Genomic DNA, 144,179 nt, shown 5'->3' with positions numbered 1-144,179 from the left:
TTCAAATCCTTCCATGGTCTTGTTCCTCCCTATCTCTATCATTTCTTAAAGCCCTGCCATGCACTGACATGTCTACTCAAACTCTGGCCTTTTGAGAACCCCAGATTTGAATCACTCCACCATTGGTGTGGATGCACCTTTAGCTGCCGAGGCCCTGAGTCTCCGAAATTCCTTTGCCAAATCTCAGTGCCTCTCTTTCCTTCTTCAAGACACTAGTTAAACCCTACTGCTCCAACCAAGCTGTGATCATCTGCTCGAATATCTGCTTATGTGGCTTGGTGTCAGATTCTGTTTGGTAACACTCCTGTGAAGCAATGTTTTACACACTAAAAGGCTCGACATAAATACAAATTGTGTTGGTGTCATTTTGAAATTGAATCAGGTGACTTTGAAGGCGAGACCTGGAGAACCACACAATGAGGGGGATTTAACTGACTAACTCCGGTTCAATCATTTAGATCTTAACATTGAATTAATAGCTCTTCAGGAGTTTTAATGGCAGGACAAATAGCATATTCTCACAGGAAGGAATGGATTTTATGAATTGAATGGTCTTTCATGAACTAAATAGTCTTTTATGGTTCCAGGTGATTATTTATTTTACTTATGATTTTTAAAAAAGCTTACATTTTCAGTTGATGAAATAATCCTCATTTTCAGTCAAACAGACTCAGCTTTCTTTGTATTAAGAACCCCAATGATGTTAAATGTGAGGGTTTACCAAAACCCAGAAAGGTAACTTGGAACACTGGATCTTCGTGATGTATATTTGCAATTTGGTATAAAGTGATACAAGATTTACGAAACAATTATTGCCTGATCAATTAATAATGAAAATTTATCAACTAAAAAAGAATAAAATAACACAGGACAAGAAGGACCAAAATACATCATTACACTTAACTATACAGATGGCTGTACACACACAGTATTAAATGAAGATACCCTTTGGTATCTACCTACCTTCTTTTCCTGAACTCTGATCGGCCCCTTTGTTCCCAAATAACATCCAATATTATATAATTCCATGAGCTAAATCCAGCAATTACTTACCATGCCCAGATTATTTGGTCACATTTGGGAAAACCGACTACAGTTTCAGAGAAGGTGAAATCTTCCCGGTTCAAGTTTTGGACCTTAACTGGCTGCCCGTTAAGCATTAATTTGTTTTCAAGAGACTGTTTCTGCAGCTGGGTGTGGCTGTGATGGTAGCTGCTGCTACTACATCCGTTTCTCCAGTTATTGTGCTACTGGATATATCATTATTTCCCTTTGATGTTACCCACCCTGTGGCTCCAACTTTTAGCATATATGTGTCAATTTCCTAATCTCTCCAGTTTGAAGTTATCTCACCTATACCCATTATTTCCCCTAGTCACTTTCTTCCCTCACTGATATGCTAATTCACACATCAAAGTCTCTTCAGACAGCGGTCCTCAGCAACTCTCCCTGTTATTTTATTTTAATCCCAATTTTATTTTTTAACCTTAATTTTCTCAGACTCCTAACACTTGCCACTTATGGATAATCTGCTCAAAGACCACTTATGATGCCACCTGCAGCTTCCTGTTAGGAGGTACCCCAGACCATCTGCGTCTGACTGTCTCAACCAACCTTCCGTTCACTCTGCAAAAATATTCTGTAATCACCCTATACAATGCAGTTCAATCTGGAACTTTGGGAAGCAAGAAGAAAGCCTGTACTTTATTCAATGGATTTTAATTTGAGTTCTGTAACTGGGAGTACCATTGCTCTCACCCTGTCAATACTCTAAATGCCTCAGTACCTACCTTACCTCAGCTGGAAAGTGGGCGTGTGTGCATGGCTGACCGTTTCAGCTGTGAAGTCCAACCTGCTCAAACGGAAAATAATTCCTTTGCAAAATACTTAGACAGTATTCGCGGAGGGAGAAAATCAGCTTAACATTTCAGAGTGGTCTCCACAGATGCTACCAGACTGGCTGAGTATTTCCAACGACATTGCTGACTGATACAATGTGATACTTCAATGAACTCACTGTAGTTTAATATCATGCGTTGAGAATTCAATCATAATGTGCTGAATTTATTGTGCTGAATCTAATTTTCTACTTCACACAAAATCCAGCAGAATAGGCTGTGATCAACACCCATGTTATTTAAATTATAAAACGTGATTAGTTGAATTATGTGTACTCCCGGCTATGCGGGTATGGTGAAAGGAATGGAATGTTTTTTGAGAAAACTAGAACTGTGGGACAACTTTTGTTATAATGAGATCCATGCTAAATACAAGTTTTACATAAAGTAAAAAAAAACTTGAGAGGACAAAAGGGATCTCAGTTAGAAAAAAAAATCTAATTCCTCACTTGTGTTGCAGAGCTGCATTTCCGGATACTCATCCCTGTTGGCGAAATGTAGGAGAGAAATGTTTTTCCCAAAAATGATGGTTTCCAGACTAGTTTGCAGTTCTAAAGAACTCTCAAGATAAAATACAAAAGGCTGTCAAACTGTAAATGTTATGATTAAGTAGCAGGGATGTTTCCTGCGATCTTCTTCTTACGGAACCATATGAATTAGGAGCAGGTGTAGGCCATTCAGCCCCTTCCGCCATTCAAGAAAATCATGGCTGATCTGATTGGAACCTTGTGTCTACCCCAGAAAACCTACCCCCCTTCTTCATCAAGAGTCTATCTAGATCTGCCTTAAAATATTCAAAGACTCTGCTTCCACTGCCTTTTGAGGAAGAGAATTCCAAAGATCCACTAACCTCCAAGAAGGTCCCGGTCTTACGTGGGCCTTCATTTTTGAACCGTGACCCCCCCCCCCCCAGTTCTAGATTCTCACACAAGAAGAAACATCCTCTCCACACCCACCTTGTCAAGACCTCTTCGGAGCTAACATGAGTTACTGTGTATGCATTAATGAAGAACGAGTTTCTACAAAATTACCACGTAATTCTAAACTTAATACAGTGAGATTGCTGTCCCAAAACATCACGCTCCTGCATCTTAATTAACTTTTCCTGCATGTCGTATTTTACCATGTGTTTCTTCCACTTTCTTCCTGTGTGCAAATCCTCATAGAAAAAGGCTGCAGCTACAATGAAATTGTGTCAACTGCCTTGTTTTGCATTTTTGTTCGTATTGAAATGTATTTTTAAAGCTAAGTTTACAGTAACATTTATATACTGATTACCTTGCCTTTTCATTTGCCTCTGTTTGCTGTTTCTATTTCCTGAGCCCGTTCAGTTGTAATTGACGTTTTGCTTTCTTTATGCTGTTTGTGTTTCTTTGCCATTATCTCTCTGCCTTTCATTTTGCTACATTTCTGCAACAGGGAGATATTTCCAGCTCCTTCTCTTGATTAGCCTTCCGTCTCTCCCTCTGGTGGCAAGACTAAAGGACACGAACAAGTGTATGTACGATTTAATTTCAAAGAGGTTGCCATTCATCGAGTCAGGCAGTGCCATTCAATTGACAAGAATTTGATTTTTTTTTACAGCAAAAAACAAGTTGTAAATAGCTGTTGAATGCATATCTCAGAATAATTTGGCACCCTTCAAAATAAATCTGTTGTTGTCACTCGGAAGCAGCTTTACAATCAAAAGGCTGGTCATGTTTGTATAATGATCAATTGATGCAAATTCGTCCTTGCAGAATTTCTCCCTCTTGTGTTTAAGATGTGTATCTTTCAAAATAATTACGTTTGAAACTTGCAGCAGCCATGTTGCACAATATGTCTAAGAAGCTGTTGGAAAGTATCATGAAGTGTGTTCGGTTTATTATCTCCGGGGGCGGGGGTTGGTGTGCTCTGGATGGCTACCCAATAGAAGTGAGAGAAATCAATTGCAAGGGGATATATAGTCTGGTTGCTGCTGGGAGTTTTTTTAAAGGTTGCATGTTATTTTAGAAAATACTGTTTAAGTTGGAGGTCATATTGCGATATGGGTTTCAGCAAAGGACCATATTACTTCATGTCAGAAAGCACCATGACACTGTGAGGAAATATTGTTATAAGCCTCTTTTTTAACATTTGCCATTGAACTTGCTAGTTGACCCTTTCAAGCATAAAAATACTGATCACATAAAATCAAAAGACAGTATGGAATTAACAGTTCTGCACTCATTTGTGCCCTGCAATGTTAAATTTTAGGTAAGTGTGACCATATTAATATTCGCACCAATTCAAATACTTGAAATCTTTGTATCCTCATTAGCTACAGGAGAAATCCCAGAGGACTGGAGAATAGCTAATGAGGTACTGCTGTTTAAGAAAGGTTGCAGGGATAATCCTGGAAACTATATGCCAGTGAGCCTCATATCGGTAGTAGGTAAATTATTGGATAGAATTCTCAGGGACAGGATTTATACCCATTTGGAAACAAATGGATTCATTAGTGATATACAGCATGGTTTTGTGAAGGGGAGGTCCTGCCTCACTAACTTGATTGACTTTTTTGAGGATGTGACAACAATGATTGATGAAAAGTCTTTGACAAGGTACCTCATGGCAGACTGGTACAAAAGATGAAGTTACATGGGATCAGAGGTGAGGTAGTAAGATGGATGCAGAACTGGCTCGGTCACATAAGGCAAAGGGTAGCAGTAGAAGGGTGTTTTTCTGAATGGAAGGTTGTGACTAGCAGTGTTCCACAGGGATCTGTGCTGGGGCCTCTGTTGTTTGTGGTATACATAAACGATTTGGAGGAAAATGTAGCTGATAAATAAATTTGCAGATAACACCAAGGTTGGAGTGGCAGATAGTGTTGAGGATTGTCAGAGGATACAGCAGGACACAGATAGGTTGGAGACTTCGGTAGAGAAATGGCAAATGGAGTTTAATCTGAACAAATGTGAGGTAACGCATTTTGGTAGGTCTAACATAGAGGGAAGGTATACCGTAAATGGCAAAACTCTGAGGAAAGTCAGAGAGATCTGAGCGTGCAGGTGCACAGATCATTGAAGGTGGCAGCACAAGTGGACAAGGTAGTCAAGAAGGCATACAGAATACTTGCCTTCATTGGAGAGGCATTGAGTATAAAAACTGGCAAGTCATGCTACAGTTGTACAGAACCTTGATAAGGCCGCACTTGGAATATTGCGCACAATTCTGGTTGGCGCACTACATGAAGGATGTGGAGGCTTTGGAGAGGGTACAGAGGAGGTTTACCAGGATGTTGCCTGGTCTGGAGGGTGTTAGCTATGTGGAGAGGCTGAATAGACTCGGACTGTTTTCATTCGAAAGACGGAGGTCGAGGGCTGATCTGATAGAGATCTACAAGATTATGAGGGGCATGGATAGACTGTTTGGGCAAGCACTATTTCCCAGGGTGAGGTGGGGGGGGGGGGGGGGGGGGGGGGGTCAGTCACCAGGGGGCATAGGTTTAAGGTCCATGGAACAAAGTTTAGAGGAGATGTGCGAGATAGGTGTTTTTACACAGAGGGTGGTGAGTGCCTGGAACACATTGCCAGGGGAAGTTAATGGCATTCAAAAAGCATCTTGACAAACACATGGATAGGATGGGTATAGAGAGATACGGCACAAGGAAATGCTGAGGGATTTGGCAAAGGTTGGTATCATTACCGGTACAGGCTTGGAGGGCCGGAGGGCTGAAGGGTCTGTTCCTGTGCTGTATTGTTCTTTGTTCCCTTTGTCCTCCATTGTAGCTATGAATTAACCATTGCGATAGGAAGATCCCATTTAGTCATGTAAATTCACAATTTGTTATTTGTTTGTCTACTCATCCATTTTGTCCAATGCTATAATGCTCAAATTCCACAGGCCCTTCAAATTTGGTGTGACATATGAGTTAAGTGACAACTGATGTGTTTGCTCGTGTGGGCTTGAACATAGAACATAGAACAGTACAGCACAGAACAGGCACTTCGGCCCTCGATGTTGTGCCGAGCCATGATCACCCTACTCAAACCCACGTATCCACCCTATACCCGTAACCCAACAACCCCCCCCTCCCCCTCCCCTGCCTCCCCCCTCCCTCCCCCTCCCCCCTCCCCCCCTTTCTCCCCCCCCTTTCTCCCCCCTCCCCCCTCCTCCCCCCTCCCCCCTCCTCCCCACCCCTCCAATCGCACCCAAAATGACACTTAGCAATGGTTCCGTTAAATCGCGCCTGTGGGTGCCACAGTGTAGGAAAAATTGTTCAGGCAATAAGTTGTCTTCTTAGATTGGGGAAAGATGGGGTTACCCTCAAGTTGGCATTCAGACCACTACATTTCTTGATCAATATCAATAGCCTAAACGTGGACGTGCAGGGCACAATTTCAAAATTTGAAGATGGAACAAAACAACTTGGTAGTATTATGAACAGTGAGGAGGTGGATAGTGTTAAACCTCAAGAGGACAAAGAAGTGTAGAATAATATATTTTAGTAGGAAGAACCAGGAGACACAATATAAAAGAAAGGATGCAATTTTATTGGGGGTGCAGGAGCAGAGGGGCCTGGCAGTAAATATGCCCAAATTATCAAAAGTGACGGGGCATGTTGAGAAAATGTTTGACAGATTTTATAAATAGAGTTGTAGGGGACAAAGACAAGGAAGTTGTGAACCTTTATAAAACAGCTGGTGAAAGGAGCAGAAAAGATTTCGAAGAGCAGTTCCAGGGATGACTGATTTTAGTTAAATGCATAGGTTAGAGATGCTGAGGCTGTTATCTTCAGAAAAGTTTGAGAGGGGGTGTGAACGAGGTGTCCAAAATTCTGAGGGGGTCTGAACATAGTAGATAAGGAGAAACTGTTCCCATTGGATCTATGCTCTGCAGTCCTGCCGCATCCAGCCGTGGATGGTGGTGGACAATGAAACAACTCACTGGACGAGGAAGCGCCACAAATATCCCCATCCTCAAGGATGAAGGAGCCCAGCACATATGTGCAAAAGACAAGGCTGAGGCATTCACAACAATCTTCAGCTAGAAGTTTCTAGTGGATGAACATCTTGGTCTCCTCCAGAGGTCCCCAGCATTACAGATGCCAGTCTTCAGTATATTATGGGCCAGGGTTTAGAAAACTCCAAAGTATATCATGGGGTTCACCTGACCCACAACTTTGAACATATTTTGATTATGGGGAGCACAAGGGCCCACTTTACAGGTGTGATGCAACAGAGATCTAAAAGTATTTTAAAACAAAAACAATGTTTATTCTATGAATCCAGTTAAACTGTTTACTGTGTGTTTATAAAACATTATCAACTACCAACCCTGACCATCCCCCAAAAGATACAGTACTCTAAGATAACCCTTAACTTCCCAAACAACGTCCATAAGTTAAACCCTTTTAAAATAAAGACAGCAGGTTTGAATTTTCTACAGAACAGGTATTACTTTGAAATCAATGAGCTGAAGATATTCTTACGCTTGTAGAGATAGACAGCTTCTTGTTTGAATGCAGCTTTCCAACTTTAAACAAAACTAAACACACTGAAGCTGCCAGCTCAAAACGAAAGTGAAAGACTGACAGCCCAGAACCACCCACACACTGGCATCACTGCAGCTATTTGATAAACACCCATTTCTTCAAGGTACATCCACCTGACATCAGCCAATACGATTCACTCCATGTGATATCAAGAAATGGCCAAAGGCACTGGATACTGCAAAGGCTATGGGCCCTGACATCATCTCAGCAATAGTACTGACTTGCCACACCCCGAGCCAAGCTGTTCCAATACAGCTACAACATGGGCATCTTACCCAGTAATGTGGAACTTTGCCTAGGTGTGTCCCGTACACAAGGAACAGGACAAATCCAACCCAGCCAATTACCGCCCTATCAGTCTACTCTCCATCATCAGCAAAGTGATGGAAGGAGTCATCAACAGTGACATCAAATGGCACTTATTCAGCAATAACTGCTCACGGATGCTCAATTTGGGTTCTGCCAGGGTTTCACAGCTCCTGAGCTCATTACAACCTTGGTTCAAACATGAACAAAAGAGCTGAATGCCAGAGGTGAGGGGAGAGTGACTGCCCTTGACATCAAGGCAGCATTTGGCCGAGTATGGCATCAAGGAGCCCGAGCTAAACTGGAGTCGATGGGAATTGGGGGGGGGGGGGGGGGGGGGGGGGAACTCTCCCTGGTTGGAGTCTTACCTGTCAAAAAGGAAAATGGTTGTGGTGGTTGGATCATCTCAGTTCCAGGACATCACTGCAGGAGTTCCTCAGGGTAGTGTCCTCAGCCCAAATATGTTCAGCTGCTTCATCAATGGCCTCCCTTCTATCATAGTCAGAAGTGGGGATGTTTGCGGATGACTGCACAATGTTCAACACCATTCGTGACTCTATAGATAATGAAGCTGTCCATTTCCAAATGCAGCAAGACCTGGACAATATCCAGGCTTGGGCTGACAAGTGGCAAGTTACATTCATGCCACACAATGCCAGGCAGTGGCCATCTCGTACAAGAGAGTATCTAACCACCACCCCTCGACATTCAATGGCATTACCATCACTGAATCCCCCACAATCAATAACCTATCATTGATCAGAAACTGAATTGGACTAGGCACATTAATTCTGTGGCTACCAGGGCAGTTCAAAGACTAGGAATCCTACAGCAAGTAACTCAACGCCCCCCCCCCCCCCCCCTCTCCCCACACACACACACACACACACAAAGCCTGTCCACCATCTACAAGGCACAAGTCAGGAGTGTAATGGAATACTCTCTACTTGCCTGGATGAGTGCAGCTCCCACACACTCAAGAAGCTCGACACTACCCAAGACAAAGCAGCCCGCTTGATTGTTCCCCCTTCCGCAAGCATTCAAACCCCCCACCACCGACAAACAGTGGCAGCCGTGTGTACCATCCACAAGATGCCCTGCAGTAACTCACCAAGGTTCCTTAGGCAGCACCTTCCAAATCCACGACCACTACCATCTAGAAGGACAAGAGCAGCAGATACCTGGGAACCCCACCACCTGGAGGTTCCCACCTAAGTCAATCACCACCCTGACTCGGAAATATATCGGCATTCCACTGTCGCTGAGGGAACATCCTGGAACTCCCTCCCTAACAGCACAGTGGGCTAACACCTCAAGGACTGCAGTGATTCAAGAAGGCAACTCACCACCACCTTCTGAAGGGCAACTAGGGATGGACAATAAATGCTGGCCGAACCAGCGACTATTTTTTAAATTTATTTTAAAAAAGGCATTGAGAATCAGAGATGAGTGGCAAAAGTGCCAGGAACAACTTAAGAAAAAGCTTTTGTTTTAAAATGCAGCAAGTCGTTAGGATCTGGAATGCATTGCCTAAAAGTGTGATGGGGACAAGTTCAAACGTGGCTTTAGAAAAGGAATTTGGATAATCACCTGAAGAGAAGAGGCTTGCAAGTGTAACCGGGGGAAAGCAGGGCCGTGTGACTGGCTGAGAACTTCAATCTGGGAGCTGGCACACATACAATGGGCTGAATGGCCTCCTCATGTTGCACCCATTCTCTGATTTTCAAGGGTACAGTGCAAGTTCAGCTGGATTCGGTCTAGCATGAGGAAATGCAAAGAAATATTTGAAACATTCTGTGGTTGTTTTTGTTAGAACACACAATATTGACTTGATACGGTGTTTGAAATTTAAGGAAGGAAGAGATGTTGCAATCTGTTTCCAGAGGTTTAGAGGTCGAGGACAAGGAGATAAAGATAAGATGAAACATTGGAGATTCAGAACAGGAGGCGGAAAGTTGTTTTTTTTAACCATAGTAATGAGGCTGTGGAAAGGGGACTGAAGGAATATGACATGCTGGATAAATACCGATTGTGCCCCATTTCCGTGCTGCAATGTAATACCCCAAACTCCACACTGAGTGGAGCTGTATGACTGGATTGGTGGGCGGTTATTTGGAGATTAACTCATACACACGGTCATGGGCTATAGCAGTGTTTTTCAAATAGTTTTTTTCGGGGACCCATTTTTACCAACCAGCCAACCTCTGCGGCCCATGGCAGCCGACCTTCGCGGCCCACCATTTTCCTCTTGCCTTGTTTGCTGCTGACAAAATGGAGGAATCGTGCCTAAAAGCAGGTGATGCCGAAGTTCAGGGGGCGTGACCTGCTCTCTGCCTCCCTTCAGGCAGGAAGGTTACATAGAAAATTTTGTAAATCTTCTGTGTCTCCAATTGCACAAATTCACGGGCAACAGCCGCAGCAGCTGGCTTTTAACAATGCCGGCTGCGAGCGACCATATAAAAAAAATGAGGCCGCACTGCGTCTGCGTGCTCGCTCATTGGTGGGTATGCACAAATCGCTGCAAATCTCAGAACAAAGGAAATCCCTTGGTCACTTTTGCTCCCTAACCCCCTCCGCCCAACTAACCAACTGCCTGCCACCTCATCTATTCCCCTCCCGCTCCCAAACAAAGACTCACCGGGTCTCGCCAAACTGGCCCACGTTGCAGCCCCTAACCCCACTCCTCACGTTCACTAGCCTGCCCCTCAGTGCTAGCATGATGTTCCCACTCCCCAAGGCCCCTCCCAAAAACCAACCACAAATAACCACCAACAACATCCCCGTAGCTCTCCCCCCCCCCCCCCCCCCCACCTTCTCCCTTGTCCAACTCTCAGCATCTTTACCATGTTCAGTTGTTCAAACTTCAGCTGTTCAGCGGTAGCAGCGAGAGCAGTCAGCAGGGATCTGTCGGGAAGGTAAGTTTCCCGCTTTAAAAACTTACCTTTCAGGAGAAGCCGGCCTTTGTTTTTTAACTACCTTTTCTTTCGGAGTTGTGTTTTTTGTTTCAGAGCAGCAGGAAACCGGAAGTCGGCCGTGGGAAGGTGTCTATTTCTGGGAAGGTGTGTAGTACCTGTATACAAGTTGGGCGGTTGCTAAACCCGAGACACTACACTTGTAGTGTCCCCCACCCTTCCACCTCCTCTAACCTAAGGGGTTGAGTGAATATCAGGTAAGCTCTTCCTTTCTTTTTCTTGTTTTATCTAGAGGGGATGGCAGGGAAGGCAGTGCAATGTTCCTCCTGCAGAATGTTTGAGGTGAGGGACGCCGTCAGTGTCCCTGCTGATTTCACCTGTGGGAAGTGCACCCATCTCCAGCTCCTCAGAAACAGTGTTAGGGAACTGGAGCTGGAGTTGGATGAACTTTGCATCATTCGGAAGGCAGAGGTGGTCATAGATAGAAGCTTCAGGGATGTAGTTACTCCGAAGAATAAAGACAGATGGGTGATGATGAGAGGGGCTGGGAGGAAGCAATCAGTACAGGGATCCCCTGTGGTTGTTCCCCTTAGTAACAAGTATACCGCTTTGGATACTGGTGGGGGGGGGGGGGGGGGACTTACCAAGGGTAAGCCATGAGGTATAGGTCTCTGGCACAGTGTCTGTCCCTGTTGCTCAGAAGGGAAGAAAGGAGAGGAGTAGAGCATTAGTCATTGGAGACTCCACAGTTAGGGGGGATAGGTAGGAGATTCTGTGGGAACGAGAGAGACTCGCGGTTGGTGTGTTGCCTCCCAGGTGCCAGGGTCCGTGATGTCTCAGATCATGTTTTTGGGATCTTTAAGGGGGGGGGAGCAGCCCCAAGTCGTGGTCCACATAGGCGCCAACGACATAGGTAGGAAAAGGGATAGGGATGTAAGGCAGCAATACAGGGAGCTAGGGTGGAAACTTAGAGCTAGAAAAAACAGAGTTATTATCTCTGGGTTGTTACCCGTGCCACGTGCTGGCGAGTTGAGGATTAGGGAGAGAGAGCAGTTGAACACGTAGCTACAGGGTTGGTGCAGGAGGGAGGGTTTCAGATACCTGGATAATTGGGGCACATTCTGGGGTAGGTGCGACCTCCACAAACGGGGATGGTCTACACCTGGACCAGAGGGGTACCAATATCCTGGGGGGAAATTTGCTAATGCTCTTCGGGAGGGTTTAAACTAATTCAGCAGGGGGTTGGGAACCTGAATTGTAGCTCCAGTATACAGGAGGTTGAGAGTAGTGAGGTCATGAGTAAGGTTTCAAGGTTGCAGGAGTGTACCGGCAGGCAGGAAGGTGGTTTAAAGTGTGTCTACTTCAACGCCAGGAGCATCCGGAATAAGGTGGGTGAACTTGCTGCATGATTGGTACCTGCGACTTCGATGTTGTGGCCATTTCGGAGACATGGCTAGAGCAGGGACAGGAATGGTTGTTGCAGGTTACGGGGTATAGATCTTTCAGTAAGCTCAGGGAAGGTGGTAAAAGAGGGGGATGGGTGGCATTGTTAGTCAAGGACAGTATTACGGTGGCAGAAAGGACGTTTCATGAGGACTCGTCTACTGAGGTAGTATGGGCTGAGGTTAGAAACAGGAAAGGAGAGGTCATCCTGTTGGGAGTTTTCTATAGGCCTCCGAAAAGTTCCAGAGATGTAGAGGAAAGGATTGCAAAGATGATTCTGGATAGGAGCGAAAGTAACAGGGTAGTTGTTATGGGGGACTTTAACTTTCCAAATATTGGCTGGAAACGCTATAGATTGAGTACTTTAGATGGGTCCGTTTTTGTCCAATGTGTGCAGGAGGGTTTCCTGACACAGTATGTAGATAGGCCAACGAGAGGCGAGGCCTCATTGGATTTGGTACTGGGTAATGAACCAGGCCAGGTATAGATTTGGAGATAGGTGAGCACTTTGGTGATAGTGACCACAATTCAGTTACGTTTACTTTAGCGATGGAAAGGGATAGGTATATACCGCAGGGCAAGGGTTATAGCTGGGGGAAAGGCAATTATGATGCGATGAGGCAAGACTTAGGATGCATAGGATGGGGAAGGAAACTGCAGGGGATGGGCACAATTGAAATGTGGAGCTCGTTCAAGGAACAGCTACTGTGTGTCCTTGATAAGTATGTACCAGTCAGGCAGGGAGGAAGTGGTCGAGCGAGGGAACCGTGGTTTACTAAAGTAGTTGAATCACTTGTCAAGAGGAAGAAGGAGGCTTATGTAAAGATGAGACGTGAAGATTCAGTTAGGGTGCTCGAAAGTTACAAGTTAGCTAGGAAGGACCTAAAGAAAGAGCTAAAAAGAGCCAGGAGGGGACATGAGAAGTCTTTGGCAGGTAGGATCAAGGATAACCCTAACACTTTCTATAGGTATGTCAGGAATAAAAGAATGACTAGGGTAAGATTAGGGCCAGTCAAGGACAGTAGTGGGAAGTTGTGCGTGGAGTCCGAGGAGGTAGGAAAGGTGCTAAATGAATATTTTTCGTCAGTATTCACACAGGAAAAAGACAATGTTGTCGAGGAGAATACTGAGATACAGGCTACTAGACTAGAAGGGCTTGAGGTTCATAAGGAGGTGTTAACAATTTTGGAAAGTGTTAAAATAGATAAGTCCCCTGGGCCGGATGGGATTTATCCTAGGATTCTCTGGGAAGCTAGGGAGGAGGTTGCTGAGCCTTTGGCTTTGATCTTTATGTCGTCTTTGTCTACAGGAATAGTGCCAGAAGACTGGAGGATAGCAAATGTTGTCACTTGTTCAAGGAGGGGCAGCATGGTAGCACAGTGGTTAGCACAATTGCTTCACAGCTCCAGGGTCCCAGGTTCGATTCCCAGCTTGGGTCACTGTCTGTGCGGAGGCTGCACATTCTCCCCATGTGCGTGGGTTTCCTAGGGTGCTCCGGTTTCCTCCCACCATCCAAAGATGTGCAGGTTAGGTGGATTGGCTATGCTAAATTGCCCTTAGTTTCCATAATTGCCCTTACTGTTGTGTGGGGTTACTGGGTTATGGCGATAGGGTGGAGGTAGGGTTTGGGCAGGGTGCTTTTTCAAAGAGCCGGTGCAGACTCGATGGGCCAAATGGCCTCCTTCTGTACTGTAAATTCTATAAGGAGAGTAGAGCCAACCCCAGTAACTATAGACCAGTGAGCCTTACTTCTGTTGTGGGCAAAGTCTTGGAAAGGTTTATAAGAGATAGGATTTATAATCAGCTAGAAAGGAATAATTTGATAGGGATAGTCAACACGGTTTTGTGAAGGATAGGTCATGCCTCACAAACCTTATTGAGTTCTTTGAGAAGGTGACCAAACAGGTGGACGAGGGAAAGCAGTTGATGTGGTGTATATGGATTTCAGCAAAGCGTTTGAGAAGGTTCCCCATGGTAGGCTATTGCAGAAAATACGGAGGCATGGGATTCAGAGTGATTTAGCAGTTTGGATCAGAAATTGGCTCGCTGTAAGAAGACAGAGGGTGGTGGTTGATGGGAAATGTTCAGCCTGGAGTTCAGTTACTGGTGGTGTACCACAAGGATCTGTTTTGGGGCCACTGCTGTTTGTCATTTTTATAAATGACCTGGAGGAGGACGTAGAAGGATGGGTGAGTAAATTTGCAGATGACACTTGAGTCGGTGGAGTTGTACACAGTGCAGAAGGATGTTGCAGGTTACAGAGGGCTATAGATAAGCTTCAGAGCTGGGCTGAGAGGTGGCAAATGGAGTTTAATGCAGAAGAGTGTGAGGTGATTTATTTTGGAAGGAATAACAGGAAGACAGAGTACTGGGCTAATGGTAAGATTCTTGTTAGTGTGGATGAGCAGAGAGATCTCGGTGTCCATGTACATAGATCCCTGAAAGTTGCCACCCAGGTTGATAGGGTTGTCAAGAAGGCATACAGTGAGTAGAGTAGAGTAGGAGGGACAAAATGGCGGGTAGTACCGGTGGGAGAGGAGCGGGCTTGTGCAGTATGTTATGACTGAAGTATTGAAAGTACATGGATGTTAGCACATTTTTGCCTTTTTTGCTTTCTATCTGTTGATGTCTGTAACTGTTTACAAAGCCAAAAACTACCTCAATAAAATTGTTTGTTAAGAAAAAGGCGTACAGTGTGTTAGCTTTTATTGGCAGAGGGATTGAGTTTTGGAGCCATGAGGTCATGTTGCAGCTGTACAAAACTCTGCAGCGGCCGCATTTCAAGTATTGAGTGCAGTTCTGGTCGCCACATTATAGGAACGATGTGGAAGCATTGGAAAGGTTGCAGAGGAGATTTACCAGGATGTTGCCTGGTATGGAGGGAAGATCTTATGAGGAAAGGCTGAGGGACTTAAGGCTGTTTTCGTTAGAGAGAAGGTTAAGAGGTGACTTAATTGAGGCATACAAGATGATCAGAGGATTAGATAGGGTGGACAGTGAGAGCCTTTTTCCACGGATGATGATGGCTAGCACGAGGGGGCATAGCTTTAAATTGAGGGGAGATAGATATTGGACAGATGTCAGAGGTAGGTTCTTTACTCAGAGTAGTAAGGGCGTGCAATAACCTGCCTGCAACAGTAGTGGACTCGCCAACATTAAGGGCATTTAAATGGTCATTGGATAAACATATGGATGATAAGGAAATAGTGTAGATGGGCTTTAGAGTGGTTTCACAGGTCGGTACAACATCGAGGGCCGAAGGGCCTGTACTGCGCTGTTATGTTCTATGATCCTCCTTCCCTCCAATGACCCTATCAATTCACCCGTTCTACTACCCCCATTGACCCTGGCCTCAGAAACTAGAAAAACAAAACATCCCCCACCCACCTGCAAGACAAAGACATAACCCAATACATTGCAAAATTTACAGCCAATCCAACCCTATTCTCACATACACATTCCCACCAACCCTTCTCAATTCAGTCCTGTATCCTTGCTCCAGCATGTTGAAGTAATAATCTTTAACAGTGCATTATGACTCTCCTGTCTTGCTGGGTACACCATCCTGATCCCTTGTTGTACAATACCGTTTTTGCCTTATTAAGGCCACCCTCTGCTTTGCCTTGCCAACTCGGTGCCAATGTCCTGATAAATGAGCACCGTGTGCCCGTCCCAGTCAACATGCTAATTCTGCTTGACCCACTTCTTCCTTTGAAAGCGACCGATCACTGCCCAGAGCTCCTCGATTAATTTTAAAGGTTTTGTACCATGAAAACTCTACGGTCTGGGACATAATTGGGAGGCGATGGTGTTGTGTCAGGTCACTGGGACAGCAATCCAGATGTTTAGGCTAATGCTCTGACAACATGAGTGCAAATCCCACCAAGGCAGCTGGGGGAATTTAAGTTCAGTTAATAACTCTGGAATTGAAAGCTTGTCTCAGTAATGGTGACCCTAAAAACTCATCTGGTTCACTAATGTCCTTTGGGACAGAAATCTGCCATCCTTATCCAGTCTGTCCTACATGTGTATCCAGACCCACAGTAATGTGATTGAATCTTAACTGCCCCTCAATGGCCTGGCAAGTCACTCAGTTCAAGGACAATTAGGGATGAGCAATAAATTCTGGACTTGTCAGTGATGCCCATATTCCACGAAGGAGTAAAAGAATGGTAGATGCAGCTTCAGTATCACTCTGGGATCTTCAGATACAGTCCCACACAAATTGGTAACGTAAAGACTTGGCTTGGGTATATAACCAGACAAAAACCATAAAGGGTGCACAGAAAAGTTTTTTTTTTTAAATCCAGTCTCCACAAACCACAACTTCATGTGTTACTTCTTTATTAGCATCTCTAAAAAACACATACATGCACCCTGCCAGGGCATCTCAGTAACTGATGCAATGTGGTGTTCCCAGAGGCCAATAACAGGGTTGCTGTTACAGGTTTAGCATAGCAATGTAACAGTGTTTGCACTACTGTTTGACCAAACAGTCACTATTTGCAATGCTAACAGCAGCTGGTATCTGTACTCGCGTGTTCATTTGAAAGAACTTTGATTTGGAATGACTCCAAATAAAATCATAATTCGGCTTTTATCTTCCCAAGGCGAATGTTGCGACAAAAAGGAGATGCGCATTTCTCCAGATGGTTCCCCCCGACAAACAGATGATTTAGTCACAGCTTCAAAGCAAATCAAAATGCCCAGCATTGGTGCGATGTTGCTGAGTTATGTGGATTTGCACCCAAACGTGGCAAAGAGCTCGTCTCCGAATAATCAAGCAGCACAGTTCTTGGAGCGGAGCCCCTGGTTTCTGATCTCACCTCGCGCTATAAACCAGTGATGGGCAACCTGCGTCCCGGGGGTCACATGCGGCCCATCTGGATTCTGAATGCGGCCGTGAGTCATTTTGTAGACTGTTAGCCACGTGCAGCATTGTCACATTCCACTGGTATAAACAGACTTACTTTGAAGTACTGACAGCGGCATCTTATTGCAGAATAACGTCCAGCCCTTTAATATAACTGAAGTACTGTAAAATGCCACTCATGGGGGTGGATAATTGATAAAATATCAGGTAATGTACTGTAAAATTGAGAGCCTCACCAACACAAAGGTGTTTTGGGACTCAGTGAAATAGATAGCAAGGTGCATTAACACAGCTTATTGAAGCATTATATCAGTATGTTGGATGTCTGAAAAGCTGAATGCCCTCAGTATCAAATACATACATCTTAATAATCAGTTATAAACAACAAATCTTTATTCCTGGCCAACTTTCACAGACAATAATAAAGAATAAAGATTCCGGCATTCAGCCTTCTCTGAGCAACAGGGCAGTGTAGAAGAGGGGACATCTAAACAGTCAGACTCGGGAGGTACTAGGTTCAATCCTCATTCTATATCGAATTCCTTGATCTCATATGGGTGATAGTATGGGTGTTATAATGACATTTGCCAATATCTCCTGATAAGGCTGCCTAATGTGCCGGTAAATAAATCGCGTTCACCTTACTGTTCAGCTTCCTGGGTCGTGAGAGAGAGAAAGAGCAAGTGTTAGTATAAAGATATGATTGAGCTTGGCCCTGATACATGCAGCAAAAGGTATGTCCAGTTGTGGTAGAGACCAAAACAAACGCCCTAAATATAGTAAAGCTATTAATAAATCCAATAGGGAATTTGAGAAACTTCTTTTATAGATAGAATCCCTACATTGCAGAAGAAGGCCATTCGGCCCATTGAATCTGCACCAACCCTCTGAAAGAGCATCCTAACTTCAGCCCAATCCCCCATTCTGCAACGCCTTATAGGGGCAATTTAGCATATTCAATCCACGCAACCTGCACATCTTTGGACTGTGGAAGGAAACTAGAGCACCTGAAAGAAACCCACGCACACACTGGGAGAACGTGCAAACTCCACACGGACAGTCGCCCAAGATCGGAATCGAACCCGGGTCCATGGCACTGAGGCAACAGTGCTAATCACTGTGCCACCTGCTCAAAGTGGTGAGAATGTGGAACTCACTACTACAAGGAGATGAGGTAGGCAAATAATAATCTTTATTAGTGTCACAAGTAGGCTTACATTAACACTGTAATGAAGTTACTATGAAAAAGCTCCAAGTCGCCACATTCTGGTGCCTGTTCGGGTACACCGAGGGAGAATTCAGAATGTGCAAATTACCTAACAAGCACGTCTTTTGAGAAGTGTGGGGGGGAAAGCGGAGCCCCTGGGAGGAAGCCCACACAGACATGGGGAGACCATGCAGACTCTGCACAGTCAGTGACCCAAGCTGTGAACCGAACCCATGTCACTGGTGCTGTGAAGCAATAGTGCTAACCACTGTGCTACCATACCACCCGCATAGCTTAAATAGTCTATAGTTGCACTTAAGAGGACACTGGTTCGATCCCGGCCACTGGTCAATGTCTGTGTGGAGTTTGCACATTCTCCCCGTGTCTGCATGGATCTCACCCTCTCAACCCAAAGATGTGCAGGGTAGGTGTATTGGTCACACTAAATTGCCCCTTAATTGGGAAAAATAATTGCGTACTCCAAATTTATTTTAAAAAAGAAATAGAGAGAAACAAATGATGTGGGAATATATAAAAGGCTACGTCAAAGGGGTTAGAGGAAATAGAATGGAAGGCGGCTGTGTTATGATCGCCTGGGCGAGTGCATGGTCAATTCCAGCCCCACTTGACCTAGAGTAGTGACACAGTTCAAAATTAATAAAGAGTTCTTAGAAAAACACCCAAAGTCTTTGGCCCTTGGCCACCCAATACCTACAGTCACCGGGTTTGTAATGTTATTTTTGAAAATTCAATTAAGGACCTGCAGCAGGGGACTTCCAGTGGCGTTTGCCAGCGGGTCGGCCGCATCGAGAGGAGCTCCCGTCGGTCGCCACTATTTGCGGTGCTTTCGTGGGTTCCCCCGATTCTTCGCTTTCCCCCCTATTATTGTCGGCCTTTGGGGCCGCCCTGGGCGTCAAGCAGGGCCGGTTTGAAAAGCGGCGAGGAACCTCGTGCGGGTGTCGGGCGGCTGGTGCTGAGGCGTTTGGCCCAGCGAGCGCAGAGGTCAGAGCAGTGGGGGCGGAGCTAAATAGAGGTCGAGGCAGCAGGCCCGAAGCCAGGGCGCGATGTCGGCGAGATGTCCCACATCGGGTGGCTCCCGCCTAGAATGTTGTAAGAAGACTGAAGTCCGGTCCCAGGGAAATTCTGGAGGAATAAAAAAAAAGAAAAGATGTTTTAATAAACTTGGTGAAAGTTTTTTTTCTTTTTCTTTTGAAGGAAGAATTTTTTGTTTTTCTATTAAAAAAAAGATTGAAGAAGGGAAGAAGGGTGGGAAAAAAAAAGGAAAAATAAGCCGTTAAAGGATGCGAAAAGCAGCGTCGAAGGAGGGAGGAAACGCGGACTTGCCGTTTAGGACCAGCAAAAGCTCTGACAAGATGGCGGAAGCCGAACCGCACTACTTACGGTGGAGAAGATGACCGAGGTGATGGTGGTGGAACTGGAAAAGCAGTTTGCAAGGCACATGGAGGCTTTGAGGAAGGAGATGGCAGTTGCATTGAAGTCATTGGTGGAGGAGGCAATCGCCCCGGTGAGGGGAGCTGTGGCAAAGACATCGGCAGAGGTGAGAGAGCAGGGCGAGAAGATGAAGGAAGTGAGGAGGCCGTGACGCAGCACAGCGACCAGGTCACCTCGATGGGGGACGAGCTGCGGAGGGTGGTGGAGGTCAACAGAGGACTCCGAGCAAAGCTCGAAGACTTGGAGAACCGCTCGAGGCGGCACAATCGGAGAATTGTGGGCTTGCCCGAAGCGACAGAGGGCCCCAAGGCCAACAGAGTACTTCGCTAAGAAGTTGGCAGAGTTGATGGGGGAGGGTGAGAACCCCTCCTGGTATGAGCTGGACCGAGTTCATCGTTCATTAAGGCCGAAGCCCAAAGTGAATGAGCCGCCAAGAGCAGTAATTATCTGCTTCCATCAGTACTGCATGAAGGAGAAGGCAGCTGAGGCGTTCGTGAGGGCAGAAGGCTTGGGACGGACGTGAGGAGCGGAGCTGGAAGAGAGACTGTGGACTGTGATTGGGGAGCTGGAAAATGTATAAAATGCTATAACTTTATTTTTACTGACGTGTATTGTAATTTACTTCACTTCACATTGTTACAGAGTTCTTGCTTGGGTTGATTGGCATTCTGTGTTGCGACGGTTATATCTTATTTTCGCGAATGGTATGGGTTGGATTGTTGTTTTTGTTTTTTCTTTCCCTGGAACTGGGTGGGAGGGGACGGTATAGCGTGGCGGGGGGAGCCACCCACGCTAGCTAACTCAAGTCGGCTGCAGTGAAAGGAGGTGAGGCGAGAGGAGGGCTGCGGACATTGGAGCCTGGTTAGCAGGTTTTGATGGGCCTACGAGGTGAGCGAGGGGATCGATACTGGGAGATGTTTTGTCGAGAGGAAATGTAGGGGGGGGCGTTCTGGGAGGGGGGGCGGAAGAGGTTCGATGTTAATAATGGATAAGGGCGAGTCAGACTCATAGGGCAGGGCCCAATGGTATGATGATGGTGGATAAGAAGGGTAGGGGGTGAGACCCTCAGTTAGGATAGTCACGTGGAACGTGAGGGGGTTAGGAGGTCCAGTCAAGAGGTCAAAGGTGCTTGCGCATCTTAAGTTTGAAAGCCAATGTAGCAATGTTGCAGGAGACTCACTTGAGGGTGAAGGACCAGGTGAGACTTAAAAAGGGTTGGGTTAGTCAGGTGTTTCATTCTGGGTTTGAAGGAAGAGCTCGAGGGGTAGCGGTGTTGGTCAGCAAAAGGGTACGGTACCAGATGGAGAAGGTGGTGGCAGATCAGGGGGGTAGATATGTGATTGTGACAGGGCGCTGGAGAGGAGGTTAGTGGTGCTGTTAAGTGTATACCCAATTGGAACGATGTGGGATTCGCAAATAAGGTGTTTGGGTCCATCCCCGACTTGGACACACACGAACTGATGGGGGGGGGGGGCTGGAACTTGGTGCAGGAGCCAAGGTTGGACAGGTCACGGCCGCGCTCGCTGGTCCCATCAGGGGGGGGGCGCGAAGGCGTTGGCTGGGCTAATGGTGGAAATGGGAGGGGTGGACCCTTGGAGGTTTCTGCACCCGAGGGAATGGGAGTATTCGTTTTTCTCAGCAGTCCATAAGGTATACTCGCAGATCGACTTTTTCATGGTGGGGAAGGCTTTGCTGGCTGGGATTAAGGGGTCGGAATACTAGGCAATTACAGTGCCAGATCATGCTCCGCATTGGGTGGTTATGGTACTGGAGAAGGGGGTAGCGCAGAGGCCGGGGTGAAAATTAGATGTGGGACTTTTGGGGGACCAAGTATTCTGTGACAAAATTGAAAAGATAATTGAGGAATATGTAGGTTTCAACTGTACGGGTGAGGTGTCGAAGGCAGTTGCCTGGGAGGCTCTAAATGCCGTGGTGAGGGGTGAGGTGATTTTGTTTCAGGCCAGGATGGACAAAGAGGAGAGGTTGGAGCAGCAGAGGATAATAGATGAGATGTTGGAGATGGATAGGAGTTATGCAGAAGATGGGGGCCCAGTGAAGTTGGAAAAGAGGAAGGAACTACATGTAAGCTTTGACCGACTATCTACCAGGAAGGTGGTGCGCCAACTGAGACGAGCAAGGGGTGCAGTTTACGAACATGGAGATAAGGCATGATAAGGTATTTAAGCAGGTCAGATCTGGAGGGAGGGAGGTAAGGGAAATTGTTCAGGTGAGGGATAGGGCAGGGAAGTTGGCAGTGGCTCCGGATCTGATTAACAAGGTCTTTGAGGAATTTTATGTACAGGTCAGAGACACCTGGGGGAGACCGGGAGATGCAGGAATTTCTCGATGGGTTGGAGTACCCGAGGTTAGGGGAGGGGCAGGGCTACATTAGAAGGAGCGATAGTGGAGCAGGAGATAAAAGATGCAATTGGGAGGATGCAGTCGGGGAAAATGGCAGGGCCGGATGGGTTTCCGGTGGAATATTATAAAAATTCAAGGATAAGCTGGCACCCCTGATGGTAGGGATGTTTGAAGAGGCGATAGGGAAGGGGGTGTTTGGTGGGGAGGCTGAAAGCTGATCTGGCAAGGTGGGATAGTCTCCTCTGTCACTGGCGGGTCGGGTACAGGCGGTTAAAATGAACATGTTGCCGCAATTTCTATTTACTTTTCAATGCCTGCTGATTTTCTTGCCAAAGGCTTTTTTCAGAGAGTTTGAGGGAAGGATTACTTCATTCATATGGGGAGGGAAGGGGGCCAGAGTTAGAAAGGTGCTGCTACAGACGGGAAGGCAGGCAGGGGGGGTTTGGGTCTTCCAAACCTGATGTATTACTATTGGGCGGCGAATGTGGAGAAGGTGCGGAGCTGGGTCAGAGGGGTTAATTCCCCTCTGGGTCAGAATGGCGGAGAGTTTGTGCAGGGGGTCAGGATTGAAAGCACTAGCAACAGCGCCGCTTCCGATAGCCCCGCGGAAGTACTCAGGGAGTCCGGTAATAATAGCTTCATTGAGAATTTGGAGGCAGTTTCGCCAACATTTCAGGTTGGGGGCAGGGTCAAGGGAAATGCCGATTCGGGGGAACCACAGATTTGAGCCAGGGAAGTGGAATGCAAATTTTTGCAAATGGAGAAGGGGATTAAGCCCCTAAAAGATTTGTTTCTTAGGGGTCGGTTTGCATGATTGAAGGAGCTGGAGCGAAGTATGGGCTGGAGCAGGGGGACATGTTTAGATCCATGCAGGTTCACGATTTTTCCAGAAAGGCGATACAGAGCTTCCCGGTGGAGCCGGCCTCCACATTTCTGGAGGAGGTGCTGACGACAGGGGGACTGGAGAAGAGGTTGTGCTGGCAGTTTACAGAGTTATTTTGGAAGAGAAGGCACCACTGGAAGGGATCAAAGCAAAGTGGGAGGAAAAGTTGGGAGAAGATATTGAGGAGGGGTTCTGGTGTGAGGTGCTCCGGAGAGTGAATGACTCCACCTCGTGTGCGAGGTTTGGGCTGATACAGCTGAAGGTAGTACAGAGAGCACACCTCACGAGGGCGAGGATGAGCCGATTCTTTGAAGGAGTAGAAGAAGTGTGTGAACGTTGCGGGGGGAGCCCCGCTAATCACGTTCATATGCTTTGGTCCTGTCCAAAGCTAGAGGATTACCGGAAGGAGGTTTTTAGGGTAACTTCTAAAGTGGTGCACGTGAAACTGGACCCGGACCCCCAGGAGGCCATATTTGGGGTGTCGAACCAGCCAGGGTTGGAAACGGGTGCGGAGGCAGATGTTGTAGCCTTCGCCTCGTTGATCACCCGAAGGTGGATCCTGATAGGTTGGAGAGCAGCCTCTCCACTCTGTGCCCTGGCGTGGTGGGGGGACCTGTTGGAATTCTCTTAAGAAGGTTAAGTTTGAACTGATGGAGGGATGGAGGGGTTCTACAATTCATGGGCATTATTCATTATGCACTTTCAGGAACTAGATAACATCGAATATTAGTTGGGGTGGGTGGGTGGGAGGGGGGCTGTGTGTGTAAATGGCGATCATGGGTGATCTCTAATTCCTTTTTTGTCATTTGTTTGTGTGAACATGTGGGCTAATGTTTGGGGTTTGGTGGGAGGATGGGATCGTTGTTATTGATTTGGGGATTGACATATTTGTTACTGATTATTGTTTATTGTTGGTGGATGTAAATGTGGGAGAAAATGTGAAAAAGAAGGAGAATAAAATATATATATTTTTTAAAAAGGACCTGCAGCAGGTAGTGAGGGAACCAAGGGGAGAAAAATACCTAACTCTGTCCTCACCATTCTAACTGTTACAGGTGCCTCTGTCCGTGAGTGTTGGCAGGAACCTCCTCTGCAAAAGACAAAACTGAAGTATTTCCAACCATATTGAGCCAGCAGATACCAAGAAACAGCCGAAGGCATTGGATACTGCAAAGGCCCGGAAAACATTCAGTTACTGAAAACATGCTCTAGAATCAGCCTCACCCTGAGCTAAGCTGTTCCAGAACAGCTACAATACTGGCATCCACCTGAAATTAACTCTGGTATAGCCTGTCCAAAAAAGAATAGGATAAATCCAATCTGGCCAATTATTGTTGCATCTGTCTACCCTTTATCATCAGCGATCTGATGGAAGGTAAACAGTGCTATCAAGCAGCAGTTTAGGTTCTGTCAGGACCACTTGACTCCTGACCTCATTACAGCTCTGATGTAAACATGGACAAAAGAGCTGAACACAAAGGGTGAGGAGAGAGTGACTTTCCTTGACATCAAGGCAACATTTGACCGAGTGTGGCATCAAAGAGCCCTTGCAAAACTGAAGTCAGGGGGAAACATTCGACTGGATTAAGCGCAAAGGAAGATAGTTGTGGCTGTTGAGAGTTCAAAGACCTCGGGTGCAGGGATTTATCAGGATAATCTTCAACGGCTTCATTGATGACCTTCCCTCCATCATAAGGTCAGGAGTGGGATGTTCACTGTGGAATACTCCTCAAATACTGAAGCAGTCCATGTCCACATGAAGCAAGGCCTGGGAAACATTTAGGCTTGAACTGATAAGTGGTAAATAATTTACATTTGCACAACACAAGGGCCAGGAAGAACCATCTCCAACAAGAGAGAATCTAATCATCGCCCTTTGATATTCAAAGGCATTAGCATCATCAAGTCCCAGACTCTCAACATCCCAACCACTGACCAGAAACTTAACTGGACTAGCCATATAAACACAAGAACATATCAGAGGCTGGGAATTCTGTGTAGAGTAACCCATCTCCTGACTCGAAATCTGTCCACCCTCTACAAGGCACAGATCACTACTCTGATGGAATACTGTCCACTTGCCTGGGTGAATGCAGCTCCAACACTCAGGAAACTGGACACCATCCAGGACAAAGCAGCCCGCTTGCTTGGCATCCTATCCATGAACTTAAATATTCACTCCCATCACCACCGATGCACAGTTGGCAGCCATGTGTGCCAACACCATCTACACGTGTGCCATCTACAAGGTGCATTGCAGCAACTGGTCAAGCCTCCTTCAACAGCATCTTTCAAAACTGCAACCTCTACCACCTATAAGGATAGGGGTAGCAGATGCATGGGAACACCAGCACTTGCAAGCTCCTCTCGGAGCCAAACCATTCTGACTTGGGATATTTTGGTTGTTTCTTCAGTGTTGCTAGGTCAAAATCCTGAAACTCCCTCCCTTACAGAACTGTGGGTGCACCTGCATCACGTGGCCTTCAGTAGTTCACAAAGGCAGCTCACCACCACCTTCACAAGGGCAATTGAGGATGTACAATAAATGCTGAACTTGCCCGTGGCAGCCCAAATAAATGTAAATGTTAGTCATGAAATTGGTTATTAGTCAGGGAAATCCAAGAAATTGGAATATTTTCTGCTGCTAATATATTTTAAACTGTGGGAACATGCGAATAGGATAATTAAAGCACTGACAGAGTGACTGTGCGAATGGGATTAATGTATTTGAATTGTTAAATGAATCTAACACCATTGCAAACAAATGTTTACCCAAGGAAAATTAGTAATAATGGGTACAGAACATTTGAATAAGTTGTTCTGGACTTAAAAGGAAGAGATGAAAGGTGTCAAAAGGAAGGTGGATGAAGGGAGTTTACTTTTCATAGAATCATAGAATTTACAGTGCAGAAGGAAGCCATTCGGCCCATCAAGTCTGCACCGACCCTTGGAAAGAACACCCTACCCAAGCCCACACCTCCACCCAATCCCCAGTAACCCAGTACTCCCACCCAACATTTTTGGAAACTAAGGGCAATTTAGCATGGCCAATTCACCCAACTTGCACATCTTTGGACTGTGGGAGGAAACCGGAGCACCCGGAGGAAACCCATGCAGACACGGGGAAAATGTGCAAACTCCGCACAGGCAGTGACCCAAGCCGGGAATCTGACCGGGGACCCTGGAGCTGTGAAGCAACTATGCTAACCACTGTGCTACTGTGCCGCCCTCCCCCAAACTCAAAGCTAAAGTAGTGAGATGAAGTAATCAAGTCTGGGAGGTTGCAATTCTAAAGAAATTAGGTCAGATGAGGAAGAAATCAAAGGGAAAAATGTATTTGAGGAGGTACTGAAACCTATGCAAGGAAACTGTTTTTAGATCTCAGCCATCAGCAGGAGTAACTGTGTAGCTCCCAGGAAGCAATGTGTGGGAGGAAGTCTGGTTTAAAAAGCAAACTGCTGGTTTACCTCAGAAGCAGCCCCATGAGACACAAGTGCACTGTGTGGTAACAGTTACTGGATTGTTATGGATCGTTCTTTCCTGGGATTTGAACAACTCAGCATTTACCATCAGCTATGCCCTGAACATGCTTGTGTGGAAGGAACTTCACCCTGCAAAGATAACTTAATTATGCTGCGACTGGGTATAAAATGTTAAAAATGTTCAATTCTTAAGTACAAGATGAGCAGTTTGAAACCATCCTTCCAGCAATGATCATTTCATTGTGTATCCAAGATTGTTCAAACTGTGACAATGTCAGGAGTAATCTGAACTCTCATATTATACTAAAATAAATGCCCAGTCGATTTGAACAGTAGATTAATTTGGACAGCCTGAACTATTAACATTGTGTAAATATCATCAGGGATCACAAACAAGCAATGCGCTGACATTTGGCATATATATATATTAACAGCTATTTTCACTTCCCAACACATATCCACTACTTTCACAGCAAGACTCAGCTTCTTTAGAATTATCAGGAGGCACTGGATGACTATCTTAATAATAATAATAATAAATTAGTGTCACAAGTAGGTTTACATTAACACTGCAACAAAGTTACTGTGAAAAGCCACGCAGATACAGGGGGAACGTGTCGACTCCGCACAGTCACCCAAGCCAGGAATCTAACCTGGGACCCAGGCACTGTGAAGCAACAGTGCTCACCACTGTGCTTTACCTCTAAAAGCCGAGTTACAGAGTGAAAAATTACTTTCTGGGATGGTTCTCAACATTTGACGTTTCAATTGCAGTAATTCAATCCCTCATCCACAGAATAAAATTTATATAATTTGCCACTAATTGGCAATAACATTAAAAGCGGCAACAGAAAATGGCTAGAATTAAGAGTTCGGATATCCCAGAATAGTCGTAAATAACAGTGGTCTGTAGCGGCATGGTAGCAGCACATTGGGTAACACTGTTGGTTCACAGCTCCAGGTTCCCAGGTTCGATTCCCGGCTTGTCTGCACATTCTCCCAGTGTCTGCGTGGGTTTCCTCCGGGTGCTCCGGTTTCCTCACGCAAGTCCCTAAAGACGTGTTGTTAGGTAATTTGGACATTCCAAATTCTCCCTCTGTGTACATGAACATGCGCCGGAATGTGGCGACTAGGGGCTTTTCACAGTAACTTCATTGCAGTGTTAGTATAAGCCTACTTGTGACAATAAAGATTATTAAAAAACTGAAAGAATACAGTTTCTGACAAATTCTGTTCTGCCTTCATTCTCAATGTAAAACACAAGCCTTTTCATTGAATTTGCAAACATCTGATTTGCATCACCCTCATTCCAAAGAAATAGATTCATTTGGTTTGTCAGCATGCAAAGGTATCTACTGGATGTAATCCAATATTAGCCGACTTGAGTCATATAAAAGAATCTTATTTGACAAAGAGTCATCCAGACTCAAATGTTATCTCCATTCTCTCTCCACAGATGCGGTCATAGAATTTTGAATGCAGAAGGAAGCCATTCAGCCCATCGAGTCCGCACTGGCCCTTGGAAAGAGCACCCTACTTAAACTTAAGCCCATGTCTCCACCCGCACATCTTTGGACCGTGGGAGGAAACGGGAGCACCCGGAGGAAACCGAGACAGGCACGGGGGGAACGTGCAGACTCCGCAGAGACAGTGACCCAAGCCAGGAATCGAACCCAGGATCCTGGAGCTGTGAGGCAGTAGTGCTAACCACTGTGCCACCGTGCCCGTCAAACCTGCTGAGATTGTCCAGTATATTTTTCTTATTAAAGAAAGGCTTGGCTGAGTTTGCTGACACTGCAGCTGCAGGGGGAGCACCTCTCGCATAGTATTGCCCTGCCTGTGATGCCTGGAGCCCTCGTCATGAATATGGAGCAGATCCATAACGCAAGCTGAAGTAGGTTTATGAACCCTACCTTGGCCCAATTCCACACCCTATTCCTGTAACCCCACCTAACCTTTGGACATTAACGGGCAATTTAGCATGGCCAATCCTGCATAGTTTTGGACTGTGGGAAGAAACTGGAGCATCCAGAGACAAGCCATGCAGACATGGGAAGAATGTGCAAACTCGAGGTCGGAATCAAACCGTGTCCCTGGCACTGTGAGGTAACAGTGCTAATCACTGTGCCACCATGCCGCCAATGGATGATGCTCTTTCTACAATTAGAACTGATGAAAAGATGGGCTGTACCTGAAACAGAAACCTTTACCCATCCAGAAACAAAGAAAAACGACAAGATTATTGATTAATCAGCTTCATTTCTAATTAATACATGTTTGCATTTGGCCCAAATATTGCTGGAGTGGGCATTTAATGGTGCGTATCATTTTTTTCCTGTATCCTCCAGCTTAAAAATGTTTTGACCTGCAAGTTGCTGAAAGTGCGAGCTGATAATGGCATGGTGAGGACAACAGGGCATCTAGGACCTTGGCAAACAACAATTTGTCCCTTTGATCAATGAGATTTAAGGATTAAGAAATAAACAGAAACGTAATTTAACAATATACATTAATGAATTGAAGAAGGAACTGAAGGCACTGTTGCTAAGTTTGCAGATGATACAAAGATCTGTAGAGGGGCAGGTAGTATTGAGGAAGCAGGCGGGCTGCACAACGACTTGGACAGGAGAATGGGCAAAGTAGTGGCAGATGGAATACAATGTGAAAAAGTGTGAGGTTATGAAATGAAATGAAACGAAAATCGCTTATATGCACTTTGGAAGGAGAAATGGAGGCAGAAGGAGAAATGGAGGCATAGACTATTTTCTAAATGGGAAGATGCTTTGGAAATCAAAAGCACAAAGGGACTTGGGAGTCCTTGTTCATGATCCTCTTAAGGTTAACGCGCAGGTTCCGTCAGCAGTTAGTAAGGCAAATGCAATGCTGGCATTCATGTCGAGAGGGCTAGAATACAAGACCAAGGATGTACTTCTGAGGCTATATAAGGCTCTGGTCAGACCCCATTTGGAGTATTGAGAGTAGTTTTAGGCCCCGTACCTAAGGAAGGATGTGCTGGCCTTGGAAAGGGTCCAGAGGAGGTTCACAAGAATGATTCCTGGAATGAACAGCTTGTCGCATGAGGAACGGTTGAGGATTCTGAGTCTGTACTTGTTGGAGATTAGAAGGATGAGGGAAATCTTATTGAAACTTACAGGATACTGCATGGCCTGGACAGAGTGGATGTGGAGAAAATGTTTCCACTTGTAGGAAAAACTAGAACCAGAGGACACAATCTCAGACTAAAGGGATGATCCTTTAAAACAGAGATGAGGTGGAATTTCTTCAGCCAGAGGGTGTTGAATCTGTGGAACTCTTTGCCACAGAAGGCTGTGGAGGCTAAATCACTGAGTGTCTTTAACACAGAGATAGATAGGTTCTTGATTAATAAGGGGATCAGGGGTTATGGGGCGAAGGCAGGAGAATGGGGGGGGGGGAATAAAGAAAATATTGTGGTGATTGTATATCTGTGTAGATGCAATGCAACTGAGCAAGCACTAGAGGGAGCTATATCTGTGTAGATGCAATGCAACTGAGCAAGCACTAGAGGGAGCTATATCTGTGTAGATGCAATGCAACTGAGCAAGCACTAGAGGGAGCACGGGAGAGGTATAAATACAGATGAACAGGAAGTCAGCACACACTTCACAGAACGGGAACTGGGAGCAGGACATAGACAAGCAGCATCAATGTAACTTTAAGTTAAGCACTGAAGAGAGAACAAACTTACAATAAAGCATCTACTTCAACTTTAAGACTACGAGCTTTATTAAGACACAAGGAACAACACAAATATCAGCCATGATTGAATTATGGAGCAGACCCGATGGGCCGAGCGGCCTAATTCTAGTCCCATGCCTTATGGTGATGGGGGAGGAGAGTGAGCCAAATCAGCCAGAAAAATGACAAATAAGGAGAGGAAAGAAAGACTGGAGTAAAAGGGACAGGGAAAAAGAATCAAAAAGAAAAGGTCAGAAAAAAAATTAGAGCTCCAAAACTGTGGCCCCCATCTTTTGGAATAGAAGGGAGCAGACCTGGTGGGGAACAAGGCCACTTGCACCTCACTGAGCACAATGAAGGAGGTGGCTTTATGCACCATGAGCTGGAATGCAACCAAGCCCATTGCATTGGATGGAAATCAGAACGTTGGGGGTGTCAGTATGTTCCTGCCTCCTGCCCCTTCTCAGCCCCCAGCTCACCCTCATGCCAATAATCGGCATGATGAGCATACTGCTGATGGTGCGACCATGACCATCTTGCATTCACCCCAGTTATCTCTCACCTTTCCAGTTTTCTTTCATGTACCCAAGAATGGTCACCTGCCTAGCTACAGCACACCTCTATCAGGGAGAGCGAGCAACACCACTGCACCGTAAGTGCTCTAAGCTACAAGGCGATGGACCGGGTGCAGGAATGGTGGATTAGAAAGGGCACATGGCTGTTCTCAGGCTGGCGTGGACAGGTTGGGCCGAATGGCCTCCTTCTGTGCTGTAAATTATCTGCGATTCTATGACCATAGGCTACTTTCCCCTTTGATGGGGAGAGCTGACCAGAGGATCACTACTCCTCAGGCGAGGGCCAAGGTTGAAAAGGCAGAGCCTTAATGAATAACCTCAGCCGATACAAGAATTGAACCAGTGCTGCTGACCTCATTCTGCATCATGTACAAGCTGTCTAGCCAACTGAGCTAAACTTGCATGTTTGAAGGTGGGAGGTGGGGGGCGGTGCAGGTTAATAAGGTGGTGAAAAAGGCATAAGAGATACTTGCGTTTATAAATTGAGACACAAGGGTGGCATGATGGTGCAGTGGTTAGCACTGTTGCCTCACGGCACTGAGGACCCGGGTTCGATTGCGGACCCGGGTCACTGTATGTGTGGAGTTTGCACAATCTCCCCGTGTCTGCATGGGTCTCGCCCCTACAAACCAAAAATGTACAGGGTAGGTGGATTGGCCGCGCCAAATTGCCCCTTAATTGGAAAATTTAAAAGATTTCCTGCTAAATCCAGGAAGTCCACCACAACACCTCACAAAAGCTCTCCTAGTAGTTTTAGCGATGTTGCAATAGCAGAAGTTATTATGAATCATTTTACCTCCCAAGTTTAACTTACACCAATGATAGGTCCCTCTTGCAGGTGTACACAAATTCAATCGTCCATGTTGAGTGAAAGTGTTGAATGGATCTACGTGGCACAAATAATCACCCTTCGTTTAGTGAATCTCTGGCTGCAGATCTCAACTCTGACTTTCGGAATCAGTTCCTTGACCTAATTTAGAATTTCACCCAGACAAACACAAATCAAACAAACCATGAACAAAACATCGAGAGGACTAACCTTTTTTTCCAAGCAGTCAATGTATTAAAAGTCAATTCCCTCTTCTTGAAGTGAAGGTCTCTTTTTAGGGACCATTATTTCTCCTCTCTGCTGGTTTACTCACCAATGGCTCTTTTTCAGGCACATTTGTTAGAATCTGCTAGAAAGCACTTTGTCTTTGCATGGTGTCTGGCTGCAGCAAGTAAAAACAACTGTAAATAAGTTGCTTGTACATCACTGCTTTTGTATTTATCACCACATACAAGAATGTCCAAGTAACCTTTATTGATACAGACAATGCCACCAAGCAGGACAATCAGCTATTTGCAAAATTGTGTTAACAGGAATTACAGGGCAACAAATGGTCCCTGCCTACCACTCAAACAATTTGAAACAGAAGCAGAAGTTGATTCAATAGGTTGAACATGCTCGCTCCATTCAGTTAGAACATGGCTGATTTACATCTTACCTCCGCCTTGGTTTCATTATCCTAATGCTGTTACCCAAGAAAAATCAATCTAATTTTTGAATGATTAATTCGCCATTCATTACCATGGCTGATCATCCAACTCAATAGCCTAATCCCGCTTTCCCCCCCCCCAATATCCTTTGATCCCCTTCATTCCAAATGCTATAGAAACATTAGAACAAATAGTTTCACTAATACCTGCACAGGTGCTTTCTCTGGGTGACACACTGACCTTGTACAATGCAGTACAGGGTGACTATTGAATGATTTTTTACTTTCTCGCACTATTGGAATCTAATTTTCCACCAACTTCTCTGCTGGGTTACAGTTCCATGAGCACTGGTAAATCATCCAGGTGACCATTTTGTGTGCAAGTCCAGTGAGCAAGAAATGACAGACACATTTTTTTTCCCAAAAATATTTTACCTTGTTTTTAAAAAATCATTTTAACCTTTTACACATAAAACCAAAACAATGCAAAACAACAAGAACAGAAACCGCATCCCCACCTCCCCAGCAGCTGACGGCAACCAACACTTTAAAATGAAGAATGTGGACCCCATCAATTGTCCCCCCCACTTTAAGGTAAACTTAACCCATCTTCTCCAAATACTGGATCCGACGCCCCCGAGCCATATACTGGGCGAAAAGGCCGACGTCCAACCCAACAGGACCCAGCAGCGAAGAATCAGCGAGGCTCCGACACCCCAAATATGGCCCCCAAGGGGACTGGGCTCCACATCCACGTGCAAGATCGCTGACATGGTGCTGAAAAACGACCCCTAATATTTCCCCAACTTCGGGAACATATGTACATGGTTGGCCAGACCCACTCATACACTGTTCGCAAGTGCCCTCCTATCCCCTCAAACAACCAGCTCATCCTCAACCTCATCAGGTGAACCCTGTATTAACCCCAGCCTCGCACAGGTTGAGGCATTCCCCCTCTGCAACACATTACACCACAACACCCCCCCCCCCTCCAATGCCACCCCCAGCTCCTCCTCCATTGTGGTTTTAACCCCCGCGAGTGATGCCTTATCCTCCTCCAAATTATTCCCATAAATCGCTGAGATGAGCCCCCCCCCCCCCCCCCCAAATGCATCACCGCCTCCAACGAGTGAGGTGTCACCGGAAACATCAGGAAGATCTTCCTTGCAAACCCCCGCACCTGCAACGACCGAAAGACCTCCACACCCCCCCCCACCCCCCAACGGAATCCCAAACTTCTCCATCAACCCCTGCAAACCACCCATCCAAAAATTAGTTTCCATCACCCCACCGCTCCTCCAATCCCGGAGACCTTGCATCCAGTCTCACCAGCTCAAACCAGCATCAGCTTCGACCCTGCCCCTAACTTGAAATGCTGCCAAAATTGCCATGTCTGCAGCGTGGCTACCACCACTGGACTACCAGAGTATTTCCCTGGGGCAAAAGGGAACGGCGTCATTGCCACCGCATGCCTCCAGAGCTTGCCTCCATCCCCACCCACATCAGCTCCCAACCGCTGCCCCACACCTTCTTGGTGTTTGCCAACCAATAGTAACACATCAGATTCAGAAGAGCCAACCCCCCCCCCAGACTGTCTCCCTCTCTGAAGCACCGACTTCTGAATCCTCGCCACCTTACCCGCCCATACAAATGTCAAAATCAACCGTCCCACCCCAATAAAAAACACCTTTAGCAAAAAGACCGTAAGCTCGGCAATAAAATAAAAACCGCGGCAAGATATTCATCTTTACCACCTGCACCCGGCTCACCAATGATAGGAGGCGGCTGTCCCACCTCAACCTTGAACCTACCCACCAGGCTCCTAAAATTCAATTTACAGAGCCAGGCCCAGATCCAAGCCACCTGCGCCCCAGGTACCTGAAGTGAGTAGTCGCCACCCAAAATGGAAATCCCCCCAAGCTAGCTGCCACCGCTGGAAAGGAAACCAAAAAGCACTCGCTCTTCTCCAAATTCAATTTACACCCGGAAAAAGTCCCAAATTGCCTGAGCAGCCTCATTGTATCCCCCACCATGGGACCCAGATTAGAAATATACAACAAAAGGTTGTCAGCGTACAGGGACACCTTATGCTCCACCTCATACCACCAGGGGCTGGTTTAGCTCACTGGGATAAATCGCTGGCTTTTAAAGCAGACCAAGCAGGCCAGCAGCACGGTTCGATTCCCATACCAGCCTCCCCGGACAGGCGCCGGAATGTGGCGACTAGGGGCTTTTCACAGTAACTTCATTGAAGCCTACTCGTGACAATAAAGCAATTTTCATTTTTTTTTCAATATACCTCTCCACTTATTCAAGTACCTCGTCGCAATGGCTAAGGGCTCTATCGTCAGCGCAAACAAAAGGGGGGAGACATGGGACACCCCTGTCTTGTTCCCTATGCAGCTGAAAATATTCAGAGTTCACCTAATTTGTACGAACACTCGCCTTCGGTTCCTTGTATAACAATTTGATCCAAGCCCAAACTGCTCCAACACTGCAAACACATAACTCCACTACTCGATAAAACACCTTTTCTGCATCCAGCGCCAACAACATCTTATGTTCCCACCCTTTCTGCAGGGGAGAGAACCATGTTTAACAAGTGCCACACATTCAAGTGCACCTTTCCAAACCCTATCTGATCGTCACAAATCACCTGTGGAAAACACACCTCCAACCTAAGCGCCAACACTTCGGCAAGAATCTTGACATCCACATTTAACAGGGATATTGGCCGATATGACCCACACTCCACGGAGTTCTTATCCTTTTTTGAAAAACAACAGCAAATTAGATGCCTGTGCCAGCCTCCAGGAGCACCCACTTAGCCACCGCATCCTCAAACATCTCCACCAACAATGGCCCCAGCCTATCCAAAAAACCTCTGGCTTTACCCATTTGCATCTTCCCTAGCACAGTCCAAGCCTCAATCTCAACTGGCTCCTCCAACCGTGCGCACTCCTCTCCTACTTTTGGACACTCCAGTCCCTCCAAAAGCTCCCTCATATCCAACTCATCCCCCAGAGGTTCAAACTATACAACCTCTTCTAAAACTCCTCAAATGCCCTGTTCACCTGCTCTGGCACCACCACCAGCCCCATCGCTCCACCCTGGACTTGAACAATCTCTCACGAGGCCGCCTGCCAGCAAGGTACTGGCATTCTCCGCGTACTCGTACACCACAACCTTCGACTATCTCAACTAGTCTATTACTCTCTCTCTAGAACATTCAAACTGCGTCTGCATTTTCTTTCTACTGACCAAAGGCTCAGGATGGTGATCTTCCACATAGAACATAGAACAGTACAGCACAGAACAGGCCCTTCGGCCCTCAATGTTGTGCCGAGCCATGATCACCCTACTCAAACCCACGTATCCACCCTATACCCGTAACCCAACAACTCCCCCTTAACCTTACTTTTTTTTATTAGGACACCACGGGCAATTTAGCATGGCCAATGCACCTAACCCGCACATCTTTGGACTGTGGGAGGAAACCGGAGCACCCGGGAGGAAACCCACGCACACAGGGGGAGGACGTGCAGACTCCACACAGACAGTGACCCAGCCGGGAATCGAACCTGGGACCCTGGAGCTGTGAAGCATTTATGCTAACCACCATGCTACCCTGCTGCCCATCTACCTCCAAGATTTAATCTACCAGCCGCTGCCGCTCCTCTCTTGCCTCCCTACCCGCCTGCGCCTTATACGGGATGATCTCGCCCCACACCACCACCTTCAGTGCCTCCCAAACCACCGATGGCAAGACCTCCCCATTCTTACTGAACCCCAGATAATCGTCAATCACCTTTGCTATCCTCACACAAAAACCCGGATCCGTAGCAGCCCCATATCCAACCTCCATACCGACCTCTTTTCCAGGACCACGTCCACCAAACCCGGGGCATGATCTGAAATGACAATCACTGAGCATCCCGCTTTCCTCACCCCAGCAAGCAACGACCTTCCCAAAAGTAAATAGTCAATCCTCGAATATACATTATGCACAGACAAAAAAAAAGGAACACTCTTTGGATGCAAGAATCACCATGGGTCCGCTCCCCCAGACCTCCTTCATAAATGCTGCCGCACCCTCGTTTCCCCCCCCCCCCTTCCCCACCACCCCAAAGGGGTCAACAAGCATGCTTTATATCGATCCATTTTTGGATGTAACACGGTATTTAAATCCCCAGCACAGATGTGTCCAGACTTGGTCTGGCTGCCAACATCCTCTTCATAAATTCTACATCATCCCAATTCAGGATATATATGCTAACCAACGCCACCAACCTCCCCTTCAAAGCGCCCGTTACTATAACGTATCTGTCCCCCGATCTGCCACCACCATCTCCATCTGAGACCCAACTCTCTTACCCACTAGTACTGCTACCCTCCGGGCCCTGCCATCAAAGCTAGAGTTGAAAACCTGATTCAAAACCAACCCTTCTGAAGCCTAACCTAGTCCTTCACCCTCGAATGGGTCTCCTGCATCAGCACCACATCGGCTCTCAAACTCTTCAAATGCGAGAAGAATCTTGCCCACTATATCAGTTCTTCCAGCCCCCTTCCACGCCACCCATTAGAGGGTGAAGGACGCTTGTTCCACGTTACCATTCGGACTGGGGAGGGTCGCTCCCATCAGCTATGACCACAGTCCCTGGCCCGACCCTACGAGTGGGACCAAGCCCAACCCTAGTAAGTTAACCAGCTACCCCTCCTCACTACCCAGAACCCCCCTCTCGGAACCGCTCCTCCCTGGAACCCCCCACCACCACCTTTCACACCTCCAGGGCACATCGAAACCTGTTTGCAGGCTTGGCCAGCCGCAGCCCCCCCCACATACCTAGTACAAAAACCAACCAAACATGATAAACCCCAAAGGGGAAAAACCCCAAAACATTATCTCACCGTCCTCAAATCTTCCTCTCCCAAAAGAAAACAAAGTCCAAACTCAGTTCAGTCCCAACCTGCAGCCCTCACTAATGCCTCTGCCTCCTCTTCAAAGTAAACGTCCTTGGAGCTATGCGTAACTCTCAATTTTGCTGGGTAGACCACCCTGAACTGCACATAAAGCGCTGCCTTTGCTCTGTTAAAGGCCACTCCATGCTGTGCCAGCTCCAGCATGATGTCCTGGTATATACGAATAGCACTGCCTTCCCACCTCTCCTCCCGATTCAGCTTGGCCCTTCTCAAGACCCTCTGCTTCATCCGCTAGCTGTGAAAACTATCAGTTATTGGTGGCTTATTCACATTTGGCTTCAGCCAGAGTGACCAATGAATCTGAACCATGCTCAAAAAGGGAGGTGTTCTTATCCTTCCCCAACAATTTGGTGAACATCTCTGAAAAGTACTCGGTTGGCCTCTGGCCCTCCAGCCCCTCAGGCAGTCCCACTATTCTGCCGCCTTGACCTGTTCTCCAGGTCCTCCGCCTTGGCTCTCAACCCTTTATTACTTTCCTCTGCATTCCTCAGCTCCTTTCCTATCGACGTGAGCTGGTCACTGTGCTGCAACGATGCGTCCTCCACCCCCTTCAACACCTCACCTTGCTCGCACACCGTTGTTGATGTCTTTCCGAGAACCTCCTTTTACCAGGGCTGACGTATCGTCAACCAAACTGTTAGAGCGTCCTCATGATCTCCTTCCCATGCCGTTCAAAATGCTTGGGAAAATGCCGCTCAAACTCCACTGCTATCACCTCGTCTGACGCGTCGAACGTAATGGGCGCAGCCCCACCCAGTGAGCTTGCTCCCTCCACGTTTCCTCCCACATGAGAGCTCTCAGACAGACTAGTGCTTGTTCCTTTCCATGGCGTATTCTTCTGTTGGGTTATCGGAATACTCTAATTACCATGACTTTACTGGAGACCGTTAATGTAAAATTTCCCCCCAAAACTGGGTGACAAAGGTCAAAAAATAAAAGCTCGAGCGAGGGCCCCCCACCTACATGTCACCACCAGAAGTCCACGTTATACATCTACCTCCCACAATGCTATTTTCCACCAGGCACCATGGGATAGAAATGTGAAAATCACTGGATAGGCAGAGTACAGGAAACCTGCTTAATTTCACCCCCGAATCCACTGGTACAAAGTCTGGATGCTGTAGTTGGTCTATGTGCCAGCTGAGGTCAGCTAAATCAGCATAGGACAACATTGGAAGTTGTTTTTTTAATGATTCAATTCTGGGATGTGGGTGTTACAGGCTGGACCAGCATTTATTGCCCATCCCCAATTTCCCTCGAATTGAGTTGACCATTTCAGAGGGCAGTTGAGAGTCAAACACTGTGGATCTGGAGCCACGTGTAGGGCCAGGCCAGGTAAGGATGACAGATTTCCTTCCCTAAAAGGACATCGATGAACCAGGTGGGTTTTCCCCAACAATCAAAAATGGTTTCATGGTCATCATTAGATTTTTAATTCCATAATTCTTTTGAATTCAAATTCGAACATCTGCCATGGTGGGATTCGAACCCAGGTCCCCAGAGCATTACCCTGGCTTTCTGGATTACTAGTCCAGTGATAATACCACATTGCCACTGCCTTCCCTTTCTCCATCTTTTGATTATCTATGGCCCAATGCAACATTCACCAGTGGAAGAGGGAGATGTGGCTATTCAACTCAGTGATCCAGTTCCCATTTCATAACCAAACCTGCTTCCCATCCCTCTTTATGTTACCTTTCTTGCCCGTCATGTGAGAGTACCTTTAAGAAATGGGTGTTTATTACTGCAGTGATGTCAGAGTGTGGGTGGAGTAGCAGGCTGTCAGCTTTTAGTTTCACTTTGAGCAAAGCTTGGGTGTGTCTGTGTTTTTTGGTTTTGTTTCAGTGTTGGAGCTGCAGCCAGCCAGCCAAAGGTGTAATGTTGTTCTCTCTGCCATGTAAAGACCATCTCTTGATCATTTGGTGAATTCAGAATGATAGTTGTTCTCAGTAGTGAATTTAAACTTATGTGCTTCTGTTAAAAGGTTTATTTTGTCATATGGATGTTAAAAGGAAGGTTTAAGGATTACTTAGTGCTGTATTCTTTGAGGGTTGTATTTGAATTGATGGTTGCTAAGATGTTCACTATATGTTTTAAAAAGTTTAACTGAGTTCATAGAATAAACATTGTTTTGCTTTAAAAAAAATACCGTTAACGTCTGCTGCACCACACCTGTAGTGGGCCGTATGCTCCCCATACCACAATCTAGTAAAAGTCGTGGGTCAGGTGAACTCCATGATACACACTGGGGTTCTCTAAACCCTGGCCCATAATATGCCTTCAACATACTTACTGTTACGACCCCCTGGGCTAGTGTGGAGTCAATTCCAGCCTCACTTGACTGGAGTCTCAACACAATTTAAATTAAAAGTTAAGTCTTAGAAAAAAACCCAAAATCTCTGGTCTTTGGTTGCCCAATAACTACATTCACCAGGTTCGTAAATTTAAGCAATTCATTTTTAATAAAGTATGATTAAATATGCTTAACTCTTATCTAATTCCTAACCCCCTCTTTAATTCGCCCACACCCTCTACATAAACACACGACAGAAAAACAGAGGGGAAAGTGTGTGGGGGGGGGGGGGGAGGGGGGAAAGAAAGTAATACAGAAGTAAAAACATAAAAGTCTCTTTTCAGATGAACGTCTTCCATAACAACTTTTTTTTTTTAAAGTCAAGCCCTTCAACTGCACGTTTTTGCTTTCAGTCTGTAATGGGTTTCATTGTACGTTCTTCCTGGTCTCAAAATCTCTCTGCAGATTCAGAAAACAGCAAATAGGCTCTTTCCTGGCGGGAGGAAGGGAGAGGGAAAAGAGGGTGGGGAACAGAAGGAGGACTTGGGTAGGACCCAATCACCACCCGTCACCGAGCAAAATACGGCCTTTGGCCAATTCATTGGCCACCAGCCAATCAATTAAACTGAATCTCTCCAATTTCTAAATTGAAGTTCTGATGTTCAAAAGCTAAATCTCCAATAGCAGTGTATTATTTTGCAACTGTTGAGTTTTTCACTTCATTTGCTCGACTTAAAGGTATATGTCCATTAAATCTCCATGATCACAATAACCACAAAACTAAAAGAAATGGGATACAAGGGAATCAACAGGAAGGGCTCTTACATTAATAACTATTTTGGAATTGATAAAATTTGTCAACAGGAGACCCAAGTTTCCCATTAACCCGGACTAAGCTGCACATTATTTAGATGATAATTTAGTTTTCTATGACTTTACCTACTGATTATGAGATTCAGGTTAATGTGAACTACATCCTGCAAATTGCTTTGTACCCTACAAAAAAAAGACTGGGTACTTCATACAAATCTAGTAGCGAGATAGAGATAAATATTCAGTAGAAAGGTACAAAACTCCTTGATTGCTTCACTGGGCTTCTTTCCTGCCTATCTGCAGAAAATTTGGTCACTTAAACAATCCAACAACAGTCTTCTCATCCAGGCTAATCACACCAAGATTCACTGATCTGACATTCACATTAGTATACCCAAGTTGAAACTCCAGATTCACCCTTGGATTTCCTTCCACTAAACGTGAACCAGTTTTTTTCCCTTTTATGCCGTGACCTTATTGAATTATTGACCTCCTATTCTTATGATCGGCAACCTCACATTCTCATGGCAGTACATTGCGTTTTGGATAACACTGCCTACTAACATCACAAAGCAAACTGCTATAAAGCTTGTTCAGTAAGATCCTCTGAACTCCAATACATTACTGTCCTGTAAAGGTAAAGTCGCCATTGTTCCAGATGACCATAGGCTGCTTTCCCCTTTTGAGTGTCAGAGCTGACTGGTGTGATTTCATAGAATTTACAGTGCAGAAGGAGGCCATTCGACCCATCGAGTCTACACTGGCTCTTGGAAAGAGCACCCTACCCAAGGTCAACACCTCCCCCTATCCCAATAACCCAGTAACCCCACCCAACACTAAGGGCAATTTTGGACACTAAGAGCAATTTATCATGGCCAATCCACCTAACCGGCACATCTTTGGACTGTGGGAGGAAACCGGAGCACCCGGAGGAAACCCACGCACACACAGGGAGGATGTGCAGACTCCGCAGTGACCCAAGCCGGAATCGAACCTGGGACCCTGGAGCTGTAAAGCCATTGTGCTATCCACAATGCTACCCTAACCTGAGGATCACCACACCTCAGGTGAGGGGCAAGGTTGAGAAGGTGGGCCTTCATGAATAACCTCAGCCGGTACGGGAATTGAATCCACGCTGCTGGCCTTGTTGTCCTGTAACATTTCTAAGTATACATCCATATATATTCAAAGTCTTGGGTATGGCACTTTACTCACTAATTTTCTAATGTTCCTTTCATGGCATTTCACACACTAGTAATGGAAATTCACTATAATAAAAACTTAATGAGAATTCTTACATAAACATTTAAAATGGGAAAGCTTTTTATAGGCATGTGAAAGTGTCACTGTCACATTTGGTTGATAAATCATACAAAATAATTTGGAAAAAATGCCTACCCTTCATCCATTAATATTTCTAATGTCCAAAATAAGGTTCAATACAAATTTTTAAAAAATCACATACTGCACAACTGATTATATTTATTGAACCACTTGGTCATCTTTTAATGCCTTTGAAGTGTTTTTACTTGAAGGCCTCAGCCTCTCCTAAAGTGTTAATGCTGACAAAGGTGGATTGTGAATAAACAAGGCACCAATTCTGTACCTGTAATCTCTTTCGGCTTCAAATTATTCATTTTCAGAAAGTGTATCAAGAGGAAATTTAAGCTCAAAAAAGCTAATTTTGAAAGATTTTAATTATCGCCTTGTCAGAAAATGTACACACTTTTAATTGCTAACAGTTGTGTTATGCGTGAGAGAGAATAAAATGACGAGACACCCAATTTAATGTTTTACTACATCAGCAAGATTCAAACCTGTGCAGAGAATGATTGGGCTGTCGGATGTGGAAACCCCAATCCAGAGTTGCCGGGGCCATGCCCTTCCCTCACACCAAGAGTCCACCACTGAGCCAAATCGTACATTTTAAGCCCATCCGTGATACTAAATCTCAGCAAAACCTTGCAATATGCTCTAGGATAACCACACTAGGTTCATTTCACAGTAATATTAGAAGCCCAAGACCATCCCTAGCCAAATTATACTCCAGCAACAGCTGAATACCACATATCTAATTTGAATGGCAGAACTTTATGCATTTTCAGTTAAAAGGGCGGAGGATAAACATCACATACATTAAAAGGAGTATTTATAAACATGACTTGCAACTATACCATATTTAATACAGGTGAAAGTCCCAAGATGTTTCAACAGATCAACAGTCTGGCAAAAATGTATTGCAAGGTATACTAGAAAACTGAGGTATAACTAGACCATTCAGAATGTCCAATTCACCTAACAAGCACGTCTTTTGGGACTGGTTGGAAGAAACCGGTGCACCCAGAGGAAACCCATGCAAACACGGGGAAACATGTAGACTCCGCACAGAGTGAATAAAGCCAGGAATCAAACCCGGATCCCTGGCGCTGTGAAGAACAGTGCTAACCACTGTCCTGGTAACCTAGAGTCATGCCCTGGGGGATCCAAGTTCAAATCCTGCCTTGGAATTCAACAAAAATCTGGAATTAAAAGTCTTAACAATGACCTTGAAACCATTGTCGATTGTCGCAAAAACCCATCTTGTTCACTAATGTCCTTTAAGGAAGGAAATCTGTCGTCCTTACCTGGTCTGGTCTGGTCTACATGTGACTCGACTCCAGATCCACAGCAATGTGGTTGACTCTTAAATGCCCGCAGGGATGGGCAATAAATGTTGACCCAGGCAGCGACACCCACATCCCATGAACAAATAAAAAGCCTCCCAAAGGTTTGGTCACTGGGTCTGAATGGAGATCTTGGAGATGTTTCAGGAGGGAATTCCAGAGCTTGATACCAAGACAGTTGAAGAACAGCTGCCAACGGTGCAGTGGAGAGTGGGAGCTAAACAGGCTAGAATTAGAGGTGCATAAAGTTCTCAAATGGTTGTGGGGCAGAAGGAGGTCGAAGTTAAGGAGGAGCAAGACAGAGGTGATTCAAACACAGAACTTGAAGGATTTTAAAAACATGTGGGAGGTATGGATCATCATGTAAAGGGGTTATAGGTGGGCAAGACAAAACACAGACAGCAGAGGATTGTACAAACTGAAGCAAAATGGGAGACTGGTCAAGAGAGAGTTCTAGAATTGTTGTAGATGTGGGTCTCACCAGATTAGCTGAAGTGGGTGATGTTACAGATGTACAAGTAGGCAATCTTCATGATGGAATGACTTTGGAAGCAGATACTCTGCTGTAGGCCAAACTATTTGAAAACATAACTCATTTAAGGTTTAAATAAAAAGCAGAATTTGACTTACTTCTGTAAATCAGCGGTTCTGATATCCTTTACATGCCATAATGTTGCATATCTTCAAATTCAGCGATCAACCCCTCTGAAAAATATTTAAGCCCTCAATTGCAAGTTTATTTGTGCAATCATACTCAGCAAGGTACCTGTAAATAACTTGCTAATACATACCATTAAGTGCCAACGGTTACCGAAGCAAATGGAATTTAACTCAAGTCACTAATCACCTTTCCAAAATAATCTAACTTAGGTGTGGACAAATGGGACAGTGTAGGGTAGAGCACCATCAAACAATGCTTTTGACACAATGGAACCAGGAAATAGCTCCCACACGGCCATTTTCACAATAATATGGGATAACAGCATGTGAAAGGTACTCCATCACTACTGACTGCATACTTTAATAGTAAAAGGAAGAAAACTTCAGAATATGATTAAGTAGCCGCTGGAGGCAAAGAAGACTTGCATAGGCTTTCCAATTGGGACTGAAATCACAGTAGTACTGGGTCTCTACTTGAGGACCACTCTCCACTTTTACAGTACGACAGACATACAGGAGATAAAAATTCTGCAATGGAAACATTTCTCTATAATTAATAGCTTTTAAAAATTGCATTCCCACAAATTACACATTTGAAAGCTGGGGTCAGAAGGAAAGCTCAGTCTTTTCTCATTTAAGATACAGCAACATTATCTTACTTAAATAATAATAATCATTGCTTGTCACACGTAGGCTTCAATGACGTTACTGTGAAAAGCCCCTAGTCACCACATTCCGACACCTGTTCGGGAGGCAGGTACGGGAATTGAACCCGTGCTGCTGCCTTGTCCTGCATTACACGCCAGCTATTTAGCCCAGTGTGGTAAACCAGCCCCTAAAATGGTGACTGAATGCATTTTCTACGGTCAAATAATTTAATTCTTAACGGAGAAAAACAAGTATAGATTTACACCAGTGAAACAGAATGGTAGGAACACAGGAAATAGAAAGTCATTTGTTCTCTCCTGCCTGTTTAATTAAGATCATGGCTGATCTTCGGACTCTGTACCATTTTACTGTACAATCCCCATATCCCGTGTTATCTGAAAATCCATCGAGTTCGGTCTTGAACATTCTCGATGCCGACGTCCACAGCCTTCCGGGGTGGAGAATTCAAAAGATTTACCACCCTAGTCATATCAGCCACAAATGGCCTATCCCTTATTCCGAAACTGTGTTCCCAGAATCGCGATTCCCCGCCAAAGCTCTGTAAGAACAGAGTGTTTCAGTGCGATGGCCCATTTTTCTGAACTCAGAATTCAGGGCAGGAATCCTCAATCTCTCTTCATAAGACAATCTCGCCATCCCTGGAATCAATCTGATGAACCTTTATTGCACTCCCTCTATGGCAAGTATATCTTTCCTTGGGTAAGAACCCCAAATTGTATGCAATATCCAGGTACCATCTCACCAAGGCACCATACAATTGCAGCTATACATCTTTACTCCTGTACTCAAATCCTCATGCAATAAAGGTCAACATATAATTTGCCTTCCTCATTGCTTGCTGCACCTGCATGCTTGGTGGCAGTTACTCATGAACAAGGACACCTAGGTCCCTTTGATGTCAACACTTCCTTGATCTCTCATCATTTAAGATTTGTTTTGTTCTGCCAAAAAGGATAACTTCACATTTTTTCCCATTACATTCCATCGGTCAGTCTTGTCCACTCACTTAGCTGGTCTAAATCCCCTTGAAGTCTCTTTGCATCCTTCTCAATTCACATTACTGCCTAGTTTGGTGTCATCAGCAAACTTGAAAATATTACATTTGGACTGTACATCCAAATCATTGATATCGATTGTGAATAGCTGGGGACCCCCCCCAAGTACGGATCCTTGCAGAAGCCCAATAGTCAGTCTGCCGTTTATTCCTGTGGGATAGAGGTAACTCCAAACTTCCACATAGCTGACCATAGCTTTGCGAGAGAAGTACCAACGCCCAAATGTTTTTCCGTTGTTAGATCATCTCAAAATACATTCAAAGCCTCCTGGTGGCAGATAAAAACATTTGCATTGGAAAGTCTCAGAACATCTCACCCACCTTGCACTGCCATATGTGCAGGCATTCAAATGCAATTAAAAAATCTGAACCCAACACCAAAACAAACCTTTCAAAACAGCTGCCATTTGTATTGGCATACAAACTGAATATTAGTTCATCGGCTAAAACAGAATCAGAATCTTGCAGTCCAGGCACAGGGCCAGTTTCTTTTCAAAGTCAAGGCAACAAACGAAAAAAACAAATATTTGGAAACTTAGATTTGGAGGTCAGTCACCACAGATTTTTCTCTTAATTGCATAGGTTAAATGGCAAATGACCAAACAACAACAGAACTGATTGTGCTGCGGCAGATTTAATGCCAGCGCACATTTCCCATTACTTATTTGTAACGCCACCAGGATTCTGTTCTTCAGCGCTATGAAAGGGGTGTGTGTGGTATTGGAACAGTAAAAACACAAAACATCAGCAGGTATAAACTGAAGTTGCAATTTTAAATACATGGGATCGCCACCAGAAATATCAGTTGTATTGAGCTGGATCCATTTAGATAATAGTTTTCAGAGTAGGTTGCCCACTTATCAGTCTCAATTACAAATGCTTTGTGCAAAATGCTTTTACAGATTTAGACATAAAATGTTACATTCACAGAAGCATCAGAAGTTTCCATCTCATTCTCGCTTCGCAGAAAAATGAATGTCAGAGAGATTTGCATATTTTACATTGGGCTAATCTAAATAAATTGAAAAGCTCTAGTGCTGCAAAGGTTTATATGGCGATTTTTAAAAAGCAAAACCAATTATAAATGGGAACGACAAATTGCCTAGTTTTTTAAAGTAGCCAAAGTTAAGAACCTTTGTTACAATAAAACAGAAGTTCAGTAACGGGTTCGGGTTCATGACTTGGATGGTCAGTCAGAATGAGCTGTGCCTCACTTGTGGAGCAAACGGGCACACTTTTCTGGCTTGCCCTCAAGCGGTTGAGGGTTGTCCAGATTTTCCATGGAAGGCGAAAGCCTGGGACTACATCACTCAGGTCAGTTGAGCTTGGTGATGTCTGCAGTGAACCACGAGGTGCATCAAGAGGCAGGGTATGAAGTACATTCCAGCAGGAACTATGGGATTTCAGTGCGTGGGTTTTCTTTTGGAGGTCCTGTGTCAGTGCTTCATTAAACTGTCAATCAGTGGCGTTCTTAGGAGGATTTCCCTGTGGACATCAGGGGGTTCAATATGCGTTAGCACAAGAATCCACTCTAGATGCATTGGTCTTGTGTCCCAAAAATAATCTTCATGGCTTCCCAGAGGTGGATCGCCAAGTTTGTGAGATTGCTCCCGAGTCAAGTTAAGCAGGTAGTACTCTGCCACTGGGTAGACGAGTAAATATGCATTAGCTCTGATGCCACAGATGGTGCTCGCCAGTTTAGCAGACTTACCAGGATCTTATGGTATTAAGAGCAAGCCGATGGGGTAGTTACTGCGTGTGTGTGTGTGACTGCCCTGGCTTGGCAATGGTCACAATCTTGGATTGGCATCAGATTATTGGAATGGTGCCCATACTGTGGATGCTAGTAGACCGTTTTGCTAGTCCCTTCCTTCCCTGTGATCTGATGCTGTCAGGAATCCTGAATAAATACCCGAGTCTCCTAACCAGGTCATCCTAATCATAGGTGACTTCTGTAATACAGAGGAAGCATATAAACAGCCATTTTGTTGTACACAATTCTGGAGGTCTACTTCACAAATGAATACTCAGCTTAGATAGATCACCTATTATGGCCAAGACGTAGCTTTATAATATTTAGTATGCTCGTTAAGCCACGAAAGATTGTAGGTTTGTATGCAGTTTTAAATGCAGCCTAGATGCAAAAATAAGATGTCTGTTCCAGGCCAAGAGTCCTGCTGTTGCATGAACATGTTCGCTACATGGTGAAATGCCAAGGGAAGTTGCACTTTAAAATAACAGTTGCGTTATTCAAACATTATTGCATTTACTTTATTATAAAACAAGAAATTATGTAACTTTCTGTACTGATTTTTATTCAACTCTCATTGAATGTTAAAAATTACAAAAGGATAACACTTCTGCTTCAGGCTTCCTCATACACCTCTGCAAATACAACACTGCTACTGCTGGTGGAAGAGACATACAAGGGTCCTCATGAGAAATCTAACATAGGGAGGGGGGCTTATTTTTACACAATCTACAAACAGGGAGTTCAGGGAATGATGAAGCCATAGCACTATAGAAGTCAATTTTTTCATATACAAAAAAGCACACAGATTGACTGGAGTTGAATATTCATAATGAACATATGTGCATTCAAAAGAAAAAGCCGGGAATGATATTCCTCAACAGTTTGTTTCAGGCACAGGACAAAAACTAAGATGACAGAAAAGAAGTTATGGACAGTTCACTAGTGTTTGCTCTTCTTGGATTTCTTGTGTGATCGATGTGGAGATCTGGACTGGGATCTAGATTTTTTGGAAGATTTTCTGGGTGTCCTAGAACGAGATCTTTTGGACCTTTTTGGCGTCCTTGAGCCAGAACGAGATCTACAAAAAATTGTTAAAAATGTTAGCACCATCTTTCAAAACATATTGGACTGAGTGAAAACTCAATTTCCTTTAAGAACATGTTATTGACAAAGATTAAGAAATAAGGTGTTCTACATATGAATTTGAGACATACAAAAAGTTTCAGTAACTACCTGTATAACTTGCATTTACATCTTTAACGTAGAAGATCAGCAGAGAACCATAACAAAACAACTGATGCAAGACAAAGGAAGAAATGTGAGGATGTGACTAAAAGTTTGGTCAAAATGATGGGGTTTGAAAGGTGGGGGTAATGGAGGAGCAGAATTGTTTTCAATGCATCAAGTTGAAAACTATTACAGGTATTGTGGCCAAAATCCAGCATCCTCTGGACCCCGATTTTCCGGAATTCTTGATGTCCAACCTGTACAGTGCATGAAACTAACTGACGACCTTGGAACTAATTGACAATCCTGGAACTGGACCTGTGCGCCATTTCAAATATGTCCGGTTGCTCAAATTGACTTGAGTGTTTTCTTTGTCGGCAGTCATGGTTGAAGATACCCTCAAGAGAAGATAATGCATGACAGCATGTCAAATACCAGCCTTTTAGCATGGTTGCTCCTACTCCAGTCTGGGCTAGCATTTCCCAAGCAGACATTGGCTTAAACATGAAGTGCTCTACTACATAAAATGTCTGGCTTTTGAAAGTCAAGATTTTGGACATTGATTTTCTTTTTTTATTGTAATACGTGTACAAACACGGACATCAGAGATGAGTAAACCACAAATGACAGGATACTTTAAGAATATAAACATTTGAAGTAGAAAGCTCAAGTGACGTTCACTAGAGAACACTCACGGGCAGCACTAGAGAACACGGGCAACACAGTGGTCAGCATTGCTGCCTCAGTGCCAGGGACCCGAATTCAATTCCGACCTCAGCCAAATGTCTATGTAGAGTTTGCATGTTCTCCCCATGTTTTTGTGTGTTTCCTCCAGATGTTCCTGATTCCTCCCACAGTCCAAAGATATGCAGGATAGGTGGACTGACCATGCTAAATTGCCCCATAATGCTCAAATGTTAGGTGAGGGTGCAGGATTATGTGGATAGGCGAGGGACTGGGCCTCGGTAGGGTATTCTTTCAGAGGATCGGCGCAGTTTCAATGGGCCAAACGGTCTCCTTTTGCACTGGGGGGGATTCTATGATTAAGTCCAAGATCAAATCCAATAGAATCACTGAATAATACAGCGCAGAAGAGGCCCATTGAATTTGCACCGATGCATGAAAGGCTCAGACCTGCCCATCTAATCCCATAGCCTGGAGTGTTATGGCATGCCAAGTTCTCACCCAGGTACTTTTTAAAATATGTGAGGCATCCTGCCTTTACCGCCCTCCCACATAGTGCATTCCGGACCGTCACCACTGTGGGTAAAAAATTATTTCTCCAAATCTTCTCTGCACCCCCTCCAGTGCAATTACATCCTTCCTATAATGTGGCGACCAGAATTGCACACAGTACTCCAGCTGTGGCCTCACCAAAGTTCTATACAGCTCCATCATGACATCCCTGCTTTTGTATTCTATGCCCCGATTAATAAAAGTGAGTTCCCAAATGCCTTTTTCACCATCCTATTAACCTGCCAGTAACATTTGTTTCATGTGCATATAGAATTACCATGAAAGTTCTAGGTTCAATCCCGGATATGTATTTGAATGATATCTGCTTCAGCATCAGTATAGATGCTATAATTGGCCTCAGGGAGAATACAATTCTCTCGCGTCCCCTCCATTATCCCATGCAGAGACAGGATCAGGCTCAGAGTGATGGTTTAAGAATGCAGTAGTCTGCTCACATTCACTATCAAGGCTTACTACAAGGCTGAGATACCATAGGTGAGGTACCATGTAACCAAGTCCAGTAAGGAGTTAGTATCTTTAGGAGGAGGGAAGCAGATAAAGCACTGAACAAGTGCATCAGTATGGTGTTAAATAATTGCAAAGAAAATAAGTTCTCAATAGAACAACCCATTTACAAACTCTGATATTACATTGGATTTTTAAACCTGTGTGTTCCATGATTGTTTCCGTTTAGTTATTTAATAATAGCTGAGCTGATAAATGAGGTCCCAAGATTTTTAAAAACCAACGTGGAAATTAAATTGATGACCATCTATCGGTTTATAAAAAGCACTGCCACCTGACTCAGCAAATAACAGGAGAGGAGTAGTCTTTATCTGTGATATCGAAGCATTATAAAAAAAGGTAGGGGGAAAAAAGAATGCATCTCTAGTTTCAACATTTAGCACTTTAATAAATATAAACAGAGAAAATACGAAGCACTACATAACAACAGCTCCCACAAATGACATACCTTTTGGACTTCTTATTTGTTTCTCTAGGTGTGTCTTTATGTGCCGACCTGGTGTGGGGACTGTCTTTGGTACGTGATCTTTCTGACCATTCTGAACGCGGTGAAGGTGACTTTACACGCCTGGCAATACGAATTGGACTGACAGATGCACTGTGTTTCCTTTTTCTATCAAAATATCATATTACACAATCAGAACTGGAATCAGTTGCCCAAGCTTCAACATTTCATACTTTCTAGTCCACTAGCAGCAACCCGACATGTAGATAACACAAATAAGTTGCGTAATATTACGACTACTACTTCAAATGTGGTTCATCTGAGCAGGCGTTTGTCAAATATAATGCACCATTGTAAATAATGAGGAAAATTCCACCACTTCTGTGAAACATGTATAATCCACTATTATAAATAGTCAAATCCGGAATATCAAATATGTATTTGGAGTATATGATACTATAGCTTAGTTTAGCTGTACTGAATAGCAATTTATTCAACACAATTCTTTTCCATTAATTAAATAATCAACTAGAAGGTAATCTTCCATACACAAGGAAGCTACCATTTTTAAGACCTTCCTTAACATCCAGTGACCTCCTCCCAGTTGGGCGAAGTGCGGAACATGGATATATTTTTTAGTTCACAGGGCAGGCATTACTGGCTAGGCCAGCATTTATTGACTATTTGTAATTGCCCTCAAGGAGGTGGTGGTGGGACTTCCAGTGGTGGCTAAGAGGTGAGCAGTCACACATGAGGTGGCTCCTGCCTGGGGGATTTTGTTTTCTGGCCCTTTCTGTCTGATTAACAGGTGACCTTTGGGAAGAAATTGGTGTGGTCAGACCCCCTCTGGCGAGTGATGCCTGAGGGGTACGTGACAGGCAAGGGATCGTCATCCGATTCAGAAGTCTCTCGAGCCTCAGAAGGGGAGAAAGCGGCGAAGGTCTCTGTGGTGTCCTTGCCCCTCAGCGGACGTCCAATAAGTTGGTGAATTCCTCGTCAGATGAATTTAGGAAACAGCGACAAGGTGGAGGAGGCGCTCAATGAACACCGTGATCGGATTGTCTCTTTGGAGGCAGAGATGGCGCTTTCAGCAGAGGAGCTCAAGGCGTTAAAGGCCAAAGTCGATGATCTGGGAAATCACTCCAGGTGACAAAATTTAAGAATCGTTGGGCTGCGGAAGGCCAGAATGATACAAGCACCACCAATTACGTTTTTAAGATGTTTCAGAAGTTGGTGTGGGAGGGTGTCTTCTTGACCCCTCCCAAGTTGGACCAGATCGGGGGAGCCACTACGGCCGTTTATTGTCCGGTTCTATAGGTACCTGGATAATTACATAGAATTAACAGTGCATAAGGAGCGGGTCCTGAGATACGCAAAGGACAATAGAGTGTGCAGGTGGGAGGACCATCCCATCAGAATATACCAAGATGTCAGGGCAGAGTTGGCAAGATAGCGTGCTTAGTTTACCTAGGTCAAGAAGGTAGGGCAGCACTGTAGCATAGTGGTTAGCACAGTTGCTTCAGAGCTCCACGGTCCAAGGTTCGATTCCCGGCTTGGGTCACCGTCTGTGCAGAGTCTGCACGTTCTCTCTGTGTGTGCGTGGGTTTCCTCTGAGTGCTCCGGTTTTCTCCCACAGTCCGAAGATGTGCAGGTTAGGTGGATTGGCCATGCTAAATTGCCTTTAGTGTCCAAAAAGGTTAAGTGGAGTTACTGGGTTACAGGGATAGGGTGGATGTGTGGGCTTGGATAGGGTGCTTTTTCCAAGGGCCGGTGCAGACCCGATGGACTGAATGGCCTCCTTCAGCACTGTAAATTCTATGATGGCTCTCTCCAAGAGCAACATGCATTTGGGATTGTATACCCTCCTCGTCTTCGGGTTACCTTCAGTGACAGAGACTATTATATTCGACGGGCTGGAGAAAGCAAATTACTTTGTTAAGAAACACGGATTGGGGTGAAACTAAGGGTTTGAGGACTATGATCTTTTTTGTTTGGTCATTCTTGAGTTCTTCATTTGAATGTGTGTGGGGAATGGTTGTAAAAGGTGGGGCGAGGGCACGTTGTTATGGGGCTTGTTGGTGGAGGCTGTATCTGGGTAAATTTGGGGTTGTTTGCTGCATTGTTTGAACTCCGGAACTCTGAGGGAGAGGATTTGGGTGTGGCTGTTTTCTTCCTATAATGTTGGTATTAAAGTTGGGTGTGGATTTGAGGGCTGTTTTACTGATCCAGTGTGAAAGACTAATTTTACCCTAGGTAGGGCTCACCATGCAAGCAGTTTTGCTGGTTAAAAGGAGTGGCATGGGGGAGATGGCTACAGCTGGTTACCTTTTGGGAGGAGTTATTTTGTTTCTCAAGGTAACAAGCTTAGGTTTTATGATCAAGGTGTTCCCCCCCCCCCAATCCAGTTGGTTACATAGAATATGAGGGGTTTAAATGAGCCAATTAAAAAGTCCAAGGTATTTGCCCCATCTGAAAAGTTTGATGGCTGATGTGGTCTTTCTACAGGTAATTCCTTTGAGAACGAGGGATCAAATACGGCTGCAGGAAGGGCAAGTGTTTCACTCTAGTTTTGATGCAAGAACACAGGAGACTGCGCTGTTTAACAAGAGGGTGTTTTTTTCTGCTGTTATCATCATGGCGGACACAGGAGGGAGAAATGTAATAGTTTTTTTAATAAATGTTTTTATTCTCCATTTTCCTCCAAAATTTACACCCCACCCACAAACAGTAAACGGTAACAAATACAAAATCAATCCCCTTAACAATAACGACGATGCCATCCTCCCACAACCCCAAACAACGACCCACCTGTCAAGATATGCATCCATTAAAGCAAACCCTCCCACGGTGAAAACAAAAAACAAAGGGAAAAAAAGAAAAAAGGAGTCCGGGACCACCCATGGGCACCATAGAGCCCCCCCCCCCCCCCCCCCCCCCGTCTCATATAAAACTCCTCCCCCCAACCTCGGTTCCTTCCCCCCAACTTTCCACCCCGGCTAGACCACTCGGACCCTGTTCTGCCAACCGGTTAAAACGTCCAGCACGGAGGTCCCGCCCGGGTCCCTTTCCCCTTGCCTGGCCCCAGGAAAGCCCAGAAATCCCCTTTCAGCACACACACCCCGCATATCCACCTACACCCCAAAGAGCCCTCACTTTGAGTGCAAGTACCCCCCACTTCCCTTGTCCAAGTATATACAACACCGGCTCCTTTAGCCCGTGCACCCGCACACAGTGAAACAAACAAACAAAAAAAGAGAAAATACAGTCATGAGGTTACATCGGCACATGGCCATTTCTCAATTTCAGTTCTGCCACAGTCCTTCTGCCTTCGAAACTCCTCTGCTGCTTCCGCTGTTCCAAAATAAAAGTCCTTGAGCTTATAAGTCACCCTCAGCTTCGCTGGATATACAATGCCACTCTGCACCTTGCTAATGTACAGTGCCCTCTTCACCCGGTTGAACGCCACCCGCCTCCTCGCCAACTCCACCGTAAAGTCCTGGTATACACGTATACCAGCTCCAGCCCACTGCACCACCCGCTTCTGCTTGGCCCAGCACAGGACCTTCTCCTTCACACTATCCTTGGCAGCTCACTCTCCTTTGGTACAGGCCTCTACGACCGATGAGCCCGATCCAGTTCATATCGGGAGGGATCCTCCCCCTCCCCCAATAGTTTCGCCAGCATAGCGGCAAAACACTCAGTCGGCCTCGGCCCTTCAACTCCTTCGGGCAGCCCCACAATCCTCAAATTCTGTCGCCTGGATCCGTTTTCCAGGTCTTCCATTTTCCCTCGCAGATCCTTGTTAATCTCCATCACCTTTCGCATCTCCTTCCCCATCGAGGTAAGTTGATCGCGGTGCTGCAACACCGTCTCCTCCACTTCCTTCAGCGCCTCACCTTGCGCCCGCACCTCCGCCACTGCACCCGCCACCGTCACCGGGGAAATCTGCTCCTCCACCAGCACACTCAAAACCTCCCTCATCTCCTCCAAGTGTTTTATAAACTGCCTTTCGAATTCTGCAGCCATCACCTTGGTTATTTCTTCAGCCGTAGGCAATGCGGCTTTCCCTGGTGCTCCAGCCTCTATTTTCCTAGATGACTCCATGGTGACCACTCCCCGATGGACCCTCAGCTGCCTTTTTAACGGTCGTCATCTTGCTGATCCTGGACATCCTCTTCTGCTGTGCCTCCTATGTGGCTTCTACGTGCCTTCTGCCTGCTTTTTCTGCGTCCATGGAGCCTGGGAACGGGCTTAAAGCTCCGACAATGCTGTTCCCAAACGGGAGCCCTCCGTTGTGCAGCTGCCTCCCGCCCGCCGTCCAGGAGATATGTAATAGTTAGCAGGGTGTTAGAAGGCATGCTGGTAGTTTTGGTCCACGTGGGCGATCGTATTATCAGATCGTGCCCCCCATTATATGGATCTGCTGTTGGAGCCAGGCTGCTCTCCGCAACCCCTGTGGAAGGTGATTGGACACGCCGTTGCTCGCTGAGAAGGGTTTTGGGAGTGGATATCCTCAGTCATTGGAGAGTATGTGGATTTCAATAAGAAATCCTCCATGGTCTGGGAAGCATTGAAGGCAGTTATTAGGGAGATAATTTCTTATAAGGCACATAGGGATGAATTTGGAAGGGTGGAGAGACAAAGGCTGGTGGATTCCATCCTTGCGGTGGATTGCCAACACTGGAGTTATTGGCAGAGAGAAATAAATGACGGATGGACTTAGAGTTGCTGTCAATGGGAAAGGCGGCGAGTCAACTTAGTCGCTCGAAGGGCGGGACATTTTATGAGTATGGGGAGAGAGCAAGCCGGTTGTTGGCTCACCAGTTGAAGCGGCAGGCTGCCTCCTGGGAGATGGTACAGATTAGGGAATCGTATGGTGGGTTAGTTTCTGCCCTGGAGAACGACAATGAGGTGTTTGAGACCTTTTACCGTGGGCTATGCAAGTCTGAGCCTCCAGAGAAGGGTTCAACAACGTTACAATTTTTGGATGGGTTGACATTCCCAGAGATGGAATGGTACAGGAGCTGGAGGTGCCGATTGGACAAGCAGAGATTTTGAACTGTATTCGTCTAATGCCGCCTACTGCTTCGGCTTGGTTAGGGGACCTACTGGAATTTCTGCACCTGGAGAAGATCAAATACGCCATACGAGGATCGGTGGATGGGTGTTACTCAAGGTGGCAGCCGTTCATTACCCTTTTTAAGGAGCTGGTTACCGTCAGCTGTCAGGGTGGGATTTATGCCGGGGATATTGAATAGTTTGAATATTTTGTCTGTTATAAACAAAAATTCTTGAATAAAAATATTTTTAAAAAAAGACACGGTAGAGGTGAGCAGCCTTTTGAATAGCTCTAGGTTTGGCTCACTGGAAGGGGCAGTGATGTGACCTGCATGGACAAATTAATGAACCATACAGCCCATAATCAGCATTGCATCTCAATGAATGGGGAAACCCATAACCTAAAAGACAGCGTTATAGATATTCAAATATGGCTTCTTGAACATGAAGAATCCACAGGAGGATGATTGGGAAACCAAAGAACAAAGAAAAAAAGTACAGCACATAAACAGGCCCTTCGGCCCTCCAAGCACGTGCCGACCATGCTGCCCGTCTAAACTAAAATCTTCTACACAAAGATTAAAGGTGTGAAAGTTGTAAATGTTGATGTTCAAAGAGATCTGGATGTACTTGTACAAGGATCACTTCCTGCAAGGGGATTGGAGCTCAGAAATTAAGAAAACGTGCAATAATTTGCTGAGACCACATGTGGAATACTGTGCGCAGTGACCATATTTAAGGAAGAATATACTTGTATTGGAGGCGGTACAGCGAAGGCTCACTATATTGGTCCCTGGGAGGAGGTGTCCTATGATGAGGAGGTGTCCTATGATGAGAGGCTGAGTAAATGGTGCCTATATTCTCTGGAGTTTAGAAGAACGAGTTGATTTCATTGAAACATACAAAATTCTGAAGGTGCTATGAGATAGTCTCTGATGGTTGGGGAACCGAAAACATGGGCTGTGGTCCCAGGATAAGAGGTCAATCGTTTTGGATTAAGTTGAGGAGAAATTTATTCACTCAAGAAGTCGTCAATCTTGAGTTCTCTACCCCAGAGGGTTATGGATGCTCTATTGAATATATTTAAGGATTAGACCAACAGATTTTGGTCTGTCAGGAATCAAGAAATATGGGATGAGGTGGGAAAGTGGAATTGAAGTCCAAAATTCACCCTGATCACATCGAATGGTAGAGCAGGCTAGATTTGCCTATGGTCTATTCCTGCTCCTGGTTCTTGTGCCGATAAGATTTATGAATTATCTGCATTTGTTGACTTTTGGCTAATTATTTTTGCCATCATATACGAATTAGGTTTCATCCCTGTAATGATGCCATTATTTTCCTCTGGGCTACTGACAGCCTTCCTAAAGTTAGGGCAGGGAGTCTCCAAGAAGATGTCAACATTCCTCGAGTGTACCCTGCCCTGCAATAATATACTATGCTCTTCCATTTGTCAGTCTCCACATATAAACAGTACTATATAATTTCCTAAATATATTACTAACTCCTCCCCACCTCCTCCACCACCAAAAACACCTCCTTTTTTCCTGCTCCGGAATAACACTTGGGAGAGGAGAAAACAAACACCCTCTACTTCATATTTCGATCACATCAATATTTTGACGAACCTCTCAGAAGCACTGATTACTGCTTTAACTCCAAATAATTAAATCCCTTTTGCCGTATTGGAGCTGTGAAGTTTATATAAATTTTAAAAGTTAGTTTTATTTATTGTTTGAAGATTATACTTTGTGGCTAGTAACATGAAACAATAATTACACGACTTGCAAAGCCAACCGGATTTTGGCTGACTCCATTCGGTGCAAGAATATGTCACAATCTCATTAAAATCATGCTCTATAATTACAGTTCATATCTTATTTCATAAAACTCCCATAACTAAAGTTCACAGCAGTGGCCCATCAACACATATCGCAGACTGGAGGATGAACAGTAAACACGGGCTTATCTAAACCTTTCTCATTCCAAGGGCAAAGGAAAAACAATTTAGAATGGGGTGCATGCAGTACAAGCATAATTTAACATGCGTGAAAATGAGAGTTTGACACTAAAACAATACCTCTCTTTGCTTGAAGGAGACGAGGAACTCTCTTTTTCTTTCCTATCTTTTATACGGTACTCTGATTTAATCACATCTTTCTCTTTGTCCTTTTTGTCACGCTCCCTTTCTCTTTCCATTTCTTTCTCCTTCTCCTGAATGCAAGATAAAATACATCTGAAGTTCAAGTGGTAATAATTAAATAATCACCCAGAAATACAAAACAAATGGTCAAAACATATTTCAAGCCAAGGAAAGGATTATACCAAACCATGTCTGGCTGCAAATGTGCAGCTTAGTTAAGATATTAAAAAGCAAACAGCTCATTTAAAAGTTTAAACAAGATCCCTAGGCAAGTATGGATTTCCCCAATTGTTCAGCAAGTTTATCCAGCCACCAACTGAACCATATAGAAAAATGGTAGCCATGATGTGGAGATGCCGGCGTTGGACTGGTGTGAGCACTGTAAGAAGTCTTACAACACCAGGTTAAAGTCCAACAGATTTGTTTCAAACACGAGCTTTCGAAGCGCAGCTCCTTCCTCAGGTGAATGGCGAGGTATGTTCCAGAAACATTTATATAGACAAAGTCAGAGATGCTGGACAATGCTTGGAATGCGAGAATTTGCAGGTAATCAAATCATTACAGATCCAGGGAGAGGGATAATCACAGGTTAAAGAGGTGTGAATTGTCTCAAGCCAGAACAGTTGGTGGGATTTTGCAAGTCCAGGCCAGATGGTGGGGGGTGGATGTAATGCGACATGAATCCAAGATTACATCCACCCCCTTGCTTTTTCTGCTCTAAGCATCCACATAACTGTAATCTCTTGAACCATTTCCAGTAAAACTCTCCTGTACCCAATCCAAAGCTTTCAGGCCCTTCCTAAAGCATAATACCAGAATATTCAAGCTAATGTTTTATATAGGCTCACCCTAACTTTCTGGCTTCTGTAATCCATGTCTCAATCCATACACTTCATTAAATGCACTGCCAACTTGTCCTGCCACCTTCAAAAAAATTGTGCACATGCCACTTTCCACAGGCATTCACCATAAGCCTGTAATTCATTTCTCCGCCAATCTTGTACTCAGCTGCTACTGTCCCATTTATCCTATGGACTTCTAATTTGCAAACATGTCTAATATGTTATACTTTATCACAAATCTTTTTGAAAGTTCACAAACTCAACTACTGAACTGCCCTCACCAGACTGGTGATCTTCGTAAAAAAAACTAAAATCAAGTTAGTCAAACAATTTTCTGACTCTACTTTATTAGCACATGCTTGCCAATTGGTTGGTAACTTTCTCCCACATTATTCTGTTTCTAACAGCTTCTGCACCATCAACAATAAAGTTTACACTGTTCTCCTGGTTTCGAACCCCCGGTCCTTTATGACTTTGGGTGAAGAAATGGCGTAGGTTGGTTGTGATATCCTCATGATAGAATCAGCTGCTGACATTGGCTATCAATTCTCAGACATGAATAATTGCAAATCGAATGAGATACATTCACCATGAAGTGTGCAGGTACAGCAAGCATTAAAGGTGGCAAATAGTAGGTTGGCCTTCATAGCGATAGGATTTGAATATAGGAATAGAAATGTTTTACTGCAGTTGTATAGAGCAGTGTTCTTCAAAGTCGGGGGCCGACCTGCGGGTGGGTCGCGGAGCCGTTGTCCGCGGCGCTCCCGATTGCGCAAATCCTCGCGCAGCAGCCGGCTTTTCATAACGCCGACTGCAAGCGGCCGTGAACATGTTTTTGAAAAACAAATTCGGCTGCATTGTGTGCGCGCACACAATGATCGCTCATGCATGCGCATTCCGCGAACATATTTTAAAAATTCAGCCACATTTGCGCATGCACGCCGATAATCAGGCACGCATGCGCAGTGCGGCCACTATTTTTTAAACAATAGTTGCAGCTTTTTGTTTTACAAGTTCTGTCGTGGGTTTTATTCATTTATTTTATTCATTTAATTTTCATTTTGTTCAATTATTTTATTCTTTTTTTTACACTTTCAGGGGGTTTTATTCATATTTTACTCATTTTATTTATGTTCTTTTTTTACAAGTTCGGGGGGGGGGGGGGGGATGTTATTTGATAAAATTTTACAGGAAAAAAATTCAGAACTTTGGGCAGATGAGTCTCCATACTTTCCAACACCAGAAGGCTTCACCTTCATCCAACAGGTTCCATTGGAGGAGCGTGTATGAGGGCCAAAGGGACCCAAAACAATTTCCTCCATTTTTGTCAGCAGCAAACAAGGCAAGAGAAAATGGTGGGTCGCGAAGGTCAGCTGGGTTGGGTCCCAAAGGTTGGCCGGTTGGTAAAAATGGGTCCCCGTAAAAAAAGTTTGAAGAACACTGGTATACAGCATTTGATGAGGCCACACCTGGAGTATCATGTGCAATTTTGGTGCCCTTATCTGAGGAAGGATGTTCTTGCTACAGAGGGAGTGCAGCAAAGGTTTACCAGGCTGATTCCTGGGATAGTGGAACTGTCATGAGGAGAGATTAAATTGGTTAGGACTATATTCATTGGAGTTTAGAAGAGTGAGGGGGAGGGGGGGGATCTCATAGAAACTTACAAAATTCTTCCAGGATTAGACAGGGTAGATTCAGAAAAAATGTTCCTGATAGCGGGAGAGTCCAGAACTAGGGGTTATAGGGGTAAACCTTTTAGGACTGAGGTAAGGAGTAATTTCTTCACCCAGAGAATGATGAATCTGTGGAATTCACTACCACAGAAAGTAGTTGAGGCGAAAACAGTGCATAATTTCAAGAAGGAATTGGATAGAGCTCTTGGGGTAAAGGCATCAAGCGATATTGGGGGGGGGGGGGGGGGGGGGGGGGGTTAAAAAGGCAGGATCAGAGTGGCATGTTGGAGTGTACAATCATGCAAACTGTTTCCACCAATGCTATTCTGTAGTTGGACTGTTAGAGTTAGGGGAATTGTGTGCACCGCCCTCTCTCTCTCTCTCTCCACCCCCCTAAACCATGGCCGAGATTGGGAATTTCACATACTGCTGGGGGTCGGGGAGGGGTAGTTGGTGGATGGGCAAAGGGAAGCAGCAATGTCAAATCATGCAGTCTGGCACACAAAATTTCATAATTCTGTGCCAACGAGTTTGTTGAATGCAAAACCACAGCAGACCAACGCTGTCATCAAGCTGTTTTATGGGCTACTGGACAGATATTTTCACTACGTGGAAGAGCTAGCTTGTGCATTTCAAATATTTTACAGATATTAAAAGATAAATAAATGATCCTTACAGATGCTAGGATATCAGCAAACTGAATACATCACGATTTACAATTATAATTACACTCATTAGTTTAATAAGTCTTGTGCGCAAGACAGATCAAATTCAATCAAGCAGTAAGGAACAGAACGTATTTACCGCAAGTTAATGAGAAGATGCTGCACTCACCCTTTGAAGTAGCTTGTCCCTATAATGTTCCACTTGATCTTGCATGGACTGACCTGCCTTTTTAGGCCTTTTCCCAGATTCTAACTCATCCTGGAACTTCATTACCTTAAGCTAAAAAAAATATATATTTTCATGTTTACCAAAGCAACCCAAAGTGATTTTGTCAAAAAGCAGATTGTAAAAACAGAGAATATTTGTACCTCTATTTCTCGAAGCTTTGCTCGCTTTTCTTCAGACATTTCTGAATATTTAAGAATGGGCTTGGATTCCATCATTTCTTCTTTAACTGGGTTACAAAAATAAAGCAGCTCCTCTGACCTGGACATTTGATCACCGATATCATCATCATCTTCATCGTCGCTTTCTTTTAATGTACTGTCTCTGTAATTACAAACAATGCAAACCCATTCTAATAGTAGTTCAAATAAATCTCAAGTCATCACAATTTACAAGGCCACTAGAAACCACTTATTCACAGATTCCGGTTACTTATACAACTGGTATTGAAGTAAATCAATTTTGATTGACTGACTTGTAGAAAGTGATTTAAACATTTGTCATTTGATTATTGCTGTAAATCCATTGCATATTTTTTTATTAAGGTTGTACAACACCATGTTGAGATAGCAAGCAGATCTTCATGTCTCACTAGTAGTCATAAATGATGTTTACATAGTTCAAAAAACGTAATTGTGAGTATTAAAGTATCATCTACAGCACAGGAGGCCGCCATTTGGCCTATCTTGTCCATGTCAGCCCGAGGACATCCAGGTGCCCTTTCCAATCCCACCTTCCTGCACCCAGTCCATAGCTTAGAGCACTCAAGGTGCAGATCCAAGTACCTTTTAAAGAGTTTCGGGTCTCTGCCTCCATCACCAAGGCAGGCAGGGAATTCCAGATTCTCACTACTCTCTTAAGTAAAAAAGTTTTCCCTCATGTACCCTCTACACCCTGTCATTTATGTCCCCTGGTTCTAGAATTCTCCACCAAGGGGAACAATTTTATCCTGTCCCATGTACTTTTCCTTTGGTTTGGTGGTACATGCTAAATAAAATCAGGACTATCTGCAGCATAAATATAATAATGTACAATACTGCAATGCCTAGTTTGTTCCACTAATGCTTTTTTCATGCATCATTCATTATTTAATCACTTCTAAAATAAACTGCTATTGTCCATGGTAGCAAGTCAGAATATCAACATACGCTGGTTGTTCATCCTCTTCAGATTCAGTTGGCTGGTCAAAAAGTTCCCATTTTGAAGTTGTAACAGCTGCAAGATAAGTATGCTATATTAATCAATAACTATCAGTAGGCTAATTTCATTAACATACTAGAAGTTAATATATTGCAAAAACATTTGGCAAAAGTATAAGCAGAACATCTGTTGCACTTGCTTTGAATTACAGAATTTAAAAGACTTATCGTAAAATAATGGGTTTTTATATGGTTTAATGCAATCTAACATGTGCACGGAGAGGTGTACAATGGCTTGTTTGCACTTACCCTGTGATTCTAACGCTGATTCATCTACAGCTTCCCATTTCGATGGAGCAACTTTAAAAACGGACTGAAACTTCTTGGGGTCTTCAAGGCCATCAACTGAGAAAGTGAGGAGGGGGGGAAGGAAAAGAGAAAGAGTGAAAGTAAGAGTTAATTTAAGGATTTCATTGGAGGAATTGAAAATTTCGTAAATCACAAATTGATCAGAATTTGATTAAGGAAATTAAGGTGTTTCTCAATCATTCTTCCAAATGCAAGGAAAAATAGCCCACTTAATATCTGTGAAAGAATTTATGTTAGCACGCAGCCATGAAAATACAAGCTGCAAAATGCCATGCCTCTCAAAACTCAACCAAGATTAGGAACCTACTCCAAAACCTCAACCTACAGAAATGTTGACAGAGATGTATATTTTAGGGGGAGGTTTTACTCAGGGAGGCAGAGACTATAGGCGGAACTGGGGGCTCTATCCACGAGCAGGGGAGTGGTGTACGAGCATGGGGAAAAGGCTAGCAGACTGTTAGCGCAGCAACTCAGGAGGAGGGAGGCGGCCAGGGAATAAGGTAGAGTAAGAGACGGGGGGAGGGGGGGCAAAGTGGAGGACCCGGCAGAATTGAATAAGGTTTTCCGGGACTTCTATCGTAAGCTGTATACTTCGGAGCCGCCGGAAGAACCGGAGGGGATGAAAAGGTTTCTGGACGGGTTAACATGCCCAACAGTAGGTTTGGGGGGGGGGGGGGGGGGGGGGGGGAAGTGGAAGAGCTGGGGGCCCCAATTAGAGTTGAGGAGGTATTGGGGGGCCTTAAGGCCTTGCAGTCAGGGAAGTCCCCGGGTCCGGATGGATACCCAGGAGAGTTTTATAGGAAGTTCTCTGAGCTGGTGGGCCCGGTCTTGGCGAGGGTTTTTCAATGAGGCAAGGGACAGAGGGACCCTGCCGCCGACAATGTCACAAGCCACCATATCACTGATATTGAAGCGGGGTAAAGACCCGGAGGCGTGCGGGTCCTACTGGCCAATCTCCCTGATTAATGTAATGTAGACGCCAAGCTCCTGGCAAAGGTACTGGCGGGTAGAATGGAGGACTGTGTACTGGAGGTGATTAGGGAGGATCAAACGGGGTTTGTGAAAGGTAGGCAGCTGGCGGCCAACCTGAGAAGATTACTTAATGTGATAATGATGCCCCCAGTGAGTAGGGAGGTGGAGGTAGTGGTGGCAATGGACGCTGAGAAGGCCTTTGACCGGGTGGAGTGGGACTATCTATGGGAGGTGCTCGGACGGTTTGGGTTCGGGGAGGGATTGGTGGACTGGATCAAATTATTATATCAGGCCCTGAGGGCCAGCGTCAGGACCAACAGAGAAGTGTCGGAGTATTTTAGGTTGTACTGAGGGACCAGACAGGGCTGCCCGCTCTCCCCGCTGCTGTTTGCGCTGGCCATAGAGCCGCTGGCGATTGCGCTGAGAGCCGCAGAGGGTTGGAAGGGGTGGTGAGGGGCGGGGGTGGTGAGACGACCTGCTCCTGTATGTGTCGGATCCAGGTGGCCGGGACGGGAACTATACTGGGAATGCTGAGGAAGTTCGGCCAGTTCTCAGGATAGAAATTAAATATGGTCAAGAGTGAAATGTTTGTGGTCCAGACAAGGGGCCAGGAGAACAGATTGAGAGGGCTACCGTTTAGGCTGGTTGAGGAAAATTTCCGGTATTTGGGAATCCAGGTGGCACGAGACTGGGGCAGGCTGCATAAGTTAAATTTGGCCAGGGTGGTGGAGCAAATGAAGAGAGAGTTTCGGAGATGGGATGCACTCCCACTGTCGCTGGCAGGGAGGGTGCAGATTGTAAAGATGACAATCCTCCCTCGATTTTTGTTTATTTTTCAGTGCCTCCCGATCTTTATCCCACAGTCCTTCTTCAAAAGAGTTAATGGGCTGATCATGAGCTTTGTCTGGGCGGGAAAATCCCCACGGGTGAAGAAGACGATGTTGGAGAGGAACCGCAGCGAGGGAGGGCTGGCTTTGCCGAGTCTGATCAATTATTACTGGGCGGCCAACATCGCTATGATAAGGAAGTGGATGGTGGGTACGGGGTCTATTTGGGAGCGGGTGGAGGCGGCTTCGTGCAGGGGCTCCAGCTTGGCAGCCCTGGTCACGGCTCCTCTACCGCTGCCGCCGGCCAAGTACACCATCAGCCCGGTAGTGGTGGCGACCCTGCGGATTATGGGGCCAGTGGAGGAGGCACGTGGGGGAGTTGGGGGCGTCTGGGCGCCAATCTGCGACAACCATCGGTTTGCCCCCGGCAGTATGGATGGGGGGTTCAGAGTATGGCGGCGGGCGGGGACGGGAAGGGTGGGTGATATGTTCCTGGAAGGGAGCTTTGCGAATCTGAGGAGCTTGGAGGAGAAATTTGGGTTGGTATGGGGAAATGATTTTAGATACCTACAGTTGCGGGACTTTGTTCGTAGACAGGTCCCATCTTTCCCATGCCTCCCGCCAATGGGGATCCTCGACAGAATAGTCTCTAGGAGGGAAGAAGGGGAGGGTAGAGTCTCGGATATATATAAGGTGCTCATGAGTGAGGAAGGATCCCAGACAGAGGAACTGAAACTTAAATGGGAGGAGGAGCTAGGCGGGGAAATGGAGGATGGGCTGTGGGCAGAGGCCCTGAGTAGGGTAAATTCGACCGCGACATGTGCTAGGCACGGGCTGATTCAATTTAAGGTCGTTCACCGGGCCCATATGACGGTGGCTCGGATGAGCAAATTCTTCGGGATAGAGGACAAATGCGCGAGGTGCGCGGGAGGACCAGCGAACCACGTGCACATGTTGTGGGCATGCCCTAAGCTGAGGGGGTACTGGGAGGGATTTGCGGGGGTCATGTCCCGAGTACTAAAAACAAGGGTGGTGATGAGTCCAGGGGTGGCAATTTTTGGGGTTTCGGAGGACCTGGGGGTCCAGGGGGAGAAAGAGGCCGATGTTTTGGCCTTTGCTTCCCTGATAGCCCGGCGACGAATACTATTGGCGTGGAGGGACTCAAAGCCCCCGAAGACGGAGTTGTGGCTTGCGGACATGTCGAGTTTCCTGGGTATGGAGAAAATTAAGTTCGCCTTGAGGGGATCTGTGCAGGGGTTCGCCCGGAGGTGGCAACCATTTATTGACTTCTTTGCGGGAGAGTGAGCGTCAGCAGGGGGGGGTGGGGGTGGAGTAGAGTAGGAGGGAAAATATGGCGGGTAGTACCGGTGGGAGAGGAGCGGGCTTGTGCAATATATTATGATTGAAGTATTGAAAGTACATGGATGTTTGCACATTTTTGCCTTTTTTTGCTTTTTTCTGATGATGTCTGTAACTGTTTATAAAGCCAAAAACTACCTCAATAAAATTGTTTATTAACAAAAAAGAGATGTATATTTTAATGAAATTAGTTTAACTGTAGGACATATGGCCTGCAGAATTCTTTCCCCTACCCTCATTAAAGGCTTACGATGATGTTTATGGGGAAAGTGGCGATATAGATGCCAGATTGGCTCAGTGACAAGAAAGATGATGGTGGGTGAATTCATGGATGATTATCTGTTTGGGAGGTGATCTACAATGGTATTCCTCAAGGTCAGTTATGGGTCCAGTATTACGTACATCCAAGTTTTATAAACAATCTTTTCTAAACAAATTCAATAGTAGCCATCAGATATTTGGAGAAAACTTGTAGGGATATGGAGAAAGAGCGGAGGATTGGAACCAAATTAATTGCTCGCCGAAACAGCTGATGCACTCAATTGGCCACATGAACTCCTTGAGCGCCCTTTTTCTCTGATTTGAAACTTTACAAGGTAGTAGACCTCAAGATGACTGACAATATGATGAAATAGGCAAAGCACGGCAGATGGAGTTCATTCCAGAGAAGTATGAAGCGATGCGCTCTGGGAGGACAAAAAACGGAGAGACAGTATACTATAAATGGCATGGTCTTGATAAGTGCAGACGAATAGAGACACCTTGGTGTCCATGTACACATCTTTAAAAGGTTACAGGGATGAGTTGATAAGGTGGTTAAAAACATATGGGCTACTTGGGTTTGCAAACAGAATATAAAAGCAATAATCCATGCTGGAATTTTATAAGTCATTGTTAAGGCTACAGTACTAGGAAATTCTGGGCATCGCAGTTCAGGAAAGATGTAAAAGCCTTAGAAAGGGTACAGAGATGGTTTATCAAGAGGTTACCATAGAGAAGGGACTTCAGGTCTGAGGAGAGGCTGAAATAGTTAGGACTGCTTTCCTTGCAGAAAAGGTATGTTCTATGACCTAATACAGGATTTCAAGATGATGATATTTTGATAGTGGGAATAGCTTCCCTCTGTTCAAACAAGTGGGTCAATAAACAGGTCACACATTTAAAATTATTGGCAAAGTATCTAGAAAGGAGATTGGGAGTATTCAGAGGGTTTGCAGAACCTAGAATGCTCTACCTGAAGAGTGTGTGGAAGCGGATTCAATTTAATAATTTTGAAGGGATGTTGGAAAGGTACTCAATGAGGGGTTACCATCAAAAAGCAATAACATATGACTAAGCATGAGCCAGCACAGGCATGATGGGATGATGGGCCAAATGGCATCCTTTTGTGTGCAAGTTTCGATGATTCCATGGAGGTCATGTCTAGTTGGTAATTCTTCACAATGGTCTGGCCAAGATTGTGGAATGACAAGCAAAATCCATCTGTTGCTACTTTAGAAGTTCAATGAAGTTGTGGGCCCTCATCTCCTCCCATCTCAAAGCAATTTACACAAATATGGGATATATGAAGTACAGCCAAGGTAACTCAATTGTATTCTATCAACTGTTTCACTCTGAATTAAGCAGCACGAGGATCAAAACCACTTACTGGGAATACCATCAAGATCATCATCTAGCACCTTCATAGGAATACCATCAAGATCTTCAAGAACAGTGCCTAGATCAATTGGAACTCCATCTACATCTTCTAATGGGGCACCATCAAATTCTTCCTCAACTGGTGTTCCATCTAGTTCTTCAGGCTCTGGCTAACAAACATATAATCTACATTATTATCGTTACAACATCAGTCAGGACACAAGAATTGTGCCGGTAGGTTGCACAAGACAGAAAATTGAGGGGAGGGGCAGGGTGGGATCATTCCAATGCTGTGATTAGTGTGAATGCTGAGATCAGTTAATAGAATTACAGTAGGATTTTTCTGTCTAACAATTCCTGATTATTACCAGGTAAGTATGGTGGAACTGTCTGAAGTCACCAACACTAACTCAGTAATCCAGAGTTTAAGGGTAATGATCTGGGGACATGGGCTCAAATGCCACCACGGCAGATGGTGAAATTTGAATTCAATATAAATTGGGATTTAAAAGTCTAATGTTGATCACCATTATCATAAAAACCCAGGGACGGAAATATGCCACCCTTACCTGGTCTGGTCTACATGCGACCCCAGAGCTACAGCAATGTAATTGACTCTTAAACGTCCCCTCCGAAATGGCCCAGCAAACCACTCAGTTCAAGGGCAATTAGGGATGGGCAATAAATGCTGGCCCTGCCAGCAACGTCCGTATCCCCTAAATGAACTAAAAACTGTTGCACTTTATTACTTCCTTAGTTTGCCATAAAAAGTATCACAGCCAATGAATAAATTAGCTCTGAAGTGGTTACTGCTGCTGTGTAGGGAAACTTAGCAAACAAGTGCTGGTGACTAAAATTCCAAAGGAAGGAATATAAATACAACAACCATCTGATGAGATACTCTCATTTATTAAACCAGTTGGGATTTTAGACTTACAAAGTCGAAAAATAAAGGAACTTAGTCGTCTTGACCTGCCTGGAAGTGTTTTGAAAATGCAATATCAAGTAAGTAACAACAGTGGGTTTCTCTACCTGTGGCTATATTAGCAGAACAGCAGGAAAATAAACAATAGAACTTAGGCAAAAAAAAGGTATTAAACAAAAACTCTAAGTAAAAGAATGTAAATTAGACTTGCCCACATTTTACTGCAAACCCAAACACAAGATCATCAGCACTTGCCATTATTACAGGTAAATCTGACAGCAACCTCTAACATTTGTATTTGAATGCATAACTATCCAACTCCACAGGATGGACTTTTGAAATCCTCACTAAATAGATTTGGCAATGAAATCACTGTAATGGGATGAATATAGTATGCTTAAGCAATGGCGACACAAATGAGTTGAAACAGTTCCAGCCTGCACATTCGGTAGTAAATATATTTCTAATGGGGTAGGAACCAATCACTATTTGTCAATGGACCATTTGTCAATGTACCGTGTTGATTATTCTTTTTGTCTACTATGTACGTACTGTGCACGTTCCCTTGGCCACAGAAAAATATTCACTGTGCTTCGGTACATGAGACAATAAATATTAATAAAATCAAAACATGAACAACCTCTTTAGCCCAGCAAATTTAATTTCATAAACGTAGAGTCTCATTCCTTAAGAAAATTCAAACTTTTTACAAAATCTTATTTTTTTACTTTTTCTGTCGGTCTGTATTTCTCAACTTTTATTTTACTTCCCATTCGTGATATAAATATAAGCCATGAAAGTTAAATGGCCATGAAACAATTATTGATTGTTGTAAACTCCAACTGGTTCACTAATGAAATTAAATGAAAATGAAATGAAAATCGCTTATTGTCATGAGTAGGCTTCAATGAAGTTACTTGTCCTTTAGGGAAGATGATCTGCCATCCTTATCTGGTCTGGCCTAGATCTGACTCCAGATCCATAAAAATGTGGTTGAATCTGAAATACCCTCAGGTATGGGCATTAAATGCTGGCCCAGCCAGCGATGCCATGTACAAATTTTATAAATATTTCCACAAAGTCTGCAAGTTTCAGTGAGGATTCTTTAGACATTGAAAGCCTCACTGCTACTTGCCTTTTTCAAATGCCACAGATCTTTTGGAGATGACAGTGCACTGAAACAGGTGCCAAGAGATGGAAATCCCAGCTGATAAGTCCCAAAGACGTCTCTGGGCATGTATACGGGTGGCGAACAGCAAGAGCTGTTCCTCTGCCACAGAACAAAATCCTGGGCCACTGTTTTCAATGATATAACAAATTATCAGCTATGAATCTTTAAATTGCAATGTCGCTTGCATGTATTGATCATCTACAGTAACATTCAACAATGCAGCTTATTCCCAAAACACATCCTTACCCAACAATCAGACATTCAAGAGTATGAAAAAAATATTTGAAAGTGACCAGTCTAGATTGGTGTATTATAGAATCACAACTCATCCCTTTGATGCAAACTGATACTCTGGTCTCCAATGCATTATCACAAAAAATGTAACCCACTCTGTCTCACGCTGCTGGCTGTGATGTAATAACAGAAAGCATTACTTAAGTGCACATATATTTTCTTACAAATAAAGATTGATAACTTCAGAGATATAAAATGTTGCACTTCAACGGATAAATTCATACACTTATTTTAATTCTGCACAGATGAGCAAGTAGACAGATCAAACACAAATCCTAATTTACAAATGGTCATTTTATCTTTCAGGCCATTCTGGCCATAAAAGTTCAGGCATAAATTACAACTCTCACTTCACTAGCAAATTCTAAAATAAAGCACTTGGGATAATTTCTGGAGACACAGAATTGCAAAGCAGAGAAGCCGCGTTACAGTTGTATAGAAACTTTGTTAGACCACACTTGCTATAACGTGAACAGTTCTGGTCCCATGTTCAGAAAGAATAGAGAAGGTCCAAATTAGATTTTACAGAGTGATAACATTACTGAGAGATTATACACAAAGACTGGACAGGCTGGGGCTCCTTTCTCTGGAAAACTGAAGCCCGAGAGGATGACCTGATAGATGTCTTCAAGATTGTGAAAGGATAGCATAGTTGCATTCAAGGAGAAGCTAGGTAAACATATGAGAGAGAAAGGAGTAGAATGATTTGCTAATGAGTTATGCTGACAGCACTGTATTGCCAAACAAGTCGGATGGGGGGGGGGGGGGAAGAGACTGGAAAAACAAGCAAATAAGCTGTGGCAATAAAAATTTAAAAAAACATGGCTATGAAATGTAACAGTCGCGAGCACATAAACCCCGATTCTAAAAGCACAAGCATAGGCAAGATGCATGGATTGCCATGTAGTTAGCTACCTGTCGCTTAGAAATTTCTTTGACTTCTTCAACATCCACAAGTCCAAGGTAGACATTCTAGAGATTAATGAGGAATAGTGTCAACAGAAACGGTAAATTCAAAAAAGAACAACTCTATATTTTAAATACAAGCCCTTTTCATGGACAAACTGGTGTAACGAAAATAAATGTGCAAAAAGATTGCACTTTAGCATTCATAAATACCTGGGGTTTGCAGACTTCTTTACTTTCTTCCTCAAGATCTACAAGTCCAAGAAAGATATTTTGGAGTTTAATGAGGAATGGGTCAGGGTAAACTGTCCAATCTTCCCATGCTCTAAAGCAACCCATCACTCTTTGCTGGAAAACAAATTGGAATACTTCAACATATTACTATCAATTAAGAGTACCTAATTGACTTTTTGGCAGCTAGCTTAACAAAATGCTGATTATAAAGGATAAAACTTACTTGTAAGATTGTCAGTCTTTCTGTAACCTGTTACTGGGACAAAAATGTAAATACATTTTCACCAGTCCTACCCCCAAACCTGCACTTATTTTTCTTCCTACCATCCAAAAGAGATTTGGATTTCCACTTTTAGTTCCATTTACATTTTCTCAATAATTCAGTTTCCCCGTTCACTGTCTGCCACCTTGGTCTTTCCACCCTCATTTTCATTCAATGCTGCTTTTTCCCCTTTCCATTCAATGTCAGCTTGTTTTTTTTTCACCCCTCTTCATTGCAATGTTAATTTCCTCTGTTGTTTACATGTAAATATGCAAATCAGCTTTGGCTTATTCCTAATGCATTCGGAAGACCCTCATGATCATTTGCTTCCCCAAGTTGAATTATTTTGGTGGGGTAGTGCTGCATGCAGTAGTTTCTCTACATCCCCATTCAAGCAGCCTTTATTCATGTTCAAGCCCACCCAGGAATCGTAGGAAGCAGCAGTCGCTCATTTAATCATGCAGCACATAATATTTGTGCAATATCCTTCCATAATCCTACATGCACACAGGCATAGCCTGTTAAATGGGCCACTGATCTGCAAGAAGCAGGAATCAGGCTTGCTTTTCTCTCACTAACCCGAGGGTGCGGAGGTAGATTATATGGTCCCTTCTGCAGACCTGATTGACATTTCTACTTTAATACAGGCCAGGATCAGACTCGAAGCTTTCCAGGTGTGTAGGTTTCCAGGTTGCTGTTCACGAGTTAAATGTATCAGCCATTCAGGAAGATCTTGCGACTTATCATTTGTATTGTTTAGCTACTTACCTTTGGGTTCATGTCCCTAAACACAATAAGAAATGACAGGTGCAAAACAAAAGCATGGCTATCTGATCAGTATCCTTCTTTACAATTTAACAGCTCTCAAATTGTGCAATTATTAACCAGGCCCCAAAAAGCAATCTTAGAATTTTATGATCAAGGGCAAGCTGATAAATTTTTAAAAATAGGACATTGAAACTTACGTTGAGAAGTTTAATATTAAGCATTGCGAACAGTTAAACTACACAATTAACTGTTGAAAAATAAACTAAACATAAAAGAGGGGCTTTGAGGAATAATTACCTTGAAATTCTCAGATTGTAAGTGACCTTGTGTTGACTTGTAGGTTGCATTAAGATTTGCAAATATCTGGCACAACTTCGATTCAAAGCTGCAAGAGAAACATAACGAATAGCGTATGCTAAAACAAACATCCATGAAATATTAGAACCATATTTGCACACAAACTTGTATTTGTATAGCACCTATTAAAAAATTTTAGAGTACCCAATTCATTTTTCCAATTAAGGGACAATTTAGCGTTTAGCAACAAGGAAGCTGAAGATATGTCATCCAATGATGAAGCAATAAAATTCAGGGATACTGAAGAGACCAGAATGAAGTGAACGTAGATATTGGAGGGCGGTGGGGCTGAAGGGGATTACAGAGTTGGGAAGGCGAGGTGAGAACATGGATGACAATTTTGAAATTGAGGAGACGCTTGACGAGGAATTATGGGACACCAACTGCACAGATCTGGATGGCCTCAAATTTACAAAGTTCACAAAATGAGAGGAAAGCTAAGAGTGCACGGTTACCACTAAACTTGTTGCTCCATTAAGTACATTATATAACTGCAAGGTATTACATCAATTGCCTCACCAAACCCACATAAAAACTTCAACTAGAAACATCTAACATTTGATTCCTTTGCTTGCGAAATGAGCGGAAAACTATCCATAATAACTTGCATCCCCAAAACAGCATATCCCTTAAAATGTGGGATTTTGAATCAACTTTCCAGAGCTATAGAAACACCATACCAGTAGCTGTTGGTGAAACTGTACATCATAAATTAAGTGGTTTCACCAATTAAATAAATTCCAGAAGCAATTTCAAAATGGGTTCTGGACTATAAATTGGATTCATAACATTGACAGCTTTGGATATTCCACAATACCCTCACAGATCTCTTATTGCAGGAGTCACAGAAAATATCATAAATGTTATCACAACATTGTGGCTAAACATGTTTGAATGCCGATGAAAAGGCCTTCCCTCGATACTTAAATGTCAGCAGAACTGCAGATTTGACTTGCACTAAACCTCCTGCAAAGTACAAGATACATGGTATCTATTCAATCGACGGACCTGGCCAAACAATGCACAAAGTAATGACAACTGTACTCCCAAAGATGAAAGCCTGAACAAGAATAACGGGTAACACAGACAATCCTTGTGCAATTAGTATTTATATCAATATTTTCACCTACTGATTACCAGAAGATACTCGCACATGAATGAACTCCCTCAATATCCTAGCTGCCACTTTCTTCCCCAATTTCTAGGTAGTTTAGCACAGGGCTAAATAGCTGGCTTTTAAAGCAGACCAGGGCAGGCCAGCAGCGCGGGTTCAATTCCTGTACCAGTCTCCCCGAACAGGCGCCGGAATGTGGCGACTAGGGGCTTTTCACAGTAACTTCATTTGAAGCCTACTTGTGACAATAAGCGATTTTCATTTTTTTTGAGCCTTTGAACAAAACCCTCTTCTTTTGAATTCTACTTTTGGTTGCATCTCCTTTGTTGTCTTTTCCCCTGCTTGACATTCACTAGTATTTCCACAGTTCCAAGACATTCTGACATCTTCTGTATGTGAACAGCAGTATAGAAATGAAAGATGCTGTTGCAATATTTTAGGGGGCAAGTCATGACAAGTCAGCAAAGTTTAATTTCCCATTTAAGTATTCACCAAGACACAAAATTGATAATTCGATGAAATACTGAAAAAGCATGAATACTTACAATTTTCTGTAATACGAGGCATTTGCAACTTTAGCAGAAGAATTATACAATACATCTGACACCAAGTAAAGCCTCGCAATCTGGAATTTTAAAAAATTTGATTTTACTTCCAAAATGATCCATTTGGTTTCAAGTATATTGGTGTGGCACAAAACCTGATGGGAGGGCTAACAGACACTAATGCTTCCCTTCAATTCTCTTAAGTTGTTGAAAAAACATACAAGGACAGGGACTTGAGAATTGCCTTACCTATCCATAATTTCTGGCAAGGTTTAAACCACATTCGAACAATAGTCAATACACGTAGGAGGTAATCTACCTAACTGATTGTATTTAGTTTGTTTACTCTTGTCAGATAAAGATATTAAATTGACCTTGCAAACAAGCAAGGCTCCAGATTTGCTTGGCTCCCAAATTAAATGTTGCTGATTTTTCCCAAACCTATAACTTTGGAGGCCAATTGCATATCATGAAGCAGTGCTCTTTTATCCACAAATAGGAGCCAAGTAAATTGGTTCCAAGCAACATACAAAAAAAACGTGTCTAAGTACAATGCTGGTGAAGGAGCCAGTGGTGAGAATTTAAACGGTAGCACTGCAAAAACCCTTCACCCGAGTGGTCGAAAACATTTGGACCGAAATCTGGCCGGGGGGTCTGGGGCAACGGAAGCTGCAAACAACAGGAAAACCCATTGACAGTGGAGATGCCAGAAGATCCTGCTGCTGGTCAATTGCAGGCCACCTCCGCAAAACACGCCACGGGGGAGGTGGAAAATCCCACCCTAGATAGATGACAAGTAGGTTTTTCAAAAGGATTTCAGGATGATGTTGTGCTTACTACAGTTGGATAGAACAAACCTTTTTAGGCAACGGAGTCTTCAATATGGACAAAGATTCTGCAATACATTCCACAATTTCTTCAGCAGCTTCAGCATGATTCAGGCAGAACACCATAGCATCACCAACGTCATTTTTACGTGGGGCAAGTCCCCGCAAGAGCTCTTCCAATTTATCCCTTTGACTTAAATGAAACATTAAGTATCTTACACAATCATAGTAAAAATATAATCTTCTATACCTCCCATTTAATTATTCACTAAGACATAATTGAAGAACAATTAAAACTTGTATGCCAAGTCTTTTGATAATTATCAATTGTCAGAAATCAATGGTTGTTTATAGTCAACCGAAAGTGAAGCATTAACAGTTTCTAATGGTCAATAACTTCAGGTTTATTGATGCACATTAAAAATGCATATTTGAACTAAGCTGCTGTTTCAGCACTCTAAGGAAATTACGTTTCATACATAATTTCAAGGTTCTTATTCTCTTCAAGCCATGTAGATGTCAACTTGATATAATTTGACAGGCAGCAAACCATTGGCAAATCTCCCCTTAATTTAGCTGCTTGAATTAAGTTGCCTGGCAGTTCAATTTTTAAACACTAAACAATCACTTTGTTGCATTATTTGTTGCTTAATTCAAATGATTAGATAAATATTTTTAAGCACAAAAAAAAGTGACCAAATTATCAGCAGTACAAAGCATTGGTTTAACTGAATCATGCAGAAAATATAAAAGTGGGCAACACTGACTAATTGATTTCCTAATTCATTTGTCACAGTCTGCGGAGGAGGTTGGACAAAGTCAAATGAAGGGAAGCAGATCTTTAAAAAAAAAGAGGCTCGAAAATGAAGAGGATTGAATGGAAGAGAGTCTGAGCTCAAGACTGAAGTTCGGGTGGCAATAGAATAAGCATATTGGAAGCAGGCATCTTGAGGAAACAAATGACAGCGCAGAGTGACTAAATCATAGGCAAAACACTGTAGATGGCAGAAATCTGAAATAAAAACAGAAAATACTGGAAACACTCAGCAGATAAGGTAGTGTGTCTGATGAGAGAGCAAGTTAACATTTCAGGCCAATGACCTTTCTTCAGAATTGGAATTGGTGATTTAACAGTTTATAAGCAGATACAAAGCCAGTGAATGAATGATGGCATTTGGGAAAAGAACAAAAGGGAAGATCAAGATAAGGTGGAGAGCAGGAATAATTACATGGTAGCAGAGATGGTAGCAAAAGGCAGACAGTGCCCATTCCCTTTCGTCTTGCATCGTCATTGCTCTTATAATTTGAGTCATATCTTCCACCTTATTACTGACTTTGCTTTGTTCTTACCTCACTTCTCCCAAACTCTGTAACTTGCTTAAATAATGTTAAATCTCTAAATTATTCTGACAGAAGACCGACTTGAAGTATTAACTCAGGTTATCTCTGCACAGATGCTGCTTGACCTGTAGGAGTGTCTGTGGTATTTCCCGTTTTAATTTTGAAGAGCAGAAAATTTAGGTAGAGGAACATTAAGACGAGTACAGGACAGGCCCAGGACATGCCTAAAACCGAAAGAAAAAGGAAGTGTAGGACAGTAGTGAAAACAGCAGAAGCCAGGCTGGAATATTTAAAGTAAACCTATGCAGCAGGGAAGCAGCAGAACTGGAACAGTGTCTGGTATGGAAGATAAACTAGGAATTATCTAGCAGTCAATAATGAGCTTCAATGATCCGATTGGTCTATTTTGTGACAAAGCCAATGTAAAATGGTCAGACAGATGTACACTAAACTGTAAAACAGAAGTAGAATGTAGCAAAGGAACCAGTATTCAAGGACTTGGGAGTAAAATCTTGACTATGGATGCTTGCTACTGTATTAAAACATTGCTAGTTTGTTACATTCTCTCATTTTCACAAAAAATTGAGGAACTTTAGTAGCTGTCTTACAATGTGGTTTAAACCAGAGAAGGTTTCTCATAACATTATTAAATATTGCAGAAACATCTGCATAACTCACTCTTCTTTCAATTGCCCCTTCTTTACATTCTCCTCAACACGTGATTCTGTTTCTTCTAATATTTCCTGTAGGTATGGGTTGAGGGGTGGCGCTCGCCAAAATGATCCATTCTTGAACATGCGGAAATCTACAGTTCGCCATTTGGTTGGTGAATCCCCCTGTTAGACAAGTTGCGATTTGTACAGATCGGTATGGTGGAACCTTAATTTGTAAATATTTAATATCTCACCAGTATTAAACTCATATACCTGTAGTATGGAATACAATTTCCATCGGTAATAAACATGGGCTGGGCTTTGATTCTCGAAAAGGAATCTGAAAAAACAATAGTATTTCTTACAAACCGCCTGCGTGTTAAAATTTCTCAAAACATGGCAAATGATAAATAATTCACTGGTATTAAATTAAATAAAAACCTGAACATGGGGTTGCTAATTTCTCTGTTCATAATCATAGCTTCGAACATTGGTCCTTCACGCACCACAAATTCGATCATCCGATGAATAATACACAGCAAATTCCTAAACAAAACAAAAATCAAGATATGCCATTCAGAAAGAGAACACTCTCTCAACAAGCTAAAGAAGCAATCCATATACTGAATGCCTTTCTAAAACACAACAGGTAGGTACTTTGCATTAACAAACTTAGCAATCCAAGTAGAATTTAACTGCTTCTGGTAACCGACTGGGATGCAAAATGGCTAAATTCTGTTCAATACAGAAAAGAAAACAATATTTAATTTGCAACGCCAAAATGTACCTGGGAACATGTTGCACACATGCTATAATTAAAAGATGATAATTCATAGCTTGTATGCATTACTTTCCAGGCTTTGGCAGTAAGTAAATGACACAGCAGATTAAAATAACAGCACAAAAAGCAAGATAATGCTCCTGCAAAGGCAAGTTTTTAAACTGTAACAAGGTTTCGGAATAGTTTACAGCATCTGTAATAAATTCCATTTGTACAATATAAGTTTAAGAAAATTATATCCATGTGACCACATAATTCAAGTCGATATAATTTTGCTGTTCAAATTAATGGAGAAGTCTTTACCCATGGTCAACCTAAGTAAACACAGTTATTCTACAATTATTCTGGTATTTAATTGGTGGACCTTTATTATGGTTGATTTAACATATTAACTTATCTTGTAGTTACTGAAATTATGCTCAGAATAAGTCTTCTACCCTCAGGTCATTTGCAGGTACAATTGCTGCTTAAATGTCAGTGACCTCCTACATTGCTGTTCCAACTGATCAGTATTAAAGCAATTTGATTACCGACTGGCTTTTTGCAAGCTCAGGTGCTGACCGTATTTTAAATAGTTACTGATCATACTTCCATAACTTTTATAGAAATGAACAGTGTTTGGGCCTGAGAAACAATGCATATTCTGTAAACTTGATTACAGTTCTAGAACACCGCTGGGAGAAATCACTGCTGCCTCACTAAGATGATTTTAGTTTGTATCTTAAATGTGATCACTTATTATAGTTAACTACCATTCATAGCAAATTTAAAGCTGGTTCGCCATCAGGACTGTTATTTAAATTTTTTTTTAAAGGATCAGAAATTACAGTACAGGAGGCCATTCAACCCATCATGCCTAGGCCAATACTTATCTTTCTGTGGCCATCGCAATAGTAACTTGTTCCAAAGGATGCACTTTTTAAGAACTCCTAATAATAATAATAAATCTCTATTGTCACAAGTAGGCTTACATGATCACTGCAATGAAGTTACTGTGAAAATCCCCTAGTCGCCACATTCCGGCGCCTGTTCGGGTACACAGAGGGAGAATTCAGAATGTCCAATTCACTTAAGAAGCACGTCTTTCGGGACTTGTGGGGGGAAACCGGAGCACCCGGAGGAAGCCCGCACAGACATGGGGAGAACGTGCAGACGCCGCACAGACAGTGACTCAAGCCGGGAATCGAACCTGTGTCCCTGGCGCTGTGAAGCAGCAGTGCTAACCACTGTTTCCATGCCACCCTGTGAAGATTTTTTTTCCATCCATCATTTTATGACTACTGTCTGGTCACAGGAAAAAAACTTCCCCCTCATTGCCTCATTATTCAAAGATAAAATGCTGTAATTTTAAAAATTATAATTGCTAATTAGGTTAAACGCGCAATTGCAGCAGCCAGCTAGTCAACACTTGAGTTGTGATATATTGTACACCATGCACTCCAAAGATCAATTTTCAAACATATATCAAACACTCCAAGGCAGTTTTTTTTCTAAAGGCAGGCAATTGGTGGGCATCAGATATAACGTATTCTTTGAATCACTGAGCAAGCAAAACATGGATGTTCACTCTTACAAACTGAATCTCCCAATTACAGATCAGTCTAAACTGTGGTCATTTTCAGAAAAGTGGACACCCATCACAAGTAAGGGCTGATTCACAGTTTACAGGCTTTTCAGAGCAAATTTAATTATTGAACTTCTTTGCTATAGATCAGCAAATTTCAGCAAAAAAAATTCAGCATAAGCTCTGAAAAGCAGACAACTAAAATGCACCCTTTAGGCTAACCAGATGTGGAAAATGATGTCCCACTTCAGAGATGACAGGCTTGGTCTAGCACTGGGGGAAATCAATAAAATAGAAGCTCTTGCTAGCTTACACAAATACAATGGCTTAAGTCAAGGGGCATGAAAAAGCCTGCAAGACTGGGGTGATGAAACTAGAGTATGCTTCTAATCACCACTCTGTAATCCCCTGTGGACAAGTGCACTTGCTACCCTCTTATCTTTGTGCTATAGAATCAATTTTCATTTTAGATGCGAAAAGCATACAAGTTTTGTTATTTGTTAGGATCCCATAAAGGATTGAGATGGGGAAGGATACTGCATATCAGCCTTTCCTTCCAAGATGGAATGTTTTGTGGAGACACGCGTCTACTTGGTGAGCGAGCTATCAGAGCTCACTATGGGAATAAGTTCTAACATCGTAAACTATGCAAACTCCTGTACATAACACCTCCCATTTGAGGTAGATGGCAAAAGTTATAGAGTAAATATATGATCAAAAACTTTTGCCTTTGCCTCCCTGGTAGCCTGGAGATGGAGCTTATTGGCATGGAGGGACACTGAGCCCCCAAAATCAGGGATTTGGGTTAGTGACATGGCCTGGTTTCTCAGGCTTGAGAAGATCAAGTTCACCCTGAGAGGATCGACATTAGGGTTCACCCGGAGGTGGCAGCCATGTATCGACTTCTTTGGGGAAAATTAAGCTGTTAGCAGATACGATTTGGGGAGAGAGAGAGAGAGAGAGAGAGGGGGGGGGGGGGGGGGGAAGAGAGAGAGAGAGAGAGAGAGAGAGACAGAGAGAGAGAGACAGAGAGAGAGAGACAGAGAGAGAGAGACAGAGAGAGAGACAGAGAGAGAGACAGAGAGAGAGAGAGACAGAGAGAGAGAGACAGAGAGAGAGAGACAGAGAGAGAGAGACAGAGAGAGAGACAGAGAGAGAGACAGAGAGAGAGACAGAGAGAGAGACAGAGAGAGAGACAGAGAGAGAGACAGAGAGAGAGACAGAGAGAGAGACAGAGTGTGAGAGTGAGATATTTAAGTAAGACATGTTGGCTGGGTATGGTAGTCGGTTCGGGGGTGTTATTTCCTGTGTTATGTTTGCATATTCGAAATTGTTGTTAAAAATCACAAATGCCTTAATAAAATTTTTTTTTTAAAAAAAGCAAAAATAATTGGGAGGATTAAAGGCTGCCATCCAATACTCAATACTCCCCTCAAAGTGTAATTCTGCATTGCCGCATCAGTGCTGTTTTTATGATGAAACTTGACATTTACTGCACCCTCAAAAATACGTCGTCCCCCCACCCATTTAAAAATATGCACTTAAAAGTAGGATAATTAAATAAAAGGCACAGGATGGGACTGCACTTCATGTTCAGCTCTACCTGACACCTCCCATTCTGATAAATATATGAAGAATCTACTCAGCTGGTGTCAGTTGTTGGCTCAGTTAAAAGGGGATTAGCACATCTCGCTATCCAATACTCTTGAGCTAAGGCACTTTGTAGCCAGGTACATAGCTCAGGCTAAAAAAAAAATGAAAACGAACTTCCAAATTGGCAAAGGTCTGTCCAGTCCATGCTAAACTAATCTTTTTCAATCCAAAGCTGGGAAGATTCATGAGAAAGTAGAGAGGAAATTCAACTTTTATCTCTTTAAAAGAAAACCAGAATGGAACCAAAGTTGTAAATTTTTTCTGTTCGACCTTAAATAAATCGTCAATCTTATCAATTTAGACTGGATAGATGTTATTTGTGAAAGTCAAAAAAAAATTCCTTTTTGGTTTACTGTGTTGTGCTGGGCAACAAACGGTCATATAAAAACTGAATCTAGTCAGGAATACGGGAAAGGGAAATGGAAACAAAAAAGCAAATAATACCAAACTATTGCAACTCAAATAAAAATGAGTCAGGGTTTATCAAACTGGATTCATTCATATAATTCAAAATAGTAACTGCACAGACCAATACAATAAAGAACCTTCTCCTTTGGTGGTTAAGCTAAATTCCCACCTCAGTCAAAGCATCACTACCCCGTTGCCCCCTTTTTATATGCCTCACAGTGGGCAGCACGGTAGCATTGTGGCTAGCACAGTTGCTTCACAGCTCCAAGGTCCAGAGTTCGATACCCGGCTTGGGTCACTGTGTGGAGTTAGCACGTTCTCCCTGTGTGTGCGTGGGTTTCCTCCGGGTGCTCCGGTTTCCTCCCACAGTCCAAAGATGTGCAGGTTAGGTGGATTGGCCATTTTAAATTGCCCTTAGGTGTCCAAAAAGGTTAGGTTGGGTTACGGGGATAAAGGTGGAGGTGTGGGGTTTAAGTGGGGTTCTCTTTCCTAGGGCCGGTGCAGACTGGATGGGCTGAATGGCCTCCTTCTGCACTGTAAATTCAGTGATTCTATGACCCCCCCCACCCCCAAATTAAATTTAAACGGTGAAGTACATTTAATATAAAGCACATATCCTACAGCTATCTTCACCTTTAGTTATTAGGAACTGTTCCACTACATAACTAAGCCAGTGAACAAAAAGCCTGGTCTTTCTGCAAACAAAACTGGAGCATATAAAATTAATTATCTGATACATAACAGGAATTGTTAATTCAGGTTTCTCCATAATATAACAGTTGCAAACTGCATTTGATCTGGACATCTAAACTTATACCTGTTATTTACACCTGCTGGCTTGTATAATTTTATACAGCAATATCTTTATTTAAAACCTCTCTCAAAACTACATGACAGAGAAAACCTACAGTATGTTAAATACCACACATGATAAATCTACTACAAAGTAGTTTAGGGCCCCTGACACTCAAACCATACCTGTGTAATGACAGTTTCAGTCCACATTAATTTGTTTCAGATTTTTTTTTATGAAGTAAAAAGGTTCCCAGATAAATACTTCCAAAGATATGAATTAGGAGTAGGCCATTCGGGCCCTCAAGTCTGCTCTGCCATTTGATAAGATCATGGTTGGTCTGGTCGTGGTCTCAACTCAACCTACCCGTGTACCCGCCCATAACCATTGATTTCCTTGTCTATCAAAAAGCTACCTATCTCAGCCTTGAATAAATTCAATGACGTCACCAACACTACTTTCTGGGCAATAGAAGGGACAGCACATTGGCATAGTGGTTAGCACTGCTGCCTCACGCCGGGGACACGGGTTTGACTCCGGTCTCGGGTTACTGTCTGTGTCGAGTTTGCACATTCTCCCCGTGTCTGCGTGAGTTCCCTTCGCCTCTTTCTCCTTCTCCTCCTTCTCCTCTCCTTCCCCCCCCCCCCCCCCCCCCCCCCCCCAGAGTTACAGGGACTGAGGATTAGGCCTAGGTGGAGGGCACTTTCAGAGGGTCGGTGCAGACTCGATGGGTCGAATGGCCTCCTCCTGCACTGCAGGGATTTTATGATTCTAAAAAAGGCTAATGATCCTCAAAGTTAAAAAACTAAATTTTAACCATCTTATTCTTAAACTGCGTCCCTTGCTTTTAGTCTGCTCCAGAAGAGGAAACATCTGCCCCGTATCCACCCTGTCAAGCCCCCTTCAGGATCCTATATGTTTCAATAACATCACCTCTCATTCTACTAAACTCCAGCAGATAAAGGCCCAGCCCAACTTGTTCTCATAAGACAACCCCCTTCATCCCAGGAATCAGTCGAGTAAACCTTCTCTGCGCTGTTTCTAATGCAATTATATGCTTTCTTAAAATAAGACCAAAACTGTACATAGTGTAATATATTTCTGCTATCGTAAATTTTAAGTACAACTTTGGCTGGATCTTTTTGTTGGGGGTGAGAGGTGGGTGAGGGGGTGGGGAGTTGCTCCATTTGAGAAACCAAGCATTTGTCCAAACTCATTCCAACTACACCATGCGCAAGTTGACTTAGTGAAACATAAAAGTGTCTATGAACTACCATGTTGCTCTGAAAAATAGTCAATAGAAAAGAAACATTTGTAAACCATTTTTATTCATTGATGTTTGCTTAATACTTGTAGATCATTATCCATTTTTTGTTGGCCATGAACACATCAAATCTACATGGTAAATTAGTTAATTCTTGGAAGACATAGCACCATTTAAAAAATAAAACAAGTGTGTGGTTAGTATTGTAATCAGGTGAGAAGCATCCAGCATCCTCAGTATATTTCTCAAGTTAGTAATTTTCAGGACAGGAAATCACCATTAAAGGAGTGGAGCAGGGACATGTGCGGAGGGTTTAGCATTCTCCTCCATTCTCAAAGGTCAAACATTGGTTGAAAACTATAATTTAATTGAAAAACATGGCGGCGGCAGCATCATAAAATGTGATAAATATTAGGGCCCATATGATAGAAAGATTTCCTGATGCAACAAGGACCTTTCATTTACTAAGTTGTCAAAGGTACATTGTGCAGAATTTGTTTTCCTAAAACTGAAATCCTAACTGTGGTAGCCAACAAATAAAGGATTTTTATAAAAACGATTCAACTAGAGTCAATGAAGCTGATCGTACCAATGACTCTTCAAAATCTGAATACTTTCCCAATCCATTCCATGGTGCTTTGTTCAGGTCCCTCGCTGCAACAGGCAGTTCAGCTTGTGCTGTTCACCACGGCCAATGTCAAACGTCATGAAGAGTTTATTTAAAAGATCAGTGCCCATCACATAGTCAAATTCTGGTGATGGTCGTCACTAAGAATTTTGATGAATGTATATTGCAAGGCAAAGTTCTGATTTAGCTGAGCAAGGGAAGTCTTTTACAGGTTCCACAACAATACCTTTTTACACCTTCGCCCCAAAACAGGCAAAACCATATATACAAACAAAAAACAGACTGCTTATTCTATAGTCTAAACACAATGTGATTACGGTTTAATACTGTGGTGTAAATGGTATTCTGCATTCAACATGCGTCTGAGCCTTCAGCTTGCATATTCCAAAGAGGAAATAGATCCCATACTCCATACCAAATTAACCAAAGACTGATAACAGCTAGTTACTTTGGATATTGACCTCATTTCTCAGCTATTCAAATAATTCTGTAACTATTGTACTTTACACGAATTGCTGTTTAACTTCAGTTAGATACTTTAAATTGCCAATGGTCACAGTATGAGAACAATTTTACTGAAGATGTTTCAATGGCAATACGTTAGTTAAAAAGTTCAATTCCACAAAGTTATGACCAATATCAAAGCCAGCTAAATTTAATTCAATCAGCAAGTTAACATTGTTGTTAATAGAAGCCATCAACAAATTCTGCCCCATTTCCCATCAAGACACCACAGAAACCACCACCTCACCTGTTTCAATTTTGACTTCTGGTACTCTGATCAAGTACAGTTAAACCCAGTCACCTGGTGCTAAGAGAGACACAACCAATTGGAATATCTCAAAAGTATATTAAACAAATTATTGTGCAGCCAACTCACTAAAGTTACTTGTAATTCTCAACAAATGTACAAGTGATGTTTACCAGCAGTTTGCAAGATTAAAAACAATTTCAGGATGAAACATTCAGAACTTCAAACTAACTGCTTGATAAATTCAGCCCACCCAGATACAACTATCATTGACATCAATTACAGACTTTATAGAAGGAACCCAAATCCATACAACACCACTGTAAACACAAATGCTAATTTTTTATAAAACAGTTTAAATGTATGGTACCACTCAAATTTCACACCTTCCCTGCAACATATTGAAACTGAGCAGAAGGCAGGCAAGATTTAAAAGGGCCCGTGTTATCACTAAACAATTTAAATCGTGGTCAATTTAGCATAAGCATGCAAAACTGCAACCAGCAAAACTGTAACCAAGAGCAAACAACTAAATTTTGACAAATCCTGTAGTTTAGAGAAAGTATTGAACATTCCAATTTAGCATTATGATACACAGCTGGCAGACTGAGAAATTCCGTAACACACAAATTCTCATGTTTACAAAACCTGTAGCAACCAAACAAGGGAACCATTGCTCAGCTATCCAGAAACTTAGCCCAAAGCCCATGATTCATGAGAGAAGTCAATTTAAAGAAGGGACACTGTCCACTATCAGCAGCAATGAAAAATGAATGAAGAAACGTGTACCTTTCTGTTGGGATAACCACTTTGACTATGGCGTGCGACAGAGTCTGTATATGAAGTCACATCAGATAATAAAGATAGGATATATGAGTATTGGCAACTTAAGCAGCAAGTACACAAAAATATAAATACATATGCATTTTAAAAACCTTCAAGAAGCCAACATTTATACTGTTATAAATGACTTTTATCAAATTAAAAGGTAAAAGCATGTATTTAATTCAACGGAAATGTGCTAATATAGAAAAGCAGGGATAGAAATAACTATAGATATTTGTCTTGACTATGGCAATGGAATTAGAGCTAGGACAAACCTTTGGCTAGAAACCTTTTGCATAGGAACATTTCCTGGTGCTCATCAGGGTAGCTTATATTTTACAACATATCCAAGGAATATTAAATGGTGAGGTATACTTAGTTCTTTTGATGGACAAAAGGCACGTCACATGTATCTGGGCGATGATTGTACCTGGTTGATATGTGAACATGAGTGCTCGACTTGGAAGTGGTGGGATACACACAATTCAACTTGTGACATCAAGAAGCATGCAATCCACTCACTCGAGGCTCATAGGTTACATATTCTTGAGAACAGTCACGTTCTACATATCCCATCTCTCTCTCTCCCTCCTCTTCCCCACCGCCCCTTGAAAGTATGGTACAATCTAGCATTACCACCAAGATTAAAAAATGAATTAATTTTAAATGAAGTTCATGCACAAGTCAACACTAATATATAGAAAATCTTAAGTGCCCAACTGATAATCTTATGTTGTCCCAGACCTAATGCACAAAGCAAGTCTAAAGACAAATATTTCCAAACAGCTATTCAAAATACTAAAAAAAATCTAAAAAGTCAACAGGGAAAAACTTTGGGAAGCCAATATTCAACTGTCTCCAATGCTGTTTGATATTTAGATATTGGATTTCTTACAGGAATGCAATATTTAACTTTAAAATTATTAATTTAATGTTAAAATATAACTTCCTAATACATGCTTGGAATTGGGTATAATTGTGAAAACTATCTGCCGCAATTAAAAATAAGGCATTTTGACTTGGAAGAGACGTCTAAATGAGTTAAGAAAAAGTATGAAAGAAAATCCAACTACACAAATTGCAGTAACTAAACCATCCTCCCCATACCATCTATTCTCCCGTTTGCAGCCTTTTTTGCTACGAAGAGCTTACACTGGAGTTCTGCTTCTTATCTAGCAACCTGTACAGAATTATCCCCACAAAAAGCAGACAAACATTATTTTTGAAGTTAATCCGTCATTGCAGTGAAGGAGTTTCAACCAACAATTATTGAATGTAAACTGTGTTGAATGTCTGCATTCCAGGTCAAAAGAATGGAATACCACTGTAATGACATGTTCTACTTGGAAGAGCTGAACTTATGGGAACAAATTCTTAAATCAAGTTGTGCACATCAAACTTACAAACGAGCACAGATTGTGTTGTGGGAGTCATCAATAGCTCTTTCAATGCTAATGGCTAGCTGGTGGAATTGGACCTCTGCCAGATATTTAGAGGCAAAGAGGAGGGATGTGGGGAGAAGAATATGGAAATGAAGGAAATAAGACCGTTCTAAAAGCTACAAAGCTTTCCGCCTCATGGGAGGATTTGAAACAGAAATAAAAATTGTGGGGCAAGTGTTTATATAATTGTCGAGAAGAGGTTTTCAATATTGAAAAACACTACTTAAAATAGAAACATTCTGCAAGGCTTCAAAGTCAACTCAGGAAAGTTGTGGGTTATGGAGTTAGAGGTTTCTTCAATGGTCTCTTATGGAGTAGAGTAACATTGCAGACCTCCCTCGTGGTTTGGGGGGGGAGGGGGGGGGGGGGGGGGGAAAGAGATGGGCAGAATCCAGAATAGGGCAAATTGTGCATGGTCCGCAGATAGATCGAGCTTGATGAGTTGAATGGTCTTTTTCATTCCCTCCGTTAAGTTCTTATATTCTCTTCTTTTATGCTTTTGAACAAATATTTTAGTGTTATACAAATGCATATTTCTTCCCACTGCTTTCAATGGGAAAGGGAGAAGTTTAAATAAAACTCAAGTGCCTTGAAGATAAGATTTGTAGCAGGAATATATTTATGCCGATTTACAGATTTCAGCTGTTGTTACCTAGCTGCAATAACGACTCTTACTTTAAATGTTTTGCAGCAACTGATGCTTCACTTGGTTTAGACACCAAAAACTAAAATTTGATTTCTATCCCTGACAAAATGCAAGCAAATATATGATAACTAATACAGAAGGAATGTCTAACAAAAACCTATCATACAGCACAGATCTCCATTAAAATTTATTGTGTTTTAGTTAAAAATTCTACACTAAAACCACGAGATACACAGTTCAACTGCAATAACTTGTATTGCAAAAGTGTCCTCACCTAGACTTTTTAAATTACCTTTTCAAAGTCGTCTTGATTTTTCGGTGGCATCACTGGAGTTGTGGGGTTCTTTAGCCTCTCTCGTGGTTGGGCATTGAAAGGTAACCCAGATGGGGGTGGTGGTAGGCTTAACTCCATCATAGCAGGTGGAATATAAATTGGATGAGGAGGAATGGGCACAGCCTTGCCCCAGCCCAGCTTCATTTCAAATTCCATAATTATCTTCCCTAAAAGAGATCAAACTTTGTGAAGTGAAGTATGGATACGGTATTAGGTACTTTCAAAGTAAAACTGAACAGCATTTTAATTAAAGGTGTGTTTAACCTATTTTTAAAATACATCTTTCTCCCCAACCCTTGCCCCATTTTTGGTGACCTCTGGCATTTGGAACCACGTCAGCATGGTGGATTGCAGTGTAGTCCAGCCTATTGGAGAAATGGTCACATTGGTTTCTAGCACATGCCTCACTATGCCCGTGAGCATCCAGGGGTTTGTTGGGAAAGCCCCATCAGAAATACCTCATTCTTCCCATACAGACCACAATGAATGAGGGTAACTCCATTGATGAAAGCAATCAACTTTGGAACAGCTAGCTGACAAAAACAGCTGATATTTTGCCAGACAACAGTATTGCACAACACCGACAAATCCATCCAGAGCTACACAATTTTTCTTTGACAAGACGATAAATTCATGCCGAACATCTCACCATTTAGATTTTTCAACGCTCTTTCAGCATCTCTCCTGTTCATGTAAGCCACAAATCCGCAATTTCTTTCTCTGGCTCTTTCTTCTTCTGTTCTGGGCCACATAATTTTAACACTAGCCAAGGGACCAAAACGTCCAAACTCCTGACATAGCATTTCTTCATTCATCTGTACATCAGAATGGAACATTTTGTGTAAGCCAAATAGATTTAATGATTAGATAGAATCGTTTGCTACAAAGCAGTAAAATAACTTCTGAACACTAAATCCTTCACAACAATAATTTCAAACATTTCAGGTTCTTCAAATGCTAGATTTATTAAGTGACTTCAAATAAATTAAGGTGTCAATTTAAAAGCTTTAAAAATATCAATGCTTTTCTTTTTAAAATACACTTTGTCATTTGTTTAAATATTTTGATATTAACTTGTTTAAAAATGTACTGCTCTTTCTGGCACAGAGACAATTATTGTATTCTGGCAAAATTCAGTACATTCTTCCTCTGTGGACCGTTGAAATTTTATAAGTTTACTAGAATTTTATTGACATAGAATTTAGAATTCATAGTGCAGAAGGAGGCCATTTGGCCCATCGGGTCTGCACCGGCCCTTGGAAAGAGCACATCACTTAAGCCCCAACCTCCACCCTATACCTGTAACCCAGTAACACCACATAACCTTTTTGGTCACTAAGGGCAATTTAGCATGACCAATCCACCTAGTCTGCACATCTTTGGACTGTTGGGAGGAAACGGAAGCACCTGGAGGAAACCCACGCAGACACGTGGAGAACACACAGACTCTGCTCAGACAGTGACTGAAGCCGGGAATCAAACCTGGAACCCTGGCACTGTGAAGCAACTGTGCTAACCACTGTGGTACTGTAATGCCCCAAGACAAGATTTAAGACAAGATTTTTTATTCCTTTAGGCTGGCACGGTCAAAATTAGCTGCCAGTCTTGAGAAGGTAGTGGTAAGCCAAAATCAAAACAATCAAGACGTCATATCAAGAAGTAATTAAAACAATCACACTGCTGAAGATCTGGAGTCACTTGTAGGCCTTACCTTTCTGACAATCCTGTAGTTACATGGCTCCATTACTGAAACTAGCTTCTTATTCCGGATTTATTTAATGAATTTAATTTAAAATCCTCAGCAACCACGGTGAATTTAAACTCTCATCTCTGGATCATTAGTCCAGGACTCTGGATACCTGGTCCAGTAACCCAACCACTATGCTCCCATTTCCAGCAATAAAGATCGATAGTTCAATATTAAATTTTCTTTAAAGTTTAGTCACCTAGAGCAGCCATGACAACTGTGTTCTTAGAGAAGTGTCCAGAAGGTAGGCATTCATCTGGACAAACAATGGAATATTGAAGAAAGAGAACCTCAAAGTAGCTTGCTCCAGACTACCATTGGTGGGGGAATGAAGTAGCTCAGCAGAAGGCAAAACAAGACAGTTAAGTTTGATAAAGGTAATCGGCCAGCAGGAGAGCAGTAAGAAATACATCAATATATCGATGTGCCACAACAATACCCATTGTTAAAAGGGATTCAAATGCTCGAGACCATAGCATCTCATCCTCAGTTTTTCATTACCCCTGGCCACACTGCTATGTCACTCATTTATTACATTGATAGGGATGTTGAACAATGACTGGATGCATCATTTTGGGCCACTCTACTCTAAATACTAACCCTATGAAGAGCATCAGCTTTGACATTCTAAGCTAGGGCCTCACCTCAAGCTTTTGTGCCCCAAGGGGTGAAATCACCATGGCCTATTCCCACTCAGCAACATAGGAATTCAATGTACACTCAGACTGTACGCATGACTGCTTGCTGACAGTGATCCCGATCCTGCATTGATCAGAAAAACCTCGACCACTCTGACTCTGTTTTTATATTAAACTGTTGAACTTTCTTTTTTTTTCTATTGAGCACTCTCTCTTTTACGTTCCTCAAAGTCCACTCTTCTTAGCCTCTGACCTCCTGCCCCTTTTTTAGTTTCCTGTATTTTATAATCACTTGTTTTTCTTTGTTGCCTGCTTCTTCTCTTTCTTTCCAAACTTGGAATGTAGAGAAATCCACCATGGGCTCTTCCATCTTTCGTTTCTCCACCAACTTCCATGATCTCCACTGGTATTTTGGGTGCATCTTTAGATTCATGATTTGAATTCTCAAATATTGCTTTTTAAATCAAAAGTGCATCAACACAAAAACTGTACAACGGGAAGTACGGTAGCATAGTGGTTAGCACTATGGCTTCACAACGCCAGGGTCCCAGGTTCGGTTCCCGGCTTGGGTCACTGTCTGTGCGGAGTCTGCACGTTCTCCCCATGTCTGAGTGGGCTTTCTCTGGATGCTCCAGTTTCCTCCCACAAGTCCCAAAAGACGTGCTGTTAGGTAAATTGGATATTCTGAATTCTCCCTGTGTGCCCGAACAGGCTCTGGAATGTGGCGACGAGGGGATTTTCACAGTAACTTCACTGCAGTGTTAATATAAGCCTACTTGTGACAATAAAGATTATTTATTTTTATTTGAAATGCAAAGAGTGACTGTTCATTTTTCCACATAAATACAATTAATTTAGAATTCCCAATTAAACTGTGAATATGTCTTTAAGGATAACTGCTGTGTTTTGTTCACGTGATGAGATTTATTTATTTTTAAAATTACCTTCGGATTAATGTTACCGATATATAAATTAGTAGTAGTTGGATCGCCTGCATCATGAGAACCGGGGGTAAATTCTTCAAGTGCTAGAAGACGAAACAAGTTTTCAGTAAAATTTTCAAACGTCACACAAGTGAAAGAAGTTTAACTTTCCAAAATATGAAGCAGCAATAGTTACCGTTTGTTTGCCTGTTTCTCCTCGAAGATTCCGCTGAAAAGAGACACAATATTTTCTTCAGTGTGTTGTGCTTTCAAATACAGAGGTAGAAAATTTACCGTGGCCACAAGCCAGCAGTACTGGCCACAGCAATTGCAAAATACATTTTGTGCAAACCTGATCCAAACACACAATTTCAACAAACTTCCATGAATCAAACACACACTGGATAAAATTCTGCAGTCAAGCATAAATCATTTCACAATTTTTCTTGTGCTTACCACACTTAATGCTAATACACTGTCAAATGTACTAGACAATTATGGGCTGGATTCACCATCGTCGGGATCCTCCCCTTCGCTAGCAGCACATTGACGCCCACAGATTTCCCGATGGCGTGGGGGTGCCCACAATGGGATGCCCCATTGGCCATCTGGCGGAACGGAGGATCCTGTTGCCGGCGGGCCGGAGAATCCCGCCCAAGATATTCAACTCACTTATTTTACGTATGCAAGTTTGACATTTCTTTCTATCAATGGGTAAAATTGAATCAGTTATAAATGACCAATGAAGGTCACTTAAGTGGCCAGAGAGGGAGTCACATGTTATGGTGAAAAGACAGGTATAGGAAAAGGCCCAAAAAGATTTGGGTTGTGGCTTTTTCTTATCAACAAAAATTCTCCAGGCAAATAATGGGTCAGTAGTGCAGTGCAATGGAGAATCGGGAAATAATCCGACAAAACATAATCCAAAACTAAATGTTGGTGAATTGAGAAGAAACGGAGGGCTGCTACAAGTTAAAGCCACGACTTGCAAAAGCAGGTATTTCTGAAGAATGCCTGTGTTTTTCTTCCTCACCCCTGCTTCCTGTGGTATTTTGGGACATTTAAAATGACCAGTAGAAATGAAAGGGAACATTCATCGACAATGGAGGTATGAATAACTGTGGGATGGGCGGAGACTTTTGTTCACAAACACCTCTGTCAGAAACCTAATATATTACCAAAAAACAGGCCAAAAGATAGAGATAAAGTTCTCAAGCATTTGACTACAAGCAGTGTTGCTCTCAACATTTGATGCAAAAGGTAACTTCAGGCTGCTCTCATGCACCTCCTAGTGTCTGTTTACAGGACGGCAGCCCAAATAGAGGGAGAAAGCACGCACAAACAACCTCACTTGGAACAATCTGCTGCCTAGAAGAATTAAAGTATCTCAAATACTCAGATTAGCAAAGCAAATTCGGCAACAGACTGACTTTCGTTAATAAAGAGGAACATGTCTAATATTGCAAAATGTATCAGTGTCACATAAAATAAGCAGTTTAGAAGACTGCTGCCTCACAGCACCAGCACCCCAGGTTCAATTCTGGCCTTGGGGGACTGAGTGCAAACTCCACACATTCTCCCCCACGTCTGCATAGGTTTCCTCTGGGTTCTCCCGTTTTCTCTCAGTCCAAAGATGTGCCAGTTAGGTGGGGTTACGGGGATAGGACGGCCAAGTGGGTCTAGGCTGGGGTGCTCTTTCAGAGGGTCGGTGCAAACGTGATGGGCTGAATGGTCGTCTCCTGCACTGTATGAATTCTAGGGTTCCAAGTGCCTTTTTGCATCTGTACATTTTTGTGGTTAACTGTTGGGCACAAAGTACACAACTGTTGTTTGCAAAATAAAAATTCTGGATGGAACTCCAAGTCCAATAAAGGAAGACTGTAAATGTTTATTAAAATCTGTTTTTGAGTTACCGAGGCGAGAACTCAACTCATGTGACTATTCGCCAGAATATTTCTCGAAAAACATACTTTCAAATTGAAACAATTATTTGGCAAGGGAATAACAATCATAAAGTTAACTCCAAACCTGTGCGACAAATTAATTTATAAAGACAGCAAGAATAAAATTACGTTGACCCCATGATTCCAGAGTAGGAGCAATATATATTTCTGAACTATAAAAGTTAAATTTATGTATTAACACTCAAAATACAATCAAATCCTTGTTTAAAATGAACGCCAGATCAGGTTACATTTCTGGTACAAGATTTTACTCACATGAGCGACGGCTTTGTGAAGAATCTTCGGACGGCAGAGGTTCAAATCGACTGGGCCTGAAAGGAGCATCCTTGCCTCCTTTTGTTTTCTGTCTTTCATCACGTTCTTCTTGAATTCTGAAACCCATATGAAATCCATATCATACTCTGCAAGTAATGCTCATAGGAACAGACAAAATAGGTGTAGGCCACTCTACCCCTCGAGCCTGTTGTGCTAAATTTTGATTTAACTATATCAAAACATTACCTTTTTTAAAAGTTGATATCTACTTACTGTTTTAATTCCTCCTTGAATAGTTCCAAATTACTTTTTTTCTTCTCTCTTTCACCCTTTTTTAGGGGCTAGGAAAATGTAATGGTATTGTTAAAATTAATTGAGATGTACCTTTGAAAAATTTAAGCTGCATAAATAGTGAAAAGCTACTGAAGAACAGCATCTGCCTTCAAGGTCAAAAATACAAAGTTGAAGTGTTCCAATGAATAATTTTAAGTGTAGTTACTATTATTTAGGCAAACTTGGTAGCTAACTTTCCCAGTGATATCAGACAGCAAATGAGAAGGCCAGGCAATCTATTCTCATAATTGTAATCGATACGTCGTAAAGAAATGATGCCCCATTCATACATAAAAGTAGCTTTTCAGGAGAGAATTTAGGAAACACCTCTTCATGTAAAAAGTAGTCAAGCATGGAACTCTTGCTGACCGAAGGGGTGTACAATGGAATACTCAGGTTGATCAAATTACTGGTACGAGATTTAAAAGGATCACTAGAGTAGTTGTAGTAAGAATGTGACCCAAGGGTCAGGGTCAAGATAAGTGGATAACGACAATTGAGCAAATAGTCAGGCTAGATAAGGCAAGTTTATGTTTTTGAATTAACTACTGATGTGGTTTGTGTTAAAGGTCAGGTCACTGTGACTTGTAATTGCGGATATATAGAACTAGACGTGCGAGAGAAGAACAATGTGAGTAAATGATGGCGTTTTATGAGGATGATGTAAATATATGGAAGAAATGGTGTAAATTTGAGTCGCCTCTTGGAGCAATCCGAGGGTGCTATCCCCTGTATGCATACTTGCATTGAATAAACTGCTGCTTGATTCACCGACAGTTGACTGTGTTAAGTGTCTTTAGTTATACCACAACACTGACGAAAGCAATAGATGCTAGTTCAAATAATAATTTTAAATCAGAGAGCTCTTTTATTACTACAAGGGTACGAGAGGCCATAGGGAGGCGGTGGCATACAGGTATTGTCATTGGACTAGTAATCCAGAGACCCAGAATAATTTTCTAGGGATCAGGGTTTGAATTCCACCATGGTAGGTGGTGACATTTGAATTCAATACAAATCTGCCATCTTTACCTGGTCTGGCCTACATGTGACTCCAGACCCACAGCAATGTGGTTGGCTTATAACTGCCCCCCCTTAAGGGCAATTAGGGATGGCCAATAAATGCAGGCCCAGCCAACAACATGCACATCCCATGAACTACCGTAATTTTTTTCTTTAAATGAAGGACGGTGGAACAAACTAAGATACCAATCAGCCATGATTTCACAATGATGAACTAGGTTCATGAGGCTGAATAGTTTCCTCCTGTTCCCAGGTTGTTAGCCACATCCAGCATGCTCTTTTTTGAATAGCGAATAAAATCTTTTATATCCGCATCTCATGCAAGAGGCAACATCTATAGTAAACCAATACTGCACCAAGGTTTCAGATCAGATTACACGTTCAAGTACTGAAGTGGGGTTTGAACCCACAACCTGACTTTGAAGCCATTGTGCAATGAACTGTTCCAGTCTGGGTGCTTTCAACTCATGCACTCCAAGCGGGGACCAGTAAATACTCCGGATGATTTACATGAACTGGCCAAGAGGAACTGACCCACTGGATAAACATTCTGATCCAAATGGGCCATGAAGTGAATTTTTAAAAAATCAGTTTCACACTTTTTCCTATTGAAGAACAGTCTAACGATGTACTTCCAATCCTCATTCAATGGATGGCTGGAAGGTCTGTGGCATCTCGTCAAATTTTCTGCACTTCTATCTCAGAGAAAGCATCTGGTCTACATCTGCCAACTGCAGAATAGCTGGGTGGAAACATAGTGATGGGAATTGTAAGGGCAGGTCTATAAATTATCACTGTATAATAGATGTAGCGCCCCCGTAACATTATTGTAGTGTCCTTTGAGATGTAAAGATCTGAATGGGGATATGTTTGTTCTGATGCATTTGACTTTTTAATATTCTGCAAATTCAGAAAAAGCTAGCTCATTCATGCAAGAAGCAATAACCAAAATGAAACACTTACCGGCTTCTTGGGATCTGATATGAAAGACGGTGAAGTTGATTTCTCGGGCGGTATGCTCTTTATCTCTGGAACCCGTGTAGAAGGCTTGTACAATTTTCCTTTCTGTTCCTCCAATCGTTCTTCTAAGGAGCAAAAATAAATACTTTATTTTATGATTTAATAAATACTTGATTTTCACACAATCAACAGTGCAATTCCTGGGTTTAAACTGTGACAATTCATGCATCTGCATCATGCTAATGATTGCAAACTATCAAATCAGTACGAGACCAGATAGAGGGCTCCGTTACTGGTAATATACCATAAAAGGCAACGTTTGTTCTTAGTAAGCAGTTCAGTAAAAGTTTTGGGGAGGAATGGGGCATTTTGACTGCTTGCTTGTTTCAGAATTTCATGATTTACTAAAAGTTGCAGCAGTATCTCAAAAAACAGTCCACCGTTCCTGAACAGATTACAGCAGGCTTAAGAATTCATGTAGTGTTTTTCAGAATTGTTGGCAGAGTTAGACAAATTTGTAATTTTTGTGAGATCCCAAAGTACTGAGAAAGTTTATTCATAGGATGTCTGATACTAAACTTTCTATCCTGAGCACTGTCGATAAGGAAAGTCAATTGAAATTTCTAAAATATCCATTTACAGATGATCTTTTAACACACTATTTGTCGCACACTGATACCTTCCTTCCTACTGCACCTACACCATGTTCATCTTTATATACGTACATGGATCATCCATGTATCCATCATTGGTAACAACTTCCCTGCATCTACCCTGTCTAGTCCTGTTGGAATTTTACAAGTCTCTATGAGATCCCCCCTCACTCTTCTGAACTCCAGCGAGAACAATCCCAACCTACTCAATTTCTCCTCATATGGCAGCCCCACCATCCCTGGAATCAGTCTGGTAAACCTTCGCTGCACTCCCTCGAGAGCAAGAACATCCTTCCTCAGAGGAGACCAAAACTGCACACAATACTCCAGGTGTGGTCTCACCCAAGGCCCTGTACAATTGCCGTAACAAATTCCTGCTTCTATACTCAAATACTTATCGCAATGAAGGCCAACATACCATTAGCCTTCTTTACCGCCTGCTGCACCTGCATGCTTACCTTCAGCGAATGGTGCACAAGGACACCCAGGTCTCTCTGCATATGCCCCTCTCCCAATTTACAACCACTGAGGTAGTAATCTGCCTTCTTGCTTTTGCTTCCAAGTGAATAACCACATACTTATCCAAATTATACTGCATCTGCCATTGATTTGCTCACTTGCCCAATTTGCCCAGATCATGCTGCAGGATCCCTGCATCCTCGCCACAATTCACCCTCCCACCTAACTTGGTATCATCTGCAAACTTTGAGATGTTAAATTTTGTTCCCTCATCCAAATCATTAATATATATTGTGAATAGCTGGGCTCCCAACACCGATCCCTGTGGTACCCCACTACTTACTGCCTGCCAATTTGAAAAGGACCCATTAATCCGTCATCTTTTTTTCCTCTGCCAACCAGTTTTCTATCCACCTCAATACATTTCCCCCAATCCCATGCGCTTTAATTTTGCAAAATAATCTCTCATGCGGGACATTGTCAAATGCCGTCTGAAAGTCCAAATATACCACATCGACTGGCTCCTCCTTGTCAACTGTACTGGTTACATCTTCAAAGATTTATATAAATGACTTGGATGAAGGGACTGAAGATAAGGTTGTGAAATTTGCTGAAGACACAAAGTAAACTGTGAAGAGGACACAAGGAGGCTTCAAAGGGACATAGATAGGTTAAGTGAGTGGGCAAAATTCTTGCAAATGGAGTATAATATCCACTTTGGCAGCAAGAATAAAAAACCGCATTATCTAAAATGGTGAGAGATTGCGAAGTTGAGGTGCCCTAGTTGACGAATCACAAAAGGCTAGTATGCAGCTACAGCAAGTAATCAGGAAAGCTACTGAAATGTTATCATATAATGAGGGGGATGGATTACAAAAGTAGGGAGGTTATGCTTCAGTTCCACAGGGCATTGGTGAGACCACATCTCATCAGCATTGGTCTTCTTATTTAAGATGTAACTGCTTTAGAAGCAGTTCAGTGAATGATGTGGAGATGCCGGCTTTAGACTGGGATGGGCACAGTAAGACGTCTACAACACCCGGTTAAAGTCCAACAGGTTTTGTATCACTAGCTTTCGGAGCACAACTCCATCAGGTGAGTAAATTGTGAAGAGTACACAAGGAAGCTTCAAAACTTCAGTAAAGGCTGAGTAGACTAATACCAGAAATGTGAGAGTTGTTTCATGAGGAAAGGTTTGGAGAGGTTAGGTTTGTATCCCCCTAGTGCTTAGAAAAGTAAGAGGTGACTTGATCATAACCTTTAAGGTCCTGAGGGTTATTGACAGAGTGGATGTATTGAAGATGTTTCATCTTGTTGGAAAGTCTAGAACTAGGGATCAATGTTTAAAAATAAAGGGGTGGTCGTTTAAGGCAGAGATTAAGAGATTTTTTTCTCTCCCCAAGGGTCGTGAGCTCTGGAACTCTCTTCTCAAAAGACAGTGGAAGCAGATATTTAGATTTTTTTTAATAAAAAGGCTGAGCTGAATAGATTCTTGATTAACAAGGGGGTGAAAGGTCATCGGGGGCAAGCAAAATCAGCCATGATATTAAATGGCGGAGCATGCTCGAGGGGCTGAATGGCCTACTCCTAATTCATATGTTTGTTTCAGGAGCTTGGGGCTGAAGTGCAACCAAAATTTGAGTCGTCGCCCTTTCAAATAACCAAATAACCTTTGGCATTCTAGATAAACATGGAACAGAGATTCCTCAAAGCTTCAGAAAGTTATTTTTGTAAAGGTGCTCAAGATAAGTGATCAATCAGTATCTTCCAGTTGTTTAACTTTAACAATACAATTAACATTATTTAACACCCTTGGACAGCCCGGTTAAGGTTAACTAGTTTAACTTCTGCACTCAAGGAAGGCTTTTAAAAAGAACACGGTTCAGGAGAAAACCTTTGCATAAAACTGCTAAAATACTGCCTAGCTTTACTTTGTGTTTTGGACTCTTTGACAGAATGCCACCATCTTCTTGACTATATCGTTGGCACATCACATACAAAACTTTAGAAGCAGTTGGTCTTCTTTCTACAATAGCAATTATGTTCACCACCGAACCCAACAAGGTATATTCTCATAACCTACCCTCCCCATGTGATACCTTCTACCAGCTGTCATCAAAGTCTCAGGAGTTTTTTCTTCTGCCAAAGGACATTGAACTCTACTTTCAGCACAATGGAAGAGATTATAGAGAACAGCTTGCAAGCAAGGCTGGTCACCTTAGTGTTTTAGAAAGTCAGATCGAACACCACATATGAAACCTACTGTCACTTCATTGCTTAATTCTGATACTCATGAGCAGCTTTGATAAGCAGTAGCAAATCTCATCAATATCCCTAGTCAAAATTCATACAGTGCAGAAGGCAGCCATTTGGCCCATCAAGTGTGCACCAACCCTCTGAAAGAGCACCCTACCTAGCACACAATCCACCCCAACCTATCCCCATAACTCAACCTGGGTGGCAACTTAGCATAGCTAATCCACCTAACCTGCACATCTTTGGACTGTGGGAAATAGCGGGAGCACCCGGAGGAAACCCACGCAGGCACGGGGGGAATGTGCAAACTCCACGCAGTCACCTGAGGCCAGAATTGAACCCGGGACCCTGGAGCTGTGAGGCAACAGTACTAACCACTGTGCCACCGTGCTGCCCCATGCCTTGTGATAAGTCAGACTTGAGCCCCCCTCCCTTAAACCCATCATCTATTAGGCCACTGATTGTAATGTGGCTTGTTAATTGGGGATTCATTTAAAGATTATTTAACTACTTACAGTAAAGAACTCACAAATAGTGTAGCAAACATATCAAAAACACAGTTCAACTTAAGTATCAGAAAAGGGAAAAGTAGACAAGTTAGGATCCTACACTCAGTCAAGGAACACTGAGGCCACTTGGCTCAACAAAACTGCCATTTTGTACTACTTTGATTCTGGGTTTAAACCCTTACCTACATGAAACAAATTAAGTTTACGTAGGAAAATAGTTCAAGCTGTGACATCAGCACACAAAATAACATGCTCCAATTCTAACTGGATTGTGAAAGGACTCCTGACATGACTCATTTCAATAAAATGCCATTTTTCCTACTTGCTGCATTTAGTTCATAACTTACCTTTTGTTGCATTTACAATGCCACCTCTGACAAAAGCTTTTACTTTACTGGAGTCTGCTCCCTCAAAGGAGGCCAAAAATTCTTCATAAATCTCAGCAGCTGCCTTCTCATCTTCCTGAAAGAAAATGTCCAATATTAGTCTCTTGCATTTGTAACCATATTTTCCATTGATGGTTTCACAAAAATATACGTTGAAGATCATTTAGTCAATCAGAAAAATATATACTCACTGTCCCATTGGTTTGAATAATGGCATGTGGCAGTGAATTACAGAATTTTCTATATATGCACACATATGCTTGAAACATGTAAATGAATGCAATACCAAGAAACTTGAAGGAAGGGGAAATCTAACAACGCGAGAGTCTGAACATCTTTGATAACTGTGATGGAAAATGTCCGTATGTCATTCATTACCTTATTCCTGCCATCAATAGCATCTTTGTTCCCCAATAGCTATCTTATAAGGATAATACCTGAGCCTTGCAGACCAAATTATCCTGTTCTATGCCTCATTAGGTCTTAATTTGAATGGCATTATTCGTTAATTTCAGCACACCTTGTTTTAAGGATGGGGGGAAAAAAAGAAGAGAATACACAATTATTGATCACTACCCAGTGATCCTTGATGCAAAATGCACGATTTGACAGATATTGGATCAAGACAGGATTGTTATTGGCTGCAATGGCCACCTCTTGTCAATGCATCCTCGTCCTATGCCAGGCTCAGCCTAACACTCAGTCTCAGGCATGAATTAAAAAGTTATTTAAAATCAAACAGCAGGGGACTTCTGGCACCCTTGGAACCGTGTCCTAAATGAGTCAGCTTCTATAAGAAGGAAGAAAGATAAGGTGCAAAAATAAAATTGGAAAAAATGATGTTTATTTTTGCTATTTTAAAAAATTATGTTGGCTTAACAACCATAACTAAAATAATTCTGTTCTCAGTAAAAAAAAAATTAAATTATCCAAGCTAAAAATCTGATATAGATGAAAAAGAACTGGGTAAAATTGGCATTTTAAAAAATTCATCTCCCTCTTCCCACATACAAGCAGGAAACACTGAAAACAGCCAAAAAGGAAGATCCATTGACAGACGTTTAGACCGTTTGACAAGACTCTCTTCGTTTCTCTTTTCGGATACTCTAATATTTTTAAAATCTTTTTTTTTATAAATTTAGATTACCCAATTATTTTTTCCAATTAAGGGACAATTTAGCGTGGCCAATCCACCTACTCTGCACATTTTTGGGTTGTGGGGGCGAAACCCACGCAGACACGGGGAGAATGTGCAAACTCCACACGGACAGTGACCCAGAGCCGGGATCGAACCTGGGACCTCAGCGCCGTGAGGCGGTTGTGCTAACCACTAGGCCACCGTGCTGCCCCCGGATACTCTAATATACCTGCTGTGCTTTTTCAGCACTCTTTTTACATTTCAGGTTTTGTTCCTCATGATTCTTTTGCTATCTGCCTTCCATGCATATGCCAAAGATTTCATACCTTCTTTTTAATTTCCTCCTGTTCCTTTTTACTGAGGGTCCTCTTTGAGGCAGTCATTCTGTCAGCGTCTTGGGTTCTTAGTTAATCAGAAGCACGCTGAAGAAGAGAAAATAAGATTAACTTTGCAGCTGATGACTAGCAGTAAACATCTAAAGTGATATTCTCTGAATTTTGAACTTAGAGAATTAAATGCACAAGTAATTTTAGGATAATATTAGCACTACACACAGAAATTACAGGCACCACATATCTGTGAAAGTTCGTCCAATATATGAGCTAGGGAAAAAATGCTAGAACGCCATCTGCACCTGTTAAAAGAACAAGTCAACTTCTGATACAAACCTTGATCAGAATTCCGTTTAGACCAAACGTCTATATTTTCCTGTCTTTTTTCATTATAGATGCCGACAAGCCGGGTACTTCTCATATTTATATTCTCCTGCCAGAATGGTTTTATTTGATAGAGTTGTACAGAAACACTAGTAAATATGATTTCCAGCTGACAAATATCATTGGCCTATATTTTTTATTTAATACTGTCCTGCTCTTTAAAAAGCCTCTTGGGTTCGATAAAGTCTCAATACACACAAGCGATAACAGGGGTTGTATGCAAAGAGGACATGCAATTCCATGCATGTGCACAGGATAACAAGTTAAAGTTAACCCAAATATATTTATTAATAATAATAATAATAAATCATCTTTTATTGTCACAAGTATGAAGTTACTGTGAAAAGCTCCTAGTTGCCACATTCCGGCGTCTGTTCGGGTAAGCTGGTACAGGAATTGAACCCGCGCTGCTGGTCTTGTTCTGCATCTTGAACCAGCTGTCTAGCCCACTGATCTAAACCGGCCCCGAGACCAGTTAACACTAAAATCACTAGCCCCACTGCTACATATAATTGACCTTATATTAGCCTGTTAATTGTTGAGCCCTGCGATATTCCTTTCACACAGAAAATTGGAATTCAAAACAGAAAGTGAACACTTGGGGCACATATACAACTGCACTGCATCAACGCAGGAACTAAAATATCAGTTCCCCCATGATGCACTCCCTGAACACAGGTTGGCATTGAAACTGCGTTATCCTTGATAGAATAATCTTTGGCATAATTTACAAAAGGATTCAGATTTCATACTTGCATACGCTATTAACAGAATGCATATTGAACCTCAGCTTTAGGGCAGCACGGTAGCACAAGTGGATAGCACTGTGGCTTCACAGCGTCAGTGTCCCAGGTTCGATTCCCTGCTGGGTCACTGTCTGTGCGGAGTTTGCACGTTCTCCCCGTGTCTGCGTGGGTTTCCTCCGGGTGCTCCGGTTTCCTCCCACAGTCCAAAGACGTGCAGGTTAGGTGGATTTGCCATGATAAATTGTCCTGAGTGACCAAAAAGGTTAGGATAGATTATTGGGTTACGGAGATAGGGTGTAAGTGAGGGCTTAAGTGGGTCGATGCAGACTCGATGGGCCGAATGGCCTCCTTCTGCACTGTATGTTCTATGTACAGTGAAAAGTATTTTTCTGCATCCGATGGAACGCACACAGAACGTACATAGTAGACAAAAAGAATAATCGTTTTATAAAAAGTACATTGAGAAATGGAACACCGACAAACAGTGATTGGTTACAGTGCAGAACAAGGGGCCAAACAAAGCAAATACATGAACAAGAGCAGCATAGGGCGTCGTGAATAGTGTTCTCCCAGGGAACAGATCAGTACGAGGGGGAGTCGTTGAGGAGTCTTGTAGCTATGGGGAAGAAGCTGTTCCTATGTCTGGATGTGTAAGTCTTCAGACTTCTGTACCTTCTGCCTGATGCAAGGGTCTGGAAGTAGGCAATGCCTGGGTGGGAGGGGTCTCTGACAATGCTGTCTGCCTTCCTGAGGCAGCGGGAGGTGTATACAGAATCAATGTGAGGGTGGCAAGCTTGTGTGGTGCTTTGGGCTGAGCTCACCCCACACTGCAGTTACTTACGATCTTGGACCGAGCAGTTTACCATACCAAGCTGCAATGCAGCTGGATAGGATGCTCTATCGCACATCTGCAGACGTTTGAGAGTCGATGCAGACTGCTGAATGTCTTTGGCTTCCGTAAGAAGTAGAGACGTTGTTGGGCTTTCTCGACTGTTTCATCAATGTGAGTGGACTAGGACAGACTGTTGGTGATGGTGACCCCCAGGAACTTTAAGCGATCGACCATTTCCACTTCGGAGCCATTGATGCAGTGTGTGTCGTCCTACACTTCCTGGAGTGGATGATCAGTTCCTTGGTCTTTCCAACATTTAGAGAGAGGTTGTTTTCAGTACATCATGCAACCAAGTGATTTATCTCCCTTCTGTAGTCTGATTAGTCGTTGTTTGAGATACGGCCCATCAGAGTCATATCATCCACAAACTTATAGATTGAGTTGGAGTTAAATCTTGCCACACAGTCATGTGCGTATAGGGAGTACCGTAGAGGACTGAGCACATATCTTTACGGGGCCCCAGTGTTGAGGACTATTGTGGAGGAGGTGCTGTTGCCTATCCTGACCGATTGGGGTCTGTTGGTGAGGAAGTAATGGATCCAGCTGCACAGGGAGGGATCAAGTCCAAGATTGCAGAGTTTGGTTATTACTCTCATCGAGATAATGATGTTGAAGGCGGAGCTGTAGTCCATGAACAGCAGTCTTACATGGGTGTCCTTGTCAAGGTGTTCGAGTGTTGATTGTAGAGCCAGGGAGTTAGCATCTGCTGTGGACTGGTTACAGTGATAGGCAAACTGCAGTGGATCGAAACGGTCTGGGAGGCTGGCATTGATCCGTCACATGACTAGCCGCTCGAAGCATTTCATGATAACAGACGTCAGGGTCACTGGTCAGTAGTCGTTCAGGTAGGCTACCTTGCTCTTCTTTGGTACTGGCGTTATGGTGGTCTTCTTGAAGTTGGTGGGGGCCTCAGAGTGGAGGAATGAAGTATTGAAGATATCTGCGAATACACTCGCTAGCTGGTCTGCGCAGGTTCTGAGTGCTCGCCCAGGAACTCCACCGAGGCCTGTCACTTTCTGCTGATTCACTTTCAAGAAGGCAGCTCTTACCTCTGAGGCTGCAATAGTGGGTATGGGTGTGCTCAGGGCTGTTGGGGCGGGTGCACTGATGCATTGGCTGACTGCTCAAAGCAGGCAGAGAACTTGTTCAGATCATCGGGTTGGGATGCTCCAGCCCCAGATATTCCGCCTGGTCTTGCTTTCTAGCCTGTGATCTTGTGTAGGCTATGTTACTGAATATAACAGTGGCAGTGGAGCAAAATGAAACCTTCAGACAAAAATAGAATCCATGTGGACAGAGGTAAAAGATAAGGAAGGATCATTTCAATAGGAGAGTCCATAAACCAGCTAACAGTGGTAGTAGATGGAAGAAGAAATATGCAATCACAGTTTGAGGATAAGGGATAAACCTTTTAGCACTGAGGTGAAACTACGGAGAGCCATGAACACAGCCCAGTCTATCATGCTAGCCCACCTCTATCCCATTGACCCCGTCTACATCACCTGCTGCCTTGGGAAAGCGGGCAGCATAACCAAAGAACCCTCCCACCCAGGTTATTCTCTCTCCCAACCTCGTCCATTGGCAGAAGACACAAAAGTCTGAGAACTGGCACTAACAGACTCAAAAACAGCTTCTGCCCCACTGTTATCAGACTCCTGAATGGTCCTCTTTTGGACTGAACTGGTCTTTCTACACACATAGACATAGAACATAGAACAGTACAGCACAGAACAGGCCCTTCGGCCCTCAATGTTGTGCCGAGCCATGATCACCCTACTCAAACCCACGTATCCACCCTATACCCGTAACCCAACAACCCCCCCCTTAACCTTACTTTTATTAGGACACTACGGACAATTTAGCATGGCCAATCCACCTAACCCGCACATCTTTGGACTGTGGGAGGAAACCGGAGCACCCGGAGGAAACCCACGCACACAGGGGGAGGACGTGCAGACTCCGCACAGACAGTGACCCAAGCCGGAATCGAACCTGGGACCCTGGAGCTGTGAAGCATTTATGCTAACCACCATGCTACCCTGCTGCCTCAAATAGTTCTCTATAGTTGTTTAATTTTTAAAAATAAATTTAGAGTACCCAAATTTTTTTTTTTCCAATTAAGGGCCAATTTAGTGTGGCCAATCCACCTACCTGCACATGTTTGGATTGTGGGACTGAGACCCAGTGTTAGCCCCTGCGCCACCATACCACCTCCCTCTTTACAGTTGGAGCACTGTCCGCCGTATGCTGTGGCCAATGTCTATGTTTATGTATTTACATTGTGTATTTATCGTATGTTCTATATTTTCATGTATGGAGCGATCTGCCTGGACTGTGCACAGAACAATGCATGTGACAATAATAAATCTAAATCTAAATCTAATCCAATTTTACGATGGAGGGAATGTCATTAATATCACAACTGAAGATGTTTGGGACTAGGACATTACCCAGAGGAATGCTTGCAATTATGTCCTGGGACTTAGACGATTGGCCTGTAACAACCACAACCATCTTCCTTTGTGTTGGGTATAACTCCAACCAGTAAAGCACTGCGTTATTTGCACTGGAGTGTTGCCGTGTTGCATTAGAGTGCAGCTGGAGTTTGGTGAAAGAGAGTTAGGTTGAAGAGTGAGGAGGTGATCAGTCCCTTCTTTTCTCAGATTGGGGAGTAGGATTGGCGAGTACTTTTGCTCATTGTATTTTTGCTCAATAAAATAAAAGTAAGGTCTTAGGGAATTTGGAGCACAAGGGAAAAGAGGGACATTAAGTAACTCTTACAGTCAGAGACAGAGTGAATCTGGTAAGGAGCAGCTGGGCAGAGCAGCAGGGAAACTTTAAGTGCAGACCAGAATACCTTCACTCAATAAAGCAACAGAACTTCGGAGGTGGCGTCAGAATTCAAATGTGATGCAGGGCAAGTGTAAACTGCTGATTGTAAGAGTACAAGTTGTGAGTATTTATACTATTACCGCTTATAGTTTGTGGTTTATAGTTTGTAAGGGCTATATTCTGTATTAACAAGGTCAAGGGAAGAAGACCCCCAGTACTTGATATTATTTGAGAGGTAAGTCATGACAGGAAAGTTCAAAGCCAAGGCTTACTCCTTCTGCTCTATGTGGGAATCTGGGAACATTTCCTTTTTAAAAAAAATATAGAGTAGCCAATCTCTCCCCCCCCCCCCCCCCCCCCCCCCGGCAATTAAAGGGCCATTTAGTGAGGCCAATACACCTAACCAGCACATCTTTGGGTTGTGGGGGTGAACCACACAGACATGGGGAGAATGTGCAAACTCCACACGGACAGTGACCCAGGGCTGGGATTCGAACCCGGGTCCTCAGCGCCGCAGTACCAGTGCTAACCACTGTGCCACATGCCGCCCACCCGGGCACATTTCCACTGCCCAAGGCTAGCACATGTGCAGGAAATGTCTCTAGCTGCAGCTCCTGAAAGGTCAGGTTTCAGAGCTGGAGACACTGTGGAGCATCTGTGGGGCCGAGCGGATCATGGACAGCACGTATAGATATATATATGGTCACACCGCAGGCTGAGACTCCACAAGCAGAAGAGAACGGGTGACCAGCAGGCAGAGTAAGAGGCCTGATTTCAGTAAGGCCTTAGATAAGGTCCATCATGGCAGACTGGTACAGAAGGTGAAGTCACACAGGATCATAGGTGAACTGACAAGATGGATTTAGAACTGGCTCGGTCCTAGAAGACAGAGGGTAGCAGTGGAAGGGTGCTTTTCTGAATGGAGGGCTGTGACTAGCAGCGCTCCTCAGGAATCAGTGCTGGGGCCTTTGCTGTTTGTAATATAAATAAAATGATTTGGAAGGAAATGCAACTGGTTTGATTCGTAATTTTGTGGGCGACACAAAGGTTGGTGGAATTGCGGATAGTGATGAGGACTGTCAGAGGATGCAACAGGATATAGATCGGGTGGAGACTTGGGCGGAGAGATGGCAGGTGGAGTTTAATCCAGACAAATGTGAGGTAATGCATTTTGGAAGGTCTAATACAGATGGGAAATATACAGTAAATGGCAGAACACTCGAGTATTGATAGGCAGAGGGATATCGGTGTGCAGCTACACAGGCAATGAAGGTGGAGAAAGTAGTCAAGAAGGCATCAGGCTTTATAGAATCTTAGTTACATCACGCTTGGAATAGAGTGTTCCATTCTGGTCGTCACACTACCAGAAGGAGTGTGGAGACTTTGAAGAGGGTACAGAAAAGATTAACCAGGATGTTGCCTGGTATGGGGGGGATTAGCTATGAGGAGAGGTTGGAGAAACTTAGTTTGTTCTCACTGGAACGACGGAGGTCAAGCACGACCTCATAGAAGTCTACAAGATTATGAGGGGCATGGACAGAGTGAATAGTCAGAAGCTTTTTCCCAGGGTGCAAGAGTCAATTACTAGGGAGAATAGGTTTAAGGTGCGAGGGGCAAGGTTTAAAAGGGGATGTACGAGGCAGTATTTTTTTGTTACACAGAGGGTGGTGGGAAGCTGGAACTCACTGCTAGGGGAAGGGAGTGGAAGCAGATACTTTTAAGGGGCGTCTTGACAAATACACAAATAGGAAGGGAATAGATGGATATGGTCCCCGGAAGGCATGGGGATTTAAATTCAGACAGGTAGCATGGTCAGTGTTCAATTGTATGGGGAATAGATAGGCATTTCTGTGGCCATAAACAAGAGACCAGGATGGTTATGTTGCCTCCCTGGTGATAGGGTCAAGGATGTCTCAAGAATGGTTACAAGGACATTCTGGGTCGGGGAGGGCAAATGGCTAGAGGTCCTGGGATACATCGGTACCAATGACATAGATTTTTAAAAAAGGGGTGAGGTCCTAAAAGTCAAGTATAGGCAGGTCAGACGTAGGACCTCAAACGGTAGCGATCTCGGGGTCACTGACCCGCTAGTCAAGAGTAGAAATAGCAGATGAATACGTGGGTGGAAAAATGGTGCAAGGAGGAAGATTTCAGATTCCTGGGACAGGATCTGGGGAGGTGGGACAATCCAAACTGGATGTGTTACATCTCGGAGGATTGGGACTGATGTCCTCGGGTGAGTATTTGCTAGTGTTGTTGGGGAGGGTTTAAACTAGAATGGCAAGGGTGTGGGAATCTAAGCAGAGTGACAAGGGAAAGAGAAAGAAGGACAGTAATAAAAGAACAGAAAAACCTCAAAAACAGTAAAACATAGTAATCAAGGCAAGAGGCAAATAGTACAAATAATAGGTAGGATAATATAAAATTGCAAAAAGGCATGCCTTTGTATTTTCATGCGCAAAGCATTCGTAATAGAATCACTATAATGCCGAAGGAGGTCATTCGGGCTATCAAGTCGCACCGACCCTCTGAGAGAGCCCCCACGCCATCCCCATAACCTCACCTAACCTTTTGGACACTAGCATGGCCAATCCACCTAACCTGCACATCTTTGGACTGTGGGAGGAAACCGGAGCAGCCAGGGGAAACCCACACAGACAAGGGGGAAACTCCAGACAGTGACGCAAGGCTGGAATTGAACCTGGGTCCCTGGCACTGTGAGACAGCAGTACTAGCCATTGGGCCACCGTGCTGCCCTTATAAGGTAGATAAACAATGAAATAAACAAACTAATGAGGCAAATAGAGATAAATGGATATGATCTCATAGCCATTTCGGGGAAATGGTTACAAAGAGTTCAAAACCAGGAACTTAATATTCATGGATACTTGACCTTTCTGAAAGACAGTAGGGTAGGAAAAGGTGGTAGGGTAGCACTGTTAATAATGAGGACAGTTGTGAGGGGTAATCTAGACTTGGATAATGTGGCGTCCATTTGGGTGGAGATTTTTAAAAAAGCAAGAGAAAGAAGACATTGGCAGGAGTGTACAGACTCCCAAACAGTAGCCACACTGTCAGAAAAGGTATAAATCAACAAATAAAGGAGCATGTAAAAAGAATAGTGCAATAATTATGGGTGAGTTTGACCTTCATGTTGACTGGGTTAAGCAAGTTGCAATGGGTAGCTACAATCTGCTATTTCTATATCTGAAATTCATAAGAGATAGTTTCCTAGAGCAATAGGTCATGGAGCCAACTAGGGAACATATTATCTTGGATCTGGTCATGGGTAATGAGGCAGGTTTAATAAATTACCTCAGAGCAAAAGATCCCTTAGGAAAGTTGGGATCGGGCAGCACGGTGGCGTAGTGGTTAGCACTGCTGCCTCACGGTGCCGAGGTCCTAGGTTCGCTCCCGGCTCTGGGTCACTGTCCGGGTGGAGTTTGCACATTCTCCTCGTGTTTGTATAGGTTGAGCCCCCACCACCCAAAGATGTGCAGGCCATGCTAAATTGCTCTTAAATTGGAAAAAATGAATTGGGTATTCTACATTTTTTTAAAAAGAGGAAAAAAAAGAAAGTTGGGATCATATCATAGAATTTAACATTCAGTTTGAGTGAGAAACTTGGGTCGGAAACAACTGTGTTTAACTTAAATAAAGGGAATTACAATAACATGAAAGTGGACTGGGTGGATAGATTAGCAGGAAAGACAACGGGGAGTGTGGTAGGGCAACTGCGTAGGGCAAGAGGGGTGCAATGTGTGTTTGGGGAGAAGGCGAGCCGCATGCTGGCGCACCAGCTGCGGGTGCAGACTGCATCCAGGGAAATATTGAAAATACAGACTGGGGCTGGGGATGTAGTGTCGGAGCCAGGGAAGATAAATGAGGCATTTAGGGAGTATTACCAGAGACTTTATGAGGCGGATCCAGGGGAGAGGAGGGGCATGGGGCGGTTTCTGGATGAGCTGGAATTTCCCCAGGTGGAGGAAGCAAAGAGGCAGGCGTTGGAGGAGCCGCTGGTGCTGAGGGAGGTGCTGGATAGTATCAGGGGTATGAAGTCGGGGAAGGCCGCTGTGCCAGATGGATATTTGAGGGAGACCTGGCACCACATTTGTTGGGGGCGTTTAATGAAGCACTGGAGAAGGGGAAGTTGCCGGAGATGATGACGCAGGCAGTAATCACACTAATCCCAAAAAAAGGGAAGGATCCAGTGCAATGTGGGTCGTATGTGGGGCAGCACGGTAGCATTATGGATAGCACAATCGCTTCACAGCTCCAGGGTCCCAGGTTCGATTCTGGCTTGGGTCACTGTCTGTGCGGAGTTTGCACATCCTCCCAGTGTGTGCGTGAGTTTCCTCCGGGTGCTCCGGTTTCCTCCCACAGTCCAAAGATGTGCAGGTTAGGTGGATTGGCCATGATAAATTGCCCTTAGTGTCCAAAATTGCCCTTAGTGTTGGGTGGGGTTACTGGGTTATGGGGATAGGGTGGAGTTGTTGACCTTGGATAGGGTTCTCTTTCCAAGAGCCGGTACAGACTCAATGGGCTGAGTGGCCTCCTTCTGCACTGTAAATTCTATGATTCTATGACCCATATCACTAATGAACACGGAAGTGAAAGTATTGGCTAAGTTGTTGGCGGGGAGGATGGAGGACTGTGTCCCAGGGGTGGTTGCAGAAGATCAAACAGGCTTCGTGAAGTGCAGGCAGCTAACGAGTAATATAAGATGGCTGTCGAATGTGGTGATGAATCCGTTAGGGGCTCTGGTACCAGAGGTGGTGGTGTCCATGGACAGCGGGAAGACATTTGATCGGGTGGCGTGGCAGTACTTGTTCAAAGTTTTGTGCCGAGATTTGTGGCATGGGTGCGGTTGCTGTATGTGGCACCGAGGGTGAGACTGAATGATATGAGCTCACAAAGCTTTGACTTACACAGGGGTACGAGGCAGGGGTGCCCACTGTCACCGCTGCTGTTTGCGCTGGCCATACAGCCATTGGCTATGGCTCTCAGAAGGTCGGCAGAGTGGCAGGGGATAATGAGGGGACGGAGGGAGCATCAGGTGTCGCTCTATGCCGATGACCTCTCACTGTATGTTTCGGATCCATTGGAGAATATGGGAAGGATTATGGGCCTGTTGGGGAGGTTTGGAGGGTTCTCGGGGTACAAGCTGAATGTGGGGAAAAGCGAGGTATACCCGGTGCATGAGCTAGCACAACGGGCTAATTTAGGGGGATGCCATTTACGGTAGCGAGGGATAGATTTAGGTATTTGGAGATTCAGGTCGCGAGGGAATGAACAGTGCTCCATAAGTAGAATTTAACGAAACTAATGGAGGCCAGGGAGGATCTTATCAGGTGGGATCCACTGCACTTAACATTGGCAGGGAGGGTCCAAGTGGTGAAAATAAATATTCTGCCGAGGTTCTTGTTTATCTTTCAAGCTCTCCTGACCTTTATACCAAAGGCCTTTTTTCGGAAAGTGGACACGATCATCTCGGACTTTGTATAGGTGGGGAAGGTGCCGAGGGTGGGAAGAACTCTGCTACAGAGGCAGCAGATGGGGTTGACGTTGCTGAACTTGCTTCATTATTATTGGGCGGCAAATGTGGACAAGGTGCGGCGGCGGTGGGAAGGAGAAGGGGTAGAGTGGGTTAGGATGGAGGAGGAATTCTGTCAGGGGTCTAGTTTGAGGGCTATGGTGATGGCAGCATTGCCAATGGCTCCGAGTAGGTATTCAGGGAGCCCAGTGGTGCAGTCCACGGTGAAGATATGGAATCAGCTGAAGAGGCATTTTAGGATGGAAGGGATGTCGGTGCTAACGCCTGTGCGAGAATCATGGGTTTGAGCAGGGGGAGGGGGTGGATAGTGTATTTGGAGGTGGAGGGAAGTGGGGCTGGTCAAGGCGAGAGATTTGTATTTGGAGGAAGGGTTCGTCAGCCTGGAGGAGCTAAGAGAGGGTAGAGCTGCCGAGGGGTAGTGAGTTCAGCTACCTGCAGCTTGGGAATTTGCACGAAAGGTCTGGAGGGGGTTCCCTAGGTTGCCAGGATACACTCTGCTGGAGTGACTGCTGCTTCCGGATGTGGAAGGGGAGGGAAAAATTGGGGATATATACAAGTGGCTGGGGGGAGCAGAGAGGTGAGTGGGTGTTGAAGATCAAGGAGAAATGGGAAGCGGAGTTGGGAATGGAGATCAATTGGGGAGTATGGAGTAAGGCACTGCGAAGGGTAAACGGGACCTCCTCTTGTGCAAGGATGAGCCTGATACAGTTGAAGGCGGTGCACATGACTCGGGCGAGAATGCGTGGATTCTTTCAGTGGGTAGCAGATGAGTGCGAGAGGTGTGGGCCGGGGCCAGCGAATCACACACACCCGTTTTGGGGTTGCAAAAATTTGGGAAGATTCTGGGCAGGAGTGTTCGTGGTCTTAGCCAGGATAGTGGAAGCGGAGGTGGACCCGGACCCTTTGGTGGCGATATTTGGGGTTTCAGAGAAGCCGGAGCTCATGGAGAGGAGGAAGGCCAATGTCATGGCCTTCGCCTCTCTGATTGCACGGCGGAGAATTTTGCTGGAGTGGCGGTCGGCATCGCCACCGGGAGTAGCAGCATGGTTGGACAACCTGTATGACTTCCTGGAGGTTAGAGAAGATAACATACGGGTTAAGGGGGCTCAGCAGGGGAGTTTGAGAAAAGGTGGGGAATGTTTGTGAACAGGTTTAAAGAGCTATTCGTTACAAGGGCTGGGGGTGAAAAAGTGGGAAAATCTGAACAGACTGTATAGTTGATTGTTGGGAAGTATGTTTCCCGGGGTGTTTACTTGCTGTCACCTGCTTTGATACAAGTTTGTAATAAAATAAGTTTTTAAAAAAAAGATTAGCAGGAAATACAGTAAATAAGCAGGAGCAAACATTTAAGGAGGTAATTCATGACCCTTAGCAAAAATATATCCTGTAAGGAGGAAAGATTCTAAGATAATAAACCAACCGTGGCTAACCAAGGAAGTTAAGGAGAGCAATAAGTTGAAAGAAAAAGCATAAAAGGAGGCAAAAGTCAACGATAGCCGCAAAGACTGGGATAAATTCAGATCCAGAAAAGGAAGACTAAAAAGATAATGAAGAGAGAAAATAAACAAGGGCAAACTAGCTAGGAATATAAAAACGGACAGCATGCACTTATTTAAGTGTATAAAAAGTAAGAGGTCAAAGTGAACATAGAAGCCCCTGAATGAATGTGGGAGATAGTTCTGGGGAACAAGCAAGGAACTGGCAGAGGATTCAACAGTCATGAGCATCAGTCTTTACTGTTGAAGACACTTTGAACATCCCATAATACTAAAGAACATGGAGGAGCAATTAAATCCCTTCATTAGAGAAGTGGTATTAGACAAACTACAGTAATGGGGATAATGGTAGCTAAGTGGCCTGGCCCTGATGGCTTGTATCTGAGGATCGTAAAAGAAATAGCTACAGAGATAGCGGATGCAGTGGTTGTAATTTTCCAAAAATCCTTGGATTCTGGAGAAGTACCAGAGGATTGGAAAACTGCCAACGTGACACCCCTATTCAAAAAGCGAGGGGCAAAAAAAAGATAACTATAGGCTGACTAGTCTAACATCTATTGTTGGGGAAACGATGGAATCAATTATTAAGTAAGTAATAGCAGCTCATTTGGAAACTCAATCTAATCAAGCAGAGTCAGCATGGCTTCATGAAATGGAAATAGTGCCTGACTAATTTATTAGAGTTTTGAGAGGAAGCCTCAATCAGAGTGGATAGAGGGGAATCATTTGTATTTGGACTAGTTGTGTTTCATTTGGACTTTCAGAAGGCATTCAACAAAATATATCACAAAAGGCTAAGTTATAAGAGCCGTTGGTGTTGGAGATAGTATATTGACATGGATAGAGAATTGGCTAATGGGCAGTAAACAAGTGGGATTAAGGGGTGATTTTTCAGATTGGTGACCTGCAACCAGTGGGGTTCCACAGGGATCATTGCTGGGACTGCAACTGTTTACAATAAATATTAATGACTTGGAGGAAAGAAGTGAATGTACTGTAGTCAAATTTGCAGACAATACAAAAATAGGTGGAAAGACAAGCTGTGACAGGGATATAGACAGTTTGCAAAGAGATATTGACATGGTTAAGTGGGCACAAAGTTGACAATCAAATATAATGTGGGAAAATGTGAAGTTGTTTGTTTTGGAAGGGAGAACGAAAGAATGGAGTATTATTTAAATAAAGAAAAGCTGCAGAACACAAAGGAACTTGGGAGTATATGGCATGAAACAGAGCTAGCACAGGTGCAGCAGGTGACCAGGAAGGCTAATGGGTTGTTGCACGTATTTCAAGGAGGGTGGAGTATAAATTTAGGGAAGTCTTGCTGCAACTGTACAAGGTACTGGTGAGACCATATCTGGAGTTGAGAGCAGTTTTGTTCCCCTGTTTTAAAGAAAGATTTTATTTCATTGGAGGCGGTTCAGGAGGTTCACTACGATGATCCCAAGTATGGAAGGATTGTTTTATGAGCAAAGGTTAAACAGGTTGGGACTCTGCTCAGTGGAATTTAGAATAATGAGGGGTACTCATTGAAACATATAGGATTCTTAAGGGGCTTGACAGGATGCATGCTGAGAGGGTGTTTCCCCTCATGGAAGAGCCTAGGACCAGAGAGTATTGTCTTAGAATAAAGGGGTGCCAATTTAAGACTCAGATGAGGAGGAATTTCTTCTCTCAGAGGGTTGAGTGTCTTTGGAACTCCTTTCCACAGAGAGCTGTGGGGGTAAAGTCCTAGCGTATATTTAAAGCGGAGATAGATTCTTGAATGAAGGGTTATGGGGAAAGGGTAGGAAGGCTGGCGAGTGGAGAGTCAGATCAGCCATGGTCGTACTGAATGGTGGAGAACCCTCGAGGGGCTGAATGGCCTACTCCTGTTCCTATTTCTTATGGTGTTAAAAAGAGTTTTACCCCTGATTCCCACTGGCTTCAAAATTTGCCAGGGCCCCTTGATGCCACATTCATTCAAACTCTGACTTGAAGTCAAGGACAGTCATTCTCACCTCCTCTCATGTTGTGATTTTGTGCATGTTTGGACGGAAGGCCAGGTACTGAGTGCTCCCACGGAACCCAAACTGAGCATCAGTGAGCAGCTTATTGCTGAGTAAGTGCCATTTATAACACTGCAGATTACCCCTTCTATCGCTTTGCTGATGATGGAGAGGAGGCTGATGGGGTGGCAATTCACCAGGTTGGGTTTATCCTTTTTGTGGACAGGACATTTTTTCACTTTGTCGGGTGGATATCGATGTTATAGCTATACTGGAACAGCCAGGCTAGGGGCATGGAGCATAAGTATTCATTATTATTGCAGAGATGTTGTCCAGATCCACAGCCGTTGCAGCATCCAGAGCCTTCAGCCATGTCTTGATATCACATGGGAGTGTATCGAATTGGTTAAAGATTGGCATGCATGATGTTGGGGACCTCAGCAGGAGGCTGAGAAGGATCATCCACTTGGCACTTTTGGATGAAGATGGTTGAAAATGCTTCAACCTTGCCTTTTGCTAGGCTCTGCCATCTTGTGAAGATGGAGATATTGGTGGAGCCAATTATTTACTTGTCCACCACCAATTGTTGACTGGATGTAACCAGACTTGAGAAGCTTAATCTAAAAAATAGAAAGGGGAATAAGGAAAGTAAGAGGCAGAGAAATCAAGGGCCAGATTGAAACAGGGCCATTGTGAATAACATTGGGAGCAGGACAAGTAATGTTAAAAAGACAAGCTTACAGGCTTTGTGCCTTAACGCATGGACCATTTGCAACAAAGCGAATTAACTAATCGCGCAAATAGATGTAAACAGCTATGATATAATCGGGATCATGGCAACATGGTTGCAGGATGACCAGAGATGGGAACTGAACATCCAGGAGTATTCAGTATTTAGGAAGGACAGAAAAAAGGAAAAGGCAGTGGAGTTCCTGGTTAAAGAGGAAGTTCATGCAATACTGAGGAAGGATATTAGCTCAGACGATGTGGAATCTATAGATCAAGCTGAGAATCAACAAGGGGCAAAGAACGTTATTGGGCGTGTATATAGATCCCCAAACTGTAGTGATTATGTTGGGAATGGCATTAAACAGGAAATTAGAGGTGCATGCAATAAAGAAACATCTGTAATTATTTTAATCTGCATATAGATTGGGCAAATCAAATTGATCACAATACCATAGAGAAGAATTCCTGAAGTGTGTACAGGACGATTGTCTGGAGCAATACATTGAGGAATCAATGAGAGAACAAGCCAACCTAGGCCGAGTTCTTGCTATAGAGGGAGTGCAGCAAGGTTTAGTATCTGATTCCTGGGATGGTGGGACTGACGTACGAGGAGAGAATCAGTTGGTTAGGATTGTATTCGCTGGAGTTCAGAAGAATGAGGTAGGATCTCATAGAAACCTATAAAATTTAACAGGACTAGATAGGGTAGATGCAAGAAGGATGTTCCCGATGTTGGTGGTGTCCAGAACCAGGGTTCACATTCTGAGGATACGGGATAGATCATTTAGGACAGAGATGAGGAGAAATGTCTTCACCCAAGAGTGGTGAGCTTGTGGAATTCGTTACCAGAGTAGTTGAGTCCAAAGGAATTTGTTACCACAGGAAGTAGTTGAGATGAAAACATTGTATATTTTCAAGAAGCAGTTAGATATAGCACTTGGGGCGAAGGGGATCAAAGGATATGTGTTGTGGGGGGGGGGGGGGGGGGGGAGAATTATACTATTGAGTTGGATGATCAGCCATGATCATAATGGAGAAGATTCAAAGGGCCAAATGGTCTCCTCCTGTTCCTATTTTCTATGTTTCTATGTTGTGGGAGTGCTTGGCTCTCATGTATGCTGCTTTTGGGGTTTGGGATGCAAGTAGTCTGGTGCTGTAGCTTCATCGGGTTGAAAATTCATTTTTAAGTATGCCCTGTGCTGCTCCTGGCATGCCCTTCATTGAACAGATTGGGTCCCTTTTCTGGAAATGAGAAGGCTGAAGGTGACCCAAGAGAAGTCTTTAAAATTATATAAGACACAGAGTGAAAGTGGAGGAAAACTAGAGGCCATTAACATCAAAAATCACCACAAAATCAAATAGGCAATTCAGAATAAACCTCTTTTACCAGCGAGTGATGAAAATATGGAACTCACTACCACAGGAAACAGTAAAGACAAATTATATAGGTGCATTTCTTCTTCTTATGCGGTCCCTTGGAGTCAAGGATGACTTAGTTCCACTCTAAAAATGAGTCTCAGGATTCAGGAGTCCAAAGAGTGACCTACAGTCTCTGTAATAGGTGGGGCAGACAGTGGTTGGAGGAGCAGGTGGGTGGGTGCCCAGGGTGCCATGCAATCCTTTTGCTGGCGACACTTGGCTTCAGCTTGCTTTCGGCGATGATAGATTAATTTAAAGGAGGCAAGATAAACACATGAGGAAAGGGAATAAAACATTATGCTGATAGTTAAATGAGACAAGACAGGAGGAGACTCAAGTGCAGTTTTTTTTTTAATGTTTAAAATAAATTTAGAGTACCCAATTCATTTTTTCCAATTAAAGGGGCAATTTAGCTTGGCCAATTTACCTACCCTGCATATTTGTGGGTTGTGATGATGAAGTCCACACACACACACACACACACACACACACACACACACACACACACACACACACACACACACACACAGGGAAAATGTGCAAACTCCACAGTGACCCAGGGCCGGGATTGAGTCTAGGACCTCGGCGCTGTGATGCAGCAATGCTAACCACTGCGCCAATGTGCTGCCCCTCAAGTGCAGTATTAATACCATCAAGGACGATTATCTTAACAAACGTTTCTGTGGTGTATATTCTATGTAACACAATAGCCTTGCAGTCTACAAATTGGGTGCTGTGTTCCTTACATTCCAGAGATTACAGTTCAAAACTACTTCATTGGTTGTAAACTATTTTAAGATACCGAGGTCATGAAAGACTGGTATTTATATAGTATTTCTTTCTTTCTAAAACCCTCAAACCTAGAGATAAGTATGTCCTTTCTTAAAAGGTGTCCCAGTTTTGTTTGTTCCATCACTAGTATGAGACAGTGATAACCTCCCAATGTTCAGCTTAAGCGGATTTAGAATCTGACATGACAGGAAAGTAAGCACACCAAGCTAACTCCAGCACAGCCCATCTACAGATTGGACAAACCATAATTCATCTAGAGTGAGGCAGCTGCACGATGTTACAATGGTCCAAAAACATTGCCGTCTTGCATAGTGAAAATTAGGCATCAAGAGCTGAAACAAATGCTGCCATTCCACATTGGATCGTGGCTGCCTAAAACTCTTTGTTTTGGATGAAACCTGCAATGGCTGCTTCAGGAGCAACAAGCTCCATTTGAAAGGGAAATAAAAACAGAAACTGCTGGATAAACTCAGCAGGTCTGGCAGCATCTTTCGCCAGAGGGAAACACAGTTAACGTCAAGTGCCTATGACCCTTTTACAGAACTCTCCACAAACGCTGCCGAGTTTATCCAGCACTTTCTGTTTTTATCTCAGATTTACAGCATCCATGGTATTTTGCTTCCATTTGCAAGGTCATAATTTCTTCACTGAACTGAAAAGACACGCAAAAATGCAAAATCAGTAAATCAACAAATCTGCAACACGCCTGCGATTTAGATTACACCAACGTTCAGGTACTTTTCAAACAATCTGACTAATGTTGCAGAAATATACGAGGGTACACCTAAAAACAGTTCATTTTTGAAAATAAACTTTTCCCTTTCATTTAGGTTACCAAGTCACATACTGTTCACTGGCTAAGCAAAGAGACAGGCAACCCACTCCTAGTATTATGATCAAAAAATGAAGTTTTATTTTCACATTATGTCATTATGACATCTGGTTCAGACACATGACAGAGCACAAGTCCAGGGTTTGACACTATCCTGATGATGGCAGTGTCACACCACTTATGATTAGTTCACAGAGTACAGTTCAAGTGCAGTGACAAACCGGGCTTAGAAAATGCTCATAGAATCTCTTTGGTATCCAAGATAATTTAGAAAATTTAAACATTAATGCAAAAGTAATATTCTTTAGGTCAACTGCTTTGATGCATTTTTCTACAGGTGTGAATGAATTTATTTCTCAAAGGCAATTGTGCGCGTACACCAGAGTACTTGTTTTGGGTTTTAAAAAATGCTGCAGAAGTCATCTTAATTGACAGTAGTATATTGCATGAATCCAGCTCCTTATATACTTATTGTATATCAATAAGTGATCCAAGGTTTAATAACCATATGCATGTTTTCTTTATTCGTTCATGGATGTGGGCATCACTGGCAAGGCCAGTATTTGTTGCCCATCCCTAATAACTCTTGAACCGAAGGGCTTGCTAGCCCCGTTAAGAGTCGATCATATTACTGTGGGTCTGGAGTCACATGTAGGCCAGACCAAATAAAGATGGCAAATTCTTTTCCCTAAAGGACATTTATGAACAAGTGGGTCCTTATGGCAATCAATGGTCACCATTACGGATGGTATTTTCAATTCCAGATTTTATAAATTGAGTTTAGATACCACCAGCTACCATAGTGGGATTTGATCCCATGTCCCAGAGCATTAGCCTAGGCCCCTGGATTACTAGTCCAGTAACATTGCCATCATTCCACCAGCTCCCTATTGAGCACCAATATAGCACTTACAGGCACACCCAGATTTGAAAAATTATTTTGGTCACACAAAGTGCATTTACAATACAACTTTAATACTTAGTTTTTTGCTTTGTAACAATGCTCATTATCACAGTTACCACAATCGTCGGCTCAAACTCACTGTTGAAAATGTGGCACAGGGAATAAATCATTGCCATTCCAAAACCTGGAAATGATCTCAAATTGGCAGCCAATAATCGATCGATTTCACCACTTCACATCCTTAAAAGATCTTTGAACATCTCATACCACATCACATACTTGAAGTAGAGACCATCCTTAATGTCAACCAGGCTGCTTTCCATAAGGGGTGTAGCACGTAATCAAGGTCTGGCACTCACCGCTTACATCAAAAATGGCTTTCAAAAGAACCTGAAGACAGGCAGAGAACCTCGAGACTTCACAGTTCCCTAAACTATCCAGAGTGCTTCCAATCTGGGTTGGGACAGTTGTTGAAACACTCCTTTGCAACAGATAATTCAGAGTCGAATGTGTATGGGGGAAGACAGGCCAATGGATATTTGTTAAATGAAAAACAAAATGCTAATTATATACATGGAATTTGCATTCAGAATCAGGGACCGGCCTGCCAGAGGAAATCAGACAGAGCTACATGAAGGAAGGATCTACACGAGTTGAGGAGTTCGGCGAGAGGTTTGGGCTGGCGCTGGGAGAAAGCTTTAGGTATATGCAGGTGCGGAACTTTGTGAGGAAGGTGTTTCTGATCTTCCCGATAGCGTCCTCTTTGTTGGAAGCGGTGCTTTCAGTGGGGGTTTGGTGGAGGGTGGTCTTGGCAATTTTCAGGAGGATCTTGGAAGAGGATGGGGTATCCATGGAGTGGGTTACGGCGAGGTGAAAGGAGAAGTTGGGGGTGGTGCTGGAGGAGGGTTTGTGTTGCGAGGTACTGTGAAGGGTAAACACAGACTTCACGCGCAAGGCTGGGGCTGATACAGCTGAAAGTATTGTATAGGACGCCTCTCACAAAGTCTAGCCGGCTATTCGAGGGGGTGTGAGCTGTGTGGGAGGGGCGCTGCGAATCAGTACATATGTTTTGGTCCTGATCGAAGTTGGTAAGATTTTGAAGGACTGTGTTCAGCACCATTTTGGGGATTTTACATGTGGTCATGGAGGCAGGTCCCCTAGAAGCCATGTTTGTGGTGTCGGATCGGCCGGAGCTGCAGGTAGGAGCTGGGGGCAGATGTTTTAACCTGATTCTGTTGGGATGGAGGTTAGTTTCTCCACTCTGTGCCTCGGCGTGACAACATGGGGTATCTGACCCTGGAAAAGGTGAAGTTTGCTCTGGGGGGGGTGGTTGTTGGTCTTCATGCATTTTCGGGAGTTGGTTGCCGTTGACTGTTGGGGGGATTGGGTAGGCTGGTGTTTTGAGGAGAGGTTGAGTAGGCTGGTGCTTTTTGTGGGGTTGTTTTGTGTTGAAAATTTGTTGAATAAAAATATATCAAAAAAAAAGATCTACACTGCTCTGCTACAGGTCAGCTCTTAACATTAGACATACACAACAACAACAAATACTGCCAATACTGGAAACCTAAAATAAAAACCGAAAATGCTATAAATACTCAGCAGGTCTATGAGCATCTGTGAAAAGTGTTGACATTTCAGATACAAAACTCTTTCAGAACTGGAAAACTTTAGCGATGTCGCAGGCTTTAAGCAAGTACAGAGACAGGGAAAGGGCGTGATAGGGTGGAGGCACTAAATGAGAAGAGATTGGATTGGATTTGTTTATTGTCACGTGTACCGAGGCACGGTGAAAATTATTTTTCTGCGAGCAGCTCAAACAGATCATTAAGTACATGAAAAGAAACAAAAATACATAATAGGGCAACACAAGGTACACAATGTAAACACAGACACCGGCATCGGGTGAAGCATACGGGAGTGTAGTATTAATCAGGTCAGTCCATAAGTGGGTTATTTAGGAGTCTGGTAACAGCAGGGAAGAAGTTGTTTTTGAATCTGCGCGTGCGTGTTCTCAACTTTTGTATCTCCTGCCCAATGGAAGAAGTTGGAAGAGTGAGTAAGCCAGGTGGGAGGGGTCTTTGATTATCCTGCCCGTTTTCCTCAGGCAGCGAGAGGTGTAGATAGAGTCAATGGATGGGAGGCAGGTATGCATGATGGATTGATGGTGCAATGCAAAAAGCGGTGGTAATGGGACAACTGAGGAATCAAAAAAAAGTTTTTTTTGGAGACGGTGTAAGTTTGAATAGCAGAATCAGCAACAGCTGCTGCAAGGCTAAGCTGGAGGCAGAGGTTGTGATGTGAAATTGGTTAACTCAATGTTGAGTTGTGAAGACCACAATATGCCCAATTACAGGAACAGGAAAAGGTCATTTAGCCCTCAAGCCTGTTGTTGTTACATAGGATATACAACAGAGAAAAAGGCCATTTGGCTCAACCAGTCCATGCTGATGTTCATGCTTCACTTCAGCCTTCTCCCACCTTGTCCAAACTAAATCTAACATTGGAACCATCAATGCCCTTCTTTCATACATGCTTATCTAATTAATTCAATTTAAATGACAGCATGGCTGATCTGTGACCCAACTCCATATACCCACCGTTGCCCTATATTCCTTATTAGCATTTATTATTCTTAATCAATCTGAATTTTAATTTTACAACTGATCAAGCATCAACTGGAAAGAGTTTGGCAGAAAAAGTTCTGAACTTTCTATAATTTGCCCAAACCCATTTCCTAAGCCTTACTGAAGTCCATGCAGACTACATCAACTGGATTGCCCTCATATCCTAGTCACCTCCGTGAAAAATTCAATCAAATTTGTTAGACATCATCTCCCATGCTGACTTTTCTTGATTATTTTTTGCGGCTCTCAATGTAAATTCATTCTATCCAGCAGAATTTTTTTTACAATCGTTGACGTTCAACTCACTGGCCTGTAATTACCTGGTTCTCCCCTACTTTCTTTCTTGAATAATGGTACTATATTAGCTGTCCTCCAGTCCTGACACCTCTCCTGTAGCCAGAGAAGATTTGAAAATTAGCATCACAGCCCCTTAAATCTACTCTCTTGCCCAACAGCAGCCCTGTATAATTGCAGCATTCCCCTTCATAAATCCATGCTGACTCTGCCCGGTCCTGCCACTATTTTCTAAGTGCTCAGCTGTAAAATCTTTGATAGTGAATCTAGAATTTTCTCCACTACCGACATCAGGCTTTCAGGTCTATAATTCCATGTTTTCTCTCTACCTCCCTTTTTAAATAGTGGAGTTATATTAGCTACCCTCCAATCTGCAGGAACTGTTCTGTAGTATAGAATCCTGGAAAATGACCACCAATGCATCCACTATTTCTAGAGCCACTTCCTTCAGTACTCTGGGATGTAGATTATCAGACGCTGTGGATTTATCAGCCTTCTAATTCCATCAATTTTTCCAACACTATTTCTCTACTAATATTGATCTCCTGCAGTTCCTTCCTCTCACTAAACCCTGCATTCCCCAACATTTCTGGTATCTGATTTGTGTCCTCATTTGTGAAGACAGAACCAAAGTATGTGTTTAGTTGCTCAACCATTTCTTTGCCCCCTATTATACATTTCCCCCCTTTCTGACTGCAAGAGGCCTACATTTGTCTTCACCAGTCTTTTTCTCTTCATATACCTATAGAAACTTTTACAGTCAGTCTTTATGTTCCCTGCAAGCTTACTCTCGTGCTCATTTTCCACTTTTTCAAAAATAAATTTGGTGTTCATTTTTTCCAATTAAGGGGCAATTTTAATGTGGCCAATCCACCTCCCCTGCACACCTTTGGGTTGTGGGGGCAAAACTCATGCAAACACGGGGAGAATGTGCAAACTCCACACGGACAGTGAACCAGAGCCAAGATCAAACCTGGGACCTCAGTGCCGTAAGGCAGCAGTGCTAACCACTGCGCCACCGTACTGCCCTCATTTTCCCCTTCTTAATCAATTCCTTGGTCCTTCTTTGCTCAAATCTTAAAAGCTCCCAATCCTCAAACCTCTTGTTTTTCTTGGTCAATCCGTATGCTTCTTCCATGGATTAAATGCTATCACTAATTTCCCTTTTGACTTTTGTGCTGTACAAGAATAAACAACTGTTGCAGTTCCCCCATGCACTCCTTGAATGTTTGCCATTGCCTATCTTGTGTCATCCCTTCAAGTAATGCTCCCTAATCGATCAACACCAATCCATAACTCATATCATCATAGTTTCCTTTATTAAGATTCATAGAACATACAGTGCAGGAGGCCATTTGGCCCATCAGGGTGCAAGTGAGGGCTTAAATGGGTCGGTGCAAACCTATCTCCCTAACCCAATGACCCCATCTAACCTTTTTGGACACTAAGGGCATAATTTAGCATGGCCAATCCACCTAACCTGCACGTCTTTGGATTATGGGAGGACACCGGAGCACCCGGAGGAAACGCAATCAGACACAGGGAGAATTTGCAGACTCCACTCAGAGTGACCCAGCGGGGAACTGAACCTGGGACCCTGATGCTGTGAAGCCACAGTGCTAACCACTATGCTACCATGCTGGACCCTAGTCTCAGAATCAACAACTTCACTCTCCATCTTGATTAATAATTCTATCATATTGTGGTCATTCATCTCAGAGGTCTCACTCAACTAGAACGCCAATGATTCTGTCCTCATTACACAGTACCCAGTCTAGGATGGCCTGTTCTCTAGTTGGTTCCTCAACGTATTGGTCCAGAAAACCATCCCGTATACACTCCAGGAATTCTTCCTCTACGGTATTGTGGCTACTTTGATTTGGCCAATCTATATGCAGATTAAAATCACCCATAATTACAACTGTTCCTTTATTGCATGTGTCTATAATTTCCTGTTTAATAATAATATTTGTCACAAGTAGGCTTACGTTAACAATGATACTGTGAAAATCCCCAAGTCGCCACATTCCAGCACCTGTTCGGATACAGAGGGAGAATTCAGAATGTCCAAATTACCTTACAGCACATCTTTCGGGACTTTTGGGAGGAAACCGGGCATCCTGAGGAAACCCACACAGACATGGGGAGAACGCACGGACAGTGACCCAAGCCAGGAATCGAACCTGGGACCCTGGCGCTGTGAAGCAACAGTGCCAACCACTGTGCCACCGTGCCGCTCATTCACCTAACAAGCACGTCTTTCAGGACTTATGGGAGGAAACCGGAGCACCGGAGGAAACCCATGCAGATATGGGGAGAACGTGCAAACTCCACACAGACAGTACTGTTGCTTCACAGCGGCAGGATGCCAGGTTCGATTCACCATTGCCAATATCACCACTGCAGTTTGGGGGCATACAACGCCCACTAATATTCTTTGCCTCCTGGTGTTTCTCAGCTCTACCTATACGGATTCCACATTGTCAGAGCTAATATCCTTTCTCAATATAGCGTTAATTACCTCTTTTTGAACCCACCCTTTATCTTTACAGGAACAGGATGGTTTTTTGTACTCTCTCTATTTCCTTTTTAACTCCAACTGCTGTGATGTGGATTTTCCTACAAGTAGCTGCCCCAGCCTACTTTGGCCAGACTTGTGACAATAAAGATTATTTAAAAAACAATATTAAAACTCTTGTAGGACTTTCTACTTGCGGAAAGCTTCCTAGATGCACTAACAATTCTGCCCCCTCTTAAGTCTTTCACACTCTGACCATATACAACTATATAGGAAAATTCACAACATAGTGTTTTAATACTGTGCCAACATACTTGCCATACTTCAATTCATCTCAAATTGTCCCAACTAATAACCATGAATCTATGCATACTTGAAGGGAGAGCACTTTCAGCTTCATAGCACCAAAGCAAATAATACTGAGTAACCAATAAAGAAAAGTCTCTGCCACTGTTAAAAAAAGATAGGAATACACAAAATCAAAAAAGATTATTTTATCTGCTTATCTAGCCAACCACAAGAATTCAAGAAAAAAAAAGAATAAAAGGTTACTATACAAACCCCTCATTCTCTTTATTGCCTAACATTCATTTAAAAGAAAACTTGCCCCCTAGGCAGTCAATTCCAAATAATAACCTTGTCATAGGTGGAATATATTGTCATCCTAAGCGTCAAACAATGGCCCCTCCTTGCTCTCGGTATAATAATCAACAGTTTCTCCTGAGTCAATTTACAATGGCCCCAAAAATCATTAATTCCTTAATGTGATTACATAATTTTCTTTTTTACAGAAACAAACACAACTTCTGTAGTGTCATGCAACTTAGATGCCTGATGCTAGGTTCAGACAGGTGGCCCCTTGCTGCACTTGTTTCAATGCAATGTTCTCTTTGCAATGTGGCAACTAGAATTGCAGCCTATAGAACCAGGAAATTCCTACAATGCAGGTGAATATTTGGCCCATTGAGTTTGCACCAAACCTCTGAAAGAGCACCTTACCTAAGCCCACGCACCTCGCTCTATTCCTGTAACCTGCACATCTTTGTACACTAAGGGGAAATTTAGCGTGGTCAATCCACCTAACCTGCACATCTTTCGACTCTGGGAGGAAACCAGTACACCCGGAGGAAACCCATGCGGACACGGAGCAAGTGCAAGTTCCACGCAATCATCTAAGGCTGGAACTGAACATGGGTCCCTGGCGTGGTGAGGCAGCAGTGCTAATCACTGTGCCACCCTAAGTTGGAGGTTTAAAAAAAAGGTCACAGGCCCTATAATTGGAGGTTTAAAAAAGGTGTCACAGGGACAAAATACAAACATCACTCAACTACCACTGCGTGTTACAGCAATGCCACAGTTTAAATTTGTAGCTCAAGTTAATTAATCAAGTCTTTTTAAACCATTATATAAAACCTGCAGCCAAGGACCATTCTATATACTATGTCCGTTTAATTCTTAAAGCTGTATCCTACTATGAAAAGTCTCTTCAGACAACTGTAATTGTCCTAGGTAAAAGTATTCCAACTACTTAGACACGAGTCTATTCCATAAAGAATATCAACAGACCATTTACCCAGAAAATTCATAAGTATGAACACCGGAAATGTCAATCCCTCCAACTACTGTATGGACCTCAAACGTTTTTAAAATTTAAAGTATTAATTCCCTCCCCCCCCCCCCCCCCCCCAAATTAAGGGGCAATTTAGCATGGCCAATCCACCAACCCTGCACATCTTTGGGTTGTGGGGGCGAGACCCACGCAGGCACGGGGAGAATGTGCAAATTCCAAACGGCAGTGACCCAGGGTCAGGATCTAACCTGGGTCCTGGGTGCCGTGAAGCAGCAGTGCTAACCACTGTGCCACCCCTAACTTCAATGACTAATATTCCATAATAGCGATGATCACACTTAAAATCAGATTTTTCCGACATCTGCCACCACTTATGATTCCTGACACCACTTATGATTCCTGACAAACTCAAGAATTCAAAATTTTATGTGAACAAAAAGTAACAATATGAATAAGATCCTGGAACAAAAACACTTTCCAACGAGACAAGTCCACTACAAAAGGTCGCGAATGTAGCCCAATCCATCACACAAACCAGTCTCCCATCCATTGACTCTGTCTACAATTCCCGCTGCCTCGGAAAGGCAGCCGGCATAATTAAGGATCCCACGCACCCCGGACATACTTTCTTCCACCACTTCCACCTTTTTCTGTTAGAAAAATATACAAATGTTGAGGTCCCGTACCAACCGACTCAAGACAGCTTCTTCCCTGCTGCAATCATACTTTTGAATGGACCTGCCTCATATTAAGTTGATCTTTTCGCCACACCCTAGCTATGACTGTAACATTATATTCTGCTGTCTCTCCTCCCTTACCTATCTACGGTATGCGTTGTCTGTACAGCAGGCAAGAAACAATACTTTTCACTGTATACTAATACATGTGACAATATCAAATCAAATCACTGATCCAAGTCTTAGATTTAACAAGAATAGGTCAATTTAGCACAAGCAGTCCAAGCCTCTCTCCATCATTCAGTATACCTTCTTTCACATAGCTTTCCTAACCCCTGCCTGCATTTCTACAATATACAAGTTACTGAACCATCTCTTATGAATCTCAGTTGACTTTTGTCAAGCTGCAACTGGAGATCGGTTGCGACTTCCAATTTAACATAAAGTTTAATCCAAACAAAATTAAAATCAGGCATCAATACAACTTTAAAACAAATCATACCCACAAGCTTTTATTCCAGAAGCAAATATTTCTCTTCATTGTTGCATAAACTGGTCAACAAAATCTAACAAGTGTTTAACTTACATACTGCATTTCATGGTACGCAAAACAAAACAATCTCAGTTCAAGGTAGTTCTCTGACCTGCTATTCAGATATTTATCATAAATTCACAGATTTGATTGACGACTTAATGGTATCTAAACACCTCCATTCAAATAGACCCAAGTACCCAAATATCAAAACTAATGAAAATACAAAGACTTCTCCGTACATCTCTGATCAAGGTACTTTTAAAAATGCTTACTCAGGAAGTACTAACTTACACAATTTTTCTTTTTCATTTCATGGGATGTGGGCAATTTATTACTCATCCCAGAGTCCACCACATTGCTGTGGATCTGGAGTCATATGTAGGCCAGACCAGGTAAAGACGTCAGACCAGGTATGGATGACAAGATTTTCTTCCCTAAAGGACATTAGCGAACCAGATCCCAATTCTTTATTTTTCCAATTAAGGGGCAATTTAGCACAACCAATCCACATGCCCTGCACATCTTGGCTTGTGGGGGTGAGACCCACAGAGACACGGGGAGAAATGTGCAAACTCCACACGGACAGTGACCCAGGATAGAACCTGGGTCCTCGGTGGTGTGAGGCAGCAGTGCTAACACTGCACCACGGTGGCATCCCAAAATCAGAAGGGTTTTTACAACAATCAATAATAGTTTCATGATCATCATTAGAATTTTAATTCCAGATTTTTATTTAATTCAAATTTCACCACCTGCCACGTCAGGATTCAAACCCAGGTCTCCAGAGCATGACTACGGGTCTCTGGATTACTGGTCAAGCGACAATACAACCAAGCCACTGCATCCCCATATGATAAACGACTGTTCAAATATTCAAGAATGACATTGTATTAAAAATAACATTTGCAATGAAAATAATAATACATACCGGTTTAACACACAAGCTCTTGTAACTTTGCAGTGGACAAATCAGCAATGCATCACTTGCACCTGTTGGGATAAATCAAATATTTTAACACAAAAATAACTGGTATGCAATATGATTTCTAACCAACTAATCAATCAATCCACAACTATGGATTGGCATGTCATGGGAGTGTGGAATGCTGGGATGAGAGACCCTCCAAACACAACTATTTCCAAAACCATTGGGCTACCAAACTTAGCCAAATCTGACTGGAAACTCAAACACAGGAGGTAAACTGAAAAGGGAGGGAGGGGGGGGGGGGGGGGGGAAGAGAAGAGAAGTAATTTAAGAGCTACAGTTAACTTCTGAAAGGAAGATAATGTTTCGCAAATCAACACAACTGAAACACTTTATTCTATAAAGCCTATCAACACAAAATTATTTTGCACAAGCCAATATTATAGCCAAATGAATGGTGGTTTTAATGAGTCAATGTTAAATGGCATCAGCATGACTGACACGTTCCACGATTAACAGAAGCATCCGAGGTAGTCATTCTATCCTATCCTCTCACCCTCTTCCCAGCTCCGATTTGATTTATTGTCCTATGTATCGAAGTACAGTGAAAAGTATTTTCTCTGTACAGTAATCCGGAAAGGGGGCGATGACATAAAACAGCATGCATTCCCGTCCATCCACCTACCATCCCGGGGCGATGGGTGAACCCAGGAGCCCCGTGTTAGAAAAGTATTGCCGAGTTTCTAAATAAAATGCACTGAAAGTATTTTAAAATATTTGGGCGTTTAAAAAAAAAATGCAGCCCCTCCACCCTATTTATTTTGGCGCTTTGACCAAACATGTCCTTTTGCAAGTGTGTGACAAGAGTTCCAGATCTGACTGAAGCACTGCAGCAGGTCTGAGCTCGCTCGCCCTGTCCCTCTCTGTGCTCCTGCCCTCCTCCCGGGCTGTGCGGGTTGGGAATACAATTTCCATCCCGGGTGGGGGGAGTGGAAACCACCCCGCCACAAAGAGACACAATATTTGACAAAGTCGAGACTTTAGAAGAGGCGACACCCCGTGCCCCAAACACACCAGCAACTGTGGGGGTGGGTGGGTGTCTGCCCTCTCCCGGGCCCTGGAGCCACCGTCCTCCTCGGGTCCCTGGGCCTCAGGCTCCAAGGCCTCCTCGCGTGTCACCAGCACCCGGGCCTGACCTCGACACGCCGCGGCCTCGACCTTGCATTTGAAAGGGGCGGCGAGGGAAGGAACACGAGTTTATATCGAACGGCCTCAGCTTCACTCCCCGAGCCGCGGCTCGCCCTGGCCTCCGCCGCCTCTCACCTACCTCACAGCCGCTGCCCACACCGCCTCTCCCCGAGATCCGCACTGTTTTGTCCGCCATTTTCTCTTACCCCTCCCCCACGCCCGGGCGGATTAATCGAGCGCGGAGCCGGGGCTGCATCGATGAAAGGGGAGGAGCCTGTCTGCTTACGTCACCCGACCACCCATGGCCCTGTCTGCCATGGGGCCAAGTCCAGGGATCCCAGCTGCTGGCGTCACATCAACAAATAAACCCGCCTGGAAACGCCCAGCGCCCGTGGAAAGGGGAACAGAGTTCATGTTCTGTGGCCTTACACCTGAACTGACTTAAATGGCCAACTTTACCGGGGTCTGGTGGAAGGTCAGAGGCCTAGAGACACAGGCCGTTTTCCAGCATACCCAGTCCTCCGCTTTCTGACCCCACTGGCTGAGGTTGCTTCAATGCGAGATGAAACGTGCCCTTGCGGCAAACCATCTTGCATCGTGGGTTTCCTCTGGGTTCTCCGGTTTCCTCTCACAGTCCAAATTTGTGCAGGTTAGGTGGCTTGGCTATGCTAAATTGTCCTTAGTGACCAAAAACGTTTGGAGGGTTATGGGGATAGGGGGGAAGTGAGGGCTTAAGTGGCTCGGTGCAGACTCGATGGGCTGAATGGCCCCCTGCACTGTATGTTCTATGACACTTGACCTGAGGAAGGAGCAGTGCTCCGAAAGCTAGTGTTTGAAACAAACATGTCAGACTTTAACCTGGTGTTGTAAGACTTCTTGTGCTCACCCCAGTCCAACGCCGGCATCTCCACATGACTTGACGGATGCACAGTGGTTAGAACTACTGCTTCACAGCGCCAGGGACCATGGTTTGATTTAGGTGACTGTGGAGTTTGCAATTTCTCACCGTGTCAGCGTGTTTCCTCCCACAGTCCAAAGATGTGCAGGTTAGGTGAAATGGCCACGCCAAATTGCCCCATAGTGTCCAAAGATGTGCAGTTTATTCCCTGTTTATTCCCTTATTTCCCCTTTTGCCATTACATTTTTTGATCCATTGGATGATTTATATACACATGGCTCTAAGGCAGCCTGTTCGTTTAATTCAAGCAGAAGGAAGCCAGTGGCCTGTGCCTTTAATTCAAGCAGAAGAATCCGGAAGGTTGGACTGATTCAGACTGGTTGCAGACTGGCCGGCATCAGTGATGGCTTGGTTTGATTGATTTGGCTAAAGGCCAGTGAATGAGGAGAAATTAAACATTTGGTAACAAAAATGTTATGCATATATACAGTTGTTTATAAGTATGAGAAATGACAATAAAAAGATTTTTAAAAAAGATTAAACATTTTGGTCTTATACTCGTTGGAGTTTAGAAGGATGAGAAGAGATCTGATCGAGGTGTTTAAAATACTAAATGGGATTGATAAAGTAAACGTAGACCAAATGTTCCCCTTTGTGGGGAAATCTAAAATGAGAGGTCACGGATGTAGGTTGAGAGGCGGTAGATTTAGAACTGAGATGAGATGGGGCTGTTTAGCACAGGGCTAAATCGCTGGCTTTGAAAGCAGGCCAGCAGCACGGTTCAATTCCCGTACCAGCCTCCCCGAACAGGCGCCGGAATGTGGCGACTAGGGGCTTTTCACAGTAACTATTTGAAGCTTACTTGTGACAATAAGCGATTTTCATTTCATTTCTCGTAGAGGGTGGTGAATTTGTGGAACTTGCAGCCCCATAGTGTGGTGGAAGTCATTAAATGTTTTCAAGAAAGAGATAGATATATTTTTTACAAAAGTCAGGTTAAAGGGATATGATCAACTGGTCTCGTAGAGGGAGGTGGATTTGAGACCAATATTATATGAGTGTCCCTTTAAGAAAGGTTTGTGTATTATCACATGGCTTCAGTGATGTCATTGTGCGGGTGGAGCTGGGCTGTGGCTCTGGGATTTTTTTGGGGGGGTTCACTTTCACATTGGGCTGCTGTAGAGTTAGGCAGAGAACAGAAGTTGCCTGCCTCTCTATCTTCATTATAAAAGCTGTCCCAGACAGCTTGGTAACGTAAAAGAGATAATTGCTTTCCGGAAGGAATTCAAATCTGCTGTTTGAAAAGGGGGAACAGAGTACCATTAACCACAGTCTTATACAAGTGAGAATGCCGTGTGTTGGGCCACGCCTTTTAAAAGGGGTTTCTAGTTTTACTTGCATTTTGTCATTGAATTAGAACAGTTAAGGGGGAATTCATTAAGGGTTATACATAGATTACTGTAGCTGTGTGAGGTCTTTATGTTTGTAATTGATAAAAGTTCTTGCTGTATGTGTTTATTCAAATGTTAACTAAATTCTTAGAATACAGCTTGTTTAAGAGCAGCATGGTAGTGCAGTGGTTAGCATTGCTTCCTCACGGCACCGAGGTCCCAGGTTCGATCCTGGCTCTGGGTCACTATCCGTGTGGAGTTTGCACATTCTCCCCTTGTTTGCGTAGGTTTCGTCCCCACAACCCAAAGATGTGCAGGTTAGATGGATTAGCCATGCTAAATTGCACCTTAATTGGAAAACAATGAATTGAGTACACAAAATGTATTAAAATAATCAAAAATTTAAAAAAGAATAACGCTTATTTTTTGATTAAAAGCATTTAAGAAGTCTGTTGAATAACACCTGAAAGGAAGGTTGTTGTGCTCATCGTAGCTAAATTCAACAAAAAAAATTATAGGTCAGGTGAACTCCATAATATACTTTGGAGTTTTTAAAACCATGGCCCATAACAAAATTGGGGGCTTGTGGGATAAAAGTCTATCTTTCGTGATTATACCTCAATTTGATTTCTCCTCATTCTTCTAAACTCTAGAGAGGAGAGGCCTAATCTGTTCAATCTCTCTTCATACGAAAAACCCCTCATCTCTGGAATCAACATAGTTAACCTCCACTACATCTGTCCTCAAATAAGGGGACCAAAACTGTGCACAATACTTCAGGTGTGGTCTCATCAACTCCTTGTATAGTTACAACAACACTTCCTTAACGTTATACACTATTCCTTTCGCTATAAATGCCAACTTCCCATGTGCTTTCTTTATTATCTCTTGTACCTACATGCTAGTTTCTTGAGACTCATGAATGAGGACCCCCAGATCCCTCTGCAATGGAGCATCCCAAAGTCTGTCCCCATTTCGATAATAAGCTGCCTTCCCATTTTTACGACCAGAACGCATTATCTCCCGCTTATCCATGTTAAACTCCATCTGCCACATTCTGGCCCACTCTTGTAACCTCTCTATTTATTTTCCGCTACTATGTTCCTTCAAACGGGACTGATTAATTTGTAAGATGCCAAGCTCCATGCAACAATTTAAGCATTGAGTACTCTGCCTTAACTTAACAACAATAGTGACAATAAGCTCATCACATTTTCACAACAACCAGGGAAATAATCTATAATTGATAGGCCAACTGAGCATCTTGAAAGTTGTCAGCTGATCAGGGAGCCAGTATGTGCAGGTAAAGCATAGGTCATGGCTGACAGAACTGATTGAATTTTTGAAGAGGTCACTCAAGTGGTTGACAGGGGAATGTAAATGAATTATGTGATTGAGAAGGCATTTTAAGGTCCCTCGACTGTATGCCCAAGCTTCAACTTGAATAGTGGACCAGCCTTTTCAGACTGAAATGAGGAGAAAATATTTTGATCATTGGGAATTCTTTACCCCAGAGAGGTATGGACGCTCAGTATTTGAAAATATTCAACACAGAATATTTCGTGCTAATTCCTTAGCACTAAAGGATTTGAGGGATATGGAGAGTGTGGAAAGATGAGGTGAGAGATCATCTATGGTCTTGTTGAATAGTGGAGTAGGCCAAGAGCCAAATGATTGACTCCAGTTCCTATTTTTTACATTTTTATATGTTCTTAAAGTTGAAGCTTGTGACTTGAAGGCAAATTACAGGTTAGGAAATTGGGTGAATGGAAGGATACAGAGAGTAGGGATAATGAGCAGGCAGTTTAATTGGCAGGATGTAACGGATGGGTGTTACACAAGGAGCTGTGTTGGATCCTCAACTGCAATAAAATCCCACCTTTCACAACTTCAGTGTTCACATAATAATAATTATGATAATCTTTATTGAAACAAGTAGGCTTATATTAACACTGCAATGAAGTTACTGTGAAAAGCCCTTAGTTGCCACATTCCAGCGCTTGTTCGGGTCCATGGAGGGAGAATTCAGAATGTGCAATTCACCTAACAAGCACGTCTTTCGGGACTTAGGGGAGGAAATCGGAGCACCCGGAAAAAACACACGCACACACGGAAAGAACGTGCAGACTCCACACAGACAGTGACCCAAGCCGGGAATCGAACCTGGGATCCTGGCGCTGTGAAGCAACCGTGCTAACCACTGTGCTACCGTGCCGCCCATATACCACGTGAAATTATCCATTTTAGATATAAGACATATGAGCAGAATTAGGCCATTTGGCCCATAGAGTCTGCTCCGCCATTCAATCATGGCTGATAAGGGGCAGAACGTAGCGCAGTGGTTAGCACTGGGACTACGACGCTGAGGACCCGGGTTCGAATCCCTGGTTCACTGTCTGTGTGGAGTTTGCACATTGTCCCCGTGTTTGCGTGGGTTTCACCCCCACAACCCAAAGATGTGCAGGTTAGGTGGATTGGCCATGCTAAATTGCCTCTTAATTGGAAAAAAATAATAATTCGGTACTCTAAATTTTTTTTAAATCATGGCTTTTATGTTTCTCAACTCCACTCTCCTGCCTTCTCCCCATAACCCCTGATTCCCTTATTAATCAATAACATATCTATCATCTTATAATAATCAGTGCAGTTTGAAGGAACATAATAGCAGAAAATGAATAGAGAGATTACGAGAGTGGGCCAGAAATTATTAAAGACACTCAGTATTCAGTAAATTTCAACGACAACCCCCCCCCCCCCCACACCTCGCTCCACCACATCTCATCCTTCTAAACTCCATTGACACAGAGTCCTCAACCGTTCCTCGTATAACAAAGTCCTTCATTCCGGGATCATTCTCGTGAACCCCCTCTCCATGGCCAGCACATCCTTCCTTAGAAACGGGGCCCAAAACTGAACTGCTCACAATATTACAAATGCGGTCTGACCAGAGCCTTACCTAGCCTCAACAGCATATCCCTGCTCTTGTATTTGGCGGGAATAATAAAAAAAAACATTTAATCTAAATGGTGAGAGATTGCAGAGCTCTGAAATGTCGTGGAATCTGAGCGTCCCTGAATCGCAAAAGATTAGAATGCAGGTACAGCAAGTAATTAGGAAAGCTAAAAGTATAACTTATTGTTTATTATGCGTGGAATTGAACATTAAAGTAGGAAGGTTATGTTTCAGTGATACAGGGCATTGGTGAGGTAACAAATGGAATACTGTGTACTGTACTGGCCTCCTTATTGCATGTAAATGCATTGGAAGCAGTTCAGAGGTTTACTGCTGGACTAATCCCTGGAATAGGAGGGCTGCTTTATAAGGAAAGGTTGGACAAGCTAGGCATGTGTCCGCTAGTGTTTAGAAGAGTAGGAGGGGGGCGGCACGGTGGCACAGTGGTTAGCATTGCTGCCTACGGCGCTGAGGACCCGGGTTCGAATCCCGGCCCTGGGTCACTGTCTGTGAGGAGTTTGCACATTCTCCCCGTGTCTGCATGGGTTTCACCCCCACAACCCAAAGATGTGCAGGTTAGGTGGATTGGCCACGTTAAATTGCCCCTTAATTGGAAAAAATGAATTGGATATTCTAAATTTATAAAAAAAAAAAAAAAAAAAGAAGAGTAGGAGGCAACTTGATTGAAACATATAAGATCCTAAAGGGTCTTGACAGGGTGGATGTGGAGAAGATATTTCTTCTTGTCAGAGAACCTGGAACTTAGGGTCATTGTTTAAAAATAAGGGATTACACATTTAAGACATAGATGAGAAAAGTTTTCTCTCAGAGCGGCATGGTGGCACAGCGGTTAGTACTGCTGCCTCACAGCGCAGGGACCAGGGTTCAAATCCGGCCTTAGGTGGAGTTTGTATGTTGTCTGCGTGGGTTTCCTCCGGGCGCTTCGGTTTCCTCCACAGTCCAAAGATGTGCAGGTTAGGTGGATTGGCCATCTAAATTTGCCCCTTAATGTCCAGGAATGTGCAGGTTAGGTTATGGGTTTACGAGGATTGGGCGGGGTGGACAGAGGAGTGGACATGGGTAGTGGCCTTTCAAAGGATCGGTGCAGACCTGATAGGCCGAATGGTTCCTTTCTGCACTGAAGGGATTCTATGAACAGAGGGGCATGAGTCTTTGAACTGTCTTTCTCAAAAAGCAGTGGAAGCAGTCTTTGATTATTTTTTTCATCTTGCATCATTGAATTTGTCTATATATGTGTTTGTGGAACCCAGCTCTTCATTCACTAATATCCACTGATATCCACCACAAGCCCACTGACTCCCACAGCTATCTGTACTACAGCTCTTCGCACCCTACACCCTGTAAGGACTCCATCCCTTTCTCTCAACTCCTTCGCCTCCGTCGCATTTGTTCCGATGATGCCACTTTCCAAAATGGTGCTTTGAAAATGTGTTCTTCCTCAACCGTGATTTCCCACCTACAGTTGTTGACAGGGGCCTCAACAATGCATAGTCCATCTCCCGCGTCACTACCCTACAAGGATAGAGTCCGCCTCGTTCTCACATTTCATCCCACCAGCCTCAATCCTCCGCCATTTTCGCCAACTCCAGCGTGATGCCACCACCAAACACCAAGCAGACTGGGTGATCGCTTTGCTGAGCATCTTTGGTCTGTGTGCATTCAGGACCCTGTAGGCTTCAATGAAGTTACTGTGAAAAGCCCCTAGTCGCCACATTCCGGCGCCTGTTTGGGGAGGATGGTATAGGAATTGAACTCGCGCTGCTGGCCTTGTTCTGCCGTGTTCTGCACCTCAAGCCAGCTATTTAGCCCACTGTGCTAAACCAGCTCCAAGGTCCACAGTTTGGACAGCAATTAAGCTTCTGTAACATTGACCATCCACCATTGCATCATCTGCTCTTCTACATTCATCCATCTCAATGGAACATATATAATTACTGCTGTCACAGACTCTTGAGGCAAATAGCTACAAATTATGTTTCAATTTCTCTCGGGAATAAAGCAGAAAGAGTGGGATTCTCCGTAGCCCAATGCCGAAATTGGGATTGGCAATCAGGCAGAGAGTAGACTACGACGCCAGATCCAGGGCCACGTGTAGTGTCAGCAGTCGGGAACCTGGCGTGCCGGCTGCGGACAGTGACCAGCGTTGCACATCATTTGGAATCTGTGCCGTTGGCTGGGGGACTTCTGCTAGGGCTGGGGGGACAGGTGGCGGAGCCATGTTTCTCGTCATGAACGGAGCAGGTCATCAGCATTGCACATGTGCGGCCCAGGTCCTGGCCATTCTCCGGATGTTTTACGCGTTTCCGTGGGTGGTTCACGCACCGCCGGTGAAATCCCTCACCGGTACCGAAATCGGTGAGGGGTTCACGTCGATTTTCCTGTCATGAACCACCCGTGGATTCTCCTTTGATGTTGACACTTAGCTGCTGGAACGGAGAATCCAGCCCAAAGTCTGTCAGAAAGTCGAGTTATAATGTATCGACCTGATCAGTTTTCTTCTATAGCTGCAATTCCAATAGTCTCAGCAGAATTGGTGCCCTAGTGCATCTTGATCATTTATGTTTATACTTGTCCGTACAGCTTTCATTTCCATTTATAACCCAATATTTTCCACACTCTTTTAAAATTGCTTTTGCTGCAAATCTTCATATCCAGATATCTATTACTGTATGGAAAACTCATTTATTCTAAGCTGTGATCTCACCACAGAACAGAGTTGGGTACAGATGCCCTCCTGTTCAATGTTCATAGTTTAAATAATTCAGCAGCATCCATATTATCAATGTCTTTCAGCATTTTAATCACTCAAAGTCAATAACCCAAGAGTATATGCTCTTTCTATGTTTTAATCCTGCTTCCAGTTGCTGTAAAGACCTGCAGACTTTTTGGTCAATATCTCAATAATAAATGAATGAATGAAAATTGCTTATTGTCACGAGTAGGCTTCAATGAAGTTACTGTGAAAAGCCCCTAGTCGCCACATTCCGGCACCTGTCCGGGGAGCCTGGTACGGGAATCGAACCGTTCTGCTGGCCTGCTTGATCTGCTTTAAAAGCCAGCGATTTAGCCCAGTGAGCTAAACCAGGTAACATTATTGTTTAAAACAATATCTTTACCTCAACTAAAATAAAACACACGGCCATAATGATTCTTTACAATTAATTTATTTTTTAACAATGGGTCAAATCACAAGGTTCCCTATTTTTTAAAAACAACTTTTGCACCCAGAATTTACATCCTTATACCAGAGAAATATTCATAGTTTGGAAAATATTTTTAAAAACAATGGACTGTGCTGCCCAATGACATGCATTACAAATTTCTGGATTATTTTGGTTAAGCACTCTACCTTCGTCCTTTAGATCCTCGTTTTTAAATATGTACACAAATGGCCTGTTTTATGTCAGGTAATTCATCCAGAACACCATTTCAACCATTTATTGCTGTTATTTTAAGTATACAGCATGGTTTCGTTTAAATGAGTTACTTTGTGCATTCATTCATTGCTTACAATTTGCAGGAGTGCTTTATGGTTTTAACATAATCGTTTGTCAACAAATTCTAATAGTGTAATAAATCAGAGTGCACTTCCACATATAGCAGAAGATAAATATATGATAAGGAGGTTCATGGTTTTATGTTTTTGAGACAAGGTTAAAGTAAGAGACATCAACAGCTTCCAGAGAGCGGAACTGAGGCAATTGAAGGTACGACTGCCGAAGATGAGGGGAAGGGAGACATGAACACATAAGAAACTGAGTCAAAGAACTGGAGATTTTGAGAGAAGGGATAGGTAGGGACGAGGCTGCTGACTCTAAGGATTGAATCTGATGTTTGCGTACGTCAGACAATCAAGGTCACAAGACATTAAATTGTCTTTTAAGACTTTATTGATAGCACTGTAAAATAGGAAGAGCAAATAATATTGACAGCTCTGGAAGCAGAAGTCCAATGGCTTCAGCAACCTCTGTCTTCTTGTGTCTGTTTGAACAGGCAGCCGCTGCTCATTTTCACTGAGCCTATTTACAAACGGGAAATGTAATTACATTATCCTTTCTACGGATCCCCTCCTAATGTTTGCGTATTTGTGGCCGACCATTTGATTTTGTTCGGATCCCAGATGAGCCCCTAATTTTTGTTACGATTCTAGACGAGAACCTTAACAATAAACTGTGAGGAAAGGATCCTTCTCTACAAGAGTGATAATACTGACCAATAGGTACCGTTTGTATTGAAACAAACTTTAATTTAAACACAGTTTTACAGTTAACAGTTCAAACAGTTCTTAAATAAAAGGGAAAAACTTTAACTTACCCTCTACACCTGCAACTACATATATATTCCAATTAAGCAGGCCAATATAATTCAAAGACCACTTATAAATAAAGTTAACAATCTATTTTCTCTGTGCAAAAACCTTGGAGAGAATCGTTGAGAAGCCAGCTGAAGACCTGTCTTGTCAGACTAAAATCCTATGGCAAACTGCAAAACTACAGATAGACCTGTCTCCACTGCTTAATTACATCATTAGGCATTATTTGGTCTCCTCCCATTAAGATGTCCCATAATCTGTTATCTAGAACAAGGAACCATCTCTCATACATTATCAATACCCCCGGGATCCTCCAAAATCAAAAGTTTTATTTTAGCCATCTATCATGAACATTTAAATGGTTAAAATCAATTATTACCTTTTATGACCCCTTAATCACAGCTTCAGCAGAATTACTGCCTGTCTGTATCTTAAACCAGGGTTTTCAATATAAAATTAAATATGCAACAATTTCTTCCATTGATCTCAAATTTCACATCCGCATTATATGATGATATTATCCAGCCAGCATCATGGAAGTTTTTAAACACTAAGGTGGAGAATTTAACATTTCAGGTATTGGAAGCCGGGGTATAACAAACGGCAGCAACGACACTGATAACGAGCAAGATGTTGGGATAGGATATGGGAATCAGAATTTTGGATGAGGGGACTTTTCTGATGGCTGGAGGGTTGAAGGCCAGCTTTAGGGTATTTACAAATGAGGTGGCCAAGGCATAGAATCATGGAATCATAAAATTTACAGTGTAGAAGGAGGCCATTCAGCCCATCGAGTCTGCACCGGCCCTTGGAAAGAGCACTCTATCCCGGTAACTCAATAACCCCACCTAACCTTTTTGGACACTAAGGGCAATTTGTCACGGCCAATCCACCTAACCCGCACATCTTTGGACTGTGGGAGGAAACCGGAGCACACGGAGGAAACCCACAAACACACGGGGAGAACATGCAGACTCCGCACAGACAGTGACCCAAGCCCTGAATCAAACCTCGGACCCTGGAGCTGTGAAGCAACTGTGCTAACCAATATGCTACTGTGCTGCCCACGTTTGAGGTTTAATCAATTGGACAGGCTGAAGTAAATGACATAGCAGAGGTGGACATAGACGCTTTTGTGGGATCTGGGTGTTGTGAAATTGGTTGGAGAATTCAAGCCTGGGTCAAGTGATGGGATGCTCCAGGGAGTGATGGAAACATGTAGAAATGCTAAATGTTGTGTGAGAGCAGGTCAACTTTGGGTACATGCATTGTTTCTGGACTGAACCCTTCACCTGAGTGGCAGCTCAGAACACTGTGAAGGATCATTGTGAAGCAGACCGAGAGGAGTGTGAATCAGGACAGGATCACTGTGAAGCAGACCGAGAGGAGTGTGAATCAGGACAGGATCACTGTGAAGCAGACCGAGAGGCGTGTGAATCAGGACAGGGTCACTGTGAAGCAGACCGAGAGGAGTGTGAATCAGGACAGGATCACTGTGAAGCAGACCGAGAGGCGTGTGAATCAGGACAGGATCATTGTGAAGCAGATTGAGAGGAGTGTGAATCAGGACAGGATCACTGTGAAGCAGACCAAGAGGAGTGTGAATCAGAGGATCACTGTGAAGCAGATTGAGAGGCGTGTGAATCAGGATAGGATCACTGTGAAGCAGATCGAGAGGAGTGTGAATCAGGACAGGATCACTGTGAAGCAGACCGAGAGGAGTGTGAATCAGGACAGGGTCACTGTGAAGCAGGCCGAGAGGAGTGTGAATCAGGACAGGGTCACTGTGAAGCAGACCAAGAGAAGTGTGAATCAGGACAGGTTCACTGTGAAGCAGACCGGGAGGAGTGTGAATCAGGACAGGTTCACTGTGAAGCAGACCAGGAGGTGTGTGAATCAAGACAGGATCACTGTGAAGCAGACCGGGTGGAGTGTGAATCAGGACAGGATCACTGTGAAGCAGACCGGGAGGAGTGTGAATCAGGACAGGATCATTGTGAAGAAGATCGAGAGTAGTGTGCAGCAGTACAGAATCACTGTGAAGCAGACCGAGAGGTGAGTGCATTATGACAGGATCACTGTGAAGCAGACCGAGAGGAGTGTGAATCAGGATAGGATCACTGTGAAGCAGATCGAGAGGAGTGTACAGCAGGACAGAATCACTGTGAAGCAGATCGAGAGGAGTGTGAATCAGGACAGGATCACTGTGAAGCAGATCGAGAGGAGTGTACAGCAGGACAGAATCACTGTGAAGCAGACCGAGAGGAGTGTACAGCAGGACAGAATCACTGTGAAGCAGACCGAGAGGAGTGTACAGCAGGACAGAATCACTGTGAAGCAGACCGAGAGGAGTGTACAGCAGGACAGAATCACTGTGAAGCAGACCGAGAGGAGTGTACAGCAGGACAGAATCACTGTGAAGCAGATCGAGAGGAGTGTACAGCAGGACAGAATCACTGTGAAGCAGATCGAGAGTAGTGTGAATCAGGACAGGATCACTGTGAAGCAGATCGAGAGGAGTGTGCAGCAGGACAGGATCACTGTGAAGCAGATCAAGAGGAGTGTACAGCAGGACAGGATCACTGTGAAGCAGACCGAGAGGTGAGTGCATTATGACAGGATCACTGTGAAGCAGATCGAGAGGAGTGTGAATCAGGACAGGATCACTGTGAAGCAGAACGAGAGGAGTGTGAATCAGGACAGGATCACTGTGAAGCAGATCGAGAGGAGTGTGCAGCAGGGCAGGATCACTCTGAAGCAGATCGAGAGTAGTGTGAATCAGGGCAGTGTGGTGATATGCATCACTGTAAATACACAAGGAGTTAATGTAAACACTAGAAAGAGCATCAGAGACATCATGACATGCAGACATACAGCTAATGAACACATAGGGCGGGATTCTCCAACCCCCCACCGGGTCAGAGAATCGCCGGGGGGCAGCATGGATCCCGCCCCAGCCGGCTCCCGAGATCTCCGGCACCGGTCGGCGGCTGCTCGCAGCGGCTCCCCCCGGCGATTCACCGGCCCATGAAGAGCCGTAGTCCCGCTGGTTCTTTGCCAGCCCGCCGGCGTAAATTATACTAAGTCCCTCACCGGCAGGACCTGGCGGCGCGGGCGGGCTCCGGGGTCCTGGGGGGACGCAGGGCGATCTGGCCCCCGGGGGGTGCCCCCACGGTGGCTTGGCCCATGATCAGGGCCCACCGATCCGCGGGCAGGCCTTTGCCGAGGGCGCACTCTTTTCCTACGCATCGACCGTGTCAGCCTCCGCGATGGCCGATGCGTAGTTGAACCCCCGCCTGTGCATGCACGGGGATAACGTCAGCAGCCGCTGATGCTCCCGTGCATGCGCAGACCCGTGCCGGCCGGCGGAGTACTTTCGGCCCCAGCTGGTGTGGCGCCAAAGGCCTACCAGCCGGCCGGCGGGGCACAAACCACTCTGGCGCCAGCCTAGCCCCTGAAGGTGCGGCGGATTCTGCACCTTTGAGGCGGGCCGATGCTGGAGTAGTCCCGCCGGGTACGGGAGAATCCTGCCAATGGGACACAACCAATGGGCAGTCAAGACACTCCGAGGTGACACTACCACAAGGGGCAAACCATATAAAAGGACAGTGCACACATAGAACATAGAACATAGAACATAGAACATAGAACGGTACAGCACAGAACAGGCCCTTCGGCCCTCGATGTTGTGCCGAGCAATGATCACCCTACTTAAACCCACGTAACCCGTATACCCGTAACCCAACAACCCCCCCATTAACCTTACACTACGGGCAATTTAGCATGGCCAATCCACCTAACCCGCACATCTTTGGACTGTGGGAGGAAACCGGAGCACCCGGAGGAAACCCACGCACACACGGGGAGGACGTGCAGACTCCACACAGACAGTGACCCAGCCGGGAATCGAACCTGGACCCTGGAGCTGTGAAGCATTGATGCTAACCACCATGCTACCGTGAGGCCCCATGCACCGCGATTCTCCGCCCCCCCCACGCCGGGTGGGAGAATAGCGGGAGGGCCTCCCGACATTTTTCATGCCCTCCTGCTATTCTCCCCCCCCCCCCCACGCGACCCATGCCACGAACCGCCGCTCGCCGATTCTCCGAGGCCGATGGGCCGAGCAGCCGGGCCTTCACGCCCGTTTCAACACGGCAGCAAACACACCTGCTCGCTGCTGTCGTGAAACGGGCACCAGATGCCCGCTTGGGGCATCTGGGGGCCCGATTGGCAAGGCAGTACCACGGCCGTGCCAAAGGGGGTATAGGCCCGCGATCGGTGCCCACGTAACGGATGCTCTCTTTTCCCTCCAC

General features: G+C 43.7%; 1 protein-coding gene across 1 annotated transcript; it reads right to left on the bottom strand.

Annotated features, from left to right (window-relative positions):
* Positions 1 to 47,483: 47,483 nt before the first annotated feature.
* LOC119975489 (U2 snRNP-associated SURP domain containing) lies at positions 47,484 to 130,567 on the bottom strand. The gene is made up of 28 exons (XM_038815220.1): positions 130,432 to 130,567; positions 129,108 to 129,169; positions 101,388 to 101,483; positions 99,885 to 99,999; positions 95,664 to 95,785; positions 93,618 to 93,685; positions 93,345 to 93,460; positions 91,322 to 91,354; positions 91,147 to 91,229; positions 88,467 to 88,632; positions 87,776 to 87,984; positions 85,360 to 85,403; positions 77,170 to 77,274; positions 77,002 to 77,068; positions 76,754 to 76,911; positions 74,765 to 74,927; positions 73,908 to 73,987; positions 72,189 to 72,276; positions 70,841 to 70,975; positions 70,637 to 70,693; positions 67,342 to 67,501; positions 62,476 to 62,571; positions 62,176 to 62,242; positions 61,171 to 61,351; positions 60,971 to 61,081; positions 57,559 to 57,692; positions 50,424 to 50,588; positions 47,484 to 48,065 (listed from the first exon to the last, which is right to left on the bottom strand). Exons 3-28 carry the CDS (start codon positions 101,442 to 101,444, stop codon positions 47,927 to 47,929), a joined length of 2,919 nt encoding a protein of 972 aa, XP_038671148.1. The 5' UTR covers positions 101,445 to 101,483; positions 129,108 to 129,169; positions 130,432 to 130,567; the 3' UTR covers positions 47,484 to 47,926.
* Between the last annotated feature and the right edge of the window lie 13,612 nt (positions 130,568 to 144,179).

Source organism: Scyliorhinus canicula, chromosome 13, assembly GCF_902713615.1.
Source record: "Scyliorhinus canicula chromosome 13, sScyCan1.1, whole genome shotgun sequence".
NCBI lineage: Eukaryota > Metazoa > Chordata > Chondrichthyes > Carcharhiniformes > Scyliorhinidae > Scyliorhinus > Scyliorhinus canicula.
The sequence above is the reverse complement of the archived record's forward strand: the minus strand, read 5'-3'. Positions and strand labels throughout refer to the sequence as shown.

Bases quoted from the DNA above. Each gene is read 5' to 3' on its own strand.
- LOC119975489 (XM_038815220.1), bottom strand. From the start codon at position 101,444: ATGACTGCCTCAAAGAGGACCCTCAGTAAAAAGGAACAGGAGGAAATT. The intron at 85,404-87,775 runs GTAATTTAAAAA...CTTCATATACAG, and splicing joins ATCAAGACGACTTTGAAAAG to ACTCTGTCGCACGCCATAGT. The intron at 62,572-67,341 runs GTAAGTGGTTTT...TCACTTTCTCAG, and splicing joins TGATCTTGATGGTATTCCCA to TTGATGGCCTTGAAGACCCC.